Below are 144,179 nucleotides of genomic sequence, written 5' to 3'. Positions count from 1 at the left end.
ATTTTTTACAGTAGCTTATAAATTGCTAAGGTGCCTGAGTTAGGTACTGGCACATTCTTCTTAAATGCGCCCCAGTGAAGCAAATACAAACACCCAACATTTGTGCTGAGTATAACCCTTACATCTATTTGTAGGGCATTCACAGGCATGTGAAGATATGAAATCTATCACGTTTGATCACTCTAAGAATTAGAAAAGCTGGGCCTACAAGATATACTCAAGATACCTTAAGTAAACGCCTTTCTACCACAGCTAGGCGGAAGGTCTTTTGAAATCCAACTAAAAATTTCTCCCATTGCTGAGTCAATTATAATAAGAACACAGCTAGAAACTCACAAAAGTGAACTGATTTACAAGAAGAAGAAGTAGGGTCTAAGGTCTTTTCTGTGTGCAATGTGTTTACCACAGAGACAAAATTTATCTAGGGCAAGAATGTGTATTACACAACACAGGTCAAGTACTGATGTAACAGCTATCTTTATCAAAATAAATACAAAACTAATCGATTACAGGAAAAAGTCCCTAAGACAATGTTTCCTAATGTAGTAATTAAGAAACGTAAGTATGCAATGAATTCTCTGCAAACAGAACAGTACTAAATTTGTCTTTTACAGACATAAACGACACAGGAGTTTTCATTCTAAAGTAGAATATTGAAAAATCCTTAAGGTCAATGAAAAAACAACTAAAAAAAAGAAAATTCATAGATCCTAGGCTTCAAAGAAATATACAGATCACTTCTATCTTCAGCATTTTAAGGTACCATAATATTTAAGTCATTCTAGGGAGAGAAAAATTGATTAGCAACCACTACAGAAAATTCTTTAAAAACCAGCCTAGAAACTCCACTGTAATTATTAATTATAAACTTGATTTTTATGGACTTTTTATTTTTTTACTAAAACTAACCAAAATTAAGCTCCTGGCTCAATTAGATAGAGATGAACAACAAGACACCTTCCTGTTTGAGAGTTTAGAGTGTAAAAATCCTCTATTTTCTGGCTTGGTCTGAGAATAAGGCTCCTATGGATTACCCATTTTCAAAGTATTAGAAAGCACTAAAATTACATTTAGTGAGTTTAAACTTGGTGGCAGAGGACACAGACAGAATCAAAGCCATTACAGAAATTTTCACTACTCCAGAATCCCAATTATGGCATCACTTGGCATAGAACTGTATATGGGGGGTGCAGGGGAGGGTTCTGGTCAACAGAATTCGGATTGAGTCATCCCTCAACTCTGCCTGTAAAAGCTGAATAATCTCAATAAATTACACCTTGTTGGATCTTATTTCTCAACCCTTTAATCATCTTTAAGACTCTCCTCTGAACAACTTGCAACTGTTCTTCATTCTTCTCTGGCTTCTAAGTTTTAAGCTACTTGATCAAATGTCAAAGGAAGCTATTATTAGTCCTTAGACCAGAAATTAGAATAATTTCAGGAATAGACATACTCTTACAAGTTATGACTTAAATGAAAGCTACATAAATCGAAGCATTTAGCTCTATCACCTCAATGGAGTAGGTTACCATGAGGGAATTCTTTTATAGTGTTTTATTATGTATAGAAAAGAGATTTTACTCAAATAACTTGTTATAAATTTATTTTATCTGAAATGTTGGGAGGAGCAAAACAGAAAGTGATTTCAAATGTTCGTTGGCTATACTTTTAGGAACACCAACTGACTTACAAGTAGGAAAATGCTTATAGCAAAAGTACATAGTTTTATTAGAACACACATCTATTATTGACATAACCTTTTGACGGAAAATATACATACTTTTTCATAGGCACACATACCTATTATTGACATGACCTTTTGAAGGAAGGGGTATGCATTTTTTTATTAACACACATACCTGTGATGACATTCTGACATACATGATATTTTTGGAGGAGGATCCTGAATCCCTTCCTCTCAGGCCTACCTGAATAGAAAAAAGGAATCCAGTCATCCTTTCCCCTTCAGTGGGGTGTCACCTAGTCTATTTTTAATATTCTTTTCCATTCCCACCTCCAAATGCCTTTTAAAATACTCCTGGACCGGGCTAGAAGCCTGGCAGAGTTTCCCCAGGCCTGTGAGGGTGCTGGGGTAGAGATGCAGGAACGGAAGAGAGACAGGTGGGTTTAATCCACTCAGTCTGGAGACCAGCTCAGGCCCTCCGGTTCACATCCAGCCTGCGGCTTAAGGCACAGATTTAGTTAGATGGTGCCCAGTCACATCACTGGCCTTTCACTGTCCCCAGTCAGGTTAAGCAAAGCATGGAAGTGTTAGTATATGTTCACAAAGCCTTTGACACTCCTTCCATCAAAAAGTGGAGTCTGATTCCCAGTGATTTACTTCTGAAAAATAAGATGTGGCAGAGATGACCCGGGACAACTTCAGAGGCTGGATTAGAAAAGGTCATTGGGCTTCCACCTGGCTCTCTCCCTTGGGACATGTACCTTGGACACCCTGAGCAGCTCTATAGTAAGTCCAGCTAAGCTGAAGCTGCCATGCTGGAGAGATCACATGGAGAGACCACCAAGAGAAAGAGAGAGGGGCCTAGAAGCCCCAGTTATTTTTGTCTCCAAGTGTTTGGGTTCTCCCAGACCCCGGCTGGCATCAACAGCTGGCCTGTGAATTGACAGCCTCTAGCCCAGATTCCAAGCCATCCTGATGGAGCGGACACAAGCCAGTCCCGCTGAGCCCTGCCCAAACATCAGCTTTGTGAGAAAATTAAATACTGATACCGTTTTAAACTACCTATTTGGCGGGTAGTTTGCTACATAGCAACAGACAAGTGGAACACAGACCTTACTTCTACCCGTAGAGAAAACCAGCTTCACGTAGGGTAAAGGTGGTGGGGGAGGGATGAATTAGGAGATTGGAATTAACATATTCCCACTACTATGTATAAAATAGATAATCCACAAGGACCTACTGTAGAGCACAGGGAACTCTACTCAAGACTCTGTAATAACCTATACAGGAAAAGAATCTGAAAAAGAATGGATAGATATATATGTATAAATGAACCACTTTGCTGTACACCTGAAACTAATGCAATATTGTAAATCAACTATAGTCCAATATAAAATAAAAATTAAACTAAAAAAAAGAAAAGAAAAATGGCTAAACTGGTGGTCTCCAAATTTTTTGACCACCCTCAATAAATGTTTGTTTACTTAGTCATTGATTTAACACACATGACTACACTAATGCACTGTACGTGAATTTAAACCTTTCGAAGGATCAGTTAAAAATAGAAATTCCTTTTATGCCAGGCCTCTAAGTTTCAGCCACTTTTCCTTTTTAACATCTTTATTTCAAGTATAATTGCTTTACCGTGGTGTGTTAGTTTCTGCTGTATAACAAAGTGAATCAGCTACACGTATACTTACATCCTCATATCCCCTCCTTCTTGCATCTCCCTCCCACCCTCCCTATCCCACCCCTCTAGGTGGTCACAAACCACCGAGCTGATCTCCCTGTGCGACGCAGCTGCTTCCCACTAGCTACCTATTTTACATTTGGTAGGGTATATATGTCTATGCCACTCTCTCACTTCATCCCAGCTTACCCTTCCCACTCCCCGTGTCCTCAAGCTCATTCTCTTTGTCTGCGTCTTTATTCCTGTCCTGCCCCTAGGTTCTTCAGAACCATTTTTTTTTTTAGATTGCATATATATGTGTTAGCATACAGTATTTGTTTTTCTCTTTCTGACTTACTTCACTCTGTATGACAGACTCTAGGTCCATCCACCTCACTACAAATAACTCAGTTTCGTTTCTTTTTACAGCTGAGAAATATTCCATTGTATATATGTGCCGCATCTTCTTTATCCATTCATCTGTCAATGGACACTTAGGTTGCTTCCATGTCCTGGCTATTGTAAATAAAGCTGAAATGAATATTATGGTACATGACTCTTTTTGAATTATGGTTTTCTCAGGGTATACACCCAGTAGTGGGATGGATGGGTCGTATGGTAGTTCTATTTTTAGTTTTTTGAGGAACCTCCATACTGTTCTCCATGGTGGCTGTATCAATTTACATTCCCACCAACAGTGCAAGAGGGTTCCCTTTTCTCCACACCCTCTCCAGCATTTGTTGTTTCTAGATTTTTTGATGATGGCCATTCTGACTGGTATGAGATGATACCTCATTGTAGTTTTGATTTGCATTTCTCTAATGATTAGTGGTGTTGAGCATCCTTTCATGTGTTTGTTGGCAATCTGTATATCTTCTTTGGAGAAATGTCTGTTTAGGTCTTCTGCACATGTTTGGATTGGGTTGTTTGTTTTTCTGATATTGAGCTGCCTGAGCTGATTGTATATTTTGGAGATTAATCCTTTGTCAGTTGCTTCATTTGCAAATATTTTCTCCCATTCTGAGAGTTGTCTTTTCATCTTGTTTATGTTTTCCTTTGCTGTGCAAAAAGCTTTTAAGTTTCATTAAGTCCCATTTGTTTATTTTTGTTTTTATTTCCATTTCTCTAGGAGGTGGGTCAAAAAGGATCTTGCTGTGATTTATGTCATAAAGTGTTCTCCCTATGTTTTCCTCTAAGAGTTTTATAGTGTCTGGCCTTACATTTAGGTCTTTAATCTATTCTGAGTTTATTTTTGTGTATGGTGTTAGGGAGTGTTCTAATTTCGTTCTTTTACATGTAGCTGTCCAGTTTTCCAAGCACCACTTACTGAAGAGGCTGTCTTTTCTCCATTGCATATTCTTGCCTCCTTTATCAAAAATAAGGTGACCATATGTGCGTGGGTTTATCTCTGGGCTTTCTATCCTGTTCCATTGATCTATATTTCTGTTTTGGGGCCAGTACCATACTGTCTTGATTACTGTAGCTTTGTAGTATAGTTTGAAGTTAGAGAGCATGATTCCTCCAGCTCCATTTTTCTTTCTCAAGATTGCTTTGGCTATTCGGGGTCTTTTATGTTTCCATAAAAATTGTGAAATTTAAAAATATAAATTCTAAGATTTTTTCCCTGTTCCAAAAAGGTTATCATGCTCACCCAACTTTGAAAACTCCTGGAGTCGGAATGTGAACTGTTTAGATAATAGCTCTGAAGTTCCAAGTGATTAGACAGCACACTAGTCAGGAACAGATTAAAAGTGCTAAGGTTTGAGGAAGTATGGTATTTACTTAATCTTTTTTTTTTTTTTAATCATTTAGCAAACAACAGGGACTTTTGGAATAGAAGGAGGCCTTGGAAATTTTAGGTAAAATTTTCTCTACTTTGATATCAGCCATGCAAGTAATTTGTTATAAATATCAGTTAAAATACAGCAATTCATGAAGCATTTCTCTTTTTAATAAATTTGAATGGGTCCCAGAAAGTCCCCATAATGAGCTCTACCTAGCTGCTTGTACTTAGTGATACTTCCTGGAGGCATCATGCATTGGTCAGGATCACCACCTTGCAAGCCACCATGGGGGTTAAATCCTCTGGAGTTGGCCCGCTGCTCTCGCACTTACAGTCTGTACCTTTAGGTAACTACTGAGCTTCTTTCAGTTTCTACTCCTGCAAATGGTGCCAATAATGATGTGTGACTCATAGGTTGTTTTGAGGAGTCAACAAAGGATGTAAAGCTCTCAGCACCATGCCTGCCCTGAAATGAGCGCTCAACTAACGTTAACTACCGATTTCTGTTGCGATTGTTGTTACAGAAAAAGGAAGAATTACATTTTTAAATTTGAGAAATGAGTCAAAAATACGTGTCCTGCCTGTAAACGTTATTCTTTCAGTCAAGATCAAGGCAAAAAACTAGCCCACTCCCAATCCAATCTCAGGCTCCCAGCTTCCCACTCCTCCATCCCAGCCCACCCTCAAGTTATTTGTAAGAGGGGCAGCTGAGGTACAGAGGAGCAAATAACAAAGCTGATTAATGACAAAGGCTGTACTGAAATTACAGAACTAGATGCACAACAGAAATACCAGTGTATTTTGGAGTAAGAAGATGGGGTTCATCATTTTCCTCTTACGTAAATTGGGAGTCATACTAAAATTCTTAATGCTCTTGTATAATGCAAATCAAAATATATGTAATATAGTGTTTGTTACACAAGTGTAAGGTGGTCATGCAAAAATGTTTTCTCACTAGACAAAATGTGTGAAGCCACCATACCAGTGGTTCCCACACTTCTCTGTGCCTCAAAATCTCCCACAGAGCTGGTTAGAAATAGAGATGTGCAAGGAAAGCGAGTTCTATAACAAGGTCCTGGGGAGATCCTGATACATGGGAAACTGAGACTCTCTGTGGTACCACTTTATAAGACAGACAAGTGAGAAAAACAGGTATACATTCATACATCCTCCACAGGTTCCTGACAATCAGATCTCTATTGCATCAATAAGATTTGGTAAGAAAACTACATATTGAGTACTTCAAACATGTATTGAAGGACTTCCCTGGTGGCACAATGGTTAAAAATCCACCTGCCAATGCAGGGTACACGGGTTCGAGCCCTGGTCTAGGAAGATCCCACATGCCATGGAGCAACTAAGCCCGTGTGTCACAACTACTGAGCGTGTGCTCTAGAGCCCGCAAGCCTCAACTACTGAGCCCATGTGCCACAACTACTGAAGCCCATGCACCCAGAGCTCGTGCTCTGCCACAAGAGAAGCACAGCAATGAGAAGCCCACGCACCACAATGAAGAGTAGCCCCCGCTCGGCACAACTAAAGAAAGCCCGTGTGCAGCAACGAAAACCCAATGTAGCCAAAAGTAAAATAAATAACTTTATTTTAAAAAAAAACCACATATTGAAGAAAATGCACTGACAACCCCAAACACTTGATTAGGTCACCAACCAAAAGGGGGCGAGACTTAATCAATGAGTCCCTTAAATGCTTTCCACACACCCTAGAGAGCAGAGGATTGGCCACTCATGAGTGAAACCAAACATTGGTCTATTCTTACTTCCCCACCTGCAACTCATAGTCTGTATATAAGCTGCCCGGTATCTGTCAATCATTCATTCCATAAACATTCATTAAGCTCTATATTAGCAACTGGGGGTGCAGTGGTGAGCAAACAGCTCTTGGGGTCTGGAACCGTTTGGGCAGGTTCATTCTAGTCTTGGTGACAATCTACAACATGAATTACTTGAAGTACTGATGTTTTAAAGTTTTCAGATTTAAAACATATTACAGCTGTTTAAAAGAAATGTTATACCCATTATCTCATTAAGTCGGTATAGCAAAGACCTAAGTTATTTAGAGTTATTTACTACTAGTCCATTTTTACATTGAGGAAACAAAAATCCAAAGAGGTTAAGTACCTTGTCTAAAGTTAAATATGTTGTAAGCGGTGGGACCAGAATGTCTAGGCTAAGTGACACAGATTGGGCACTATTGGCATCTGCAAAGCAGGGGTTCTGAGCAGAGCTGTGCTTCAGAAACACTATGTAAAAATTATAGATGTTCTTGCATCACTCCAGGCTAAATAAAAATCACATGAAGGGGTTTCCTTAAGTGCCATCTTAGAAATACATCAACTAGTACTAGTACAGAACTAGAATCCAGGTCCTCAGCTCTGGTCTTGCCCTTCGCCCCCAATCACCCTCGACTATTTACCAAGTGACAAAGAATCCTGTTGACATTGTGTATTGAGAAAGGCTTGTGACATCATTAGGCAGACACTGCAGACTAGGAGAAAAATGCTAAGGAACGTTTCGGGTGGCAAAAGTAAACAGGTGTGATCGGCCTGTAGCACAAGAAAACTAATGAACATTTCAGGAATTATAGAAATGTATTCAGAGTTTTGTAAGAGGTTAGCATGTCTCATTACACTCTTTACCTTTCCTTTCAGACATTTTCTTCAAAATAAGGGGAAAAAACCCATATTCAAAAGCAGCCAGCTGGTAGCAAGCACTGTCAGTAAGACGTGATGTACGCCAGGCTAATTGATCACTTTTTAAAGATTAAGTGGCCCATTCTCTGTAATACGACATACAGAAAACAGCTTTGACAGCACTGAAGTAGTTTGCTGAATTCTGAGTGCAAACTAAAAATTTAAATCATGCTTATTTTTTCTCAGGTAATCCACTCACAATAGGCAATTTACATGATCTCATCGTATAAGAAAAGCTCAGATGCTCTTCCTGAATCTTCTACCTGCTGTGTTGCTATGATGCACCTGCCATTTGGATAGATGGTTGATAGAGGGGGTAGAAGGACCTGGATACCAATTTGCCTTGTGTGTCTCAAGCAGAAATAGTCTCCCTCTGGGTAATCACTGAACAAGTTCTAAAGGCCTTTATGTCTTACATACAAGCTCTGTCTCTCTGGGTCTCATTTTTTTTTTTTACCTTAAAAGTGAGATTATCACAATACCCTTTAATCTAATTCTCAGGATTATTTTGACGATTAAGTGGAAAACACAATTATTTAATCAAATTAAACATGTACTACTGATATTATACACTGTCTGGAAGGCCTGCTATGGGAACTGTTCACATCGTAGAACCACTTTTTCTTAGGGTTCACGCTAACTCAGCTGGGCTGTGCTGCGCATTCTTTCTCCTGCTCTTAAGTTTAGGGGATGGAGAGAAACTGCAGCACTGACCATCCACAGCCAAGGGTGAGAGGTGGAAGGGGGTGGAGAGGTTAGGACAGAGCAAAGAGCGTGAAGTTCAAGACTCGCCCTGGAATCCTCCCTCTTCTCCCTTCCAGCTGGAGAGCTAGAACTCAATCCCTCCTAAATTCCATTTCCTACTCAGTAAATTGGTGAAAATATTGGTACTATTAGCTGTTAATAAGATGATAGATGATGTACGCCAAGTGACCCCGAGGAAGAACTCAACAAACGTCAGGTCCTCCCTCCAAATGGCCTGGAAAGATCTCTCTCTCACACACACACACACACACACACACACACACACACACACACACACACACACACACACGGGACGGGGAGCCGGAGAAATGGAAGACTTCTCATGGAGTTGGGACTCAGAATCCTGGCATGCACATACTGTCGAAGGTTGTCCTTTCATGGAAATGAGGAAAAACTATCTCTTTATATGCCCATCTTTTAGAGATTTCCTCTGCTGGCTCTTCAAACCTTGAGTTGATTCAGAAGCCCCACACCTACCTGCTTTATAATGGAGCTTTATATGAGATGCTCAGTACTTTTTATGAAATATATCATGCTTGTTTCACTTCTCTCGACCAATTTGCCTCCCAACATCCCTTCTCATGAAAATTGCCATGGCTTAAGTGGTTTGGGACTTAGGACGAGATAGAGAGAGTTCAAGTTGGTTTTAATGAATACAAGTGGCAATAATGAAAGTCTGAAACTAACTTTTAAATGATTTCTTGAAGTCCGGGATCCTTACTGCACCAGACCTTCAACATCTTTGGCAATTATAGAACCTCACCTAAAGTCAGAAGCCTTACTGTGACCATATGCAACACCACAGCAGGCACGGGGTCTGACAACACAAGAGCATTCTGCAATTGGCATACTCCTGAAACATCAACAACAAATGGTCATGACACATATAAATGCCCCAGGACAGGGGGCATCTTGTTTGTTCCGTGAGGCTTGACCAGCTGAAGATGCCAGTGGAAATGCCAACAGTCTCATCAGCTGAAAGGGCTAATGAACACGCTTCCCTTTATACACTGGCCCCTACCCTTACTTCAAATAGGAGACAGACCTCAGTCTCTGTATTCACTGTCTGGAAAACTTCTCTCAGGGATTCCTGAGTTCTGAGAGATGTAGCAGGTGATGAAAAAGAGACTAGTCACGGCCCAGGACAACTGAAGTCCTCAGTTTACCGGGCTACCAGATGAGGTTTGATTTGGGAACAAAGAGAACAGACCCATGGGCGCTAGAAGATGGGCTTCCTGTCACTCTCGTCCTAAGCACCAGGCCACATAAATGCTGTCCACACAAGCTGGCCCACTGTTCTCAACTGCTAGAGCACAGGAACCAAGAAGAGGTTTGAAGATTCCTGCCCTAAACATCCCCACAGACACCGTCTCTCTCCTATTGTTTGGTGCTCCGTTCCTACCTCAAGCCTGGAATTTTTCCACCCGGGTCTCCTCTGGACCCCTTCCCCTGGACCCCTTCTTACAACTTCTTTAACACCTTCCCCAATAGATATTTTCGCTGCACCTCTCATCCTGGGCCAAATGGGATTCGGTCATTCATTCACTCACCAAAATTTAACAAGCATATCCTGCATAGTAGGCGTTATTTTGGACCCTAAGCACATGGTGGTAAATTAGACAAAGTTCTTGGCCTTCATGGAACTTCATTCTATGGTGACAAATAAACCATAAATCAAGAAATAAATCCAGTTATAGTACAATTTCAGGTAGAGACAAATGTACTGATAATACGCATCTAAAATTAGGATAAAGGCTTAGAGTAACTTGGTAAAAATGCTAGAGGGAAACTCTATTTTAAGTAGGAGTCTCTCTCTGAGAAACTAACATTTCAATAACTGATGATGGTAATAATAATAATAATAAAGTGAGGGTACAAGAGATGCAGAAATCTGGAGAAAGAGCTTTCCAAGGAGCTGGAACAACCAGCAGATGCTCTAAAGTGGGAACGAGCCTGGCCACTCATAGTTTGGCAAGTTCACTGCTGCTTTGAGTTTTATTTGTTTGTTCATATCCCTGTTTCGCTTTTCAATTAAGACTGCTAGTGAAAGGAGCCAGCTTTGTACAACCCTTTGCAACTCTTCACAGAGCATCAAGCCAAGGGTATGAGAAAGTATTAAATGTTTTGATGATGGTGAAAGCTGTGGATTTCTCCTACCCAATGCAGGCCAGGGGAGTACATAAATAACCAATGACAGTTAGAAATGTTCCTTAAATAAAATCTCTACCCTGACAAAACAAATACCCAGACTGACAACACAACCGGTGCTCCACAAATTGGGAGGCGGTAAGGTCTGGGGTGCGGGGTGCGTTTGGTGCGTTAGAAGCATCTGAGAAAAGGACTTTCACAGCTCTGGAGAAAAAAAAGCAGCAAAGACTAAGTTGTAATAACTTCAAGATGACAGTTAACCAGACGCGCTTACATAAGAAACATTCAAGGGAATTTTAATGTGCTGCAGCAAACAGGATTATAGGGCAGTAAAATTTCAAGGTGCATTCTAGTTAAGCCCTAAAGATTTTCGCAGTGGTTTTGAAAAGAGAACGCAAGTGTCCAGAAGGTCGGGGAGAATTTTTGCTTCCCTCTACAGAAATTGCAAAATATCTACTTTTTATCCTTTCCTGCCCAAACAAGCAAATGGCTAGTGCCTGTCCACACAGGGGCTACCTGTGGGGGAGATCTGCCTCTGAAAGCTCCCAAGAAGGCACATTTCAAGGGCTACTACCCTCATCCAGACTCCCCATTAGTCCACAGGGCTCTTTATGGTACCCCACGCAGAGCTAAGCCTCCTGAGTAATTAACCCCAGGGTAGCTGAAAAAATGAAATTTCAGCAAGTAAGTTCTACTTGTAAGTTGAACCTAGCCTTCTAAAGGTCAATGGACCAGTCCTTTCACTTCTTTTGGGTCTCAGAGTCTAGCACAGGCTAAACACATAAAAGGCATTCAGCAAATATTTAATGAATGAACCATGTTTCAAAGGGTTTGCTGCTACACATACTCTCTGTGAAAGCAGTGAGTGTTTCATGGTACCTGAAGTTAGATATTAACAAGCTATAAAGTGTTCTGGACTCTAATTGTATACTAGGAAACTTTTTCAGCCTTATTTTGTAATCCCATATAGGTTATAGGGTTACCTGATAAAATACAGGACTCCCAGTTAAATTTGCATCTCAGATAAATACAGATAAGTTTTCAGTATAAGTATGTCCAAAATATTGCATGGCACATACTTAACACTTTAAAAAAAAATTATGGCTTCTCTGAATTTCAAATTTAACTGGGCATCGTGTGTTTTTATTTACAAAATCTGGCAACTCTAATTCAGTCTTTGGGCCTTGAACCTGATTGAATTTGTTTCTCTTCTCTGATAACTGGACTCTAAAATGCAGATATTTTAATACTTTTTTATTATTCCCTATTAAAATAAAGAACAAATGAAGCATGATCGTCTTTACCTTATTGGCAGAGATATACAGGAAGATACTCCAGACCTTATGCAATTCAGAATTAATGCACAGAATGGCGTTATCCATAGTGCCTAGTGTAGCTCGTTATGTTGAATTTTGCTAAAAGAAGAAAAAAAAAAAGAATAGGGTTTCAGCCGTTTTCTAATGACATGGCCAGATGATGCCACAAAATCTTGGCGTTACTGATAAGTACACACTGTACTGGAAAATCAATAGTTTCTGAAGGGGATCCTGAAGGGAACTTTCCATTATGGAGGTTAGAAATAACTTAACCCCACACTCATAAATTCCTGCAGGTGGGGTGTTCCGTGTCCCTCGGCAGAAAGCACAGGCCTTGTCCTAACTTCATAAACAGCAAAGCTGGAATGACTGCTTTTAAAAATTACTAAGGGCATCTATTTTTGAAAACAGCATTTTTCAACGATTTTTAATGCCAGTGATTGAGGTGAGAAAGTAAACAGAAGAACAGCTGTCCCTTCACTTTAAGAAAACCTGATACGCTGAAAGAGCTTAGGTAAGCAGGTAAATTGTGAAAGTGGTTATTTATATTAAATAATAATTCATTTCAACACTCCATGAACTATTAGCCTCCCCTGGCATTTAGAAAAAATCATATCATTTACTCCCTCGCAAAGAGTTCCTCAACAACTCCCCAGGGTTTTCTGTATATTAGGGCGATGAAATTTTAGTCCCTTGCTCATTTTAAAACTCCACATTTATAGATATCTACACAATGGTTTGTAGTTACATTTAGTATTCCCTTTCCTTAAAACTCTAAGGTAATATGAACTCCTCCTGCTATTCTACAGAAAAACACTTGCCTATAACTCAGCTCTCTTCAACCCGTTTCATTTTCTCCCAAACTGGTAGATAAAGCTTCTCTAAAACTTTGGAGTAAAACACATCATTTTGTTTTTACTGGTTCATACGCTCTCCTAACACTTCAAGTATGGTAGACATTAAAAAAATAAAACTCACTATTCATTATTCATTTTACAAATGGAGTCACTTCCCTAGAAATAGCAAAGAAGAATCACTCAGTCTTCATTTTTTAATAAATGTTTTATTTGAGAATAGTTTTAGATTTACAGAAAAATTGTGAAGAGAGTACAGAGACTTTGCATATACCCTACACCCACTTTCCCCACTGTTAATGTCCTACATTAGCATGGTACATTTGTCATAACTAATAAACAGATATAAAAATGTCATTATTTCAGGAATACAGTACTTTATTCAGATTCCCTTAGATTCTACCTAATGACTTTTTCTGCTCCAGATCCCATCCAAGATACCACATGACGTTTCGTTGTCATGTCTCCTTAAGGCTCCTCTCGGCTGTAGCAGTTTTCAGATTTTCCTTGTTTTGATGATTTAAGGAATACTAGTCTGATATTTTATAGAATGCCCCTCAATTTAAATTTGTCTGATGCTCTTCTCACAATTAGACATTACAGGTTTGGGGAGGAAGATTGCAGAGGTAAACTGCCATTTTCACCACGCCGTAACTATCTGTTATCTTCATGATTTATCACTGGTGACGGTCTGTCAGGTCTCCACGCTGCTACAGTTACTGGATTATTTGGAATTCTGCACAGGGAATTTATCTTTTTGCCTCCATTTATTTATTTATTTATTTACGCAATCATCTATTTCTGTGCGGATGCATGGATATTTTACACTCTGCATTATAATCCAATACTATTTATTTTTTGCTCAAATTTTTCTAGCTCAGCCATTGGAGTTCTTTCAGGTGGCCCCTGTGTCCTTCTGACATGGCCCCCACCCCACATCATTTTGGGTTTTCTCTTTTTTTTTTTGGCACACCCTTTCTTTCTGGAACTGTAAGATGCTCCAGGTTCCTCTGGTATATTCCTTGCCCCAGCCCTTGATCCAGCCATTTGTCAAAGGTGGCCTAGAGCACAGCATTAGAAACCAAGACCTGGGCCTTGCTGGGTGAAAGCCCCTGTCATTTTAAAATCATTTCTCCTCCCCTCCCCCTCCTGCTTGACTGTATCTGCTATTAGACCGCAGGACATTCACATTATTTCAAACTTGGTTCTAAGAAGGAAATTACAGTTTAATTTCTTAGGTATCTGATGATTTTAACAGTTCTTATTCTACTTTACATTTTAAAACTATGATTTTAATTTCCTTGTTTTTGCTTTCCGGGTATTAATTTTTTGTGTTTTGTTTTTCTCCTTAAAGCCACTGAATGTTAAGGTAGTAAGATTCCTAAGGAAAAGAAGGGTGTGTTACTTCTCTCCAGGTTTAGCTAGGTGCAGTCTGGTAATTCAACTAGAAATAGCAGGGTGTACCTAAGTCCAGGAGGAGCTTAATATATACTGTCCTTATTCAACCCTGGCTGAAAAAGGACTCTGTGATGACCACAGACATGCAAGGGATGGTTGTAAAAAAATGAAGAGGTTGCAACAAAGGAAGAATAGAATGACACACAAATAACACTACCAAACCAAATAACCACCTCGTATTTTATGATGTATATGACAGAAAACTGGCTTTGAATACCAGGAATGCGTCATAGCCGCAGAGTCAAGCATGTATTCTGTCCAACGTCAGGACTTTCAACCGTTTTAAAAGCCACAAGGACGTCCTATAATAGCTGAGGCTTACCAAATTCTCATGCTACTAGTACTGAGAAAGTCTCCAAAATGACACAAAGAAGAAAAATTAATAAATAAATAAATGGATGCTCCCTGGCGACCTGAACAGGTGAGATTACCTATTTGAAATGCTCATCGAAAGGGCAACATCTTTGCAGCCAACATATGCATACAAAGCACAACATATTAGATCCTGTGATTGCCCTTCCTTCCACTTTCTCTTCCACTTAGTGCCTTCCAAAACTTGCTCCCTTCCTCCCGAGGCAAACACTCTGAATAACACTACAGAGCCTCAAATGGATGATATATATAAAACCAGGGATGACTGAATCACAACACTTACGCTACTCCTAAAAACCAAGGCCCCCTCAGGGCTACAGCAAACCTACAGTCCAGAGCCAGGAGTCTCTACCGATCCTGGAAAACAGCTCTGACTGGGTCACTTAACACAGCTAAGCCCACAACCAGATTCAAAATGTTGGCACCCATTATCTAGATTCTAATGGATATTACTGAGCCAGTCCAGAGATGGGCTGGCTGCAAGCTGGGCGTTTTAATGACTTGCACTCCAATCAGAAGTTGATAAAGGTGGGTCGCCTCCAAACACTGCTTCATCTTTTCTCATAGACACAGGTTGGATTCAGAGGATATGGTCTTTAGCCAGCACAGAGACGGAAAACAACGCACAAATCAATAGAAAAAAATAACTTCTTTTTATTTACAAAAAAAAAAATCCAAATATTGGATGCTGTAAACAAAATTCACAATCTGTTCCCTCTAGCACTGATTCAAATAAGTCAGTTTTTAAGAGTCCATTCTCCAGCAACTCCTTTTCTGCCTGTGACACAGACTAAAGTGAAAGTATTCCAAAAGAGTGACCCCAGGTGCGGCGTGCTGCCATCAGGGCCTCTTGGAGCAGGCGATGGTTGTAGAGAGGTCGGAGAGAGAGACAGCCAGCGGGCAGAGCATCCTCCATTCTGCAAGGATTTGCAGCCAGTCTCGCCAAGTTACTTGACATCTTCCAACTTTGTACTGTGACCATGGACTTTGTTAACAAGCCATTATTACGACAAAGTATTACACAGAGATTCTTTCTTAGCGCTGAAAAGGCTATACTATAAGAGATCATAAAGAAATACTATATTCCAACAGGTGATATATATGAAATTACTTTTTTTTTTTTGGTTTCATCTAACACACGCTGTCTTCAAACAACAAAAAAGCCTACTTTCGAACTGCTGACAGCTTTTAACATAATACATTTCATTTACAAAATAGTTCACAATATTTATTTGACAAGCATCGCAATGAAAACAACTTGACGCACAATAAGGCAACCCACGATCAGCAAACAGAAAGGGGTGGCAAAAAAACGGTATGTTCACTTTTCTTGGCGTTTCCTCCTTGGCTTGGCTTACAGACATTCTTCCATCCTTGCAATTTTGGAGCCACGTTAAAACAATCCACCCAATATGAAAGTGAGCAAACACTTGATCCCGTTTCTGGAAGGGAAAAGTCCATCTTGATGTAGGACGTCTTGAGGCAACGAGATTTTACTGCAAATGAAGTCAACTTGTTAAAAGGGCACTGTCACAGGTGAAGTGTTCCCTGACATGCCAGGCTGAACAGGTGAGAAGAGACTCCAGAAGATAAAAAACTTCTTCCTGCTTTAAAGTAACAGCACACTCGACCAGATAAACACAAAGGTAAGCAAATCACAGGCACTAATCAGGAATTGAGAGCTGTCCTTTTCTCTGACCTATGAGACACGGCTCTCTCTCACCAGACATTCAAATGTTTAGGCCACACATCCACAAAGAGAGACATATATTCCACTGTTTGTTCAACTACACGTGCACAAGACTATAGTACATACAAAAGGGAAATAAATTATATAAATCTTAAATGCTGAAGGTTGTCTTGAGTACAGCCTGTTCTATCTGAATGCCAGGTGCTGGCATTTCCAACTATGCTACCAGCCCCAGAGTAAGCAAGAAAAGAACATAAACATCTGAGAAAACAAATGAAAAGCGTATTTTCCAAGAAGGCCCCTCCAAACAAAAATCTGTGTCATAAAATAACACCAGGTTGTTGCTACGGCAGAGCCAGAGACCTCCAGATTCTTTCTGAAATAGTGGACGACTCATCAGTCAAGAGTTAGGATGAGAAGGAAGAAGGCAGATCACCAGCTACTCCTCCTCTGTTCCCGAGGGTTCCCTTAGTTTTCTTTTAGGAAACATCCGAACAGGTAAGGAGGCGGAGCTCTGGCTGCTGACAGTTAAGTATCAGGCTTAATCTGCAAATGGAATATTTCCTGGGAATTTACAATGAATTTTTCAAACCCAGGGCTGGAGTGAGGGAGTCTGAGCCAACATGGGAGAAGAAAGAGTTCCTTACGTAACAGTGAGTGGCAGTGCAGTAGCTGTTACAGCTCGGACAGAATTCACAGGGACGCTGCTACGACAAACCCATCAAGTTCTGGTTAAGGCTTCAAAGAAAGATGCACAAGAAAGGTAGTGCGGGTGGATTAAACCAGCATTGAGCATCTGAGGGATGACCAGATAACAAATAAATTACACTGCCAACAGGATGATGCTAGTCTCTTCCCCAATCCCTCTTTAACTGATGACAAAAATCTGGTTGACTCTTCACAGGAACGATCAGAGTAAGCAGTCATCCACTAGACTTGGTAGGGGTTGTGTAGCTGTTTCACAATACAAAGGGAAGGTTGTCGGGTGTTAGATTTGTTTTTAACAAATACATTTTCAAAGACCAGTGTCCAAAGGAATTAAGGGCTGAGAGAAGGGATGGGTTTGGGATTAGCTGTCACTGAACGTTTGAAACAGTAATTCCGGTTCATTTCACAAAGGTGTAACTGGTCTCTTGGGAAACAGAAAATAAAGTTGGATCTGATTGAATGCAAAGTGAGTGAATTTAAAGTACAGTACTAAATACTTAAATGCAGTGTGACAAACAGGTCAAAGATGTTTCATATTGGCATGAATTTATAAAATTTTATATATAATATATATTTCATATATAAATTTTAAGTAATCGTGCAAATACTCTTTAAAAAGGGTCATTTCACATTTACTAAATTCTAGTGGTCCTGGAATGCACAATGCATTCATTTAAAAATTCATTTAAATATTAATAAGTAGTGTTCAGATCACCAGAAATTCTTTTTAGCAGTCAGGGATTTAAACAGACTATCGCTGATCCATGATCCACTGGATTATACACCATGGGGGTATGCAAGTATTACTAAAAGTAAAAGGGTTCAAACTATCAAAATGGCAGTTTAGTGTAAAAAACGAGTGCTCTGCCCAACAAATATTCTCCCATTTGTGGAATTCTATGACTCACCAAAAAAAAAAAAAAAAAAAAAAGGAAAAAAAACTCACTAAAAATGTATAATCTCTGCTCTTCCTATCAAATATATTAATTGTTTTCCTCCTTCATTCGCTTTAATTTTTTTAGATGTGGGTTTTAATTCATCACTGCAATATGCCCACGTCTCATGTCATCCTGTTGAAAACATAAAAGCACACAGTATTTAAACATTTCCTATATGCTACATTTTTCTAGACCATAATCAATGTATTGTGTGTATATACACATATCACAAATATGTATATATATACACATAATATACACACACATACACATGTACCTAGGATAATATCACACCAACAAGGTTAATTTTATACAAGTATTTGTCAAGAAAAAATAGGGCATCTCCTCCACCATTCACAAGCTTATGTGTTGTTTTATTTTCTTCTTGAGTCCCTGATAAAATAGTCATTAAACCATAAAATTTCTCCACTTCAAATTTTCAGAAGGCAACAGGCACTTTGATGTATATTGGTGTGTAACAAATATAGTAACTCTTTATATATTCTATTTCTTTTCTACTTGGGTATTTTTATCTGTTAAATCTTTGGTCCTTGAGCATACTTTCTTTGCTACAGCTGTTTTTGCTTGCATTTTCACATTTAAAAAATGCGAGCTATGCACGCAGCTGGAAATAATGGATTGTGTCATCATAAGTTCTGCTGTTTGTTATGAGAATTGCACCCTACTACTGCTCATTCAGAGCAAGCCATTTCTATTAGCGCAATGGGAGAGTTCCACAGAAAGCACTTGCTACAAGCCTCAGATAGTAATCCCAATGTTGGAGTCCCCCTTCCTCCTGTACAGTTGTTACTATCTGAACTCCTGAATTGATAATTTCGTTGGAGTGAGACCCTTTTTTCCTCTGTATTTTCCCTTTTGTGAATTCCGTCTTATAAGAAACTCTCCACTTGTCTTTTTTTCCTATGGCAAAGCTATGGGAGCAGGTACTGCAAACCCATATTGTCATCAAGCTTTTTTTCTCTTGTTATTTTAGGAGAACCTGGTTGTTTTTAATGACAGGTCTCTTTTGTTTCAGGACAGAATCCAGTTGGGTAGGAGAATGAGGGAAGGTTGGCGGTGGTGGTGGGGCGGGTTATTTTGAGATCATGCTCCCATACCTAGGAAAAGATCCACAAGCTTTGCCAAGTTTAAAACCAGGAGCAGATCATCATTGCACAAAACATATCCCTAATCATGGCTCGGTCACTCAGCCTTTTTCTTTTTTTTTTTTTTTTTTCCTATCTTGTCTGAAATGGCTTCCCCACAGGACACTTTTAAATGATTCCTAATTGCAAGGTAGCCAAGTAGAGTATGTCTGTTGCTGGCATGTGAACACTGGCTGGACCTGTGCAATGTAGTAATTGCTAAAGTTGGCATCTGCTACATACGGGGCTGGCTGGTAATAGCAAGTGACATTAGCCACGTTAGGGATGACATTTTGGTCAGCTAGCACCCGGATAGCCAGCATTGTGATCAGGTTTAAAGTCTGTCTTCTTTCATGTCCCATCAGGCACACGGTACTCTCATTCACCACTCCATGAAGGGTCATGAGATAGTCATACTTGCGGTCTTCCAAGCCCACGAAGTGGTTCTGCAAATAGGACTCCAGTTTTCTCTGCTGCTCTCCAATGTCTGAGAAATCGATGAAAAATCTAGAACACATATACCTCTGAAGGGTCTTGATCTCATCAGAGGCGGGCCTAAAGCCCCTCACTAAGAGGTTGCAGTACTTAAGCAGGCCTCCCCCTCTGATTTCCTCCGGGTTCCGGGTGGCAATGATCTTGTTACAAAGGTGATCAAAGGCTTCGTGGAAATCGCCATAGACGCTCTCCCCGATTATTGTGGGGTGAAACGTTTCAGTCATTGGGTTCTCTGAACATTCGTAAAAGAGGAGAAGAGAGTCTAATTTGATTTGAAAAGAATCTACACTAAATTCAAACTGCCTCCGGAGGGAATCCACAAATTTCAGTTCCACATTTTTGCCACTGTTGTTTGACAGGGATATAAGACTCCATCGGTCAGAGTCATTGCACACTTTAACCATTTTCTGCACATAAGCTTCCTACAATTTAAAAGACAAAACAAGAAGATGAGCAAACCTAGAAAAAAATAATCAATAAATAAGTACATCCTCGTCACAGCTGAGAATTATTTTGCTCCTTCCCTTTTGTTTTGTCAGGTTTCAGCAAAACACTACCTGCAGGCTTAAACATTAAACATAAACAGTCTTCTCAAAACAACAACAACAAAAAGAAATACATTTAACGAGTGGTTTTGCCGTCTGGGAAAGAGAGTAGAAATAATGGTGTGAGGCTTTTGGCAGACATAGCGCAGTACTAGGAGGTTCTGTTGTCATGCCTGACTTTCAAAATGTTATTTTTTGAGAATGATCTTATAGGTACAATATTCACACAATATCACCACAATATTCAAAAGACAGAAGGGCCTACAGGGAAAAGCTAGTCTGCCTCTCACCCTAGTCCCTAGTCACCTAGTTCCCCTCCTGCTAAGGGAACCGATAGGATTTGTATCTTGACGGTCCCGCCAGGGCTCCTGCAGTTAAAATCAAATATGAACAAAATTAAGACATTCTAGAAGGCTGGTTCCTCGGATAATTTTACCTAATTGTATAAAACGAGCTTTGGACCAAAGTGGGGAGGAGGGGACCCATTATATCCTGAACACATGAACCAACCTGGAAAAGCACCATATATATGCTTAACACACGGCGTCACGTGAAGGCAGCTAGGAAATCTATTCACATTCTCCAAAACAATAATAAGAACATTGACTAGCCTCTGCTGCAGGCTGCTCTTTTCCCAGAGACTAAATCATCAAATGACTCAAAAAAAAAAAAAAGAAAGGTTCACATCATTTCACTCTTCCATTTATCAGAATCTCCTCTGGACACGACTCAATAAAGGAAAGCCAAGAGTTAAAAAATGAGAAGGAAGAGAAGGCAGGGCAGAGGAGGAAGCAGAAGACTTGGAAGCTGAAGCAGCTTAAACACTCAACACAGTCCACGCACCTTGGTTTCCTCAGGAAAAAACTCAAAAGCAAAATCAGCCAGGGCGCCCACCTGGGTCCGGGCCGCGGACGTGCGCCCCTCTGCCCGCCGCGCCGCCCCCGCGCCCGGCCCGCCGCCGCCCCCGGCCCCTCTCGGGAGCTTTACCTTGAGTGTGAGTGGTGTGATCTTCTCTTTGTTCACCCCTTCGGGTAAGAAGTCCAACAGGCAGTCCAGCACGACGTCCTTCACAGTCTGAAACTCCTCTTCCCCGCGCAGGTCGGCGCAGAAGATGAGGTCCAGATCCTTGTAGCCCAGGCCGCTGTCCTGGTGCAGGACGTGGCTGGCGGCCGAGCCGTTGAGGCGCACGTCGCGGACGCCGATGCGCTTCTCGGCCAGGCGCCGCCGCACCACCTTCACGATCAGGCTGGGCTGCAGCTCGAGCGTGGGGAAGTTGCCGCGCCCGTGGATCGGGATGGTCTCGCTCAGGATGCCGTCCAGCCGCTGCACTTGCTCCCAGTTCAGCACGTTGCAGTGCGCCGTGGGGCTTTCGCAATAGTCCAAGCAGTGCCCGCCGCCGCCGCCGCCGCCGCCGAAGTCGCCGCCGCTAAAGTCTCCGGCCAGGGGGATGTAAGGGCCGCCGGCCAGCTCGTCCTCAGCCATGGCAAAGTACCCTTCGCCTTCCGCCATGAAGTGCCCGCCGAACGCCACTGGGCCCTGGTCGGTCCTAAAAGAGAACAGAGGGAAGGAGCGCGCTGAGACGCGCGGCGGACAGGCGGACAGGCGGACAGGGGCCCGAGGAGTAAGGAGCGCGCCCCCTCCCCGCTTCGCCCCCCGCCTCAGGGGCTCCCCGGAGACTCTCCCTCCCCAGGCCCCCGCGGCCTCCGGCCCGCGCGCGCCGCGCCCCGCAGAGCAGCCCCGCACCAAAAGTATCTCTGATGCATCTGGAAAGCGCAAGCGAGAGTCCCGTCTGTGTCACCTGGAGGCGGCCGCCCCTTCTAGGAGCGCGGCGAGCGAGGAACTGCGAGGCGGCAACACTTCAGGAGCCGCGAGTGCGCTCCCGGCAGCGGCGAGCGACTTAGTCCTTCCCAGACCCCCGCAGCCCGCGCCGGCCACTCCCGCCCCTCACCCCGCCCGCGCCGCCTCAGCCGCGGTGGTCCCGGAGGTGGCGGCTCCTGCTGCCGCCGCCGCCGCCGCCGCCGCACACACTCCCGTCTCTGGAGCTTTAGCAGTTGTGCGGGAGAAATGTCCTCAGTACTTTTTTTATACCGGGGCCTCTCTGCGCTTCCGGGGCCCGGCGCCGCACGCTCGCCACACCCTCCTCATCTGCATAGGGCGCCGCCCCCACCCGCCCCGCGGCCGGAGCCCTTGCGGAGCCTAGCGCTGCAGCGGCGGGCCCGGTCCCCGGAGCGGGAAGTCGGCCGCGATTCCCTTGTGCACTGATGTGCGTAGACATATATTTGATGTATGGACCCCCCACACACCCCGCCCCTCTTATTCTTCCCTCCAACGACGAAACACTTCCGATGCCTCAAGTGTTCTAAATGGCCCTCACAACTGGTTCCCGGCTAAAGTCGCGCAACTGCAGCAACTTCCAACATAAAATTCTCGCCGTTTATGGCGCGTCATTGTAGCTTAATGACGGGGCTCCAGAGATTCTTTCGACCCCCCCCCTTTTAAACTGTGTGGTGTAGGGCTAGGCCGTTTACTCCGTTAATAAACCGGGCCTCAGAGTGAACTAAAGCGTCCACTTCCCCGTGCCAATCAGGCGCCACGCGTAAGGGGCAGGGGAAGCTCCCCAGGTTTCGATTCTCGAAATCTCGGGCGGCGCGGGGAACTCCGGGCGAGCCCACGGAGCGCGGGGGCGGGGCCGAGCGTGAGTCCGTCTCCCGCGCACGGGCGGCTCGGGGCGGCCGGGGGCGCGGCGCGCGTCCCCGACCGGACGCCCCGGCGCATTGGGCAGCCCGGCGGGCGCGCGGCCGGGGGCCGAGAGCTAGGCGGGCCCGGAGCGCGGCGCGGGGAATGCGCGGCCGCCAGGTCGCGCGAAGGGCCGCTGTGCAGGGCCGGGCGCTCGGCGGTGCGGTGTCTCGCCGACAAGTGAGGAGGCGAAGTGTGGTCGTCGTCGGGCGCTAAGGTTTGCCTTTTTCAAGTGAATGCGAATGTCATTGTGACACGAGCTAGTTTTCCACGACCCGGGATAGTACGAGTTCAAAGGCCCCAAGCGTTCCTCCCCCAGCCCCTCAACTTCAGTCGCCTCGGCGGCGCGAAAGGAGTGTAGCATTATGTTCGCGCGCAGTCGCGCTCGCACCCACGTCTTTGCCAGAAAGCGCGCCCTTTCTTCGGGCCGTCAGTTCCGGCCGCTAGCTGCCTTTCCCAAACTGAGAGTCATTTTCCTTCGCGTAGAGGCTGGGGGCGGGGGGGAGGGGGTGTTGGGGGGGTAGGGAGGGAAAGGGGAGAGAGGGACGCGCCTGGGAAGCTGAATACTCCCGCCCGTGGCCCCGCGCGACCCCAGCTGCCCGGTCTGTGAGGGAGAACGGCCCGCCCCCTCCAAACTGGGGGAGCCCCGGCCTCGTCACCAAAGCAGCGCGCTAGGCGCGCCGGGGAGGGGGCCGGTCACCCGCGGAGCACCCAGCTGCGTGGCAACGCCGCCCCCTGCCGGTGCCCTGCGGAGCTGCGTTCCCAAAGCGGAGGAACCGGCTGGACCTCAGACGGAGGCCCTGATCCCTCAGCGCCGGCCTCCACGGTGGGGTGGTCGGGGAAGGGACCCTAGGACGACCAACCACACAATTCTCACAGGCCCGTCGCTTCCCCAGAAGCACATTCATGTGTCCAGCCACCCATGCATAAATGCATCCATTCTGCTCCTGCATTCAGAAGAAGCACATATAGGCATGTGGCTTGACCACCTGTTACGTGCCAGGCACCAAGTTGAGTGCTGAGGATTTCAGAATTACTGCGTTTCGAGCAGTCTAGTGGGCATGACAGGCAAGTAGAGAATTATGGTTCAACTGTACATGTGTTATGGGGGAGGAACGATGTGACACAGAGCAGCGGTGGGCTCAGGGGAACTAGGGGAGAAGAGTGGAGGACAGAAGTCCTTTGGATCGGATCATGAAAAGTGGCTTTTTCTTGGTAGTTGAGGAAGAAGGAGAAAAGCGCTGTCAGCAAAGGGAAGAGTGTAAAGGAATTAGAGTTTGAGCAAGGCTGTATAGACCACCACGGTAAGAAAGGAGATTGGGGCATTTCCAGGAACTTACTGAGCACCTCTGGGCTGTACTCTGCTTAGGTCTTTACACCTAGCACCTCATTTAATCTTCAGTTGAGAAGATATTCTTCTCAGTTGAGAAGGGATTTGGAAACAGAGGAACTGGGAGGTAAAGAGATTTGCCCCTTTCATGGCTAATAAGTGGTGAGGTCAGGCCTTGAACCCAACCCATTTCTCTGGGAGTGCTGTTTAGCCATTGTTTTCAGGAATGGGATACCTGTAGCTTACCAGTACCTCCCATTGGAAGGTAGTACAGCAGCAAGTACAGCAGCAAAAACGATTTGAAAGAAAAAGAAAAGGCCTGTTAAAAGTGCATCTCTCAAAGGCTAATATGAATTCTGCCCCTGAAAACAAGGGCAAAGGAGTAGATCATGTATTAGGTACACTGCACTAAAAAGAAATCAAGGGGTTAGCCCCACTGCCATTATTTTGTACTTAAACCCTTTTTCAAAAAAAAAGTGGAAAAAAAAAATCAGAAGAGTCTCAGAGCCTCTGAGCACCGGGGCTTCACTTATGCCCAGGATTTTGTTCTGTAGGGCTAAAGGAATCTGCATTTCAGCACGTCGCCCGTGTGATGCTAACACGGGCCCAGCCACACTCTACACCGAGCTAACAAGGGCCACTGCAGCCTGGTTCTCTAGGTGGGCACCCTCTCCCCAGCAGAGGCTGCTCTTTTCTGCCCAGCTGCTCTCATGGCCTCCCCCAAGAGTGGAGGGCATGGCTGAGAGGCAGAACTGGAGCCTGAGGCCAGATACAGAGAGACTGCGATGCATCAGACCCTGTGCAAGGGGAAAAGATGAGAGTCCCAGCAGCAGTGGGGCAAGACCCCTTCTCTCAAGCTGCCAGGGCTTTGTGGCTGACACTTCCCTGACCCCTTAACAAAGCATTCCCCATCCCCATTCGGGTTCTCCCTTCATAGCAACCTTCCAAATCTCCGTAATCCAGACCCATCGCCTCCTGCCCTGGGACATCTGGGATCTCTTACTGTTGGCAGCACTGGATGGTGCTTTGACTGGATTCATATGGGCCTGATTCATAGTGGCCACTGGATACATATTGTTGCATGAAAGCATCTGTTGTTCTTTGTCTCTCTTCTCCCCATCTTCCAACTGAGATATTTACATTCTGGAGAGAAAAAAAATGTTCATCCTTACATGAAATTGCAAATTTTGCAATTGCAAGCATTTTTTTCCCTAGAAACCAAAGTAATTATCAAATGAGAAAGTCTGTACTCTCCAAACACATTCACAAGCAAGGTCATCGCTCAACACAGTTATCCTTGGATTAAATTTAGCTGCAGAGTTGTCATATATGTGTGTGTGTGTCTATTAGACTTTAGCTTCTGAACCTTTTTGGTAAATAATTTATTTTTCCTCATCTAAAAGGGGAAAAAAAGATCTATGGCAATATAATGCTGTAAGTCTGTATCTGTAATCCTTAAAAGAAAGCTTTACATACATTTCTGAGGAAAACAAAAACAAAAAAAACCCACGATTAGTTGATCTTGCTTTGAAAGTTACAGTGACAATCAATCTGGACTTAGCACAATAAGGAGAAATTCAGTTTTGGCCTGAATAATACCATTATTGAGTTCGTTACAATGTGCCAGACAGTATGCTCAGTATTTTATATACACCATTTCTTTTAAACTTTCTCCAAATATCAGAGGTTTGCATATCACATCCCCATTTTCCAGATAGGGAAGATGAGGCAGAGGAAGGTTAAGGAACTTACAGAAGTGGCAGAGCCTTGGTTCAGAGCCATGTGTGTGTCTGCTCTCCATCTCTTTCCCTGCCTTCTGCCTGTCTTCTCATTTTCCTTTTAGACTTAAAACTGACCTGGAAATGCACTCTGCTCCTTCCTTCTTTCCAAGTTCTGTACGTTCAGATTGGACACATCACTGAAGCCCAAGGTGTTTTATCCCGAAACAGCTCTTGGGGCCAGAATGCACCTGCCTGGGCCGATGGGAGTTTCTTCCTCAGTCAGGAAGGCCTGCCACCCTGGCAGGGGGACCTAGCAAGCCAGCAGCCTTCCAGAGAGCCTACGAGAAACACACACACACACACACACACACACACACACACACACACACACACACACACACACACACACACACACACACACACACACACACACACACACACACACACACACACACACACACTGTAACGGGGTGGGAGGTTCAGAGTCTGCACCAAGTTCACTTAGCAGTTGTGCTGCCCTTCCCATTTTGCTTTGTCTGCTTCCTTCCTTTTCAGGAATGGTTTCAGAAAATAAGCAGCAAACAAGTATGCAGTGATTCCCTCAAGCTCTACGCAGAAGGAGAGAGAGAAGAGCCCAGAACACTGCTGTTAGGAACACTTCTTTTCTCTCCCCGGATTCTTGTCTCGCTCTTGATCTTTTCACACCAGCCCTGTCCACTCTTTCCATTGATTATCCACCTTCCCCTGCTTCTGCTCTTTGATCCTTTCCACCAAAAGTGACAGGACCCTGCAGAAACTCCTTGCCCCTCTCCCTCCCCAGGGTCAGAGCAGTGGCAATGTGGGGAATTTGGGCTACTCCCCACCTCCTTGCCATTCACCGCCTTCCTAGGGCGAAGCCCAGTGGTTCCTGAGGCAACTGAGGGACAGACAGGTGTCCTTCTCCGGGCATGCCCGTGCAGAAGTCCACATTGCAGGGCAAACCAGAGAGCTCTCTGCCGTCCTGTTAGGGTTAGTAGAACAGCAGTCAGTTAAAGGGCCTCGTGTAAAAATTAAAACTCACTTGGGAAACTACATTACCTCTTTTCCCAGGGAATGCTGCTTACAAAATGACTCTCCCCATGTTTTTTTCAGGGAAATAAATGTTTATTCAGGGCCTATCAAAGTCCAGAAACATGCTAAGTCATACAGCTTCTAGTCTTGGGAATAGCAGTCCATCATTTTATTACTTGTATGGTTATTAGCAATCAACAGTTTAGTTCTATATTTTAAACTATTCAAACCTTTTCATTCTGTACTATCTCATTTTATCTTCAAAATTATTCTGACCAATGTGCAGTCCTAATTTTAGAGATGAAGAAAGTCTAGGTAGTTTTTCGTAAGTTTACATAGCTAGTTCTGGAAAAGTTAAAGCGAGACTCAGTTGCTCTCAGTCACGGGCCAGCACCCCTTTCTTGGGATCACACTGTTTCATCTTCTATCTGAGTGTATTTAAATAATCGATAACAAATCGTTCAGTTTGAAGAGATCCTCTAGCCACACAGAGGGTCATTTGTATGGACTGCATTCTCACCTGTGAACATCTTATAAAAGCATCTGTACTCTACAGTTGAGCATCTTCTAAGTGTCATTTCCTAAGTTTATTTTTAAGAGTATTTATTTGAAGTATATGACCACATAAAAATAGTTCTTTGCACAGTCAGAGATCAGTGAGCTTAGGAAATTCAATATGCAAGCAACACAGTCCTGTGTCATCACTCTTAAAATCAAACTCAATACAGATCATCCTTTAATAAAGGTTTTCATCAGAAAGACGAGCCAGTATTTTCTTGTGCTACTATCAGTGCCGATTATGCCGGAAGTTCTTCCTGTTTTGACATCTTGGTGAAACGCTTGCCGTTTAAATCAATGTTGCAAGTCCCTTGGACCAGACTGTTTTCTTTCCTCCAAACAAAAGAGACATTCAAAAGTCACATTCATTTGGCAAAATGTAAACTAGAAATATACATGTATTTTCAAAACCTACCAAATATGAATAAGTAAACTGTTTTTCCCCAAAGTCATATTTATATTATGAGTTTTTCCTTCTGCAATTTGTATTAGAAGAATATTTAACTTCTCTGAAGAAAATGGCGATGTTTAGTTGTGGTGCTTGTAAAGCTTTGAGAAGGGCAAAAAGGGGGAATATAATGAATTATTCCTTTATTCTAAAAGGAATTTGGCCAAACTATGTATGTACCTTATGAGAAGGGGGAAAAAAAAGACCATCTTCTATGGGTATATCCAGCTCATTCATATACATTTTTAGCCAATTCTTACCTTGTACAACATACCTTGTATGTTGATATATTTATTGGCCACGGATAGTTGATTTATATGAACTTTCAACATTTCAGAGATAATTAAACATGGTATATATCCATTTTACTAGCACCATTTTGATATGCCAAATCCAGAAATTGCATAACTGCCATATGAATTTATAGCAGCTACAAAAAATATACTTGCTCACATGCTTAGACCATACACTGATTCAATAATGCATATACTTCCTTGTTTGAAAGGATTATTTTTTAACATTTCTACCATCACTTTCTTTGTTAAAGTCTTTTCCTCTTCTTTCCCTTAACCTCAAAATTAGCTGCTGCAAAGAAAGAAATCACAAATTAAATAGTACAATTAATGTTATCCTGATGTTTGGGAGAAATTTCTCCAGAATATTGTAAGCAACCAAAAAGCACATTGTCTTAGAAAGTCTGAGAAGCTGAACACAACAAATAATCTTTAAAAGAAAGTCTTTTTTCCCAAAGCTACTAGGATGATGAACACATTTAAAAGACAGGTTTTTTTTTTTTTAAACTGTTCAAGTTGGACTCTGGGAAGATAAATTTGACCACCTTGAAAATTCTGGGCTCCTTAAGTAAAATATGAATGGGAAAACCAACTGCAGACTCTCTAAGCACTAAGACACCTGAGTTTATTCTAGCAATATGGGATAAAAGAGATTCAAGTTTAACGTTCTAATAAAAGAAAGGCTTCAGGATGCTAGTGGATTAGGCATTACTTGAGAAGGTGTAGGGGGAAAGCAAGAGCTATCAAAGTTGTTAATATTTGAACCATGGAAGCTTCTGACTGGAGATCGATTTCTAAGAAGCCACAACTCTAGCCGGGGTCCTAGAGGTTAAAAGGGAGTTTGCACTAACACATAATTGAGTAGCCGCAGTTTAGATAACTCTAACGGGCCAGAACTGCCCTCCAGGTTTTAAAATTTGTAATTACTCAATGAGGTCATTGTTTAGCATAAAAGAAGTGACATTCTTGATTTTTTCTTATCAGAAAGCCATTTTACAATATTAAAAAAGAAAACAAATGGCACATGAGATTCTTTGCTCCACAACCTCTCCCTGGTTTCCATTAAAATTCTGAAGATATTTGGTTTTCCCTCCACTGGCATTAATCTGGTAGCCATACTGTCCCCATCTACTCAACGTGAGTTCTCTGTGAGCAGTAATTCAACGTACTTGCACTGACCAAGAATATATGACTTTACTGTGTGTTAAAAAGAAATGCTTCTTGTGAGCACTTGTGACTTGTCTAGTTTATTCTAATCTTCTACTCCTGACATGTCTTGGAACATTATCTCTGTCTTTCTTTGGGTTACAGGGCTTGTTGAGAAAGTCACCAGTCACAGGTGTGTACATGTGACACCGGCACCTTGAACTCTCTGGAGCGCTGGAAACTCCTGCAGGTTAGTCCGTTTCTTTCTCAGAGTAACACATCTATATTTTTAATTCATTATTTAAAAAATAAAGTCAATAATCATAAAAATAAAACATTAAGAATAGTCATATTTAACTTTAAATTTTACTATAACATTATAATTATGTAGTACATTGCAATGTTTTCTATTTTATATGTTATAATTCTCGACCAAGTGCAGAGATGACTTTTAAATATTTCTGACATGAAAGTAATTACCCTTTGCTTATTGGATAGATCATTATTTTGAGTCACACTTTCTTCATAAATCAAAGAAATTGAGTTATCATGACTAATTCTTAATCTGCTTTATGTCTAAAGCTAGCAAACATTTGGATTAAAACATTGAAAAACAAGGTAATTATTTAGTTGTTTTATCTACATGATATTAAACAGCCAGATGTCTGGTTAAACTTCTTATGCTTAATAGAGCAAAATGGAAATTTCAGTTGTCTTCTAAATTTAATTAAAGACCAATTTGATCAAAACATTTACTCTGGAACTTACATTATTGATTTTGAATGCCCGTATTGATCAAATTAACCAGACGCTTTGCAAACTGTACTTCAAGCTGCACTAAAACCTGGGTAGCCTGAGCCTTTAACTTCCCTTAAATCCCAATGCAGTGCACAACCCCTGAATAGGTGAGTTGCAGTTGTGTGTGTGTGTGTGTGTGTGTGTGTGTGTGTGTGTGTGTGTGTGTCTTGCGGGAGGGGGTTTGGTCACAGCCGTAGTGGGAAGTGAGCCTATGGGTGTACACATCTGCTTATATCTCCCCTAATTTTTTCTCTAGGTATTTGTTCTTTCCCATATCCTTTCTCATTCCCTATTCATTAATACAGATAAATGACTGTTGAATCAATCTAGTGCTATCAGCTGCTGTTAACCTTTTGTAAATCCTTAAGGTCTGATCACTATGGTTACCTAAAAATCACCTGGCAAATAATCTAGATTAAATAGCCTAAATATGTCCTGTGTGTCTCTAGTAAAAATTCTCTATTTAGGAAGATAATGTTTTCAGTTGGAATATGGTCAACTTTAAAGTTTTAATAAATATCCTCAATGCCATCATGAAACAGTTTCCAAACTTATGATCATTTGATGACTCATTTTTCTGAAGCCCCAATTACATATGATTAATGGATTTTATTGCAGATTTAACTTTTCTCTCTTGTTTATTCTTCAGTGTTTCTGGGAATACTTCAAAAGTTTCCACCACATTCTGTTTTTTAATCAAGTGATTTATGAAGAATACTCAGTTTTAGATTTCAAATTGTGCTTTCATACATGAGCTATAAAACTTAAAATATAACATTTACTTGTATAAGGATGTTATGTTACTACTTATTCAAATTTTATAGTAATAAGCGTATTGATAAAAACTTTTCTTATTTTCTTAGAACATTTAAGTATAGTGACTGTATAGCTCAAATTTTAAAAAGTATGTGGTCTGAAAATACTAATAGGCTTACGAGAACAAAGGGACAGTATATATTTTTTTAACATCTCTATTGGAGTATAATTGCTTTACAGTGGTGTGTTAGTTTCTGCTTTATAGCAAAGCGTATCAGCTATACATATACAAGTATCCCCATATCTCCTCCCTCTTGCGTCTCCCTCCCACCCTCCCTACCCCACCCCTCCAGGCGGTCACAAAGCACTGAGCTGATCTCCCTGTTCTATGCGGCTGCTTCCCACTAGCTAGCTATTTTACATTTGTTAGTATATATAAGTCCATTGCCACTCTCTCACTTCATCCCAGTTTATCCTTCCCCCTCCCCATGTCCTCAAGTCATTCTCTACGTCTGCGTCTTCATTCCTGGGACAGTATATTTTAAGTCTGTTTAGTTCTTCAAAAATCTAAGATCTCATGGTCATCCATCCACCATACAGGATTCTGATTATGCCTTCAGTTCATTCCTCTCTGACAGCAGCATTTCATATCATCTGTTGGCCATTGTGAAGTTATAGCAGAAATGAAATGTAGGGGTTTCAGTTCAACATTCACAAACCCATAGACGTATCACCATACTCTCCCACTTAAAGATTTTGTACACCTAACTGAAGCACTGATCACAAATATCAGTTGTAAAATTGAAATGTAAATTATTCTCTCAAAGCCTGTGGACAAATGTGGTGTCTCCCTGAAGAGCACTATAGTCTTCTCAAACGCAGGGGCCCCAGTTTTAGTCTCTTGCTGTGACTTTATCTATAAGGCTCCCTTCATCTTTGGCCTCAGTCCAATTTGCTTTCATTTGGGGCCAATGCCACTTTGTTTGTTTAAATCCAATTTTGGCTAATAAATGCTTACAATGTATTTTACTATGTTTAATAGCACTAGGAAATTGAACTTTGATTACAATTAAGTAGAACATAGCAAATATGATATCATTATAGCATAAGTTGTTTCAGCATCTGTGTTAGATTACATTATCCAAACACATGAAACAGTCAAATTTCTGACTTGACCATCCCCTGCAGGCAGTGACCAGCTGCTTCTTGCCAGTTGAAGTCTGTTTTTTGTTATTGCTTTGCCTGTCAGTGGCTCATCCTCATAATTCCAGAAATGCTGTTGAATTCCCAGTTGTTTCCTATATTTTTTATCTGTTACATTATTCCAGAATTATAATTGAAGGAGAAAGAAAGAAAGGATGGAAGGAAGAAAGAAAGAAAAAAGAAAGAAGAAGGAAGGAAGGGGAAAGAAAGAAAGAAAGAAAAAGAAAGAAGGGAAGCAGGGAAGGAAGGAAGGGAAAGAGAAAGAAAGGAAAAGAATGGCTGCTCTTACAGAACTTCACAAACCATTTTCAATCAGGATTTAGGTAAGAGGTCAAACTCTAGTCCAAAAATAGCCAGTTCATTTTGTTTTTAATAAATTTTAATTCAAAGCATTTTGGCCCTAGGGAGAAACTAGGTTTGTTCCAAAGGTCCAGAGATGCTAGAGATCAGCTGTCTGTGTTCCTTTAACCTCATGGCAAGGCTGCCTTAGTTAATGCCACATTTTCCTTATTATTCATTACTTGGGAAAAGTCAATGGCTGACATAGAAATAGCTGAGTGCATTATTCTAAAATGAAGTGATTAAATCATGAGGTTGAGAGTCGGATGCAGGAACCCTGGGGATGGATATTTTTTCCTAGTTCTTAAGACAGATTTTTTTCTATGAGAACTCACAACAACAATTAATCCCTTCAAAATGACGGGGCCATAGTAAACTCTATTCAAGGTTGAGCCTCAGGGGGTGTGGGGAGGAGCATAATAGTTAACACAAATCTCTGTTGAGGAATTATAGGGGCCCAGAAAGATATGGACTGAAACACCCACATGTACCTTTATGTCATAGATTTGGAGAAACGATCCCCCGGTGCTGAGCTGAGAAGGAATAAACATAAGATTATTATGGTGGGCCAAGCTGGAAGGGTAGACTGGGCAATAGGAAGTGAGAAAGTGCATGGTGGTGTATCTCAGAGCATGCCTGGTGCTTTGCAGGCTAGCTCTACCGCAGGAGCTGGAGTGGGGCCCTAATGCTTAGGAGCAAAAGCCCCCAGTGGCAGAGGGGGGTACCCGGGGCCAGGTAGTGCTCTCCTGGGCATCAGGCCCCAGGAGGTTCAGATGATGCTCCCAATATCTGACTTCAGGGAATTCTCTCTAAGGACGTCTACCTTGAGGCCCAGCCAAATTTATCTTTTTCCAAGTCCCACCTGGACTCCAAAGCAGGTATATCCAGATCTCCATCCTCCAGCTGGCTGCTGGTGAGGGGTGACACTGTGTACAAAATCTGCTTGTAGATCTGGAACTGCTGGGATAGAAAGAGGGACCTTTAATCCCTAGGACAAAGAGGTTTACGGTGCCTCTTCACCAGGACTTCCGGTGTAGTAAACTGGCAGGTTATCCATGGTCTCCGTAACAGGAAGGATCTCCAAAGTTAGAGAAGATGGAAACATCTTCCTTATTCAAACACCACATAAAACCCTCTAATTAAGTTCTGAGCCAAGAAGAGATCTCAAAAAGAACAGCCAGCTGGCAGGGGCTGGCCCTACCAGCAGCCTCTGACCCATGTACCTGAGCACTGTCTTTCTGTGCGGCCTGTCACTTTGATTACCTCTGTCACCACTAATTCTGGGACCTGATGGCTTCTCTTTAAATTGTTGGCCTACGTATAACTACATCCTTCCTTTACTTCATTCTTCTGCAATAGAGACATGTAGCATTTTCAAAATTAATGTGATTCTATACTAAACTAAAAAGGCAAGATGCCTCACCTAAAGTCACATTTCCAAACTCCAAGTTCTTGATCCTAAGATGAATACGGCCCAGCCCCCAAAGCTGTGCGATTTCCTGCCCAGGGTCCTCCTCCCACCACCCCACCCTACGTGTTACTTGGTCAGTTCTCTAGCTGCCATATTTTTTCCTCGTTCTTGTAACGTGGTACATGTTCAAACAATAGGCTGAGATAGATAATAAGAAGGGATGGTCAGGAAAGGCCTCTCTGCAGAGAAAATAATTAGGCCAACAACTAAAGGATAAGCAACAGCTAGCCATGAGAAGTTGGGGAAAGAGTGTTCCTGGCAGACAGAGCATCTGATACCCAGGCAGCAAGAATCTGGTGTCCTGGAGGTACTGACACAAGTTCTGGAGGGCCAGAGTATGTTGAGGAAGAAGAGAGGTCATAAGATAAGGCTGGAGAGGAAGTCAAGGGCTCCATCTTGTAGGCCATGGTGAAGAGTTCGGACTTTGAATGCAAGAAGCCACTGAAGTGTTTGTGCAGGGGAGTTACATGTTCTGATTTATCTTTTGAGAGTCTCCTTGCTGCTCTATGGAATAAGGAATCAAAGAGGAAAACATAGAAAAAGGGAAACTAGCTAACAGGCTGCTGCAGATATCCGGGCAAATGGTGATGCTAGCTTTGACTACTGTTTTTCAAACTCTGGATCACACAATCATTTTGGTGGTCTTGACCGGCAATATCAGTGAAATAGAATGGTGTGCAATAGAAAATATCAGAGGCCATCGTATCACTTCATGATATTTTTCTCTCAGTTTCTTATGGACATACATATAGATATTCAAGTAGTAGATTGTACTGTGAAGTGGGTTTATCACTCTGAATAGTGATCAAAGAAGCCACTGACCCATACAGGATGGCCACAGTGGAGGCAGAAAGAAGAGGAGATCCATCACCATAAAAATGTCTTCAAATACATGGAGATGGAAGAGATCACCTTAAAAAGGACATAGAGAGGAGACAGATTTCTATGATATATTTTATTTCATTTTCAGTATTGTATTCCTATATTTATACCCTGCCTATTCTTTAAAACATTATTTACAGTAACTTATGCAGAGTGATAATCAGATTGTACCATTGACATAGGAAAATGACAGCTAACCAGCCATTTTTTTAAATGGTACATTTAAAAAGAACTGGAATATAACCTGATGGTCACCAGTAGGTCTTTCCCTCACCTTTCCGCATTACTTTTCTGGATCACTGATGGATCTCTAGCAGAGTTTATAAACAAGTTCAGAATATTTACCCAAAAAGTGGCGTGAAGGGGAGGAAATATTAAACTCTATGTCTATTCAGTCTTCATTTCTTCTGAGGGAGTGTCCCTTGATCTTCTGAGGTAACAATACTAGTTTTGTTGAACTTCTTGACAATGTAATCTGATCTGTGCTTGGTTTAATGTACAAAGTCACCACCATACAACTAGCTATTCAAAAACTTGCATTATCACCGCAGCGAGCGATAAAAAATGTATTGTGCCTTGGGTCAAATGCCCCGTTTATGTTTCATTTTGCCTAATATAGGATAGAATGACCTCTCTAAGAGAAGGTCATCTAAATGAGTCTCTCTCTCCAATTCTACTTGAGCAGCTTGTATTTAATCTGCTATTTGGGATAGTCTCTAACCTGATGAGAAATAGATTTATAATAAAACATCATTGAAATTCAGAAGCTTGCCTTGGAAAGAAAGGGTACATGCCATGGGCAATTAGCAAATGCAGAAATCCTTTAATTATAAACCATGACTTTGCCTGAGGAACTTTGTACTGTGCTGACGAGAGGTGGAATCTAATAGTAAGCCTTTTCATTTTAGGTCCACATATACACACACCCACAATCTAGGAACATGTTAAGACCCATATGCTCCAACAACCCATTTACAAATTACTAGATGAGAACAGCATTAACTCCCTCCTCCCTTTGCCATTTAAAGAAAGCAAGCTTACTACTTCATCACCTTTCTTCTTCCTGGGATTCTCTGCATCAGTTGTAAAAACATGCCTCTCTCCCCTCCTATCAGAATCTTGTCTTGCTTTGGGGGTAGGTGACAACCAAAGACTATAGTGGTATTTCAATAGCAGACTCTTAAAGATTTCATAGTCAAAGGAATGAATCTCTAATTGTAGAAAATTAACTTCCATTGGGAACTTTACTAGTTGCTACTTGAGGTGCCTTCCACATTGCTTCTCAAACTAGATCACCCAGGTAACTAACTGCATATGCTGAGTGTCCACACATTTTGATAAAGCCACCCAGAGAGCCTCTCCTGACCCGACTAGTTATGCTGCTGACTCTACTGTAAAGCCATTCCTGTGCCAGACGAAACACAGAATTTCAGCAAGTAAGGAGCTGAAGACAGGGTAGCATCATCATTTTCAACCTGTTTTTTCATTCTCAAACCTCACAATGTTGGCCCTTTCTGCAGAATTTCAGTTTGATTTGTATTATTCACTGAGGAAGTCTGGTACATATAACAGCTTCCTTTTAACATAGATAAGACCAGCAGGCTAACAGTTCTTTGGGTGAGTAGGATAATTATCAGGAAGCTGTTGATAGTTCATTGCTGACCTGTAAAAACCTAGTAAGAATGAAGTCAGCTAAAATAATGGATCCATTTAAAGTTTGGGTCATATAAGACGTCATTAAGGATCACATTATTTCAGCAAAGAAAATATTACAGAGAGCTCTCCTCTTAAAAGAAAATAGTTTTTCTGCTGGTGAGCTTCCAAACCGCACCATTGCAAAACCTAAACACTCCAAACCATTGAAAGCTCATGTTTAACTGTCTGGTTCTGGTTGTCATGAAGACCCTTTCTCCTTTGGTAACTGATTTTTGTTGAAATCTAGGTGTCATTCGGCTTTTAATCCTAATTATGTGCCTTATGCTAGGTGAACATACTTTCATTGCCCAGGGATTATTTTTTTTACATCCTCCATAGTGTAGAGTGTATTCCACCCTGCCCTGTGTGATTAGGAAAAGTAGTAATAAGCATTTCTGGGGAGTTGGGGAAAAACAGTAAAAGCAGGGCTGGCCCAAGGCATGATTGTGAAATGCCCGACATTTTTTAAGCCCTTGTCTCTTAATTTGTCATTTAACTATTTGGGGCCCTAATCTCTGTGAAATCTTGTTCAGCCAATATTTGGTGGCCCTTCTAAGCATCTTCTGTTGGAGCATGAACTGAGACTAGACATGATACAGTGCATGTAAGACCTGATACATAGTAGACGTTCAAAACTTGTTAAGTCTGCATCATCCTCTGCATTTCCTAAGCCTCAGGACTGAGGGATACTTAATACTGACTTATGATGAAATTGATTGTAAGAACATTTGCTTGAAGACTGAAAAACTTTTTGAACCCAAAGGAATGTGCCTATAATTCTGACATTTTAGGCCTTGTAGAAGGTGAGAAGAGACACGGTTGCAGGCTGGGGAAGGCGTCACTGCTCTGGAGTGATGACAGCTGCCTGCTCATTAGACCAGCTGTGCTGGAAAAAAATTGTTGAGAGTGTGGGTGAGGCATGGGGGCCAGGCAGTGTGTGGGACCTGATCATTCACACCAGAGCCTGAGAGCCCCCGTCCCAGATCATTTCTAAGACCGCTCCCCTGGCAGCCCATAGGTTGGATTCTTCCATCTTTCTCCTGCCACCAGCCATTCACGAAGGGTCTGATTAGTTAGTGCATTTTTAAGGACCACAGTGACAGAGGCAGAAACAGGATTTGTGAGATCTGAAGCTTATACAATTACAGGAGCCCTCTTTCATAGAAAAAGTGCAAAATAACAAATAATAGACACAAATGTGACTATTTAATTAGAATAAGAAATCACCACAAATTTTACACTTAAAAAGCTGACAAATGCCACAAACATCACAAAATCCATAAAAATAATATTTTTAATTACCTTCCTGATACAACCTATAGTATATTTTTCCTAATTTTTTTTTCAGGTTGCATACTCTAATTGCTCCCTCATGAATCTCCTGATAGGAGAGAACTTCTGCATTAACCACATCCATGAGAACCAAAACCTTTGCCTACAGTTGTTCATGTGGGATGATTTGAAGAACTTTCCACACATGGGCTTCTGGCTCTGAGCATTTCAAACCTTTTTAGTCCTCTATATCCACATATTTCTGGCATTGTAAGGATATGCTCAGATCACATTATAACCTCTAACCCTGTGTCTTCATTCCATGACTGCAAATGAGTGGGTAGTGGGAGTATTTTGGAGAGTGTGTCTGCATGAGGACAGATAGCAGAACTTAGCTACACCTGGAAGTGACCGCAATCCACATAAATATATACATCCCACCAAACCCAAACTAAAAGGATCCCCAATTCAGTTTACCATTAGCCAAATACCCAAAATGTCCTCAGCCAATCTGACACCACCCAACACGAAGGCACGTGGAGAGGAATTCCATATGGAAAGAGAGAGCAGGCTTAACTGATGGGGTCAAAATGTTCTACTTTTTCAAATTTTACAAAAGCATATGCCTCGGCAAATTAGAGTCCCTGAAAATGTAAACTTCTTTAGCTTCACAGGAAACACTCCTCTTCACAAAGGGGATATCCCAACACAGAATTCTGAGAAAGTCCTACCGTCCCCCACCCCCACTTATGGGAAGAGCTCTTTTGTGCTAAAGTTCTCAGTATCCTAGAAAGGCTTAGACATATGTCATAAAAATAATATCAGTATCATTACTAAACTCCTTTGTGCCCAAGCACAAGGCAATCTCAGAGGTAGAAATCATGATACCTGGCTCCCTGGGGAATGGAGGGAGAATCTTCCTGAAGCATGTACCTGGTTCTCTCCTGCCTCTCCTTCGGCACTGCCCAAGGCAACCTGAAGAAGAAACTTAGATTATGTTAAGAAATGTTTCAGTCTAGTTTAATAATTTTAACTGTCTGATTCTTTAAATCCTAACTCTACCCTGCCACTAAGAAGCTGTATGAGCTCGGACAAATTAGTTCACCTCCCTAAGCCTGAGCTTTCTCATCTCTAAAATGGCAATAATAATACTTCCCTTGCAGAATTGTGGAAAGGATTAAATGGATAGCATAGGTAGACTATTTGGAACCTAGTAGATGACTAAGATATTGTAGCTATTGTACTTACTGTCCACATTTCTAGTATAACTATAAGGGAAGAACCAAGAGGGGAATATTGGACAGCCCAGGGTCCAGGGCCTCCAGATGTACCACACATGGCACAGAAGGTCGAACTCTATAAATACTAAGGGGTGATGCTTGCAGTTTCCATTTCTCTACTTTGCCCCAGGGTCCAGCAGCAACCCAGTGAAAGTGACCATGGCAACGTGACAGCCACAGCACTCTAAGAACAGAGTTTGTTAATAAACATTAGGCTTTTAGGAGGCAACAGTAATTCAGATCAGGTTCAGATCGCCTTCATGAAGTAAGGTCTAACTCTGAAATCGCATGAGATTTGGGAAGTGTTCTAGCCTCAGATAGTCTGCTCTTTGAATGAGAACAACAGATTGCGTCTGGCCATGGCTGCAAAGAGCTGGTACAGAATGCCTAGCAGGATGTAGGGGCTCTGTAAATGTTTTTTGAATCCAGCTAAAGTGATCTGTTCTCAGAGAGCCTGGACACTGCTGGTTGGACGTGGTACAGGCTCTGAGTAGCCTGAGATGTCAGGTAATTTGAGGCAGCAGAGCAGTGTCTTTAGTGATTGACTCTGAAGCCAGACCACACTGGGACCAAAATCCCAGTTCTAGCATCTTTACAACCTTGGGCAAGCTACTTAAATTCTTTGTGTCTCAGGTCCCTTATTCTAATGTGAGGATAACAAAGTATTCACCTGATCGGGATGGTGTGAGAATTCAATGAGAAAATATTTATCTAAGGCTTTACATTGCACATTGCAAGTACTCAGTAGTGACGAGCTCGAATGTTAAATGGGAAATAAGGCGGAGATGTCCAGAGGTCTTTGATTTTGTAGATCTGGCACTCAGAAAAGAGGTAGTAATCACAGGCATATATTTTAGATTTTCTAGTTGTATTAGTTTCCTGTGGCCGCTGTTTAACTTGGGGTTTAAAACAGCAGAACTTTATTCTTTCACAGTTCTGGAGGCCAGAATTCCAAAATCAGTATCATTGGGCCAAAGTCATGGTGCTGGCAGGCCATGCTCCCTACCTCCGGAGACTCTCGGGGAGAATCTATTTCTTGCCTCTTCCAGCTTCTGTACCTCCTGTACTGCGACCTCATCGTTCCAATCTCTGCCTCACAGTGTCTTCTCCTCTGCTATCTATATCACATCCCCAACTCCCTCTCTCTTTTAAAGACACAAGTGTTGTCATTGAGGGCCCACCTGGATGATTCAGAATAATCCAGGATAATCGCCCCATCTCAAGACCATTATCTTAATCGTATCTGCAAGGTAACATCTACAGGTTCAAGGGATTAGGACCGGATATATTTGGAGGCCATTGTTTAGCCTACTTCACTAGTTAATATACGATACTGTAAAACATGAATGAAGATGAAATTATAAGAAGAAAAGAAATCTAAATATAGAACACTGGGAACCATAAATATATAACAGGGAAATAAAGAGGAACCACTATAGGGAAGTGAGGAAAGAGGAACAGCCCAAGGAGACAGTTGGGGTAGGGGTGGGGGGCATGCTTTAGATTCCAATCGTATAGTACTTTCACAAAGGAGAGCATGCTGGAAACACTTCAGAGAATCAAGGCGAGTGCTGAGAAGGAATCACTGGGTTTGACTAATAGGAAGAATACCCATAAGTTTAGCCAAAGTGTACTTATTGGCATGGCAGAGAGAAAGCCAAGTTGTGATGGATTAAGTTTGGGGTTACTTACTTCTGTGGTATACTTTGTGCATAGGCATAGGTGGAAGGGAAGATGGTGCAAACAGACATCTTGACAAGTCCCTCTTCCACCTCACTGTCCGTTGTATTTTCTTTGGATTCCCAACAACAAAAGCTCAGAGGCCCCAAACTGGCCAAGGTGGACATGACCCATATTAAAAGGGGAAGACAGTGCATCCTTCCCATATAAAAATGCTTGCTCTTCAGCTCAGGAGAGGTCAATGACAAAGGCTTATTCATCCTTGTAATTGTTCAGCCTCCTCTCTCTCTAGGGTATCAATGACTGGACTAGTTAAGTAGTGATATTTTTACTCATTACACTCTTTTGCAATATCTTCAGAAGGACTCTAAATAGTAAATAGTTTACATTTTTTCTAATATATGGACATTATTTAGTCACTCAGTAATCTTTTAGATATCAGACAATGTGCTAAGCATTATACTGGAGATAATATAAATATGTTAGGGGGAATTCCCTGGCAGTCCAATGATTAGAACTCCCCACTTCCACTACAGGGGGCGTGGGTTTGATCCCTGGTTGGGAAACTAAAATTCCCCTCAAGCCTCTCGGTGAGACCAATAAAAAACAAACAAAGAAATATATATAAATATATTAGAACTAATAAAAGATTAAGATAAGATTAATGGCTAACATTCTAGTGCCTTGTATGCAACAGGCACTGATCTAAATGTTTTACGTATGGACTTATTTCAATAATTTAATGAGAAAGGAGACACTAGTATATTATTGCTCTTATTGTATAGAAGAGGGAGCTGAGGTACAAAGATAAGGAAAAGTCACACGGCTAGGAAGTTTGAAGTGAGGATTATCTGGGCCTATTCTCTGAATCACTGTGACACACATTTCTTTCAGCATCTGCAAGAAAACATCTCTAACACACTTATTTTGGGCAGAAGCATGCAAATAAACATTATTTCAAAGTGATTTAACAAAAATTAAGTTTTGATTTTAAAAAAATCTCATAATACCACAAATCCTTATCCATTATTCATATTCATGTTTACGGAGTACCTACAATGTACTAGGCAGTGTTCTAGAAACTGAACTTTCAAAAACGAACAAAACCCCTTTCCCCCTATTTAACATGGAACTGGCTCCATCTTTCAATTTCATGCAATAGTCAACACTATCACCATAGTCCCGAGCTGAGATGAAACCAACTCTCCCCTCACTGTGTATAAGAGACAGCATTTAATCATTGGAAGAATTACATTGTATGGTAGAAACTACCACTACTCTCTTTTGAAATCCTCCTTCTGGGGGAAATTGTGCTCTCCTAAACCCTAGATGAAAAATTACAGAGGAAAAACAACGGAAAATCGTATATGGAGAATTTATTTTTCTTGCAGCATTAAATCAATAATCCAGGTTCAGAGAGGGACTATATTCACAATGTTGAGCAACTCATTTGACGTTTCTGGGTCTGTTTCCTGAGGATTGTCTAACCTGACATTGCAGATCATTTTCAGTCTGACTTTCCATGACCCCAAGCAACAAATATCAGAACTTAAGAGGAAGCCAAGCTCCACTTGTTCCACTTCCCACCCACTCGAAGGCAGGAATCAGGAAAATTACAGAACCTCAGTACTCCAAGTAAGGGAGCCTGGCCCGGGCCTCTGCAGCAGTGCAGACAAACACCTCACACTGCGTCTTAGCCCCGCCCCACTGGAATTTATCAGTGAAACTTATTCGTCCTTTATCCCAAAACAAAACCCTCAGGATTCCCTCTTCATCCCCCATCCCCAGCCATGGGTGCCAAATAAAATACAGGATGCCAGATTGAATTTAACTAGACATCCTGTATTTTTATTCACTAATTCTGGCAACCTAACCGAGGTCTTTCAGCCCCTCAGGAGGAAAGGCCATCCATATCCTGGAAGACTTCCCTGATCATCCAGCCTATGCTGAATTGCAATCTCTCCTCCCTCAATGCTCCCTGTCTTACTCCAGTGTTAATTTTCCACATAGCATTTATCATCATAGATACAGATATTGATCTATTATCATCATAAACTACAGATATTGATCTGTTGTGTTTACGCTATGTATATTCTTTGCCTACAGTAATGCCTGGCACAGAGTAAATGTTTGATAAATATTTGTGAATGAATTTGTAAACTGTCTATTTGATGTCAAAAATGATATTGTCATTATGATAAATATCATAGGTAGATTTAATAATAATAATCATACAAGTAACTGATATTTATTGAGCATATATAATAATATGTATCGGGCAGAATGCTAACTAAACATTTTATGTGGATTAACTCCTTTACTGCTCACAAAAATCCCTTGAGGTAGAAATTGTTATCCCCATTCTACAGCTGAGCTAACTGATAATGAGGGGAAAAAAAGTGACTGCCCAAGGGCTTACAGGGTAGTATTGAGATTCAAATCCAGCAGTCTGAGTTCTTTACCTGAGTCCTTTCCTAGAAGAAGAATGCTTTTCCCTAGGGACACAAAAATATGAAAAGGTATTTTCTCCCATTCTGAGGGTTGTCTTTTTGTTTTGTTTATGGTTTCCTTTGCTGTGCAAAAGCTTTTAAGTTTAATTAGATCCCATTTGTTTATTTTTGTTTTTCTTTTCATTGCTCTAGGAAGTGGGTCAAAAAAGATCTTGTTGCAATTTATGTCAGAGTGTTCTGCCTATGTTTTCCTCTAAGAGTTTTATAGTGTCTGGCCTTACATTTAGGTCTTTAATCCATTTTGAGTTTATTTTTGTGTATGGTGTTAGAAAGTGTTCTAATTTCATTCTTGTACATGTAGCTGTCCACTTTTCCCAACAACACTTATTGAAGAGGCTGTCTTTTCTCCATTACATATTCTTGCTTCCTTTGTCATAGATTAAGTGTGTGGGTTTATCTCTGGGCTTTCTATCCTGTTCCATTGATCTATATTTCTGTTTCTGTGCTAGTAGCATACTATTTTGATTACTGTAGCTTTGTAGACACAGAAACACAAATATCATATGATATAGCTTATATGTGGACTCTAAAAAAATGGGTACAAATGAACATATTTACAAATCACGGATATAGAAAACAAACTTATGGTTACCAGGGAATAAGGGGCAGAGGGATAAATTGGGAGATGGGGATTGACATACACACACTACTATATATAAAATAGAAAACAAATAAGAACTCACTGTATAGTACAAGGAACTCTACTCAGTATTCTCTAATGGCCTAAAACAAAAGAAGAGAAGAGATCTAAAACAAAAAAGAAGAATCTAAAACAAAAAAGAGTGGATATATGTTTATATATAATTGATTCACTGTGCTGTACACCTAAAACTAACACAACATTGAAATCAACTATACCCCAATAAAAATTAAGAAAATAAAAATATGAAAAAGGAGTTAAACGCTCACACAAACTAATAAACGCTTTTGAATGAATAAATCACTGCCCCAGGCCAAAGAATTTTTTAAATTGATTGTTGTATGTGAAATAGAGTGTGATATGGACAATTAAGGGCTTCTATGTAACAGACACACTCAGTCATGTTAATAGAGAGTTTGGCCGGAGGAGAAGATGAGAGAGTGAGGTCAAGGCTGCTCATCTTTCTTCCTCACTTTGAAGCTCAGAATCTTGACTCCGACATACAACTTGCCAAGATACCATGATACCAAACACTTAAAATATTTTTTAGGACTTTATAAAGATGGTAAAGGGATCTGAAGCCATCGCAGATTCTAGAATGAGAATGATATTCATTTTAATAACAAGTATTTTGAACACAAATATAAACAATCCTGGGTAGGATCTGCTTTACATTTCTATTCCTCCTCACTAAGGAACAGTCTATATCTCTACCACTCACATGAAGGGAATCCCTTCCACTCACTCTTTTCTTCCCCCTCTGTGTTGGCTGTTCTTAGCTCACACTGCTCTGTGCTGGGTTCCTTTTCTTGGGTCAAAATACTTACTATCATTTTCACATTACTTTCAGTCTCTACTAAAAGACCCCAAGTTTACGTTAAGGACTCCCTATTTGGTTTGAAGACTAGCGCACTGTACCACTACCAGCACATGGAAAAGCAGTAACCAAGGGCTGTTACTGTTTAACTGTCACTTGCTGTTTTATGGACAGTGCTTTGCTGGTCTTCTCCTGAGCAACCAACCCAAAGATCAGCAATCTATAGCCAGCAGGCAAAATCCAGCCAACAGCCTGTTTTTGTAGGATGCCAGTAACTAAGGATGATTTTTACAGGAAAACATTTGCAATCAATTGGAAGGGAACAGTGAGGTTGACTCTCAAGTAAAATGTTACACCAAAAAAAAAAGATCCATTATTTTCATTAGTAGACTTGCATTACAAAAATTATACTCAATTATTATTATTATATATGTAATTATGTGAATAAAAAGTGTGGAAATTTGTTTTCTCTTTGCTATATAGGTACCTACTAATTATACTCGATTTGGTCTCTTGGCCCACAAAGCCTAAAAATATTGACGATCTGGTCTTTTACAGAAAAAGTTTGTTGATCTCTGAGCTAATATTGGGTTGGCTAAAAAGTTCGTTCGGGTTTTTCCATAAGATGTTACCCGAACAAACTTTTTGCCCACTTCAATATTTGACGTTGAGAAGTACAATTCAAAAAAGGTCAATTGCTAATTATTTTATTTTATTATTTTTTGGCCACATTGGGTTTTAGTTGCGGGAGAGGGATCTTCACTGAGGTACAAGGTCTCTTCATTGCGGCTCTCAGGCTTCTCTCCAGTTGTGGCACGCGGGTTTTCTCTCTCTAGTTGTAGTGCACGGGCTCCAGGGCACGTGGGCTCTATAGCTGTGGTGCGCAAGCTCCAGAGCACGTTGGTTCTGTAGTTTGCAGCCCACTCTCTCGTTGAGGCACGCGTGCTCAGTAGTTGTGGCGCTCAGGCTTGGTTGCCCCGGGGCATGAGGGATCTTAGTTCCCTGACCAGGGATTGAACCCACGTCCCCTGCGTTGGAAGGCGTATTCTTTACCACTGGACCACCAGGGAAGTCCCGCCAATTATTTTTAAAAAGAGAGCACTTAACAGTTTCACCGATTCCAAATGTATTTATATGTAATTTAAGTATGCTGTTTTGTGGCATCATTTTTTTAATTCCTATTTATTTGCTACATTCAGGGGTTTTTTTTGGGGGGGAGATAGTTTTTGGTTTTCATTGTCAAAGGATGCTCACATTTTTCGCCTGTTTGTTACATTCCTATTGTCACAATTGACTAATTGTTACTAAAACATTTCGTTTGACAGGTTGTTTTTGGTGGGTGCAAAATTACATGCAGCACAGTGTTAAAAGATAATTCAGGTCATCTAAAACTATGTCTCAGTAAACACACAATCCAGAAAGCCTTTTTGTTTGTGATCATCTCTTGCTACCCACATCAGTAAAGATGTTAATGATTTTATTTTTATGTTTCCAATTGACTACCATCTCATTTCAGAAAAAAAAAATTAAACATAGAGAACCTGCTGAAGAAAACTGAAAATTGCGTGAATAACCATCACTGATCCATCCCTTTAGCTGACCCTAAGAAAATATGGAGCAGCCTTAATGGAAGTAGAAAGACACAGTTGTGATTTGCCCCATATTAAACTTTTTTTTTTTAAGCTGTCCCTTTTTTTTTCTCGGTAGACCTTAAATCAGCAAGGGGAAGAACACGTAGGAGTGACTGCATCCCTGAAGCTCGGTCTAAAGGCCATCCTTGGACTTAGCCAAGCCAGGTTTATGGACCAAGTAAATTCAGCCTGGACCTCGAGCTGTTTATTCATTATTTACTAATCTACTCAGCACACCTTTACTGAGAGCTCACTGTGAGCAGTAGGACAACAGTTTCTGCTTCCAAGGAATTTATAGTTCATTTAATCCTGTTCTGCCAAGGTAACCCTAGGCAAAACTATAGTTCAGGTAAATATAATTAGCCGTCTCACTTTGTTTACCTATACTGCCTTCACCTTTTAAAGTTACCAATATTGTTACCCATAAGATACCAAAGATATGTAGCCCAGCCTGCCATTCCTGGAAACGAGAACCTAATCCCCAGCACCACCCTCTCAGCCTTCCCTATGGCTCAAATCTCCAGACCATCCCCACAGCACCCCAAGCTAAGATTCCCCCCTTACTGCCCTATTATTCTCTTTACCATCTCATTCCTTCAGGAAAAGATTCGTTCTAAAAAGTCAACTCCCACTTTAGAAAGTGGACTAACTTCCCAGATTTCTAGATGAAAATACCAGCTAATGGTGATCAGCTCTGATCAATACACTTATTCTGTTCTATACACTTTACCCGAATTAACTCACTTTCCTCTCACAGTACCCTTATGATGTAAGCACTCCTATTATTCCACCCTTTGAAGATGAGAAAATAGGCACACAAAAATTCAGTAATTTGCCCAAGGCTATCTGTGAGAAGTAGAAAAGCCAGTATACAAAGCCAGCCAGGCTGCCCTGCAGCCTCTACTCCTTCCATTGCCTCTAACGAGTAGATCGTACATAGATTTCAAAGGGTGGTCAGCCAGAGGCAGTCAACCTCCTCAGTGGGCTTAATCCCAGAGACTAATCTGAGGAGAGGATTTCTGAGCTGAGCATGAGGCAATAGGCAGCTTTCCTTGGGGGGAAAGACACTTTAGTAAAAGCCCATCCTGCAGTGGTCAGTGTTGGACCTGGAGGCCTTGAGTGAAAAGTCTCCATTCCTAAGAGATGCCTATTTCCTGAGAAGTTAGAAATGCACAGCCTTTTAAGCTTCAGTGTCCTGAGCTTGAAACACAAGGGAAGGGGGCAGGGCACAACCTTTAAAAGAATGATATAGCCATAGGACATGACAAAAACTGGTTAGAACCAGCTAGGTCCAAGATGGCAGACAAGTCAACTTCCAGTAGACCTTGAGCCTCCTTATGCACTCATTGTCATACATTAGCATATGCTAAATGACACACCCACCAGCACTATGACAGTTCTGAGATCAACCATAAAAGGTCAAAAAGTAGGCAGTGGCCCAATTCCTGGAAATCCCCGCTCCTTCCCCAAAATAATTGGACTAATCCCCCCCACTCATTAGCCTATGAAATTACCCAGTCCATAAAAACTAACCACACCATATTTTGGGGCCTCTCACCTTCTGAGGTGGCCCACACTCTGTCTGTGGAGCGTGTTTCTCTCTAAATAAATCCACTTCTTTTTTTTTAAATTAATTAATTAATTAATTTTTATTTTTGGCTGTGTTGGGTCTTCGTTTCTGTGCGAGGGCCCTCTCCAGTTGTGGCGAGTGGGGGCCACTCTTCATCGCAGTGTGCGGGCCTCTCACTATCGCGGCCTCTCGTTGCAGAGCACAAGCTCCAGACGCGCAGGCTCAGTAGTTGTGGCTCACAGGCCCAGTTGCTCCGCGACATGTGGAATCCTCCCAGACCAGGGCTCGAACCCGTGTCCCCTGCATTGGCAGGCGGACTCTCAACCACTGCGCCACCAGGGAAGCCCCTAAATCCACTTCTTATGTATCACTTTGTCTCTCACTGAATTCTTTCTGCCATGAGACTTCAGGAACATGAGCTTCATTAAGTCTTGAGACCAGGTGTGTAATCTCAATTAAAAGACTGTGGGTTCAAGTCCCAATCTGAGGTGCATGGTTTCAGTTTCAAACTGGCTCACCTTGTTCTGGTGGATGATCCTCCCGCTGGGCCCACCTGGGGGGCTTGTTCACAGCAGTAATGGGATGAATCCAAGGCCAGATTGTGGCCAGATGAAGAGCTGTGAAGTTCAGCCAGGCCTTGTGACGCATCCACTCCAGTCAGAGGCCAAGCCCTTCAGAGAAATCTATTCCTTTATCACATCGTGAGGAAGAGGCTGGAGCCAGATTACCCAGGGTCTTCTGAGCTGCAAAAGCCTTCAAGTGTGGGACGTGTCACGTCATTCATTCACTGAGAGTGAACACATGACTAAATTAAAATGATCAGAATGAGCTTTGACTTTTGTGTATGTGCCTGTCCTCCAGAAGCTGTGTAGGATGTGTCTAAAAAGCCTTTACTTGTGAGCTCATACCAAATAAATGATGGCAGGCCCAAGTTGTAAGAATAGCTTCTAGGTGATGAACCCAGAGATTATCATACTAAGTGAAGTAAATCAGACAGAGAAAGACAAATATCGTATGATATCACTTATACGTGGTATCTAAAAAATAATACAAATAAACTTATTTACAAGACAGAAACAGAATCACAGACATAGAAAACAAACTTATGGTTACCAAAGGGGAAAGGAGGGGAGGAATAAATTAGGAGTTTGGGATTAATGGTTGCAGACTAATATATATAAAATAAATAAGCAACAAGGATTTACTGTATATTCAATATCTTGTAATAACCCATAATGGAAAATAATCTGAAAAACTACATATATATAATAATCCATAATGGAAAAGAACCTGAAAAACTATATATATATAAACTATATATATATATAATAACCCATAATGGAAAAGAATCTGAAAAACTATATATATATAAACTATATATATATAATAATCCATAATGGAAAAGAATCTGAAAAACTATATATATATATAAAATAATCCATAATGAAAAAGAATCTGAAAAACTATATATATATATAAACTATATATATAATAATCCATAATGGAAGAGAATCTGAAAAACTATATATATTTAAACTATATATATATAATAATCCACAATGGAAAAGAATCTGAAAAACTATATATATATATATATATATATATATATGCAGGTGCTGCACACCTGAAACTAAGACAATGTTGTAAATCAACTATATGTCAATAAAAAAAAAAAATTCCAGAAAAACTGAGCTTGAAAACACATTCTTTCAAAAGAAACCCCACAGCTTCCACAACATTCCTGTGCTTTCTGCCATCCCACTCCTTCCGATGGGCTCTGGGGCTGACTGGCTTAGATTCTGCATACACAGAGAAAACCTGGCCCCTCCCTAGGACAAAGAGAGTAACCTCAGGCACCTGAAATGACAAAAATCTATGCCCCATAGCAATATGACCAGCATAAAGATGGGGTGAGTTCAGTTACTATAAGAATAATGTCAATCGTTCTTACCTCTTTTGCAAGGAGAGCTTTAACCTCAGGGCTGGCTGCTCAGTTCACCTTTTATCTCACACATAATTCTTTAATACCTGTCCTCTTGCTGTTAACTGATTTTGATGTTTAACCTGGATAAGCTAGGTAGCAAGATCCTAGTGTTTCCCAGCAAAGATTGCTTGTTTGTTTGTCTCGTTTTTCTATTTGCAAGTACCAGGCTCCATTCCCCATAAATAAAGCAATTTGGAGATTTGAAATAGATTTTCCAGGACATCAGAGGTGGCAAGAACCTTTCAGAATTCTCAGATATGCTGTGAAAATATGCTTTATGTTCCAATGCACAGGACAGAATCCACCAGGCTGCCCAGAGCCACATCTACACTCTTAATGACTGGGCTAAGGGCAGATAGGGAGACTGTAGAGGGGTTAATGAATGCTGGGTCAGGCTTACAAGGATGCAAGGACAGCATAGCTTCCTGGAAGTCCCTTGTGTCTTTCCTCCCTCCCTCCCACCCTCCCTCCCTCTCTCCTTCCCTCCCACCCAACTTTTAATATTTGTTGTTTTGGAAAGAGTTAAAGATTTGAAATTCCAGTTTAAAATCCTGGCTTTACCTTTTCCTATTTGCTAGGGTCTTTCTCACACGTAAAGAGGATTTCTCCTTTGTAAAAACATATTCAGATCCTCTGCCCACTTTTTAATTGGATTGTTAGTTATTTTGCTTTTGAGTTTCTGAGTTCCTTATATATTTTGGATATTAATCCCTTATCATATATATGATTTGCAAATATTTTCTGCCATTCTTTATGTTGTGTTTTCACTTTGTTGATGATTTTATTTGCCAGGCAGAAGCTTTTTACTTTGATGTAGTCCAAGTTGTTGATTTTCACTTTTGTTATATTTGCTTTTGGTGTCATATCCAGAAAATCATTGACAAGACTGATGTCAAGGAACTTACCCTCTATGTTTTTTTCTAGGAGTCATATGGTTTCAGGTCTTAAGTTCAAGTTTAACCATTTTAAGTTGATTTTTGTGTATGGTATAAGATAGTGGTCCAGTTTCATTCTTTTGTATGTCGCTGTCCAGTTTTCCCAGCACTAGCTATTGAAGACACTATCCTTTTCCCATTGTAAATTCTTGGCTCCCTTGTCATATATTAATTGACCATGCATGCATAGGTTTATTTCTGGGCTTTCTATTCTGTTCCATTGATCAGTGTGTCAGTTTTTATGCCAATACAATACTCTTTTGATTACTATGGCTTTGTGTGTAATATCGTTTTCTTTTTTTTAAGTTGAGTTCTTTGCCTGATACTTTTTTTTTAATTTTATTTTTTTAATTAATTAATTTATTTTTGGCCGCGTTGGGTCTTCGTTGCGGTGCGCGGGCTTCTCATTGCGGTGGCTTCTCTTGTTGCGGAGCATGGCCTCTAGGTGCGCGGGCTTCAGTAGTTGTGGCTCGCGGGCTCTAGAGTGCAGGCTCAGTAGTTGTGGCGCACGAGCTTAGTTGCTCCACAGCATGTGGGATCTTCCCGGACCAGGGATCGAACCTGTGTCCCCTGCAGTGGCAGGTGGATTCTTAACCACTGTGCCACCAGGGAAGTCCCTGTAATATAGTTTTAAACCAGGACGTGTGATGCTTCCAGCTTTATCCTTCTATTTCAAGATTGCTTTGCTCTTCTGGGTCTTTTCTGCTTCCATACAAATTTCAGGATTGCTTTTTTTTTTATTTCTGTGGAAAATGCCATTGGAATTTTAATAGGAATTGCATTGAATCTGTAGATTGCTTTGGGTAGTATGGACATCTTAGCAATATTAATTCTTCCAGTTCATGAGCATAGAATATCTTTCCTTTTATTTGAGTCTTCTTCAGGTTCTTTCATCAATGTCTTATAGTTTTCAGTGTACAGATATTTCACCTCCTTCGTTAAATATATCATAGATATTTTATTATTTTTGATACAATTGTAAATGGGATTGTTTTCTTAATTTCTCTTTCTGATAGTCTCTTATTAGCGTATAGAAATGCAACAGATTTTTGTATCCTGAAATTTTACTAAATTTGATTATTAGTTCTAATGGTTTTTTGGTAGAGTCTTTGGGGTTTTTTATAAATAATGTCATGTCTTCTGCAAAAAGAAACAGTTTTACTTCTTCCTTTCTGACTTGGATGCTTTCTATATCTTTTTTCCTGCCAATTTTCTCTGGCTAGGATTTCCAGTATTACATTGAATGAAAGTGGCAAGAGTAAACTTGTATTGTTCTTGATCTTGGAGGAAAAGTTTTCAGTTCACCACTGAGTATGATGTTAGCTGTGGGCATGTCATATATGGCAATTATCATGTTGAGGTACATTCCCTCAATAGGCAGTTTGTTGATATTCTACTGTATTCTAAAAATAACAACAGTGACGCCTTGCTATGTGTTGTGTTAAGCCATTGATTTATGTTTTCCTATTTAATCTTCCCCAAAATTCTACTAGGTAGTCTTGCATTCATTTATAGATGAGGAAACGTATATGGCCTATGTGTGTATGACCCAAAGCCCATGCTATTAACCTTCACTTTAATAGCATCATACATTTATTAGTTAATTTAAATAACTTGAGACCTGAAAGGCTTTAGTTTTGCTTCAGGTTATTTGATGTAGCTTTCTCTTCAATTCACTGGACTGTAGCATATCTCTCCATAATACTAAATTGAAAACATTAGTATTCTATGCTACCTGTTGGTCCTTCTTGTTTGTATAAGAAAATGGAATGAAGTGAAAAGTTCCACAGGCCAAAAAGTTTTTCTTATAAGTGAAAATCCTTTTGAAAAGTACTAGAACCTGTTTTTAGTTTCATGATTCATTTCAAGAGCCTTTGTTATTTAGAAAGCAAATGTTAGGAGCAGAGCTGAACATCTTCTATGTGCAATAAAATCCAGCCCATATCAGTGTGCTTTTCAAACAGGTGAATCTGACCACCTTTCTGGAAGTGGAGGGAAATCTTTCAGTGTGTTCTGGCTGCTGTATGAAGAGGAATAAAATGCCAACCAGAATTAAGAAGCAGTGCAGAATTCTGATAACTTTTACGAATAATGCAGGCTTATTTTTTATTTTTGGTTTTGTATGTTGTTGTTGTTCTTGTTGTTTTGTATTTTCTCCACTCCCAATGCCAAGTTCAATTCACTGTCCATCAAATCATCTATAATGATGCATATCAAAAAGTGCTTTCCAAATATAACCCAGGAGAAAGTAATGAACTTATATACTTTTATTTTGAGGATTAATTAAATTAAATTAAAATTAAATCATGGTTAATTATTCAGTGATTAATAATGAAATCAATTATAGATGAAAATAATAGTTTGTATTAACAGATTAATTTCAAAGTGCAAATAATCTGACCAATTGAAACTCTAAAGAGGAGGTGCAAAAGGAACGATGCAAACTGAACATTTAAGCTAACTTGACATTGACAATTCCTATTATTACTTGAGAAAAAAACCACACACACAAAAATCAACAATCATTCATTTCCAGAAGTCCATAGTTACTAGGTGCCCTCTGGGCCAATTACACTTGTTTGACTAAAGCCCAATGTTGATTTAACCTTCATGACATTTCATGCTCTGGGTACACTGCTCCACAATGCCCTCTAAAAAGTAAATATAGGATAATGCATTAAATAAATTACATCTTATAAAATACTTTAATGCTTGTTACAAATCACGCATTATCCTCAAGCCAACACATACCACACATCTTCACATTCATTGTATAAATTATTAATTGATGTTCAAAGAGCTTAACTTAAACGAAGAAAAATTTAAGTACATTTGGAAAAAGGAAAGATTTTTGCCAGTCCGTTTTGAACGTGTATCTCTAAGGAATTAGGAACATACTTCTTCTACTGGTTAATGAAAGATAAACAGACTACAAAAACAACAAAAAACCTGGAAGTATTGTGTCATGTGATTCAACTCTGTGACTACAACCCTGGATTTATGATTGTTTCCTTGGCATATGCACAGCGTTTTAAACACCTAAAGGACAGTTTGCACTTTAAACTACATTCCGCTTTAATAATGGCTATTAATGCAATTCCTGAGCATCACATATTTGCTTAATTTTAAGATTTGAAGGTCTCTCCAGAAGAACTCTAATCTGTCTCACATCCAGGACTTTACTTAAACTTCAGAAATGGCTCCTGAGATCTGAAGGGTATTTCATAATTCTGTTGGTCTACTCCCATAACAAGTTGTGGGAGATTGTATTTTCCAAGAAGCCTGCAACAGTAGCCCCCATCCTGCAGGCTCTACTGCAGTGTGCCCCTCCTCTCGTGTTTAGGCTGGTTTATATACACTGGTAACCATTTGAATGCAGCAAAAGCGATGCGTGTGATTTCCACGACTAAGTCAAAAAGCCAATGCAGCTTTCACCTTCCACACTGGAAGGCTTACTTTTGGAGTCTTCAGTTACAAAATGTTCAGCTGTCCTGAGATGACCGTATTATGGGGAAGCCCTAGCATCATGAAGAGACCACAAGCAGCTGCTCCAGAGTCAGTCACCCAGCTGAGATGCCAGTCAACAGCCAGCATTAACCACCATATACATGAGATCAATGATGTCCAATAAGAATGAACTACACATAAAACTTTAAGTTTTCATTTTAAAAATTAAAAAGAAACAAGGGAAATTAATGTGGTTAATATATTTTATTTCACCCACTATCCAAATATTGTTATTTCGATATGTAACCAATATACACATTATTAATGTGTTTTCATACTAAGTCTTTGGAATAGTATGTGTATATATGTGTTTATGTGTGTGTACATGTTTCACTTAGAACACAACCCAGTTCAGATTAGATATACTTCAAGTAGTCAATACCCACGTGGGGTTAGTGCCTCCTGTGTTGGACAGCTCTAGACGATTTGATTCCAGCCTCTAGTCGATCCATTCACCCCACCTGTTGTTGAGTCTCCCCCCAGCTGTTGAGTCTTCCCAGCTAAGCACTAGAAGATGTGGAGACCTCTCCATTGGTCTGACTCACAGGATACATATTTTAAGCTGCTAAGTTTGGGGGTAATATGGTAGGTTAACACTGATAGTGCAGCATAGGTACCACTAGAAACACAGGTTATGAAAATAGATATGTTTTTGCCCTCTGTTCAAGCTTAATTATTTTAGAGAAAGGTTAAACCATAGAATCTTAGAGGCCCTGAAAAAACCCTTAAAGAACATTTATTTCAACCTCCTACCCAATGCCAAAATCATGATTATATCATCCACACCAGTAGGTCTACTCAGCTTTGCTTGATTAGTTAACAAGTTATACCTCACAAGAAAATGTACTGAATTTTTGAGCAACTTTAATTTTTTTGAAATTTTTCTTTATGGTGAATAAAAAAATGACCTCAGTAATTTCTCTTCAGCAGTTCTATTCTGGCCTCTGGAGCAATATAGCTAATCCCTCCGATGCAGCAGCTGCTCAGAGCTCTGGAGACAATGAATGTATACTTTCCCTGCCCTAATCACCCCACCCTCCACCAGCACCACCAATATACCTTTCTCCAGGCTAAATGCCTCAAATTCTTTCAGCTGCTCCTTGTAAGGGAAAGTTTTCAGAACTTTAACCACTAATACGAATTCCTGGCAGTTCTCTACTTTATGACTCTTCATCTCAAACCTTACAATATAAAACTCAGAATAGAATATGTGTTCCATATATGGCCTACCAATACACAGTTCAATAGACGTGTTAGTCTTGTCCTGTATGATGTATTTTCATGAAGGTGAGTTAAGATTGCTACTCACCAAAGGTATTTTGATGGAGACAGGACTTCCTCTATCTAAACACACATGGTCCCTTAGCTGCACACAGCACCTTAATATATTCTAGGAGGAGCCCAAAACTTAAAATCAGAAGACCTGATCTTGAGTTCAGTCAGCAATTGACTAGATGTGTGACTTTGGGCAAGTTGTTTGTAGTATCTGTATCACAGTTATACTGTCTGTATTTATTAAAAAGTGGTAATATAGGAATGTGGCATTTTGGGGTAGACATTGAATGGAATAAGTATGTGTAAATGATTTGTAACCTGTGAAAATCTATACAAACATAAGGCCCTTTTATTATTAATATCAACCTAAGAATAGGGCTTGATGCTTGTTTCCATAAAACTTTGTCTTCCTGGTACTGGCTCACCATCACTGCTCTTGGAGAACTTTCTTTAAAACGTTACTCCATCTGGTTTAGTAATTCAATAAACACTTACGAAGCATTTATTCTGTGTAAGACTTAGCATTATCAGTTCGCTTCAGTGCCTTAGAAAGTCTACCAAGCCTTCAAAATCCCTAGGTCATCCATCAACTACCCACAGGTATGTCAGAGTCTTTTAGTCAAAAGGAGTGATTTGATTTAAGACTCTGTTCTTTGCACCTGCTGATCCAGATCCCTGGGTCAGGCTGCCCAGGACGGCAGCAGGAGGAACAGGGAGACCCAACTTCACTTTGGGGCCTGTTGCAAGAAGGTCACCCGCATAGTTTCCTGCTACCTTCCAAAGCTCCAGAAGTCAGAGCCAAAAAAAAAATTAAAGCAACTTGAAATTCACTGTAAGTGGTGTGCCAGAGAATGGCGAGGTATTTCTCAGATACGTTATGGAGTAGATAGGTTACTGATTTCTCCTTGCCTATAGGTCATAGATACTTGGCGGGACCTTATGGGTCTGCTAGTGTGACACACTCATTTTACAGGAGAGGACTGGCCTGCGGTGGGTTGTCTAAGGCTCACAGCAAATTAGCAGCAGCACAGATTACAATTTCCTACCTAATGAATTTCCTCTATGCTCCGCTGATTAAGCAGTCAAAGAGTTAAGCAACTGAGACAATCCCAAACACACATACATACGCACACACTCATGCCTACACACATTAAGTTGGAGTGACCTTCACTTTTTATCTGATTCACAGCAGTTTCTCTTCATATAGGAACTGGACGGACTGCTTTAGGACTTCTGGGTTTTGTTTTGTTTTGTTTTTAAAAGAAAAAGCTGCGATGAACTGACTGAAATTATTTAATGGATCCACTGTCATTATGCAGACCCAGTCTTAGTTTCAGGTAGTATTCTAAAACCCCATCAACATCTACGAAATATGGGATCTTGCATGACTCTCTTCTAAATGTGGGGTTGAAAACAGAATCAGCAAAGAAGCATGGGAGTCAGTCATGGAAGGTTGTACAGAAGAGGTAGATCTTAAAGGGGGTAAGAGTAATGCATTGCTCTAAAGTAAGGAGGGTAACCGGGGAAATAAAAATTCACCATCTAAAAATATAGAAGAGGAAGCAATCAAATGGTGTGAGGAAGATGGCAGGCAAATAGTCTTGCCTGGAGTAGGGAGGACGGATATATGGAAAACTAGTGGAATAGGGTGTGAAAAGGTACAGTGTTTTGACACCATCTGAATACAGGAACGTGAACAAGCCACTTCTGTCTGCTGCTTGTTGCACAAGGCAATAATTCCAGGGTGCAAACAGTTGGGGGACACTTTATATTTGTAGTATCTTGTGAGGCCTGTTTCAAAGTTAAATGCTTGCCCCCCAAACATGGAGCTGATTAGGACGAATGAACACACAGGTTCTGTTGCACAAGATGAGAGAGCAAAAGCGCTCATACTTTACTGGTTTTCATGTAAATCACTTTGTAAAATCAAAGCAAGTACTTAATTTGAATTACCCTGTCAGGAACTATATCTGCTCTGCACTTATTAGCATTTCACGGTCTACCAGGTACATTCACAGATATGTTTGATCTGACTCTCTCGACAACTCTGTGAGTTAAGCTATTATTATTCACATCTCACAGATGGAAGAAGCTGAGTCTTGAGAAGTTCAGTGAATTGCCTGAGGTCACTCAGCCTGTAGGTCCGTGCTGGAGCTCAAGCCCCAGTTCTGAATCCACGTCAAGTCCTCTTTCAATTGAATCACTGCAGGGAATAATAATAGGCATCTCCTTGGGTCTGTCACCTATGGAACAATGTCTTCCTGACGGAGAGATTTCTGCTGAGGTGGTAGAGACCTTCCCTAGCCACTCTAAAGAGTTAAGTATTAGACCAGAGCCTTCTTCTCTGAAGGACAATTTTTAATGTCCTTAAATGTCTGACTTTCTGGCATGGGAAAGCCAACCATAAATATCAGGGCAATGGATCGTGTGATTGCAAAATTTATATATATGGGAATTTGGAATTTCTATGATTCTCTAAGAGGATTGAAAATGGAAACTTGAAGCATTGTTTTAATATGACACACAGAGATTTTGACCTTTACATTTTCTGGGGTAGATGAGGTTATCGAGGCAACAAAATATTTGGATTTACTTTTTTTTTTTTTTTTTTTTACAGATCAGGGACTTCTTTTTTGTAAATATTTATTTATTTATTTGGCTGCGTCGGGTCTTAGTTGTGGCATGTGGGATCTTGGGATCTTCGTTGCAGCATGCAGGAGGCATGCGGGATCTTTCGTTGCAGCACGCTGGCTTCTCTCTAGTTGTGGCGCGAGGGCTCTAGAGTGAGTGGGCTCAGTAGTTGCCTCACGGCATGTGGATCTTAGTTCCCCGACCAGGGATCGAACCCACGTCCCTGCATTGGAAGGTGGATTGTTTTTTTTAAATAAATTTTTTTATTTACTTCTGGCTGCGTTTGGGTCTTCGTTGCTGTGTGCAGGCTTTCTCTAGTTGCGGCGAGCGGGGGCTACTCTTCGTTGCTGTGCGAGGGCTTCTCATTGTGGTGGCTTCTCTTGTTGTGGAGCACGGGCTCTAGGCACACGGGCTTCAGTAGTTACAGTGCTCCGGCTCAGTAGTTGTGGCACGCGGGCTTAGTTGCTCCGTGGCGTGTAGGATCTTCCCGGACCAGGGCTCGAACCCATGTCCCCTGCATTGGCAGTTGGATTCTTAACCACTGCACCACCAGGGAAGTCCCTGGATTTACTTTTTAATTGGCTTTTCTAGAATAATTAACACGGCATTTGCATTTCATCTTCAGAAATTGCTCTGTTGCTTATATTTTTTACTGTTTATATTTTCTGAGGCAGAGATATTATTATTGATAAAATATCCACTGCTGCTTTATATTTACCTCAAAGAATCAGAACTAACTAGATGAAAACCTTAGCAGGAAAAGAAAATGGTTACTTTTTAACTCCTTTTAAAGCACCAATAAATTGCATGATTGGCAGTGTAAGGAAAAGTCTGTTAATAATAATGTTAACAGACTTGGAATATTGCCATTTTGATTGACACCACTACTAGACTGGAGTAAGTAGTATTTATTCAGTGCCAGAAACTTTGATTCTCAGGCTGAGTCTGGAAATAAAAATCCAAAAGCTCTGTTTAGTTTGATTTTCTTAATTCTCAGGCCGATATTTAAAAAACGTTGAAAGACAAATCAGATAGTTTCACTTAGAGAAATATGATGCCCCAAGGACAAAACTTTGACACAAAGCTTAGCTATTTAAGGTCTGTAATAGCCTGCATTTGGAGAGCATATTTTAATTTACAAATATCGCTATGATACTGGCAGCAACCTTAAGAGGTTTGCAGACAGCACACACTATTATTCCCGGTTTAGAGCTGAGAGAGCTGGAGGTCAGAGGGTCTGAACAGTTTGCCAAAAGACAAACAGCTAATTGGAGGGAGATCCGAGTCTCCGAACTCCTACTCCAAATTATTTCTACTTATTTGAGTAGAACCATTTTTAAAATTGCTGATTCTAGATCATTTTTGACGAGTCCAAAGGGAAATTTGTATGGTCTTTCAAGTGTGCTTCCCACAATGAACATTAGTTGTTAGTGGTTTTTTATTGGGAGTCTGGAGGAAATGGAGTAGGAAGAAATAGGTTTGAATTTAGTATAGCTGCTAATTAGTTTGAAAATATTGGGCAACTATGTAACTTAATTTAATGTGCCTTTGCTCCTACAAAGCAGGAATTCAATTAATTACTTATCATAATTCTTAAAACTGAGAAGTATTTCCAAAAGAAAATCTGGATGTTTAGCTGGGTTTTAGCTACACAGTGATAGAGAGGAAAGTGTTTCCATGCAGATTTGACAACCCTTTCCGACCCACCTATTCCCAACCATGCCCAGCTGTCTATCATTCAAAGTATCAGTAGGTCTGTACCATGCCAGAAAATATCAGAGAAACAATTCGTTTGTCACTTCTAGATAGAGTCAGTCTGAAATGTGATTATGAAGGAGTAAAAGCATCTCTTTTGTGGGCAAACTTCATTATCAAAGCAGCTGATGCTATGCTAGGAAATTCCAAAACTTATAATTCTATCTGGTTTAAAAACATGGGGATAAGGGGCTTCCCTGGTGGCGCAGTGGTTGAGAGTCCGCCTGCCGATGCAGGGGACACGGGTTCGCGCCCCGGTCTGGGAAAATCCCACATGCCGTGGAGCGGCTGGGCCCGTGAACCATGGCCATTGAGCCTGCTGGTCCGGAGCCTGTGCTCCGCAACGGGAGAGGCCACAACAGTGAGAGTCCCACGTACCAAAAAAAAAAACAAAAAAACAAGAAAACATGGGGATAAGGAAGATACCTCATCCCCATCACCAACCTATGTTACCAAATGAAATATTTCATCCAAATACCCACTTTGCACTCTGATCTTCCTGAAGACAGCTTATTTCTTTTTATATCTGAGATCCTACATTCTTCTGGACTCTATCTTTGATTGATTTTGAAAGAAATTTCAGTAACTCTCAGAATGGAAAGTCAATAACTCAAACTAAATGGAATTGAGAAGGGGAGCGTGGCAACAGTTGCAGCCTAGAAAATTGTCCCCATTCAGTCAGGAAATAGAGAGCTCTTGACCTAAAGGGGATGCTTGCTCCCAATTAGGTGAGAGGGATGCGGTTGCTCTGTTGCTTGTGACTCTGCTGGAGCCGTGCCTTAGCCCGACTGCCATCTCCGGCTTCAGAGAGCAGCTTAAATAAGACATTCCAACCTGCGAGGAGGAATCAAGGAGCCATTCCTCTTTCATCAATTACTTAGTGTGTCATGCTCCCAGACCAGCAGGATCCACATACGCTCCACTCTCTTAATGCCAGAAAGACGTCTTTATCTGTAAACAGCATGTTCCAGGAAGCTCCGTACACCTGCCATCAATAAAGCACCGCTCAGTACCTCAGAAGCTGGTGACTCAGTGGTGTTTTTTCTGTTTCTTTCATTGCCATTTATGGAGGACCATTGTACAAAGAAAATTAAAGCCTAAAAAAGCAAGACAGTTCTGCTAATACCGCATTGGTGAAAACGGCACTACTGATTCCTATTTGTCTCCCAGTTCACCCAGGATTCCTAACTGCTTTGTCTCGATTGGATGCTCAGATGTGGTGTGTTGAGGGACAAAGTATGCCTCATGGCCAGAGCAGGCAAAACAGTGCTCATGGTTAGAAGCGAGGGCTTTGGGGTGGAACACCTGCGTTTGGACCCTACTCGACAGCTTACTAACCATGTGACCCTGGGCAAGTTCCCTAACATCTGTGCCTCAAATTCCCCATCTCTAAATGGGGATGATGATAGTATCTACTTAATAGGGGTTGTGTGAGGATTGTGTAGATTAATACACGGTAAGCTCTTAAAATAGAGCACAGCACAGGAGAAGTGTCCAAATGGACCTGTTGCTGTCATAAGTTCATGGTGTCATAAGTTCAGGTGCCCAACTATCCCAGTGATAACACATTCCTCTTCAGAGAGGTAACACCTGTGCGTAACCACACTGTCGCTCATGATGATGCCACAGAGGTTATAAATCAAAGGTCACCTCTGCTCCTCATTCAGGGTGTGGACAGCTCAATGTGCTGAATAGAGCTCTATATGGAAAGAGAAAAGACTCAGGTTTCAGTTCATATTTGCCACAAACTTGCTGTGAATGGTTATTGTGTGAAAAAGGTTATTTTACCTTTTGCCCCAGGTTTTCAAACTATAAAAGTAGGGGAATTTTCCCCGAGCCTATCCAGACGTAATTACTTGACTTTGAGAGGTAAAGGGAAAACCTGAATGTTTGGGTAAACTGGAAATACTTTATTCTGTGAACATCTGTGCACCACATACAGTTGAGGGTCCTGGCTGGAGATACGGTCTTGAACAGGACAGACAGGGTTGGTGCCCTCTGGGAGTTTACATTCTAGAGAAGAGATTCCATCAATCAATGATAAGCTAACAGATAAACAAGAAAAATCCCAGGCTGATAAGTGCTATCAGGAAATTAACACAGGGTGGAGGGATTTGGAAGGAGGGCTACTTTAGTTCCGGTGTTCAGGAAAGTTGTCTTCGAGATACCATTTAAGTGGAGAACTGAAAGGCAAAAAGTCAGCCATGTGAAGAGTAGGCCAACAGCATTCCTAGCAGAGGGAACAATGGTTCACGTCTTAAGGTAGGAACTAGTTTGGAATATTTGGAAAGAAGAAGACAAAGAACATGGGAGAGAGTGGAAAGAGATGAGGCCCAAGAGGCAGGGCCACTCCTATAATCTTCATAGCCCTGATAAGGAGTTACGGTTGTATTCTAAATGTGATGGAGCCATTAGGCTCTTTTAAACAAGGGGGATTGATGACTTATTCTGGTATATGGTTTATAGTGTCTATTTTAAAAGGACTGGTTCTAGACACCTCATTGAAGGAGGCAGTTATAATTTCCTGACAAGAGGGATGAATTGGTTACTTGTTAATTCAATGGTTCTGAGTTCTTGTCTCAATTTAGCTCTTAATCAAGAGGGCATTTGGGCAAGTCATGTAATTCATAATTGCTTCCCTTAACAACAGAAAAATAAGAATCAAAATATTGTCTCACCCAAAATTTGGAGATGTGATAAGCAGAACTGAGATTACCGCTGTAAAAACCCTTTGGGTTGCTTCAAGGATAATGTGTCTTACACATTTCCTATTCAGTGTTTTAAAGTGTTCCATATTCCTATGGGAAATGGGGAGAAAAAAAGGTAAGGAGGGGACAGAGAGTGGACATCTGCAGTAGCAAGTCATTAAAAATATAGTCTTAGGAGCCAAACTACCAAGTCAGTATCTCTGCAATCCTGAGAAAGTTGCTTAACCGCCTCTGTGAAATGGGAATAATAACAGTGATAATAATACTTAACTGACAGAGTTATTCTGACTGTTAAATAATGCCCACATAAAGTGCTTAGAACAGCACCTTGTACTTATTAAGTACCCACTTAGTAACCACTACCCCTCTGGGCTCTCAGTCTTGCCCACCACATTCCTATTTCGGGGGACTCCCATAGCGCTGTGTTTACGGATGCTCTGCCATCCATTGTGGAAGCTGAGGACACTGTTTTCTCCCTTTCTCCCCACTGCCAGCCAAGCACATGTGACCTAATCTGGACCGATCAGAGTCAATATGGGACAACGATGATGGGGTTACTAGATTTTATTTATGTTCAGGCAGCTATTGCCACATGAGAGATTTTGTGCTCTCTTGTGCCATTATCACACCCCCTCCCACTGCCGCCAGGTACTTAGCTCCTGTCTATATTTTCCAAGTTTAGTCCTCTAGCCTCCCATGGACACTGTGAACCCCTAATAGCCCACCAATTCATTCCCCTTGGCTTTAGATAGCCAGGGTTAGTTTTATTTAATTGCAGATAAGCCACTCCTGATGAGTATTGGCTAGAACCTTCCTTCTGGCTCTCCCTCCAGCCCCTTCCTCTCGTCCCCCGCATTATATCTTCTAACATGGCTGAGTTGATGGATGACAGCTAGTGAGACTACCAGAGCTGCTCAGAATGCTGTAGAGTTAAGTCTTCCTTTCACTGAGGACACTTTCACTAAATCCCTCCTCCTCCAAGAAGCAGAGACAGATCCTCCCCCGACCATACCCTCACCACACGTAGTTAGGACATCAAGGAAAGCACGGACCACACTTTGTTTTGCATCAAAATTATCAGAGTACATACCTGTTTCTCCTCTGGATTGTTGGCACCTAGAAAGCAGGAGTTACACATTACTTACTTTTGAATTAGTATTATATATACATTTAATTTATTAACATAATCTCCTTTAAGAATTAAAACTTTTGGGCTTCCCTGGTGGCGCAGTGGTTGAGAGTCCGCCTGCCGATTCAGGGGACACGGGTTCGTGCCCCGGTCCAGGAAGATCCCACATGCCGCGGAGCGGCTGGACCCGTGAGCCATGGCCGCTGAGCCTGCGCGTCCAGAGCCTGTGCTCCGCAACGGGAGAGGCCACAACAGTGAGAGGCCCGAGTACCAAAAAAAAAAGAATTAAAACTTTCTAGATATTCCCCAAAGTTCCCTTTGATGATTATGTTTAATCCCGATCCCTTTCGCTCCCTGAAGTTAACCAGAGTCATCAGGTTGGTGTAGGGACATCAGGGAGGGCTGCCAGCCTGTTAGCAAACAACATCTCTGATGTGAATAGCACTCCTGCCACCGTGTAGCAGGGGGACCTACTCTGGAGGATATTTTTCCAGAGTTGTTTGCTATGCATCTGACGATTAGGGAGAAAATATATAGTATCGTGTATGTTTAGAGTTTCCTACTGAACATATCACTTTGTATAGTTAGTTATTCTCTAACATCAGAGGTCTGGGAATTCCCTGGCGGTCCAGTGGTTAGGACTCCACACTTTCACTGCCGAGGGTGTGGTTCAATCCCTGGTCAGGGAACTAAGATCCCACAGACTGCGCTTTGCGGCCAAAAAAAAAAAAAAAAAAAAAAGATGTAACATCAGAGGTCTTAGACACCTTTCCATGTGTAAATCTACCTCACTCTTTACAAATGCAGGATGGGATGGTTTTCCACTGTGTAGATATATCATAATTTATTTTGCAATCTCTGATTGATAGGCATTTGGGTCATTTCTGAAATTTCACTGTTATAAACAATACTTCAGTGAATACTTTGGCCCATGTCTCCTTGGGTTCAAGTATACTTTCTAAGCTGGAGAAGATAAGAATCACTGGCTTTCTCATCCATGTTGTGTCCCCATCACATTGTCTAGTACAAAACTTGGCTTGCAGGAAGCCCTTCACAGATATTTTTTAGGCTGATTTGAATGATTCCAGCTTATGCCACCCCTTCTAGCTCCTGTTCCCCAAATGAGAATCCAGTCCAGAGACAAAGTGAGCTGAGACCCCATACTGCCTGTGCTGAGAACAGAGGCACCTCCTCAATTCTAGAGAATTCTGGGAAGTCTTCCTACTACAGGACACGATCAGGTCCAATATTAATCATACCTTTTAAAAGACCCTATTGAAACAGGCAGAAAAAAAAATTCAAATTAGCATCAAATAGGTACAATTTCCATAGAAGTAATTAGAGCCATTTCTTTATACAGCAACTGAAAGTATCAGCATCTCCTTTTCTGCAGCCCAAATGCCTCCTGTTTACAGATGAGAAAATTATTATTGTCTCAATCCTGAGCACTAAATGATATTTATGTAATGCCCATCTGCTCCACCACTTCCATACTCTTCATGTAACTTCATTCATTCACAGCAGAGGCATGTTAATAGCAAATGCTGAACGATGAATTATTTCTCACGGGAAAGATAGTTAATTTCACTGACCCGCCCCCCCCCCCCGCCATGTGTCACGATTCAATGCATCATCCTGTATGGGGAAGCAGACCTGTGGAAAGGAAACCACAAAAGAGACAAATCAGTGCAAAGCTCTGTGATCCAAAGCTAAGGTCATTTTTAATGGAATAAAAAGGCACTCCAGGGCATTAGTTATTATACCACAATCACATGCCACTGTGCCCTCAACTGTAATTAGAGCACAATAATACACATCCTAGGTTGTTTTCTTTAAGTGGCACTGAAAGCTGGGGGAGGGATAAAACAGAACTGTTTGTCAAGTAAGTACTGAGATTACAAAAAAAGAAAAATCAGTAAATGCAACATTAATGAAAAAATCCATTTTATATTTTCCATTACAATTTCGAATTTTACTTTGCTTGTGCCTACCTTTGCTAGTCACAGGTACAAAGCATCTTCCCCTAAATGATGTTGCTATTAATGAGCTTATTACTACGGGTTTCAGACAGTTAGCAGTCATGAGGCCATTCCTTATTTTAGAGGTAATACAGTTTGACTGCAAGTTCCTTGATGGTAGGGATCATATGATGCATTTCTTGGGAGGGACAGCAGGGGAGGTATTGATGGGAACTGGGTTTCTAACTTAAGATAGGAATAATTTCTGTGAAGATATGGGAGCAATGCATGCAAAAAGTTCTGCTGCTTCAGGCCCTGGTGCTTTGCTAGTTCTGCTACTGTGTGAATCCTTCATTAAACATCTTTTCTTGCAGTGACCTGAGTCAATTTGTTTCCCTTGTATCGCAAAGTCCCCAACTTGAAGAGAAATAAAGTGTCAAGATGTATTATAACCTATCAAAAAGAATAAGCAAGTACATTCCTTAGATCATAAGGTCCTTTTTATGAATACAGCTTCTGTACATTAGCAAGGAGCCATACTTTCACCTTTCATTCCAAGTTACTTGTTTCTGTCCGTATTTCTTTTTTTTCTTTTCTTTTTTTTTTTTTTTTTGCGGTACGCGGGCCTCTCACTGCCGTGGCCTCTCCCGCTGCGGAGCACAGATGCGCAGGCTCCGGCCTGTCCGTATTTCTTAAGCTAAACATAATTGAGGCTAGAAGCCAGAAGAGCATCCAGGGAAAGATCTTCACATAAATAATCTTACTCCACTTGGCCTCTGTCTAGTAGGGAAGGTTACTCCTGACATATGTGACTCTCTGAAAGTTTCCTGTTAAGCAAGACTCTAGAGTTCTCAGAAATCACATAATCTGTTTCTTCACAGGAATCGTGATTCTGCTCACGCGGTGAGGAATAGATTAACTGAAGCATTTTGGGAATAGGTTATCCTGAATCCTTTTTGAAGGTGGAGAGGAGGGGAAGAAAGGCTGGACATAATTGAGGTTACAGGGGACTGGAGGAGAGAGGATGTGAAAGAGATCACAATCAAGAGAGAAAAAAAAAGTGTGTGGAAAAGGATATGAGTTAAATGTTCCTCTTTGGGTTAAAGTAGGAAATGGGTAAAAAAAAAAAAAAAGGAAAAAAATTTCACTAAGTTTAAGGAAAAGGTATTTTAATGTTTACTTCTAATTGCATAATACTACAGTCAGAAAGAATTCAGTTAGTGGCTCTAATTTTTTTCATTAAAAAATATAAATTACTAAATCACAAATAGAATACTTCGTATAGTTCTATGGCAATAAATTTGACAATCTTAAGGAAAATGGATTATTTTCCAAGAAAATATTTATAAGCAAAACAGCAAAGTGGGCTAAAGAAGAGGTTGGAAGTTTCAGGAAACAAATAATTATATAGGAAATGAAGAGAGGTATCAAGGAAGGACATTCCACTTGCCGAAGGTACCCGACCCGATTGGATGTGTAAGTAGATTTCCACCCCCACAAATAATCCCTGAACAAATAATTCTCATGCTATTTAAATGGTTTTAGAGGGTAGAGAATGAAGGAGAGCTTTATTGCATATTTACATTCAGTTAGCAAAACCCCACTGTAGCACAATCTCACATATGAATTAATGGAAAAATAATAAAAATATTAGCATAACATGTCAAAATAAAATAATAACGTCCAACTCTGTATTCATTCTGTAAATGCAAGGAAGATTTAATAGTAGGACATTTGTTAATTTAAGTATGATTGATGTATATTACATCTCTTACCTAACATTATTCTAGGTGTGATTACCAATGCATTCAGAGAACGTGAAATAGGAAGTAGAAATATTGGAAAAGTGAAGACAAAACGATCGGTATTTGATTACAGATGATTATTTTACCTTCCTGGAAAACCCAAATGAAGTGGCTTTTAAAAATATGTTAGAACTAATAAGAAAATTCAGTAAGGTGATTTGTTACAAATTTAATACATTTTCCCATATTCTAATGATCATCAGATAAAAAATATAACATGAAAAATGATCAGTTCATAATAACACCCCAAAATAAAATGATCTAGGCGTGAACTTAGCAAGTAATATGCAATACTTCTTTATTGAGACTGAATGAAAATTTTCCATGTTGAAAAGAACTTAATCATTTCCACATATGTCTAAACATTTTACTAACTAATAAAAGTACCCATATCCCAGTGTAACTTTCTGATAATTGATCAAGTAATGGTGGTGAACTTAATTTGTAGATTATAAAATGTATCACAAAGTCAATATTGAATAAAACATAATAATATTGGTACAGGCATAGAAAAAGAGACCAATAAAAGAGATGAATACATTCAGAAACATACTTAGATAAATATAGAATTTGGTATATGAAAAAGATAACACTTTAAATTAATGGGAAAGGCAAAATATGCTTTTAATGGTGCTAGGACCACTGGCTAAAGTTGGAAAATGATAAGGTTAGTTCTTTACTTCATCTGTTTTCTTCCTGAAATAAATTTCAGATGGCATAATGATGTATGTTTAAAATAGAAAGAAAGCATAAAGTTACACTGGTAAACCATTATGTGTCATATGTAATCTTTATGTGGGGAAAGTTTTTTTAAGCATAATATTCAGTGCAAAAGCATAAATTACAAAAGGGTATTAGATTTGCCTACTTAACAGCTTGAAATGCACGTATGTCAAAAAGCATTTTTTAAAAGATTAAAAGGCAAACACAAACTTTGAAAATATTTGCAACACAATGGCAATATTACTTTATTGGTATAAATGCACACACATAAATATTTCGCATCAGCAAGAAGAAATTTAAAATCCCCATGCAGAAGTTGGACAAAAGACATACATAGGAAGTTCATCAAAGAATGCAAACATTCAATAGAAATGCTCTCCTCATAAGCAATCAAAGTGCAAGTGGACTTTCGGGTTGGCGACAGTTTAAGAAGATAATACTCATGTTATTTTGAGGTTGAAGAATGGACCTGCTCGTGTCATTCTGGTGGGAAAGATTGGAAATTAGCAAGACTTTTCTTGAGGACAAAATATGTATTAAAAACAGTTAAAAACTGCATATCCCCTTGACACAGACACAGCAATTCTAATTCTTATCTCAAATAAATAATTAAGAAAATTCATAAATAATGCTTATACAAGAATGTCTCTAGTGGATAAGAACTATAAATTTATTAAAATCACACCTCTAAACATGCACCATATGACCCAGCAATCACACTTTTGGATGTGTTTGTCCTAGAGAAATAAAAATTTACATTCACACAGAAAAACCTATATACATTCATAGAAGCTTTGTTTGTAATAGCCAAATAGTGAAAACAGCCCCCAATTTTTTTCAGCTGGTAAACAGATGATAATCTGTGGCGTACCCATTCAATGGAATACTATTCAGCAATTAAAAGGAATGGGCTATTGATACATGCAAAACATAGGTGGATCTTATGGTCTTAAAATATTACACCAAATGAAAAAAGCCAAGCACAAAAGATTGCATATTGTTTGGTTCTATTTATATAATATTCTTGAAATGCCAAACTGGAGTGATGAACAGGTCGTTGATTTCCAGGGGTTAAAATTAAAGAGATGGGGTGACTGTTAGGGGTAACATGAGGGATTTTCTTGGTGGTGGTGGAATAGATCTATGTCCTGACTGTGGTGATGGTTACACAAATCTATACATGTGATAAAATTTCATAGAACTACGTACAAACACACACACATAAACACAAATGAACGCGTGTGAATACTGGTGAAATAAGACCTAATAAGGTCTACATTTTAGTTAACAGTATTGTACAAATGTCAATTTCCTGGTTTTGATAATAAGGTACTATGATTGTGTAAGGTATCATCATTGGGGAAAGCTAACATGAAAGGTATGCGAGAACTCTAAACTATTTTTGCGTTTCTAAAATTACTTTAAAATAAAAAGTAAAAATACATACATACATGCATACATATATACATACATAATACCAAAATTTCCAGACCCTTATCAATTGGTCTCACTTATGTAAATCTTTTCCTGTCACTTGGCCCATATGGGCATTCTAATTCTGACTGAACCTCTCTCTCTCTTCTCTCTTGTAAGACTCTAACAATATTCAGTTTTGTAGCTAGTAAGCTTTTGTCTTCTTACCCCACTAGATTTTTAAATTTTTGAGAACAGAAACCATACCATTTGCATCTTAGTATCTCTGCGTATTTGCCATTTACATTGAATGTGAACAAGACTCTCTCCAGGTTAGTTTATATTCAATAATGTTTGATTAATTAATTTCATTTAATTCAAATTCTTAGAATTCCTCATAGTCGTAGAAGAGTAATAGGAGCTAAAATACTTCCTCAACTACTTCCATTTTGGTGAATGTCCTTAATTACCCTGAGTATATAAAATAAAGATTAAAAGCATTGAAATAATACATAAAACATTTAGCATGTTGTGAAGTTGTCAATAATTATATTTACTGGATTAAACTAAAACTAAGATTCACTTTTTGTAAGGAAAAAGAAAAGAAATAAGAGTTTTCATGTGAAATCCACGTAAAATTTCTCTGGATTCTTGAACTGTTGATATTATAAAGAGGTTTGTTATTATAAATTGAGTTTTGTTGATGAATATTGGTGTGTTTTTGTTATAGCAGTTCCAAAAAATCAAAAGAAGAGAATCAAATTACCAAGTGTCTAAATGCTGCACTGTAATTGTATTGATTTTTTGAGGCACAAGATACAAAATTATCTTCTTTGAAACTTTCCACTGTATACAGCCTTTTAAAGAGTTTCTTGGGAGGAAGTTAAGGAGAAGTTTCCCAATTCTTCCCAAACCTCATAGTGTATCAGGATGGATGTGAGCATTTCATGTTGCCATCTTCTCACATCCTTAGTAAGAAATTGTCCCTCGTACTTAGCTGTTTTGATGGATTAGGAGAGACAAGAATGTTCTCCATTTAGTTAAAATGGTTTCCTCTCATATGGAAAAAGAGGCAATTTTATATACTACTTTTCTGTCAGAAGGCTTTTCAGCAGAGATCATATAAATTCATATTAGTAGCATTTCATACCAACTGCATGAGATTTGATCCCCACTGTATTCAACATTCTATGACAAGTGAATGGCAAAGAGTCATCATTTTATTGTGCTTCTTTCTTAGAGTATGTGTGGATAAAACTGAGTAACTGTTGGTACGTTATTGGCAGGGTGAAATCCAACCATGCTTTAAAAATCCATGCTGGGAATTCCCTGGTGGTCCAGTGGTTAGGACTCTGTGCTTTCATTGCTCTGGCCGGGTTTGATCCCTGGTGGGGGAACAAAGATCCCGCAAGCTAGAACTAAGAAAAAAAAAAAAAAACACGCTATAAAGATTAAAAGGTTCTCCTACAATCTAGCTTCCTTTTAGACTATATGTTGAGTTCCTTTTAGGGAAAATAACAATGAGGAATGGACATTAAAATCTGGGATCTTCCATTTGTCATCCTGGACGTTTTGACTTGTTGACTGTTTTCTGTTGGAGAGCTTCTAGAATTGATGTCTTAAGGCGAGTGGTCTGTGACTTTGCCTCATTTTGCTGATATAAAATGCCACTTGGGTGTGACAGTATGAAATGTATGCCTAGATAGGAAACCAAAACTCCTATACTATGGGTCCTGTTAATATCAGCTATGGAGCAAAAACAAGGACAATTGATTCTTGATTAGATGACATGATTTGAGTCATGCATAGGATGCTTCACGCAAATTTACTTTTCCATTATCACGTCATTGACAGGGCCGGCTGATCGTTCATAAAGTCAGGATACTTATCTAATATCACTGAAGAATGAGCAACAGTATTTGCAACAGTATTTCTCACAACCTTATTGCTATAATATGGAAAGGTAGGGGAAAAAAACACTGACACCAGTAAGAATGCTGACTATGTCCCAGTCCAGATATACTTTCCACCCTTCTCCACCTGACTCTTTTCCCAGGGCAGCAGCTGAGCTCTCTGGACTCTACATCAGCTTATTCTCTTGCTCTTTGATATCTGGTTGGGTTTGGCCAATGGTAAGCAGAATCAAGAATTTGGAAGGCAGGAACAGAGAGAAATTGGAGTGCTGATTTCACAGGCCTCTGTCGGGCTTGGGTTGGGAGCGGCTGTGTGCCCCACTAAAGCTCCCATCTGGAGAACCTCTCCGATGGCTGCAGCTCTCCAGATTCTGGTAACCATTCTTCCCCTTCCCTCTTCAGGCTGGTGTGGTAATGGCTCCTGGGTACTTTGCTGTCCCTTCTTGGTGTCCCTGGCCCTGTCCACACCCTTGCAAATCATCTCTTTATTAATTCCTGTCAGTGTGTCAGTTCAGTCGTTCACCTGTTTCCTATCAGGACCCCAACTGGTACAATACAGGAATGACTATAAATATTTTAATACAGCCATATGATGACTATTATGTAATAATTAAACATCATTTTTTAACATCTTTATTCGAGTATAATTGCTTTACAATGGTGTGTTAGTTTCTGCTTTATAACAAAGTGAATCAGTTATACATATACATATATCCCCATATCTCTTCCCTCTTGCATCTCTCTCCCTCCCACCATCCCAATCCCACCCCTCTAGGTGGTCACAAAGCAACGAGCTATCTCCCTGTGCTATGCGGCTGCTTCCCACTAGCTATCTATTTTACGTTTGGTAGTGTATATATGTCCATGCCGCTCTCTCACTTTGTCCCAGCTTACCCTTCCCCCTCCCCGTATCCTCAAGTCCATTCTCTAGTAGGTCTGCATCTTTATTCCCATCTTGACCCTAGGTTCTTCTGATCATTTTTTTTTCTTTTTTTTTTTTTTTTTAGATTCCATATATATGTGTTAGCATACGGTATTTGTTTTTCTCTTTCTGACTTACTTCACTCTGTATGACAGACTCTAGGTCCATCCACCTCACTACAAATAACTCAATTTCGTTTCTTTTTATGGCTGAGTAATATTCCATTGTATATATGTGCCACATCTTCTTTATCCATTCATCTGTTGATGGACACTTAGGTGGCTTCCATGTCCTGGCTATTGTAAATAGAGCTGCAACGAACATTTTGGTACATGACTCTTTTTGAATTATGGTTTTCTCAGGGTATATGCCCAGTATTGGGATTGCTGAGTCATATTGTAGTTCTATTTTTAGTTTTTTAAGGAACCTCCATACTGTTCTCCATAGTGGCTGTATCAATTTACATTCCCACCAACAGTGCAAGAGGGTTCCCTTTTCTCCACACCTTCTCCATCATTTATTGTTTGTAGATTTTTTTGATGATGGCCATTCTGACCAGTGTGAGATGATATCTCATTGTAGTTTTGATTTGCATTTCTCTAATGATTAATGATGTTGCGCATTCTTTCATGTGTTTGCTGGCAATCTGTATATCTTCTTTGGAGAAATGTCTATTTAGGTCTTCTGTCCATTTTTTGATTGGGTTATTTGTTTTTTTGATATTGAGCTGCATGAGCTGCTTGTAAATTTTGGAGATTAATCCTTTGTCAGTTGCTTCATTTGCAAATATTTTCTCCCATTCTGAGGGTTGTCTTTTCATCTTGTTTATGGTTTCCTTTGCTGTGCAAAAGTTTTGAAGTTTCATTAGGTCCCATTTGTTTATTTTTGTTTTTATCTCCATTTCTCTAGGTGGTGGGCCAAAAAGGATCTTGCTGTGATTTATGTCACAGGGTGTTCTGCCTATGATTTCCTCTAAGAGTTTGATAGTGTCTGGCCTTACATTTAGGTCTTTAATCCGTTTTGAGTTTATAAACATCCTTTTTACAAATAATACTTTATCTCATGAGAAACCACTCAGAATGCGATTTTAGAAAGGGTATAAAATGATAGCAAGAGTATGATCTCAATTTTGAAAAGAGAAAGTGTATGGGGTGTTCATGTGTATAAGCAAACATTTAAAAGAAAAGATTGGAAGAAAATATATTGAACTATTAATTAAGGACTTGTTTAATTGACAAATTTTAGAAATGTTTAGAATATTTTCTTATATATACTTTTCTTTGTTTTCCAAATTACCCATCATGAGGTTACATTACTTTATAGTCAAACTCAAAAACAAGCTCTTACTTATATAAATATATATGTTGGTCTATATATGTGTTATATACACATTTTCTTCATCTAACACACGAATGTAGGTATAGTATAAGACATACATACCATTGTCTTTAAAGTAAATTTTACCTAGTAAAATTATTTTTATTGTCTTACAATGCCATATGGTTTCTAAACACAAACCTATCAGAGGAAACTGGATGAAAAATATCATTGATATTAAGTGAAGATTTTACAGAAGGAAGAAATTACATAAAATTCTATAAAATTGAAATCTTTCAAGACTTGAAATTCAAGGCAATTCTTATCAAAATAAAATAATAATTATTAAAGTAATAACAATAATGATTCCTACCATTTCTATAGTACTTTTCATTTCCAAATCCTTTATGCATACAGTAGTCCATTTTCTTTTCCTGATAACCCAAGGAAAGTTTTATGACCACCCTCCTCCGCCCAGGAAAATTTTAGCAACATGCAGCATTTTGAATTATTGTCTGGAATCCACTTGCACATGTCTCTTTGCAGAGCTGACTAAATGTGATTTAAAGTTACAGGCTATGGTAAACTGAATATTGTTCAGAAAAACTTTAAGGAGCACTGTGGTATCATTGTTCCAACTATTTCATAGTCTAATCCATTTTCAGTAAGACAGGAGATTTCATTCATTGCTGCACATTGAAAGAGTAAGAAATCAAATAATTAGGACTAAGTAAGGACTGGAAAAGAAATCAGAAAATGAGAGAATAAAAGATAAGGCAAGAGCTAGTCATCATGACCTGCTTAATGTGATGCTGATTGCTTGGATTTAACTATTGTATGATCAATGATCTAAATGACAACAAGCAGAACAGATTTCTTTTCCCCCAGGTTTTGTTTTGTTTTGATTTTTAATCTAAAGTTTTATTTCAACGTCAGTTTATCCTAAGGTATGATGAAATAGAATACTCTGCCCTGGGCAACGGATGAGGGCGATTTCGGAAGAGAATACCTGACAGTTTGTCCAGCTCACTTGGTCTTACCCACTTCTCTATATGTATCTGGTCCTAGTCTTTAAATTTTGTCTCAATAAAATAGATATTCATTGTAAAGAGTAAACAGTAAAACATCTGGATTAAGTAAAAACGTAAAAACTTTCTCATTTCCCCACACCAAACCTACTCCTCTGGTGTAACTGCTATTAAAAAACAGTTTCATGTGTATCACTCCACATGGTTTTATGTGGGCATCTGTGTGTGTGTTCCTGTGTTCCTTTTCATAAAAATCGATCATACTATTCATACAGTTCTTTAATCTGGGTTTTTAAAAATTTAAATATAAATGATAGACATCTTTGCTTATTAGAACATGCGAATCTACTTAATTTTCTTTCCTACCAAATTTATCTATCCTTTTATTTTATTATTTCTTAGTTGAAGTATAGTTGCTGTACAATATTATATGTTACAGGTGTACAATATAGTGATTCACAACTTTTAAGGTTATGCCCCATTTATAGTTATTATAAAATTCTGGCTACATTCCCCATGTCGTACAATACATCCTTGTAGCCTACCTTATACCCAGTAATTTGTACCTCCCCCTCCCCTACCTCTCTGTTATGCTCCACCCCCTGCACTGGTAACCACTAGTTTGTTCTCTTTATCTGTGAGTCTGTGTGTTTTGTGTTATAGTCACTAGTCTGTTGTATTTTTTAGATTCCACATGCAGGTGATATCATACAGTATTTGTCTTTCTCTGTCTGACTTATTTCACTTAGCATAATGCCCTCCGAGTCCATCCCTGTTGCTGCAAATGGCAAAATTTCACTCTTTTTTGTGGCTGAGTAGTATTCCATTGTACATACAGATAAAGAGATGAATGGATACATACATCTATCATTTTAAATTGCCTGAACATACATAAATACATTCTTGTTGTAAAATCTATTTCAATTTTCACTGCTATCTATTCAGGACTTACAGGACGGAAGGTCTTATCATCAGACTCCACCCTGTGACCCACCCAAGTTTTCCCTCCTTTTTCTGCTCCTGCCTCTGCTTCCTCTGCCCACTGTATATCACACTGCAGCACAGTGGGCAAGTACAAAGGTATGGCATGACTAACCCTGAAGGGGATGGATTTCTAGGCAGAAGCAATTCACTGCTCAGGCTAAATCTCAGCCACAGTGCCATGTTATGATGTTTGACTGGCAAAGATATGAAGACATCTGAGGGCTGCCCCACCTCCTACCATTGCATCCTCGTTCATTTTTCTCCTCACCACCATCTCATCAAAATCATACCCTTAACCATGGAAAAGTTATGACTCTGCACTTCTCCATCATGCAACTAAAAATAAAGCAAAAATAAATATATTATTTTCTGCATTTGTAAAGTTTGTAATACTTGTCTGCTTTTTAAAAATTTGTGATTTATTGTGATTTATTTTTCACTCTAAAGAAATGCCCTTTTATATCTAATTTTATATATACTTATATCTAACACATTTTTATATCTAATTTTGTGGTCATGGTTTTGCCTTTTCCTCTTTAAAGAAACCCCAAGAACTCCATAAAACCTGGATATGTCTCTGACTATTATTTTTTTTATATCTGTACATATTTTGTAAGTCTTTCCAGATATATTGAATATTTACTAAAAGTGATAAGATTTTTCAAAAGAAAGGGAAAGCAAAGATTTTTGCCTTAGAAAAAATCCTGATCTGCTGTTCAATTCCAGTTCCAGCTTTAGGTTTACGTTTTCCTCCTGGTGCCTCAGTTCCTTTCTTAATACTTAATTCTAGTATCTGTGTTTCTATCTTATTTCTCCTTCTCACTCTTCACCTATTATTCCACCACACCTTCCAGCACACAGTCCTCCTTCATCTATTCCCTAAGCTAGAAAAGCATCGTTCATTAAAATTGTATTCTTACCTGTTCTGAAACCTAGGCTGCTGCTTGATTCCCCAGACACTTTGTTGCCGCCTGGATCCCTCTGTTGCCCTCTTGCAACATTACACCCATCACCTTCCAGGACTGACTGGATGCCTCTGGCAGGATGTCCCTGACCCCAGCTCTTCACTCTACTGCCCACTGCCAAGCACTTGCCTTACCACTAGTCTCACCCCAGGCCAGTTCCTGAGATGTTTATGGGACCATGCCTGTGTCTGACCTGGTCTTGGGGAGACTACCAGTCCCTTCCCAGAGACAGTAAGTACAATGGAGAGGTTACTTGCCTCTCTCCTACTGGCCTTATTTTCCATGAATACTAGTGGAATCATCCACTCTCTCAGGCTCCAAACCCAGAGTCCACTTTGATGTTGCCTTCTCTTTTGCTTCCTATATCCAGACTAATCTTGCCAACTCTTCATTTTTCCTTCCATTCAGTTTTTTTCTCTACTTCCATCATTTGTTTTCGAACATTTCTTGACAACAACATAATGATGATCATTATTTATATTATCAGTTTCTCTGGTCCAGACACTGTGCTAAGTGTTTTGCCTTTGTATTTCACTTGTCACAAAAACATGATGAGAAAGATGCTATTATGATCCATTTTTAGATTTATTTTTGTATGAGAAATTTAGCTTTAGAGATATAAACGGCAGAGCCAAACATCAAATTCAGGATATTTGGCAAGAGTATCCTAACTGCAACTAAGTCACTCCACTATTTGCCTGATCTGCCTAAACTATCACTTCCATATTTCTACATACTAACTTCTCAGTGGCTATCCAGTGTGGACAGGATAAAGTCCAAACTTCATTACATTAACCTTAGAGCTCAACTCTTTTTGTATACTCATGCCCTCCTCCTTTATCTAACCTTATTAAATTCCCACCTGTCCTTCAAAGAATTTCTCAGTTCTCATGTTTTCTGAGGCCATTCCCAAGTCCCCAACCCATAACCATCTCTTCAGTTTCTTAACAATAATTGTCATATGCTACTTTATATGGTTATTTATTATTTATTTATTTTTGCTTCTTCATATGATCATTTTTTTTCCTCCCCATTTAGTCTGAAACATCTCTAAAGGTAAATATAAGGGTCTTAACATATCATTTTATTCTTCACAACATTTACAGAAACATCTGTCATATAGTAGGAACTCAACAATTAAGTGTTCATTGATTTGCTGAATTTCCTACAGTAGACTGCTGGGTCTTATTTTAGTAATTCACAACAGTGATATATAAATTAATTTGAAAAGTTTTTAAATGTGGTCTTCTGGCACATTTCCCCCACAACAGACAACACTTCAGTGATGTCTCTCACACAGAGCTAATCACACCCCCCCCCAAGGCCACTCAAAAAGACAGTCTAACACAAGAGACTGAGTCATAGCATCAGGTGTTCTGACGTTCCCAGACGTTTTTGTCACCATTTCTTCCAAAGCAAATTGAAACTATTATTGAAAAGGAGCAACAGATTAAAAGAAGATGAGAAGTGAAATGAACCTGAAAGCAACCCAAAGGGTCAATTTTAAGGATGCTAAAGCAAACCCATTGCCTTGCTTTGAGTAGCTTTCAGCCTCCAAAAGACTTCTGGAAGGTTCAGGCACGAGAAACCAGGACTATGCAAAGGGACAGGCGACAGCTAAAGTGCCCAGGAGCTGTGTCATCAACACCATTTCCTAACTCTTGTCATACATCGTGGCAAAGGCAGTCATACCTCCTTTTCAGGGATACCAAGAGATTGATGGGGGTAGGCGGTTGGCCCTGGGAATTTCCATCAGTGATCCTGTAGCTACACCAATAAAACAATCTCTAGAAAGTTGATGCTGTCTCAGACTTAAGCAGTGTGAATATAAGCATCTTTAGAAAGCTCTGCTATTCTTATTGACTTAAAACATACATATGAAGTGAAAGCACTGCTTGCTATGCAAATTCAGCTTCCAGATCAGTCCACAATTTACCTTCCAGCCATTTTGTTGTCATTGAACCTGTTCTGTACTGAATTCTGGAGGGCCTCCATGGATAGGCAAATTTGTTGCCATCGATATCACTTCCCTTGCCATCCCTCTGGAGGAGGTAACATATTCAGTTTCTAAAAATTGCATCCTTTGGGAATCACCGAGCTCCTTCGAGACCACTGTTCCGTCACCATCATTGACCATCCCTCCTGTATGTAAGCTCACATCATCTAGATTTCCATCTCTCTCCATTTCCCTGTCAACTCCTTCAGGTCACCTCAACACAGTCCCAGAACACTGACTTACCATTTTCTTTTCTACTCTGTGCCTTATACATTCTAATATAAACAATGGCCCAACCAATAACCTACTCTCCTCAATTGCAATGACTTTTATTTCCATTTCTGTTAAAAAAAAAATTATGGCTACCTGGAGCTTCTTTACTTTTTAATTCTTACCTCAAAAGTTTATTTATCTGTCCATAGCTTTCTACACTGGCTCCCACTCCTATGTTCTATATTGTCTTAGGGTTCTCCAGGGAAGTAGAATCAATAGAATGTGTGGACGGACAGCTAGCTGGCTAGCTAGATCTATTTTAAGGAATTGGCTCATGCAGTTGTGGAGGGTGGCAAATCCACAGTCTGAAGAGTAGGTGTCTTAGTCCATTTAAGTTGCTGTAATAAGATATCACGGACTGGGTAGCTTATAAACAACAGAAATGTCTACAAATAACCCAATTTCATTCCTTTTTATGGCTGAGTAATATTCCATTATATATACATACCACATTTTCTGAAGTAAGTCAGAAAGAGAAAAGCAAATATTGTATATTAATGCATATTATGTGGAATCTAGAAAAATGGTACAGATGAACCTATTTGCAGGGGAGGAATAGAGATGCAGACATAGAGAACAGACCTGTGGACACAGAGGGGAAGGGGAGGGTGGGACCAACTGGGAGATTAGTATCGACATATATACACTACCATGTGTAAAATAGATAGCTAGTGGAAACCTGCTGTATAGCACAGGGAGCTCAGCTCAGAGCTCAGTGCTCTGTGATGACCTAGATGTGTATGATGGGGGGGCGGGGGTGGGGTGGGTGGGAGGTCCAAGAGGGAGGGGATATATGGATACATACAGCTGATTCACTTTGTTGTACAACAGAACCTAACACAACATTGTAAAGCAACTATACTCCAATTTAAAAAAAATATAAAATTAAAAAAATAATAAAATATGTGCATTTGAAATAAAAAAACAGAAATTTATTTCTTGTAGTTCTGGAGGCTGGGAAGTCCAAGATCAAGGTGCCAGCATGGTGGCATTCTTGTGAAGGCCCTCTTCCTTGTTCGTGGCTGGTGCCTTCTTACTGTGTCCTCACATAGTAGATGGGGCTAGGAATCTCTGTGGGGTCTCTTTTATAAAGCACTAACCCCATCCATAAGGGCTCCATCCTCATGATTTAAGCACCTCCCAAAGTCCCCACCTCCACCTCCTAATACCATCATCTTTGGGGATTAGGATGTCAACATATAAATTTGGGAGGTTCACAAACATTCAGACCATAGCAGTAGGACAGCAGTTTGCTAGCAGAATTCCCTCCCCATTAGGGGAGGGCCGTCTTTTTCTTAAGGCCTTCACCTAATTGGATGAGACCCTTCCGTATTATTATTATGGAGGGCAATCCACTTTACTCAGAGTCTACTGACTTAAACATTAATGCCAAACAAAAAAATATCTGCACAGAAGCATCTAGAATAATGTTTGGCCAAATATCTGCCTGCCGTGGCTTAGCCAAGTTAACAAACAAAAGTAACCATCTCACACATACCAGAGTCTGCTCTTTGAACTCACCAAGGCTTCTGGTGGCCCAAGAGCTCCTGTTGATCGGTTCCTTTCCAGCTTTACTCCTCTCTCTTTCTCGGCTGCACGTGTCTACTTTGTGATTACTCTCAAGACCCTTTCCTCAGCCTTTCTGTCTTTTCTGCTCCACGTTAACTCCCCATCTTCACTACCATCACTTACTCATATTCACCTCCTCTCCAACCACACCAAACAACTCACCCCTCCCAGCATGCACCCTGAACTTCACACCATTCATTGCCTGTAACGCCTGTTTACCATAACCGGTCATTCTCATTCAGCTGAGATATCTCAGCAGAGACATCAGCAAACCCCCATTCTCCCTTCCCAGGCACCGTTTACGCCTCCCTCTCTTAAACAGCCTTGGATCTGTATTCACACTGCCAATAACGTTGCTGTTCTCATTACTCAATTCTGAGCCTCATCTGGATATTGATTTCAACTTCATAATAAATTTGTGATCAAACGTATCTATCTTTAGGAAAGGCAATTGTACTTTTGTAAACTTAGGCAAGTTAAGTAAATTCTATTGGCTCCATTTCTCCATCTCTTTATTAGATACAAATAATAACAATACCTACCTTGCAGAGCCATTGTGAGGAATAAATGAGATTGTAAATCTAAAGTATGTAGAACAATACCTGGGATCTAGTGTGCGCTGGATGCATGGGAGCTATTACTGCTGTAACTAGAACCATCAGGTGTTTCCAATAACTTTCAGCAGGGGTGTGCTGGGGCCAACTCATTTGATTGTTAATATTTTAAGGAATTTAGAGATCCAGTTGGTAAACATGCCTATCATTAAAAATTAAATATTATAAACTTAGAATTCAATAAGCTGTATAAAAAATAAAGGTCATTAATACTCAAAATTCATCACATCCCACTTATTTTATTCTACTTTACTATTATTTACGCTCTTACAGTTATGTAACTCCATTGTAGCAACATGGTGGACATGCCATGGGATGGTGTGCTGATGTGCATCTCTTCCCAATTCCCTTTCAGGGATGCCATGTCGGTAGCTTGAAAAGGGTCAAGATAGCAATGTTTCACCACAGAAAGTATCTAACACTACAAATCAGGCCCTCATTTATTGTGTATTGATTGTTTAGGCTAAAAGTAATGGAGAAAACGTTAAAATGCAAATTACGCTTCACAGCGTATTGTATTGAGTGCCAAAGTGAAAGAGTTTCAATTTAATGAAATACAACTTTTGTACAGGGGTTACATCTAGTGCAATGATAAATCATATATCAGATTTCATAACAAAAGATTTATTGGGAAAGAGGTAGCAGGTTGGAATGTAACTTTTGTCAAATCATGGTTGAATTGCATACAAGAGTTCTACAAAAACTAAGAGAAGCATTCTGTGGGAATCAACTGGATATGTGGAATTTACAGAGCACTGTATATTTTATTATTATTTATAAATAGTGTACTATATATTCTTTATATATGTAAAATTTATAATAAATTTATGTACATATGTACATATATACACACACTTTTTTTTTTCCTAGGAGCCTTGTTGTGAAACTTTTACCAGCACACTGCTGCCTTCAGATTTTCTTACCAGCCAAAGGATATAAAAAGATAAAAATAGTTTTACCAAGGCTGGAAGTCATAGTGAAAGTAGATGGGGAAAAGGAAAAATGGGTATCACCTTAAATAAACAATGGAATCATTCAAATGAGAATATTTGAAATTAGTTATTATTATTATTATTTTTTTTTTTTTTTTTTTCGGTACGCGGCCTCTCACTGTTGTGGCCTCTCCCGTTGCGGAGCACAGGCTCTGGACGCACAGGCTCAGCGGCCATGGCTCACGGTCCCAGCCACTCCATGGCACGTGGGATCTTCCCAGACCGGGGCACGAACCTGTGTCCCCTGCATCGGCAGGTGGACTCTCAACCACTGTGCCACCAGGGAAGCCCTGAAATTAGTTATTATTAAGTAATAGAACTCAGAAGCTTAAAATAATGAGTTTTTGTTTGTTTTTATTGCTTATGAATCTACATTTCAGCTGTGTAGTTCTGACCATCTGATTCAGGTTTAACTGGACTCATACATGTATTCACAATCAGCTAGGGTGTCAGTGGGACTTAGCTGGTCAAGGATGGCTTCACTCACGTCAGGCAATGGTCTGGCTGTTGGCTGGGGTGATAGGAGTAATTGGGCTGTATGACTCCATCTACCAGTAGGATAGCCCCAGCTTATTTTCATAGTGTCTGGATAAGATTAACATAAGGCCTAGACTCAAAAGTGACATAAACTCACTTCCTCCTCATTCTGTTGGCTAAAGCAAGTCACAGATCTAGCTCAGATTCAGGCAGTAGGGAAATAAAGTCCACCTCTTAATGGTAGTCTGTGAAGTCACATTGCAAAGAGGGTGGATAAAGAGAGGCATGAACAATTGGAGTCAACAATCTACCACAATGTTTTCTGCCATCTCCATACATTCATCTCAGGATAGAGCTGAAATATTATTTATCTTGGGTAAGCCTATGATTGGGGTCAGGCCAGCTGTAATCAAACAAAAATCCTCTTTGTTTTTGGACTCTGGTCCTGTACTTGTTCCCCATTTTCTCAATATTAGCAAAATATCTAGACCTATTCTAGATATGGATAAAATAGCTAGAATTTATAGTCATGATTCCTCCATTCTCACAAAAAGAAGTCCATATAGTGTAAATAAGGAAGTAGAATCAAGTTATACAGGAAAAAATTTAAAGAGATTTAGTAGAATTAAGGAAGCCAAATAAAATTTAACATCCCAAACACCAAGAAAAATATGATCAAAATGCTGTGAATTTACAAAGGAGAAGTAGACACTCAAAATAAATATATAAAGGGAACAAAACGTAAGGGGAAAAAATGTATTGCTTTATTTCCAGATAGAAACCCTAAGGTTAGAAAGGAACTACACTGTGATAAAACCTTTTCTCTCCCTTGAATGCCCTTATCAAAATTTGTAAATTATATATTTATTTATTGGCTGGTGGTTTTGTTGATTTCTGTACACTTGGTACCTAACATAATATCTGGCTCTGTAAACACTTAAATATTGAAGTAAGACCTAGATGAATGAGATGAAAATGATATTCATAGAAAAATTAAAAACATGTATCCATTTCAGTAACATTTTCCTTTTAAGAATCACTTCCTACATAGTCTTCAAAAGTAAGACAGTAGAAAGAAAGGGCCCCTCCTAAATACTGGGAAACATTTGAAGATGACCATAGTTCTCTTCTTTGGGACGCTGCAGAAGAATTCCAGAACCGTACTAACCTTCACATCTATTCAAACTAATCAGCCTTGTTCTTTCTGCACAGCAGCATAATCTGAAAAAATAATACTCATGCATCTGTTTATAATGCTGTTATATGCAGATCACACTCACCAATTTGGTTCTCAATCACAGTAGTGACTATCTCTCAAGTATTTAGTCAATCATATAAAATAATCCTGCCCACTGATTGAGAATAGAATTAGGGAAGAAAGGAGAAAGGTGAAATTTTAATATTCATAGAGTGATTAAATGCAGGGACCTATCCTGGAGACCGTAAATACATCATCCCACTGGCTTCTCTAAAACAATTCTTCAGGATAAATAGTATAATCCCCATTTTACAGGTGAGAAATCTGAGGCTCCAAGAGGTCAAATAATTTGGTCATGTTTACAGTTCATAGGTGGCAGATGTGGGATTTGAACTCTAGCATGTCTGTCTGATTCTAAAGCTTTGGTTCATTCCACCTTTTAACTATACAATTTCATCTGCTCTATCTTCCATAATCAAGATGAGTCTGTTTCTGTTTTTAATCTTAATTGGGAAGAAGCTTTATAATTTGTTAGTGGAAACATAGTAGAAAAGAAAAAATAATTCCCAAGCGTCTCCTTCCATTGACGGTGCTTCTGGAAACACTCTCGGCCAAGAGTATGCCATGTTGCAGCCTCAGAAATGAACATTCTCACCAGCTGTGGTTCACGCTAAAGCAGAATGCTGATCCATGACTAAGATAAGCCCCTCTTTCTGCTAATGCAGATCCCAAATCTTGCTTTACCCCTAGTATTATTCATCCAATTCTGGTTGGCACTGGTCCTTGGCTCCACTCCCAGAATCAGTACATTCTCAAGCCAAACCAGTCTTCTATTTCATATTATGTCTGCTTTTCATGGTGGGAGTCTCAGAGAAAAGGAAACAGATATAGGCTATGTCAATAGAGCATATTGTAGGGTTGGGAGTGAAGTAATTTTAGAGGAAGTTTGAAATTTTGCTAAGTAATAGCAATTATGAAGTTAAAGCACAATTACATGCAACCGCCATATATAATATGAAAGAGAAAGATACTATAAACAAGTGGTAAGAGAAGACAGAGGTGGACATCATTGTGCACACAGGGATAAGAAAAAAGCCCTCCAAGGATTAATATAATTTCTTTCAGACTCAAGGCATTTTAATTCCACTCACTCTTCTATTTGACTAAATTGTTTTTATGCTCTATGCTATTCCTGGCCAAGTGCTCTCTAATCCAGTGCGTTTCAAACTCGAGTGCATGAAAATCACCCAGAGAATTTGTTACGAGGCAGATTCTAATCCAGTAGCTTTGGGATGGGGTCTGAGACTCTTCATTTCTAACAAGCTTGCAGGTGGTGTCCATGTTGCTGACTTGGAAACGCACTTTGAGTAGCAAGGCTTTTGTCCACAAGACACTCTCTTGGGGGGTAAGAGGAATAAGAAGATCTAGTATTAGAAAACGAGGTCAAAAAGAACACTTATATTTTACATTTTTAAAAAGTTCTCCACTTTGGACCATGAGCACAGACATTCCATATGAGACTGAGTTCAGAAACCTATTATGCTTGTCTTTTAAAAATAATATTTATTTATTTAGCTGATTTCTGGGATTTGAGAGCAGTTAGTTCCTCAAATGTTAGGTCTGTGTTTATGCAAATGAAAATGAATCTAGACTTTTACTTTCAAGAGTCCAATAAGATGTCCTCCCAAGTTCCTTCTGACTTGGCACATATACTTATATCCATATGAATATTTATTCATCTATACTATGTGAAACTATATGGCACTCTTTAGCCCCATTTAACTCTGTTTGTCTCTGTAGAATTAGTATTTTACAACTGAATCAAGTGAATGATGGACATTCAAGAAATTTTCCATGGATCTAGAAAATTTCCATGAATACATATATGTACAAATTGAGAACCCTTCATTCCTCATACATATATATACCAATAGTAGAAACATATATGTACAAATTGAGGTAGAAATAAAGATGATAAAAAAGAGTCCAATAAGATTATTTTTTTCTTATATGGATGAATTTATGAAGCCACAAAAATAAACATCAATTTCATTCATTTTGTATGGGCGTACATATGTCATCTAAATCAAAATTGTGGCTTTTAAGGTAAAAATACATACAGCACAATTTGGGGATTTCTTTTTGACAAGCAATAAGTTTCAGTCTAGCCAGTGATAACCTAGTCTAAGAAAAGGTTTCACCAATATATGAGGGACACAGATTTGCTCCCTCTTTACAGAAGCTTTACACCAGAAAGAAGAAATCCGGAATAAGATTTCTACTTGCAAAACAAAGCAATGTCTTTATCAGTGATGTAGTCACTTTTGATACTCCTTACTTCCCGGTTTAGAAAAGCAAGGCACATAGAGGTTAGTCACCTTGTTCAATGTGGCGCAGTCATCAGCTCCAGAGGAGGCATGAGTGTGAAAGTCACCCACCGACATTGATGCTGGAGTTCCCCACTTCAAACCACACTGTGGGCACACTTAGAGTCTACCCAATGTGGCTTTTCAGTCCTTGATTTCTTGCCCTCATGCATGTCATTGGTCCCTGTCTTTATGATTGATATGATGGGATTTTCCCAGGCAGTCTCTAACTCAGTTTGCCAAGGAGATGTTAAGATTTGGGTCCCAGGAAGAATAACTATCCTATTTTTCATCAGTAATTTTTCCCTGATCCACTGGTGTCCATAGTAAAATTCACTTGCTTCTTATCCCACCCCTGCCATCCATAAGGAGGGTTTGAGAAACCTCCAATCTTCCCCTCCCACACCAGCCCACTTCCACTGTTTTCCCGTGGTTACTTCCAGTCCCAACTCATGGAAGCACATGATTCTGTCACTCACCCAGGTCAGTTACTCAGAGTCAAGAAGGAAAGGAAAAGTGAACTGTCTTATATTGGAGAAACTTCTCCCTTTACAACAAAAACATCTGCTCTATCCTTCACAACTAGAATGATCAAGTAATTTACAGTCTGAATCAGGATACTTTTGAAAATGAAAGGGACTAGAGTAAAATTAGCCCCAGATTATAAGCATTAGTTGGAACTGGCCTGGGCCCCCGACAGCATATGGCCGCCCTGTCCATGGCATGCATGGGTCCCTTTGTGGACTGGTCTTGGAGAACACTGGGAAAGGTCTTGAATGCCAGGAGGTTTGGTGGACCCTGAGCGGTTACTATGAGTGAAATGTGGGCTTGAGCTTCTGGAAATACACCACATTATAACCTTCAGGTTCCAATTGGCTCAATAACTTTTAAGAACTTAAATTATAATGAACACACGCAGCGATATACGCAAAGCAGTGGATTGAAGGAAGAGCTAGGACATTTTCGTTTTTTGTTCTTGCTTCCAGTTGATTTAAAACCTCTTACTGTTAGATGTAAAACATTTTATGTTTGCTGAGTGCTTACATCAGAAGCCAGTGTTGATCAAGAGAAGAAAACCAGAAAAGTTTATATTTAATTACCTTTGGCTTCCCATTCCTGTTCTTTGTTTAAGAGCCAAACTTGTGTTTAATTTATAAAGGAAACAAGGTTTAGAAGTGATTAAATTATGCTAAGTAGGTGTTAAAATGCTTTTAATTGACAACCTTTTTTTTTCTTTTTTTTTGTCTGCACCGCGCGGCTTGTGGGATGTTAGTTCCCCGACCAGGGATTGATCCCAGGCCCCCAGCGTGAGAGCAGAGTCCTAACCACTGGACCACCAGGGAATTACCTACAACCCCTTTTAAAATACAAAAGTTCCCCTGTTGAGTGACATCTAATCACCTCAAGGACAATTACAACGACACAGAGGAGTGGGAAGCTGTATGGGTTTAAAGCTGCTTTACGGATTCCACTTCTAAAATATTTCCCTCTACTCCACAAATTCAATTTTTGCCTCAGGTCGTTTCCCAACTCTTAATCCTCTTCAGTTCAACTGCAGCCCCTGTTATCTTTTGCAAATGCTATTCTGAACCTGTAACTCTAGTTTAGATCCTCTCCAGGACACCCCTTAAAGAAATTCCAAGATCTTAAATCCAATTTACAAATGCCTGCATCCTCTCCACCACCAGCCTTATCACTGAGCAAGTAATTTGCTCTCATTTGTTGAATGTTTATAACTGAAGATAGAAAAAGATGTGGCCATGCCTCTCCCTCAAAGGAGGGGCTTTGAACGGATGATCACCCTACGAGTGTGAAGATGAACTGAGGCTTTCCAAAGGCTAGTGTGAGAACAACTTGCCGTTTTGTTTTGCTGAACTTGGTGGCAATTGGGGAAGCATCTAGAAGGAACCGAGAGGGGACAGAAAGTGATTCAGTCTAGAAAGCAGGTGGAGGAAGAGGATCTTAGACTGTAGAGAAGAGCTGAAAATTGCAGAAGGCTGGGAACATTGCATGGGAAGGGAAGGGAGAGGCCAAGAATGGAGAAGTTTCTGAACTATTTTTAAATCTCTTTCAGGTTGTAAGAGCTCATTCAAACAAGAGAAGGCTTATGTGTTGTGTCATAGATGTGGTCCCTCTGACTCAGTGATTCCCCATGTCGACTGCAGGTTGAAATAAGGAGGAGCTCTTTAAAATGCTAACGCCTAGGATTCATCTCCAGGTGTTCTGCTGCGTCTGCTGTCGGGTGGGGCTGAGACTGTATAGTGTTTAAAAGCCCCAGGTGACTCTTGTGAAGATTCAGTGAAATTACGCATATGAATGCGCTTTGCACAGCCCTTTCTAAAGGTTAGCTCTTATTGATGGGATTACTAAATCAATAGCCACTGAATTTCAAAGCAAAGGGGAGAAACAGCACAGTGATGGACTCTGCTAGGGCTTAAGCTCAGATCAGAATAAGTCTTTGTACTGAGTCTTGAAGCCAAAGTTAGATAAAGAAGGGGGGTCATGTAACCCAGGAAAAGGAAGAGCATATGAAAAGGCAGAAAGGTGAGAAATAACATATTCTATGCAAAATATATGTTTCATTTTCTCATTGAGTCAACGATTATTTATTGGATACTTAATCCATACTTATTGCACACTTAATCCTTGTTCACTGGGGGCATAAAGATAACTCTCAAGGAATTCACAGCCTGAGGCTGTCTTCTCCTCTACGGTGCTTAAAAGGGTGAGTTGGGGCTTCCGTGGTGGCGCAGTGGTTGAGAGTCCGCCTGCCAATGCAGGGGACGCGGGTTCACGCCCCGGTTCCAGGAAGATCCCATATGCCGCGGAGTGGCTGGACCCGTGAGCCATGGCCGCTGAGCCTGCGCGTCCAGAGCCTGTGCTCCGCAACGGGAGAGGCCACGACAGTGAGAGGCCCGCGTACCGAAAAAAAAACAAAAAACGGTGGGTTGGTCAAATAGTACTTTAAAGGCTCTGTTAGAGGAGCAAGTAGGGGACAGGAATGGCTTCAGACAGTGAAATTCTCATGCTTCAGCTAGCTAACCCAGAGCCAAAGAGATGGATGTCAGGAAGAAGGAACTTAAAAGTTCTAGTGTGATCAGGCTTCACAAGACTAAAAGGGGGTAATACATGATGGAGTGTCACATCCAGCCTCTTCCTGGCACACCGCAAAGTACTCTTCAAATCTGAGACAGCATTACCAATACTATTATTACTTATATTGACTCTTCAAAATGACATGTTAATAAATTGTTGAGAGGAAAAACTTTAACAAATGTCTAGTAAATATTAATGTCACAGAAACCGATAGAATTCATTTGATATTTAATGTATTGAAATTGAAATATTTATTCAGATCTTCAAATGGGAAGTGACCAAATTCTCCCAAATTTTAGTAGTTGCCTCAAATCCTTTGTAGATACATATATTCACAAACATATATACAGCCTTCTTGAAACTGCAGCTCTTCCCAGACATGTTTTTTCACCAGAATTTCCATTTTCCTAATGTATGAATTTGGAAATGAATGAATGTATGAATCAAGGGCAGATAAATGTATGAATCTTTACTCAGCCCAGGTAGAACCAGGACCAAGGACCAGGCAACCCCTGGGCACTGAGGCTGTTCCATAACAGTCCAAGAATTGACAGCAGAAGTTGGAGGATCAAGGAAGGTCAACTACAACACATAATAAGTTAATGCAGTGGTTTGCAAATACGGTCCTAGGACCAGCTACAACAGCATCTGGTGATAGAAATGCAGATTCTCAGCTCGCACTCAGTATGTACTGAATCAGACATTCTGAGGCTTGGATTCAGCAACCTGTGTTTTAACAAGCCCTCCAGGTGACTTGATGAATGCTAAAATTTCGGAACCAGATTAGTGGTTCCCACTCCTGGCTACTCATTGAATCTATTTAAGGCTAGGACTGCCATAAAAAATACCACAGACTGGGTGGCTTGAATGACAAATATTATTTTCTCACAATTCTGGAGGCTAGAAGTCTGAGGTCAAGGTGTCACCAGGGTGTATTTTTTTCTGAGGCCTCTTTCCTTGGCTTGTAGATGGCTTTCTTCTCCCTGCGTCTTCTTCACATGGTCTTCCCTCTGTGTCTCTGTGTCCTAATTTCCTCTTCTTATAAGAGTATCAGTCATATTAGATTCTGACCCACCCTAATGACCTCATTTTAACTTAATTACCTATTTAAAGACCCGATATTCAAATACAGTCACATTGGAGGTACTGGGTGTTAGGACTTCAACATATGAATTGGGAGTGGGGGGGAGACACAATTCAGCCCATAACAAGGAATTTTAATTTCTAAAAACAAAATCAATATTCCCTATGAGACCAACTAAATCTGAATTCCTAGGAGTGAGTCCCAGACACAGTATAAAAGTTCACTTGTGGCTCAAATGTGTAGCCAGGACTAAGAACAAGGCTATAACTGATAAAAGCCCAAAGAGGTGAGCACATGTCATGGGATGTGGTCATCAGTGGTCACCTGATGTGTAGCCAGGCAGGCAGACCAGGCAAAGATGGAGAGTGTTGTGAGGTATCAGGAACTCAACCACAGGAAGTCTGGCTTAGGGAAGCATATCCAGCTAAGCCCTGGGGCAAAAGTAGACAGGTTGAGGATTCAAATAATAGGTTTGAGGTCCAGGTGAGAGCCAGTTCACAAGAAAGCAATATCAGAACAGGTGCAAAAGATTAGAACTCAGCAGCCATCTACATAGCTGACTTGACTCTGGGAGCACAGGTGTCTGACCAGGGGGTCCTGGCCAGGAACTTGTCCCCAGGGCTAGAAGATGTAGTTGCAGGGACCCAAGATATGGCAGTGAAGGAAATCAGATGATGCCTGAGGCTTCTACCAGAATCCTGCCCTTAAATGCCTCCAAACCTCTATTTAGAGGGTTTATAGAAAAAGAAAACAAGACAAACAGCATCAACAATCAAACCACTGACCTGAAAATATAATGTGTGCATGGACTTCTAATGTTGTATAAAGAGCCATACAATTCTAGTGAATTCCTGGACTTTATTTCCTGTGGATGATACAACGTCTCAGAGTGGTTGATTAAACTTCCAGCCACCTTTGTCAAAGCCAATAATCTCTGCTTTGTTCTCCCTCAGAGAGGAAGCCAATCTTGTTCAAACTGTCATCATTAGCTCCATTTCCAACATTCCAAAATTAAAGGACTGTTGCAAAGAAACAAATGGAATCCAGGAACAACACACGATCTCTTTGAAAGAGCTCACTTCCTCACCCCATCCACTCACCTGGTCCAGAGATGGAAGCATTACAGGGAACCCAGCTGAGTAATAATATTATTGATTCCCTGTTAATCGGATTTTTCTTGAGTTCGCCAACAGTCAAGTGTTTACAATACTTCTCTTTTCAAAACAACTCAAAAGTCATTCCCAGCAGAGAAGCTAGAAACCAGAAAATCAATAATACAGGAACTGTTACTAAGGATTTTCATCTACCCAGCGAGGAGGATATTTATTTATAGAAAAACTGGCCACTCCAGTTTAGTGTGGTAATAACATGGTACGTCTAGTTCAAAGAGTGCCATGGTTGAACACAGCCTTGTATTATGCCCACTGTAAATGGTCTCTATGAGGAAAAGCCTATAATTTAGAAAGATTTGCCATGAATGATAAAGCCTGGGTCATTGTAACAGATACTTTTTACCAGCTCTATTTGTGGAGAGGGCATGTAAAAAGGAAGGAAAAAGGTTAGCTTCAGGAAACCTGAAGGGGAAAGTAAGCCTCATTTGGTTTTACCTACGTGAGAGCTACGTGACGCCCAACTTGAACCCTTGACGGTTGAAAACTTATTTCTTGCAAAGGCATAGACCTTTTAAAAATGGAATTTAAAACTTGAATTTAAAAAATTGTTGTACATGTTTTGCTCTCTGAAGAGTCATTTCCCCACTGTCCTAATTATACTTTGTCTCTCTTTACCTGCTCCTTGAGCTCTGGGGAAAACTATATATTCTTTCCAACTGCAGTTTTATAATAGGGTTTATCATTGAGTGGCAGTCAGGAAACACTGACCCAAAATGTCAAGCTATTTTGCAGAGAACTCCTTGGAGAATTGTTGTGTTGACCTTCTGTGGTGCATCCCATCAGTTTTGTAACTGGGAAAGCAGAAGATGCAAATTGCAGGTGTGGCTTCTCTGAAAATCCATGCAGCAATTGCTTAGGCTTATTTAAAAAATGATCACCAAATAAATACTCTGTCAGGAATTAGGGAATAGTCAATCTGAACTTTAGTCTCTCCATGCCTGTCTACCATTGTCACGTCCAGTTTCTATCAGACACTTGTGATGCATTCCCAAGGATGACATTTGTACAGTGGTATGCTGATAAAGGTTTCAAACTGGCTTTCCAGGGAAAATGGCCCTGATTTGTATTTTCGTGGTGTAAATATTCCCACATGGCCTATTTAAAGCTACCAGCATGAAGTCACTAAAAGCAGAGTTAGGAAGAGACCAGTTAGGAGGCAATACATAGCACTGTGTAGTATTTCCAGGATACAGATAAAATTAAAGTTAAAAAACAAACAAACCAACCCTCAGAAGCATACAGAAAAACAAAATGTAGTAAAAATAATTAGGAAGTGATGAGTTTTGAGTATTTATGTTTATGTCATTTAATTTTTTTATTGAAGTATAGTTGACTTACAATGTTGTGTTAGTTTCTGGTGTACAGCAAAGGGATTCAGTTATATATACATATATTCTTTTTCAGATTCTTTTCCCTGATAGGTTACTACAAAATATTGAGTATAGTTCCCTGTGCTCTACACTAGGTCCTAGCTGGTTATTAGGTCATTTAATTTTAATAATGGCTGTGTTTATTATCTAGCTTGCAAAATTTCAGAAAATCTAAAATTGGTTTCCGTTAAGCCAGTGGAAGCTAGCACCAGCACACCTCTGGTCCTCCAGAAAGTAAAGCCTAGATTTACGAATTAAAGGAGAACCTAGACCCACAATATCAAGCACTAGGTACTGTGCAAAATCTGAGCTTGTGAACAGAGATGAGACTGATCAAATAGCATGACAGAGTTGCAGGGGGGTGGTAAACCCAGAAAGGCCGAGGTCACCAACTGGTGATCTGGAGGTATGTTTTGTCGGGGAGTTCTGGTGCCACTGGGACAGCTTGTGCATTTTCCATGGCAGAAATCAGCTGGATCTGAGAGGTGGCTACCACCTTTGGGCAAGATCTGTGAACTCCAGTTTATCGCTCCTCAAGCCCCTCCCCATTGTCTCTCGCCCATGGCTCGGGTCATTCCTGTACAGACCTCTGAAGGTTAGAGCACTTCAGAATCAGCACTTCACTAAATACACCCTCTCCAGGGGCTTCTGCCTCATGGCCTTAAGTAACATCTACATGCTGACCCCTACATTTTTTTTTTTTTTTTGCGGTACGCGGGCCTCTCACTGCTGTGGCCTCTCCCGTTGCGGAGCACAGGCTCCGGACGCGCAGGCTCAGCGGCCATGGCTCACGGGCCCAGCTGCTCCGCGGCATGTGGGATCTTCCCGGACCGGGGCACGAACCCGTGTGCCCTGCATCGGCAGGTGGACTCTCAACCACTGTGCTACCGGGGAAGCCCCTTACATTTTTTTTTTTTTTTTTTTTTTTTTTTGGCCACGCCACACGGCTTGTGGGATCTTAGTTCCCTGACCAGGGATCAAACCCAGGTCCCAGCAACGAAAGCACAGAGTCCTAACCACTGGACCGCCAGGGAATTCCCTGCTCACTCCCACATTTGTGTCACCAGTCTGGACCTCGCTCAACTACAGATGCTCCTATCTTGCTGCCTACTCACCATATCTACTTGAATGTTAAAAGACAGCTCATACGTAACACGTCCCGACCTGAACTCCTACCTCAGACTCCCAGGAGGAACCACCAAGTCAGAAAATGGCTACTCCATCCTTCCAGCTTCCTGGCTAAAACTCACAGCCTCATCGTTGACCCCTCTCTTTGTCTCTTTCCCACATGCTATCCACCAGCAAATCTTGTCAGCTTCAAATTACATCCAGAAACTGAACTTTTTTTTTTTTAACTGCATCCAACACAGCTTCCATAATCTCTCCCCCGCACATGATTGCCTCCTAACTGGTCCCCGACTACTGTCCTTATCCATCCACAGCCCATTTGCAGAGCAGTGGGCGTGAGCCTTTTACAATTTATGTTCAGGCACGTATTTTCGCTGCTGAAAGACCTCAGTGTCTTCGCATTTCACTTAGAGTCACAGCCAGAGTCTTCAAGCCTTTGCTTCTGCTCATTCCTAACTGGATGTGCTTTCCCCAGATATCCCCATAGCCCTTGTCCCATGCCCTAGGCTTTTTTCCAAATGTGATCTCCTGACCTCTCTATTTAAAATTACCACCTCCAGCAAGATTCCCCCTTTTTAACTTTTTCTCCATAGCACTTATCAGCAGTATGATAAATTTTACTTAATTTGTTTTCTCCCAGCTAAAATGTAAGCTTCTTGAGGGCAGAGATTTCCGTCTTCTTTGTTCACTGTCAAATCCCCAGCACCTAGGAACAATGCCTACCATGGTAGGGACTCAATAAATATCAGTTGAAGGGATGGATATTCTGCCAGGTGGCATTAGAGATATTTCTTTTCTTTTTTAATTTTTATTTATTTTATTTTTGGCTGCATTGGGTCTTTGCTGCTGCACGCGGGCTTTCTCTAGTTGCGGCGAGCGGAGGCTACTCTTCATCGCGGTGGCTTCTCTTGTTGTGGAGCACGGGCTCTGGGCACGTGGGCTTCAGTAGTTGTGGTGCGCGGGCTCAGTAGTTGTGGCGCACAGGCTTACTTGCTCTGCGGCATGTGGGATCTTCCCGGACCAGGGATCGAACCCGTGTCCTCTGGATTGGCAGGTGGGTTCTTAACCACTGTGCCACCAGGGAAGTCCAGGAGGCATTAGAGATATTTCAACACGATTAGGGAGGAGTGTAGGAGGGGAGAGGGGAAGGGAAGGAGAAGGGAGTTGGGGGTAGAAGTAGGAAAATAGATCCTTTCACTGGGCAACTGAATCTTCAGATTTCCTGCTGAGTCAGTGAAGGTAGTGGAACTCTGGACACTCTAAGTGCCTTGGTGAGGAAGAGGGGAGTATGTAAAGAAAGGCTCTCCCAGAAAGATCATTGCTTGTGCAGTCAGGTAAATGCTGTTGCTGCTCTTAACTGTCGTTATTTTCTTGGGTATGTGGCTTAATCCCTCTGAGCCTCGTCTCCTTCTCCTTTCTGTGAATTTTCTGCTCCCTTCTATGCAACTGGCTCCTGTGGCATCTTTCAAGCCCTTGGCCTCTTAAATGTTGTCTCCAGCACCCCGCCCACCGCCCTCTTCTCTTCTGACTCTCTAGCCTGACCAGACCACTCTTTCGACCTCTGAGATTTTACTCCTGCTACTGCTCAGCCTGAAGACATCAGGCAAGTCCAATCTCACTGTCTTTTCAGATCAAACTGCCCGTGTGCTTCCATGCTTCTTTCTCACCCAGCTCTCTCAGAATTGCAAGATGCCATGAGAAAGCGTAAGACTTGGAGAGAGAGCTGAGTTCAACACAGGATCATCATTTCGTAGCCTGTTGACTTTATTTTTTTTTGGCCGCAGCATGCGGGATCCTAGTTCCCTGATCAGGGATATGGAACCTGATGTTCAGCACACACACCCATAAACTATGTACGTATGCTGAACATCTATTTACCTCTCTAGATCTACTCCCCAACTTTCTGCATCCTCCTCTGTGCCCCATGAGGTTGAGCTGGAGGGTCTCTGTCAAGGGCATCTTTGTCCTCTGTCTCTGGTCACGCGAATGGAGGTACTAGCAGGGGATGGGCTGCCTCTCTGGGAGGCTCAACTGGTCATCTTCTCTCTACTAAAAGCCACAGCTCCTGTCACATGGTTCTCTCTGCAGGGCTCTCTACTTCCTCTCTGGGAACTGGTAACCGCTGTCTGCTCTTGATAATGACTTCCTGCTATTATGAACTCTGCGGTGCTACACTATCTTGATTTTCCTTCCCCCGTCTGCTCCTTTGTAAATAATCCCTTTATTAAACTCTACTCAGTTTGAGCATGCTAACTGCTTCCTGCCTGAAACCCAATTGACAGTGTATGTCAGAGTACTTTGTGAAGTTACAACACGTCTTTAGCCTACATGCTTATTTTCCCCCTGCATCCCTAACAACTAGCCATGTTAAACATTTGAAAGAATAAAAAAAAAAATCCATTGTTCCAGATAAAATAAATCTGTTGCCTCCCAAACATCTCCTAGATACCTTGTAGGAACCTCCAAATGACATGTCTACTACTGACTCATCACCCTGCTCCTCCTTTTGTATTCCTAAACACTGTTGCTCACAAGATTGCCACCATTCTGATTGCCCATGGGAAAAGCTCAAGTCATGCTGATCTCCTCCTAGGACCTCCTCTCCAACCTGTAGAAGGGAACAGGAGTAAGGCAAATATGACGAGAGCTGGACAGAGTACGTGGCATTGATCGGGGTCCCACTCACTCGTCCTTCACCGCTATTTCCTCTGTGACGCTTTCCAGCACCCTCCACAGCTCTGGTCACAAATTGCTCTCACCTGATAAATACCACACAGCTTTGTTTTAGCCCACAGACCATACAGTGTAAAGATATACCCATCAGAGGGTAAAGATTTTTGAGGGTAAAAGTATGTCTTATTCATTGCTTATTCTGAACACTCAGCAGAGTTTCTGGCACATAGGAGATATTCAGTTAATGAATCAATAAAGGAGAGAGATGTAGAAAGAATTAAGTCTTACTGAAAAAATGGTATGTTGTTTTTCTGACTCTTTATGACCCAAAATTGGACACCAGTCACTTCGAAAGGGACCGACACTTTGCAGGATGACACTTTTCCCTCTTATTAGGCGTTCTTTGCTGAGCCTTTAATAAGAAGTATTAGCATTTCTCATCAGCACCAATGGACTAAAACCATTACCTGGTGCTAAGTGTCTCCGCCAGGTGAGCACCTTAGAGCTAGTGGAGAATTGAGGATGCCTACGTTGCTCCACAAGACTTTGCCTCTGTGATTTCCCTCCATCACCCTCAGTCTCAGGCCTCTCTCTCTAAGCTTCCAGGTTGAAGTCCCTTTGCTCTTTTCATTTGTTTGCTTGAACTACAGTTGTTCCCATCTGTTAGCTGTAGTGCAGTAACCATTTAAAGGCCTATCACACTTCCTCCTAGAGATAATTGTTGCTAACTAGGCATGAAAGAATACATTTGAATAACTGGTAGAAAAGTTTCAGGGATTTTTTTTGACCTGGAAAATAAAATCCCCAAACTTGATCATGTGTGAAAGTAAGCCATTTCAATGAAAGGACCTGATTTTGAAAAATGATCATTTGTCACTCAACTACCTGAACAGAGAAGGTGGTGAGGCTCAAGGCAGCAGAACGGAGATTCGTGTTTATGATTCCCTTGGTCCTGCCTTAATGGGTTCATGAGAATTGACTATAATGGACAAACAATGTTTCTGATGAGTGAGTTTACTGGTTAATTCGTAGAACATATGGCAGGCTTCCTCTGCCGGAGTATTTGGGCAAAGAAAAACAAATGAAACCCAAGAAGAAAGAAATGATATGACATAAAAACAATGTTTGAAGCAGACCAGAAAGGTCAACTAATTAGGGCTTTATTGATCTGGAAAAGAAGAAATCCGAGTTCTGTCCTAGGTACATCTGTGCAAAGCTCAGCTTCAAACTGAAGATGAAGACTGTCTCGTTAAAACCCAGTGGATGCTGTCCCTAGACTCAACACCCTTCTGTATGTTATCACAGTCCTGCTCCATAAAATTCGTGCTGCAAAGTCAATGAATGCTGTACACAAGGAGCGGTTACCACCCTCATACTAGTCTGGATAGATAAGCCTATGCTGTTCTAAAGAACAATTCCAAAACCACAATGGGTTAACAACAGAAGTTTATTTCTGCCTCACAAAGTGTGCTGCTCGTCTAGGTAATTCTTTGATCTGGTGTTACTTCCATTTCAAAATATACTTCCCAAGATGGTTGATCACTTCACCAGAGAAGAGGACCTTCTACCAATTACAACTCCAGCCAGAAAGTGTCACATAGTACCTGATGCCCAAGAAGGGACTCAGAATCATTACCATAACACAGAAGTGCTATAGAGCTGCAATTAGTACTGCCTCAGTTCCCTGATCCCCAAAGTGCAGACCATAGTCAAGCCTCCCCTTGGCTGGTGGTGTCTTCCTCAACCTTGGAGGATGCTACACGTTTACCAGAAGATCATAATAATGAGATTTATTCCAGGAATGCAAGATTGGTTTAACATACAAAAATCACTCAGTGTAATACGTGAGGAGTCTTCCTCCAGGCCAAAACTCTATGAGTGATCTTTCAGGCCTGACCGAAGGTAATAATAAAGGTTTTACCCAACAGGCCTCAGAGGGGAAAGCTTCTCCCCCCATACACACCAGACTTGATGCATAGCCATTAAAATGCAGTCTCTGATGGGAGTTGCAGCTCAGTCCCCTCTGGCCAGCCTTGCTTTTATGAATACCTGCATTCTTAGCTCAGGAGCCTCCATGTGGAGGCCTCTTTATCAGAGGAGCCTCAGCCAAGGCCTCTCTCAGGTGCCTCTGTCAAGCCCACCTTATCTGAGGAGCCTTGAAGATACTTTCTCCACTCCTAGCCCTTCTCCCTCTCCCTCCCCTACAACCCTGGGTCCATAAATCAGCAGGACTCTTTTGTCTGGGGCTCCCTCAGCAGTGAGGTGGTCCCCAATATCTGCATTGATCCATTGACCTCCTGGCACCATTTTATGGGGAAAAATAGCACAGGCACTTTTTCCTGTTTAGCTTCTTGTCTATACTATCACTGTAAGTGATGGAAGCCTTGACTGTTGCTTTCATTTTGGCTTATTGTTTTAACTGACCACCTAGAACTGAGACACCTGGCCCAACTCTCTCTAGCTCAGTTCTGGACAATATACCATATTAATATAATAAAAGACAAAAACCACATGATCATCTCAATCGATGCAAAAAAATTTTTGACACAATTTAACAGCATTTTATGATAAAAACACAATAAACTAAGACTAGAAGAGAATTCTCAGCCTGATAAAGGACATCTACAAAAACTCCCTGCTAACATCATATTTAATGGTAAAAGATGGGAAGTTTTCCCCTTAAGATCAGGAACAAGGCAAGGGTATCCACTCTATTCAACATTAAATTTGACGTTTTAGTCAGGACAATTAGGCAAGAAGAAGAGACAAAAGTCATCTGGACTGTAAAGAAGGGATTAAAACCATCTCCATTCCCAGATAAGAGGATCTTATATATAGACAATTCTAAGGAAGCCACCAAAACTATTAAAGCTAATAAATGAATTCAGCAAGGTTACAGTATACAAGATCAGTATACAAAAATCAGCTGCTTTTCCACACACTAGCAATGAACAACATGAAATAAAATTAAGAAAATATTTTTATTTACAATAGTGTCAAAAATTATAAAATACTTAGTAATACATTTGACAAAAGAAATGTAACACTTGTGCACTGAAAAGTACAAAACATTATTGAAAGAAACTTGAAAAGATATAAATAAATGGAAATACATTCCAGGTTCATGGGATGGAAGACTTAATATGATTAAAATGGCAGTACATACAATTTAATCCATAAGTTTAATTCAATACCTATCAAAGTCCCAGCTTCTTTTTTTGAAGTTGACAAGCAGGTCCAAAAATTCACATGGAAATTCAAGGAGCCCATGAAAGCCAAAACAACCACAGGAAAAAAAAAAAAACAAAGGACCAAGTTGGAGAATTCACTCTTCCTGATTTCAAAACTTACTATAAAACTATAAACTGCAGTAATCAACACAGTGTGGTACTGGCCTAGGATAGACATATAAATCAATGGAATAGGATTGAGAGTCTAAAAAGAAACTGTTACCTTTATAGTTAATTAATTTTCAACAAGGGTGCCAAGACAATTGAATAGAGGAAAGAATAATTTTTTTTCAACAAATTGTGTTGGGACAATGGGATATCCACATGTAAAATAATGAAGTTGGATCCCTACAACACACCAAATAAAATTTAATTCAAAACTTTATATGTAAGATCTAAAACTATAAGAAACCATAGGCATAAAATTTTGTGACCTAAATTAGCCAATGATTTCTTAGATATAACTCTAAAAGCATAAGCAATAACCATGAAAAAATAGATAAATTGATTTTATCAAAATTTAAAACTTCCGTGCCTCAAAGGACACCTTCAGGAAAGTGGAAAGGCAACCTTCAGAATGGAAGAAAACATCTGCAAATTGTATATCTGACAAAGACCTTGTATTAGAATATATAAAGAACTCTTACAACTCAAGAACAAAAAGATAAATAAACCAGTTTTTTAAATGGGCAAAGGATCTGAATAAACATTTTTCAAAATAATATATACAAATGGCCAATAAGCACAGAAAAGATGCTTAATATCATTATCCATTTAAGGAAATGCAAATCAAAACCACAATATATACAACATCACACTCAATAGGATGGCTAGAATCACAAAGACAGACAAATACAAGCATTGGTGAAGATGTGGAGAAATTGGGACCCTCAAATATTGCTGATGGGAATGTAAAGTGATGTAGCCACTGTGGAGAACAATTTAGCAGTTACTCAACAATTACACATAGAGTTACAGTCAGATCTAGCAATTTCATGCCTAGATATAAACCCAAGAGAATTGGAAGCATCTGTCCATATACCAGTTTGCGCATGAATGTTCTTAGAAGCATTATTCATAATAGCCAATAAGTAGAAACAACCCAAATGTTCATCAGTTGATGAGTGGATAAACAAAATATGGTATGTTCATACAATGGAATATTCAGCCATAAAAAGGAATGAAGTACTGATACATGATAGAACATCAGAACATTCTAAGTCAAAGAAAAGAGACACAAAATACCATATATTGTATAATTCCATTTATATGAAATATCCAGGATGGGAAGCTCTATAGAGATGGAAAATTGCTTAGTGGTTGCCAGGGGCTAAGAGCAGAGAGGAATAGAACATGACTGCTAATGGATATAGCGGTACGCGGGCCTCTCACCGCTGTGGCCTCTCCCGTTGCGGAGCACAGACTCCAGACTCGCAGGCTCAGCGGCCATGGCTCACGGGCCCAGCCACTCCGCGGCGTGTGGGATCTTCGCAGACCGGGGCACGAACCCGTGTCCCCTGCGTCGGCAGGCGGACTCCCAACCACTGCGCCACCAGGGAAGCCCTAGACTCTTTTTGAGGTGTGATGAAAATGTTTTGTAATTAAATAGAGGTGATGGCTGTACAACCTTGTGAATATACCAAAAAACACTAAATTTTACATTTTAAGTTATGAAGATTATGGTATGTGAATTATACTTCAAGCTTTATAAATCTATGGAAAGGTCTAAAAAGAAAATTGAAACTATCAATAACTTTATGACCTGGGGACACGCACCACTAACGTTTTTGAATATTCCATTCCAGTCACTTTCTATGTATATATATACATATTTTATTAAGTCGAGTTCACATACATATACATATTTTATTACATATTTTTATATATGCATGTGTAAAATTTTCCCCCTTTAGCATTGTATTATGAGGGTATTTTTTTAAGAAGAAAAATTAAGAAATATTTTAAGAAATCCTTTTTCTGAAAAGTTGACTAATCTTGCTCCAATATTGCAGTTCAAGCTGATCTACTGCCTGGGCAAACGTAAGAAAATGTTTTCTAGGGGCAGGTCTTCACCTTGAAAGTGATTTTGAAGAATAGTGAAATTGAGAGTCAAGACTTATTTACTAAGTACTGAGATGTTGTAGAAAAATGGTTCAACATGGTATTTTGGCAAAACTTTTTTTTTTCTCCCTCAACCTTCCCTCCTCTCATAAATATTCTTGTTTTTGAGTCCAGGTCCAGAGTCAAAGGCTAACGATTAACCAGCTGCCCCGATTATTTGCCAAGCTAATGTTGTACAAGAATATTGCATGTTGAATGATAAAAACCTTAGATACCACATATTAACTCTGGTACAGTATGTATTCTAAATGTCCCCAATTTGAGTAGGAAAGTTCAGTACCTTTTAAGTGGGTTTTTTTCTGTTTGCATTTCATTCAGAGACTAAACCAACACATGGTTTTTTCTAAGTGCACAAACATCTTCAGTGTCTTAATTTAGAAATAAAAATTAGATTAAGATACCAAATTAAAATACACAAGTACTGTGATCCTTCCTGGGCACTGAAGTGATATGAAAGATTTTTGAGGCAAAGCAATGTCTCTTGTAAAATAGACCCTATCTATATAGTATTGTAGAAGTATTTCAGAAGATGGGTTAGGTTAAATATATGTTATAGGATAGCCATTAGAAAGCTTTCACATAAAACTTTGTTTTCGAGGTCCTTGACAATGATACATTGGTTATCCATTCAGCATCATAATGCCCCATTTTTCAGAAAAGGCAGTTGAGATGCTCATGATTAAATTTGCTCAGACCCTCTAATGCAGCTGGGTCACAGGCCTGTATAATAGAACTCATAAAAGTACATTTTATATGAGGCAACCAGTTAGAAAAAATATGACCTTTTAAATTGTATCAACCATTTGCCACATAAAAGCCTCAGGCAGCCTCTTAATTCATGCGACCTCTGGAAGCCATAAAATCACTTCCCAGGGAGAGCTGATGTAGATTTGATTGGGGGTCTGTTCCTTCTGACCCAGAGTGGGTGGGAACCAACCACTCACAGCACAGCCCGGGAAATATCAAAATCCACTCAGCACAGGGAGAAATTTGCTGCCTTAGGAAGACTCATCTGAGCCCCACAACGGACTAACTAAAGACAGAGTTGGTTATGCTGGCTAAAGGATTAATCTTTATGTCTTGATTGTAAACCAAAGAAAACCTCTAGACTTGCCAAAAGCCTAGAGAGGAATGTTTCAGAAATGTTAACAAATGCAGGATCCTGTAAATAGAAATGCTAAGGGTATTTATGCATAAAAATTGAAGTCATCATTAGAGAAAACGGTGCCTGATGGAAAATTGGTATATTTAATGGAATTTCTGTCTTTTAATAAAAGCAGTTTTACTTTAAAACTTGGTGAATGGCTGGTGAAACAGAAGAAAGAGAAGAGGGCTTAGAAATTTTATATTTCAATATTTTCTAAAAGGTATCCTGTTTTTAATATAAACCCTTTTTTATACTATAGCTGCATTATAGAAAATACTAAAGAGTTGAATGAATGGAAAAACTACAACCAAAATTTTAAAATTTATGCTCAGTATTTTTCTAACATATAGATTTATATACACAGGTGAGATCTTATTTTGCATGTATGTTTTCATCTACTTTTGTTCTCAGACCCTCATAATATATTTCCCCCTTGTTATTACAAGTTCTGAAAACACCATTTTAAACTGCTACTTAATATTGCAACATGTAAATATACCATAATTTATTGAAATATTCCATTATTGGTAAACATTTAGATAGTTTTCAATTCTTTTGTATTGCAAATAACAATCCAGGAACATAGTTGTGGATAAAAGTTTTTTGGAATAGGTGAAATTTTTTTTTTTTTTTAGGGAGATTGCAATTGACACATATACACTATTTTTAATTAATTTATTTTATTTATTTTTGGCTGCATGGGCTCTTCGATGCTCTGTGGGCTTTCTCTAGTTGCAGTGAGCAGGGGCTACTCTTCGTTGCGGTGCACGGGCTTCTCTTTGTGGCGGCTTGTCTTGTGGAGCACAGGCTTTAGGTGCGTGGACTTCAGTAGTTGTGGCACATGGGCTCAGCAGTTGTGGCTCTCAGGCTCTAGAGCACAGGCTCAGGAGTTGTGGCGCACAGGCTTACTTGCTCTGTGGCATGTGGGATCTTCCCGGACCAGCGCTCGAACCTGTGTCCCCTGCACTGGCAGGTGGATTCTTATTCACTGTGCCACCAGGGAAGCCCAAGGAATAGATGAACTTATTATGTGTTAAATCACCTTCGTCTTTGAAGATGAAAATTACCAACAGCCTTTCTTTTTTCTTCAGGTAGATTACAGGCTTCTTTTTGCATTTATAATCACTGAATTTGGACAGTAAGCCAAGGAATCAGGTTCAGTACAGCGCTTTCACCTGTCTGCTGCTGATATTCCATAGATTTCTTGGGTGATAATCAATCTGCCTTAAATAGCACCACAAACTCATCTAGGCTATGAAAGTGAACCCTGAACAAGAGATAACTAGAAGAATTACATAAGAAAGAGGCAGAATAACTGATAGTCTCAGCTCTGGTGGTTTTCAAACAGCTTTGAAAATCTTGTAATCTATGTTTTATTGCCATAAAACAACCCTTCTGGAGCCTGAAGGGACAGTTTTTCAAGTACAGTTTTTCTTGTACAGTTTCCCCCTAGAAATGCCTACTGTTCTCTAAATTCCATTTGAAAACTCACTGGTTTGGGACATATAACATAGCAGATGGACTTTCTTACCTGGGTGAATAAACAGTCCTGCTCTGTTTCAGGGAAATTTTTAAATGCAAAGTAAAGCTTGCCCTCGTCAGAGACAATATTGGCATCCTGCGATAATTTCGGCCGTCTGATTCCTGAGTGTTTGGCCAATAGCTGTGGCCAGAATGGGTAATGGTGCCTGGTTAAATTTAGTTCTCTCTGACATCACACATTCTAGAGGAAAGCAGCCCCACACATTTTTCTTCAAAGAGGGTGGAAGATTTGCACAGATGATTCAGAATCAAGGAATGAAAATGACAACCAACATTCAAATGCAACACTGAAAACAAAAATCTCTCCAAGTTCATTGGCTAAAGAGAGAAAATTCCTGGGTGGAACCAAGAGATGTGACTTCCCTAGCTCGTGGCAAGGAGCCTCTTGCAGCCCCACCGGGGAATAAAGGGGAGGCAACAGAGCAAGGCCCTGTAATGTATGTTTACCAAGCTGTGTAGGCCTCCCCAGCTATCGTGCAGTCTTTTTGTGAAAAGCAGATAAACACGTGCGTCACCTTGGCTATTTCACTCCATCAGTGGAGCAGAGGAAGAGTCCTGTGAATTGCAGATATCATGCAAGCCTACGGGCTCTCCAAGCAATATCGTCTGCCCTCCCCTACTCCACCTTCCTCAAATCTTTACTTATCAACACTTGTCGATTGAGGAGTTGATGTTGTGGGTTTGCCTCTTCCTTGCACTAAGTTTTGATGGAGCCTCGTGCTTTCTTCTCGTCCCCTCTTCTTGGAGACAGGACCCTTCCCTGAGGGGTCTGGGGTGTGCAGAGAGGAACGTAATGCCGTGTGCACACCGGGGAACAAACCTATGCACTATTTATCTGCGTGGTTAGTCTTACCTAAATAGTATATTTAATTTAGAAAGCATTATCTGGCTCAGAAACACTTCGGTAGAACAGAAGTCATCCTTCCCTCTCTCTCACCCCTGTTCCGCCCTGCTCCCTTCCTATGCTGTCTTTTGGTTTGGTTTGGTGTGTGTGCTCCCAAGCAAGACCCCTGTGACTTCTCTTCTTCTCCATTTGCCCCAAACTCTGACAAAGTAAAAGTGTTGGCCTGAGAGTTCTGTCCAGGGAGGGAGAAAACTCAGGGCAGGGACCACAGTATAATAATGAAGAGGAAAATGTATTTGGAGTCAATTAGAACTAGGTCAGTATCCTGGCTACACCCTTTACATGGACAAGTCTTTTAATTTAACCTTGATGAATGTCAGTTCTCTCATCTTTAAAATGCACCTGGTAACACCCACTGCAAGGAATTTCTGGATATACTAAATAATGTATGTGAGATGACTGGTAGGTTATAGATGATCAGGGTCAGTTTCTTTCCCTCTTCCCCTCACTTTCATTCCTACTGTCCACACTGGGCCTCTTTCATTCTGAATTTGACACGTAGACAAAATTCAGTAGCTGTTGGCTGAATGAACTGGCGTGAACGTGCTGGAAGTAGGCCACGTTTGCCAAATGTGTTCAGTGAAACTCCCAAATAGCCAGCCCAGATTCTTGCCATGCATAGGCACAGGGACTTCCTTAGAGCTCCAGAATTCCCAGAGGGACAGTGAGATGCATGCTGTCATTGCATCTTATGTGCATCAATATATACCTGCCCAGCAGCTAGGTATTTACACTGGACAACTTTGTACAAATTTCCTATCTCTAGGAAAGAGTTTCCCACATTATACTCTCTTCAGTGTGTACCAGGAAGGCCTTAAATAGTGTAGGCTCTGAGAACCTCTCCATTTCATTTCCCGCCATCCTCCCTCCCCTCCAGTACTCCAGCACCTTCTAAAGTTTATATATATATATATACATATATATTTTGGGGGGCAGGGGCCAAACCGCGGGGCTTGTGGAATCTTAGTTCCCTGACCAGGGATTGAACCCACGCCCATGGCAGTGGAAGCACAGAGTCCTAACCACTGGACTGCCAGGGAATTCCCTGAATTATATTTTAAGTAATTCAAAAGCACTGCTACCTTCTCAGTGCCTCTGTATGGGTCATTCCCTTCATTAGACTCACACTTCCCTCAATCCCTTCAATCCACTGTCTATTAACTAATCCTTTAGCTCAACTGTGACTACTTCCAGGAAGCCTTTCCTAATACCACCCCCTCTTCTCATGGTTCTCTGAACTTATCCTTTTCCACCCACCACGTTTGTAATGTTATTGTCTGCTAGTTTCGTTGCTGAATTCCCCCCCCCCCAAATTCTCATCCTCATATGAGCTGAGTCACATCTCTGTGCTTTCTTCTGTGTTCCTATGGGACACCATAGTTCCTGGCACATAGTAGGTGCTTAAAAAAATGTGTTTAAGGAATGAGTGAGGAGGTGAAGGTCCTTTACAAATTCACATTTTCTCCTCTTCAAGCAGTACTCCTCTCAGGAGGAAATGCTTGGGTGTATTTCCCACAGGGTCATTTTATATGATTTGGAGAAATTGAAAATGACTTCATTTCTGTCTGAATCATTGTTGTTCAATATTGTTAAAAACCAGTTTCTTGTAGTAAAATACAACCAAACTTCCAGTGGGCAAATAAAGAAACTACAGGAAGAAACACCCTTTTTAAACAGGCAAGAGGTGTGGCTCATTCACTTCTAATGAGCAGCAGAGCAATTTTTATTGTCCCCAATTGTATTAACATCTACCCATGATTTTCCAATAAGGATGCAACCACCTCTGATTTCCTTCTTAGAATCTCTGTCATATTGTAAATGCAAGTATACTCCCTCAGTAAGTACAGAATCATTCATAAGGTGTATAACATCACAAAGGTTTGACAAAGAAACCTCTAGGTAACTAGAGTACAATTGCTTGGCTGGTGTTATTAGGTTACTGTCCAATAAACCACCCACTTATCTTGGGCTTCTGGTGTTTTCAATTCCATTTAACTAACGTTGTGAAGCTACCTTGATGTGTCTAGCCCTGTAATTTATTAAAAGTCTGGCCAGAAAGGTAGCTACTCATAATAACAGGAAGCTGAGTGTTTAAAAAAAAAACAAACCACAGCTAGAAAAATGGACCAAACTATCAGGAAGGACAGAGGCAGGAAGCTTTGACTGACTTATTTTGATTAAAGTTCCTTTTCTTAGTATCTGACTGCCTGTAATTTTTCACAAGACTTATCCTACCAATATAAATAGGTGCCAACTCACGGTAATAACATTTTGACCTGCTAGACACATATATTCTGCCCCTAAACGTTGTCTTTTAGCACAGGTAATAGAAAATTGGATGAATACTGTGCTTTTCAGTTGTTCGAGTTTGCCATTCCCCATTGATAAAAATATAATCATGGCTCAGAAAAATTTTAGTGGAAGTCCAACCTTCTCTCTCTCTCTCACCCCTGTTCCACCCTGCTCCCTTCCTATGCTGGGTTTTTTCCCAGAAATGTAAGAAGAATTATCCATAGACTGTCATAAAACATGGACCTTGAGTGATATAAATGGGACATAAAAAGGAGTTGTGGACTTTGATCTCTATTTAGGCGATCTAACAGAGCTGTCCAGAAAAATAAAAGAAACTCTTCATAAATAAGCAGGGTGGTTCATTCATTTATTCATTCCTTCAGGCAGGAAACCCTCATATATATATATATATATATAAAATTTTATTTGTTTTTATTTTCGTCTCTGTTGGGTCTTTGCTGCTGCACGCAGGCTTTCTCTAGTTGCGGTGAGCAGGGGCTACCCTTCATTGCAGTGCGCGGGCTTCTCATTTCAGTGGCTTCTCTTGTTGCGGAGCACGGGCTTCAGTAGTTGTGGTGCATGGGCTGCAGTAGTTGTGGCGCATGGGCTTCAGTAGTTGTGGCACATGGGCTCAGTACTTGTGGCTCGCGTGCTCTAGAGTGCAGGCTCAGTAGTTCTGGTGCACGGGCCCAGCTGCTCCGTGGCATGTGGGATCTTCCTGGACCAGGGCTCGAACCCGTGTCCCCTGCATTGGCAGGCGGATTCCTAACCACTGTGCCACCAGGGAAGTGGTGGTCTTTTAACTGAAATCAGGCTAAAAGACCTGATCTCAGGTTAACACCTGGTTTCAGGACTTGAAGCTAAGGTTCTTGATGTCTCAGCGCAGAAAGTATTTAGTGAGAGACAAAGTGACAGGTAAGAAGTGGATTTATCTAGAGAGAAATGGGCCATCTCAGAAGGCGAGAGTGGCCTCTCACATATATTTTAAGCAGCTAATATGAGCCAGGGATAGAGCTGGAAGTAAAGGCGGAAGAGAATCAAAACCATGGTTTACAGACAAGGTGCTGGACTCTGGGAGTCAAACCCCCAAATTAAACACCGACAATAATCTGGGACAAGTGCTTTCATATGTACGCTAAGCACTGAGAGAACCCAAAAGCCAAGTTCTAATGCTTCCTGGAGGGATCCAAAGAGGCTGTGGAGAGGAGATAGCCCTTGAACAGGCGTTCACAGACGGAAGCATATTTCTCCCCCAAAAGCTCTGTAGAGCTCTAAGGCAATCCATTATACTGCTGAGCAAAACGTCTGTGAAGGAGAATCAAACATATGACACACAAAGACTAGACTGCTATTCTATTCTATGCATTGCTATTATGAATTACCTTGAAAAAAAAAAAGGTCCTTCACAGTAGATATTAGATTCACACAACTCCAAGGTGATATTGACAACCACAACAATTCCTAGTACTGCTATTACTAACGTTTATTCACAATCTTTTAAATTATCATTTATTAAATATTAAGAATCCATAGCCCTTGATGCTAGGCTCTCATCTTATTAAATTTCCACAGCCAGGTGACAAGAATATTATCCCCACTTGACAGATGAAAAATTTGGGATGAAAGTTTGGGATTACAAGATACATACTACTATATAGAAAATAAATAACAAACAAGGACCTACTGTATAGCACAGGGAACTATACTCAATATTTTATAATAACCTATAAAGGAAAAGAATCTGAAATATAGAACTGAATATAAATATAACTGAATTACTTTGCTGTACACCAGAAACTAACACAACACTGTAAATCAACTATACTTCAATAAAAAACAAAAATGGGGATGAGAAAGGTTAAGTAAATTGTCTAAGGATTTGCAGTCAGGAGTGGTGGAACAAGCATTCAAAATACATAGAATCTGTCTGACCTCAAGTTGTGTTTTTCTACTGTCTCCCAAACCAGGGACCAATTTGTGAAATAAAGTTTTATCTGTTTGAGACAGAGAATATGACAAGTTCTCTTCAATGAACAGTGAAAATATGTGATTCACTGAAGCAAGAGGCAGAGGTGGAATGGGCCTCAAAGTGGTAAACGAGCCTCTTTTATTCTGGAAAATTTCAAACATAAAAGTGCATAAACTAATAAAATAAACCCATGTGCTCATCACCTGCCTTCAACAATTGTTAATGTTTCGCCAATTGTGTTTCATTTCCCCCTTAACTTTTTTTCACTTGAATATTTAAATGCAAATCCCAGATATCAACTATTTTCTTTTTCTCTTGTGAATACTTCAGTATGCATCTCTATCTAATAAGGACGTTTTCCCTCTTTTATCATCATCAGAGCCATGTCTGAAAAGCATTATTCTCTCTAAATAGAAGATAGGATAGTACTGAATGTTTTCAAAATTAAAATGTAGCCTCTATAGGAATAAAACAACAAAAAATTTTAGCTCTACTATTCAAACAATTAGTCATGTTTACATCATTAATCAAATCACATGCAAATAAAATGACTGAATGATCAACTTTTGATCATTTTAGGCACACAGAACAGAATCCATAGGTAGGAGGAAGCAGAAATCCATCAGTGGCTCAAGATGAATGAGGACATGTGTTGGACAATGAGATACAGCTATAAAATGTGTTTCGTGTGAAAATACTTGGGACAGAATGAAAATGTCCTGCTCTTTAAATCCATTAGACAAGAAAGAAATGTACAAACACAAAGAAATTAGTGCCAGAAAACATAAGAATTCATTCAGCTATATATATTTTTTAAAAATTAAAGAGCTAGAATAAACTTAACTAGTCATTTATTCTTGTCAACATCTATATCAAGTATACAAGTGTCATTGTGGAAAGCAAGTTGCCTTTCCTCTTTCAAAACTCTTCATCTAGAGTACCTAACTCACCATCACCCCCAACGCAGCTATCTAGACCAAAGTCTCAGGTCATTATGTTAATCAAGGAGCCAAGTTTTAAGAAATACAAGTTTTCCTGTATCCGAAAGCTGAGCGTGTCTATGAAACCTTTCCTAAGCGAAATGGCGTCAAGGGAAGAAGCAATTATCTACGAACACATCTTGCTTGTGGATGCACAAAAGAAATCAAGATAAAGCACAGCTGCTCACAGACACAGTTCAAAGTTATGATGGTCTGATGCTGAGATGCTAAGTGTAGTTCCCAGGCAAGGAGCTTGGCAGTGCCACTCTTGCTGCTAGGGTTATTTTCCCTTTTCACCTTTTTTCGCGATAGCGAAAATCCTCTTCAGATTTCTTTCAGTTAGTGAAAATGAAACCAAGTCCCCCCTAAAACCGAGTTCCTCTGCTGAGCTTATGATTAACCTCTCTACGCAAAACTTCATTTCCTTTCTTGTCCCACACCTGCTCCCTATCAAGATTGAGGAGTATCAAAGAAAAGAGGGGATTGTAACGGAGCAGGACCCTATGCCGCATTTTGGGGACAGACACCTCCCCCCGCCTCTTGTTTGTAGAAAATCTTTAGCCTCCTAGGCCTTCCCCAAGTTCTAAAGAGCAAATTTAATCAGAGAAGTGAGAAAATGCAGAAACAAAGGAAAGCAGTCAAGCAAGACAAAATAATAATAGTTTAGGCATAAAACAAAGGGCTTCCTTTCAAGGGCTATAGGTAATATTCTGAGCCATATCCTTGAGTTATTTTGCAGGTTCTGAAACTCCCACCAGGTGGAAGAAGTTAACTGCATACTGAACACCATCACGTAGACCCCATACCTGTTAGAAACAGAAGGTTGATGATGTTGACTCACAATTACCTAACCACCAATCAGAAGAATGTCCAGGAGCTGGTCAGGCACCCTGCGACCCTTTCCCTCACCCTGTCTTTAGAAACCTTTCCCTGAAAGCCACTGGGGAGTTCAGGTCTCGAGAGCATTAGCCACTTGTACTCCTTGCTTGGCCTTGCAATAAACACTGTACTTTCCTTTACCACAACCTGGTATCAGTAGATTACCTTTACTGCGTGGGGGCTAGTGGACCTAAGTTTGATTCAGTAACAAAAACAGGTGCTAAAGTAGGTCTTTTGTAGAAGTGAAGTGGCATAAAGCTAACTGTCAAAAAGCAGGGGATACCTGTATAAGAGTCAGGATAAAAATGATACTTGGTTAAATGGTTTACTGTCCCAATTTAAGCACAAATAAAGTTAAGCACAAAGTATAACTTTTCCAGAAGATTATGATAGAAACTTTGTGAGGGGTATTGAGATTGGGTCTACAAAAATTAAGCTAACTTGGACTAGAAAGGAAAGAAAAATTTTAAACAAAAACAGAACGAGAAAATTTCATGTCTGATTAGTCATAGCTTGCCAATAACTCCACCAGCAGCTAGAACTCCAGAAGTTTTCTCCTCTGCAGATCCTGAGGCCATCTTCTCAAACCACCCTGCTCCCTAGAGGCCCTAGTTATAGTCAGCTGCAGCAAACCTGTGCTGACTCAGTGGAGGAAGGCCAGCCAAGCTCCACCGAGAGCTCACCTGGTGGAAGAAGCCATAAGCTGCTCTGTTAGACTCTGATGTGAGAGAAAGAACAGTTTGCTTCTTCTCTAATTAGATACTAGCCAACTAAATGAGTAGATTCATAAGAGTAGGCTATCATTTTACCACCTGGATGAGAAAACGAGAGATGGCAGAGAGATGATTCTTCAGCAAATCGGCTACAGCTGCCAAACTGCAGCTTCGGGCAGCCCAAGACAGCAACTATGTCACAGAATTATCTGTGTCAGACCTAAAATCTTCCTAAAACGTGTTTTTATATGGCTCATGTTGTCCATCATCAGGTGTGTCGGGGTCTATTCAAGAAGTGTAGCTTAGACATCAGTTTGTCTTTCTAACTGGACTGAGCTAAGGAAAGAGCAGGGAAAGGATGGATTCTTTGGGTTCATGACTGATTTCGTTTGGCCTCTATTTATTCATCTGTAAAATAAATGAGACTAACATCTGTCTACAGATACCTCCTAGTACTGAGCTGATAAATAATAATTTCTCAACTATACTTCAATAAAAAAACATAAACAAGAAAATACATCTTAAGAGTTAAAAAGTTAAAGATGCAAAGTATAATTTTTATTATGAGTGACTTTCCTCCTTAAGCTATTTTTTATGTCTTGTTTTCTTTGTTTTTTGTTCCTACCTTTGAAGTATGGGAATTCTTAATACTTAAAAACACAAAGGGAAATGGGTCAGACCTAATAGTAAAAAACAGAATTAGATATTCATCTACAAAAGTGCTTACCTTTCCTAGGTCAACAATATTCTAAGTAACAAGCTCAAAAAGAACATGTAATTAATAGACAAAATAAACTTTCATTTCAAAAAATAAATAATTGGCAACCTTCTTAGGTCTAGTATTTGTAAACTTCTTTGTGGACCTCAGGAAAAGGATGCAGCATAAGAAATTATTGTTGTACACATCCCATGTTGATTTAAGGCTCCACTGAAGAATATGATTAGAGTTTGGCTCACAAATTGTTGACAGAAAAATTGTTTTCATATTTTATTTGGTAATCTTCATTGCTTGAAAAGTTTATGGAGCTAAGAAAGATTAATGTCCTTTTGGTCATTTATATTCTACCCCTCCCCATTCTGTCCCTTTTATATGTTTTAGGAGAGGATGAGAGTGATGAGAAGAAAGGTTTATTAAAAGAAGACTGTTTTTCCTGGTCTGTTTCCAATCTAAATATAAATTCCTAAGAAAAAAGACAAGTCTTCCATGGAACTGCTACTAAGTAGACATTAGTTTTTGCTGCCATTTCTAGAATAGCATAGTGATTTAGTGAGTCCACTTTGAAATCAGACTTTCTGAGTTGGGATCTCTGCTGGGTTACTTACTAGCTATGTGACAGAGGACAAATTATTTAACTTTTCTGTCTCCGTGATCTGATCCACTGAGTGGAAATAATGTACAGTTTTGAAGGTTCAACAAGCTGGTACATATAAAGCACTTAGAGTCATTGCTCAATAAGCTTTACTTCCAGATATATTGCATGTTAAAACGAACAAACAAAAATCCCTTTGTTTACGGGACTGAGTGAACTGATGAGGATGATTATAATTTTTGTGACTTTCTGTTTGAATTAAAAAAAAAAATCCCACAAGGACTCAGAGGCAAAAGATATACAAATCCATTTCCACTGCAAAGTAAAGGAGCTGTTACAGTGTAGGATTACTGGACTGAATGTCAATATTATGGCATAGTATGAGTGTGTTTCGTGTTTGGTAATTGCAATCATTGTTGCTTTTGTTGTGGTCATCCATTTACAATGCTTGGTGTCAGTTGATTTATCTCTTGTAAAACTAAAATACAGTGTGTGTGTGTGTGTGTGTGTGTGTGTGTGTGTGTGTGTGTGTGTGTGTGTGAAAATAAATAAATAAATAAAATCCCTTTGTTTTCTGTGAAAGGTACTTTAATCCTCTTTGCCACAGGTCCCCAACCCCCGGGCCGAGGACCGGTAGCGGTCCCCAGCCTGTTAGGAACTGGGCCGCACAGCAGGAGGTGAGCGGCTAAGGAGCAAAGCTTCATCTGCCGCTGCCCATCGCTTGCATTACGGCCTGAACCATCCCCCGGACCCCCAGTCCCCGTGGAAAAATTGTCTTCCATGAATCTGGTCCCTGCTTCCAAAAAGGTTGGGGACCTCTGCTCTTTGCTATATTTGAAAATGAGATGCTTAAAGTAAAAAGAGAAAGAAAAGAAAGTATTCTACTAACTGCAGAAGAAACAGATTTCAAATCTGACTTAAAATGAAATGGAAGACTCCTGATAAAAGAAGAGCCAGTCATGCCAGAAAAAAAGATGAACGTGAACTAGTGCTAGCAGTGGCCATGAAACGTGAACTAGTGCTAGCAGTGGCCAGCACGGGAAAGCAGGATCCTGCACACATTGTTGTAGACACAATCCTTTTGGAGGACAGCCCAGGAATACAGATCAAAATGATCCAGTTTCATTCTCTATAACTCAGGGAGCTCTTCTTGGGAAACTAACTGCTAAGAAATTAGTCAAGAGATGGAATAATCTTGGGCTTCCCTGGTGGCGCAGTGGTTAAGAGTCTGCCTGCCAACGCAGGGGACAAGTGTTCGAGCCCTGGTCCGGGAAGATCCCACAGGCCACAGAGCAACTAAGCCCATGCGCCACAGCTACTGAGCCTGCTCTCTAGAGCCTGTGAGCCCGTGTGCTGCAACTACTGAAGCCGGCATGCCTAGAGTCCATGCTCGGCAACAAGAGAAGCCACCGCAATGAGAGGCACATGCACCGCAATGAAGAGTAGCCCCTGATTGCTGTAACTAGAGAAAGCCCGCGTGCAGCAACAAAAACCCAATGCAGCCGAAAATAAAATAAATAAAAAATAAATTTTAAAAAAAAGGAGATGGAATAATCTCTATCATGTTCCTAAAAGTGGCCATTGTAATAGTACGTATAATCATGAAAAACTAAGGAATGACCTAAATATGTCATGAGGGAACTTCTAATTGATGAAACATTATGTCATTATTAAAATCATACATATAACAATTAGCAATATAGAAAATAATGTTTAATATTAAGAGAAAAAAGTGACTTGAAAGTGTATATATCTTATTACTGCAACTTTGTGTAAATGCATATTTATAAATATTTTACATAATTATATAGTTACAGACAATAAGGAAACCGGGAATAAACAACTGGGTTTTGTCTGAAACGATCATGAGTAAAATTTCTTTGTAATGTTCTCTATTGATGCTTAAAGAATAAATACGAAATTAAAATGCAAACACATATGAAGTATAATGCTGAAAATAATCAAGCAACTTAAGTTTTAACAAACTGAGAGTTTAAACTCCTACTGGATTTTGTTAATTCTTAGAGGATTTTTTAACACCTTTCTGCTGGTACTGATATGACTACTAAAACAATGTACATTTCACGTATGTGATAGGAACCCCGTATGTTATGACTTGGCTGGTTTGAAGTGAGAAAATATTTTGCTGGTTTTTTTTTCCATTTAGAAAGTGGAAAACAGTTAGTTGTTCAGCAGTTAATTACTATAAAGAGTGGAAGGCAGAGTAGAACCCAGCATGTACTGAACACCTACTATACAGTATGTAGGCTTTTTTTTTTTAATTGAGAACTTTATTTGAAAGGTGGTACGATCTTTTTTCTTTCTTTCTTTCTTTTTTTTTGGCTGTTCCAGGCGTTTTGCAGGATCTTAGTTCCCTGACCAAGGATCAAACCTGTGCCCTTGGCAGTGAAAGCACGGAGTCCTAACCTCTGGACCGCCAGGGAATTCCCATGCAGTACATAGGCTTTTTAAAAACATATGACTTCTCATTGAAAAGACTACAGAAAAATTGATTCATGATACTAAAGTATAAATATATACCCAATACCACTCTGGTCAGGCACCATGCTAGCCTCTACGAATTCCTCAAACCACAAATGTAGACCAGAAAGGAGATGTGTCCAGTCATGTGTAGATCAAGCGTTCCCTCGCTGCTGACTTTTGGAGCAGATTTCGACCTGCCGCTCAGCAATGTGACCCCACAAGGCAGACCTGAGCTTAGTGGATCCAAGGGTTGGTCCAGCCACCCCACTGCAGAAAACAGCAAAAGACCAACCTGAGACCACATGACGTCCTCCCAATGCCAAGAGGAACCATAAGGACAGACAGAACCTTGGGAAGGAAGAAGGGCAAGGCCACCATGATAAGGATTTAAACTTAGAATTCATGGGAATATTTAACCTCAAAAAGAGATCTGAAATCAAAACAGACCATTTGAACTGGAGGAGGTAGAGAAACCATTGGTTGGCAGTACATATCTTTTCCCCTGCTACCCAGACTAGTAAGGTGGGGTGGGGAGAGGAGACTTTGAACTTACAGGAACATTGGATAGGTGATAGAAAACGAAGCTAGTCTTTGTTTATCTAAGCAGTATATGAATACCTTTCTAGATTATGGGCTCTCTTAAAGCATAAATTACATTTTATTCTTTTACATATCCCCCATTAGAAAGTAGCACAGTTGCCCCGATAGTTATTCAAGAAGCGGCACTGAATGAATAAATTATGAGTTGGAAGGATCAGAGAAGTGTCCTAATCCATCACTCTGATTTCAGGTAGACTCACATAATTCAGCACAGAAACCTTTTTCTTGGGTTCCTGGCATATTATAATGGGATTTGCTCATGGCCAGTCGAAAAGGAAGATAAGTCATTTTCCACTAGGCCCACATTTCCTTTCCTTTCGACTTGCAGAGTTTTTTGTGTTTCTTTTTTACTTACTATTAACAAATTTCTATTCTTCCTCTCCCCACCCCTCATAACAACTTACACTTCCAACTAAGAAAACACTAAAGGAAAAACTTGATTGTAAGGAGGGTAAATTATCACCACCCTTGTTTATTTGGATTTGTCACAGGAACTTTACTTTCCTTCTTTCCAATGAGAGGCACCTCCAGATTACCTTTTGAGTATTTGAGTCCTTCTGATGTACTAGCAAATCAATTTTATATGTTGATCAAAATATAAAACATACCATATACACAATCTTCCAGCTTCATCAAGTTTTGTTTTGCAATTTTTTTCTCTTTGGTCTTGTTTATTTGCTGTTCTTTGTTTGTTTGTTTTCTTTTTTCTTTTAAAGAAAAGGAAGAGACGTCCCTAGTTGTACCTACTCTAGGGACATTTATTTGTAATGAAATAAGAATGACTTGTAATTATAGTTTAATGCCTCAAAATAGAAAAATGCCAAATTGCTTAACCAAATGACGATTTGGTTGGGATTCCGGAGTTACTTCTAAGTCAAGGCCTTGGAAAGTCTGAACCATTGCTTATCTTTAATTTATGGTTCTCTGCTAAGAGCAGCACTGAACTGTTTGCTCACGTTAAAATTTTGGCTCAAGAAAGTTGTGCGTCACAGAACAGACTTCGAGACAAACTCACGTTGCATTCCTTTTCTTAGTTGTGACATCTGTTTTTCTCAGCTAAAAACTCCCCCATTTTGGTGTATCTAATCCCAGTTAACAGAGCCATCATCTACAGAAGTGTGGTCTAAGATAAAGGCAGAGTGTTGGATGAGCTCTCCTGAGATTTCTGAGCTCTTTCATTTCTTCTTTTCTTATTTTGGCCTTATAAAATGTGGCCTCTCACCAGAAGTGATCTGGAACATTTCAGCATTCTAGTCCGTGTAATTTAAAAGATGCATATATCTCCAACTTTAGAGTAAAATATCCTGATGTAGAACTATGTCTTTCTCGAGTTTTCTCAAACTTCCAGACCTTTGGCATTTTAAGTAAAGATCATTATGAAATGAAATTTTCCCTTTGTACCTGGATTTGTACCTGGACCAACTGAGCTTGTTTTTCCAGGGAACCAGAAGGTGACAGAGGTGACCATGGGGCACTGAAGGCACTGTGGCTTCATTCCATCACTCAGCAAGATACTCCCCCATGAGGAAGCACATTACATAGGGGCCTCTGAAGAGAGATTAGTAGAGTTACTGTCTATAAAGGTCAGGACAAGGTGAGGAGACCACAAACACCTGGAGGCTAGGAACAACAGGGTCAGGAGGAGGGATTGATGCCACCTTGGGGCTGAAGAGGCAAGGGGAATAAGCAGTTCCCAGAACCTAAAGACAAAGGGCAGAGACAGAGAGACACATGTAGAGAAGGCTGTTGGCAAGAGCTTGGCCTATAGTGGAAGGATGTGGCCAGTCCAGAGTGAACTTATTATTGAGCTTGACACCTGGGTTCAAAGGACAGGGAACCTGTTGACACAGGTCAGATTCTTAGAGAAATAGCAGGGTGGAGCCTGGATCTGAAGGAGCAAATAGGCAAGATAAAATATATATATATATATATATATAGAGAGAGAGAGAGAGAGAGAGAGAGAGAGAGAGTTGAGATTGAGCCCTCAAATCCAGGGTCATGGCCATTGCTAATCCATAGCCACCTCCATGTGCAATGGAAAAAATATAAGTTGCCATGGATGGGTAGACACAGACCTATTAGTCCATAGGATTGTGCTTCCATGAGAATTATAAAAAGACTGTCCTGCTTCCAGAAAATACAGCCCAGTGCCAGAGTGCACAACTTGGAAAGCAGATAGTGAGCTGGAGTCCAGTCCGCATGGACGCCCTTTGCTGAGCAACCCGACCAAGACTACCAGGAGTGGGCTCTGATTGATCTGAGTCAATTGAAGTAATGGAATCTCCTTGTCAAAGTTTTTGGTTCAGTGATGGATACAGAACCCAGCCCAAGACAATCAGCATCTGACTATCCCCTGGTCATAGCCAGTGGTTCAAGGGCAGGTATATGGCTGACAATAGCCTCATAGAAGTGAAGTTCAGGACTTTCGGTCCATGACTGCTGAAGAAGTTGTTTCCCCTGTCCCAGAAATATATGCTGAAGCGTTTGCTCCCGGAAAGTTCTAGCACGTATAGTACGGGAACCAGCCTAAAAATAGGCTTGATGCCCAGAGGGAGAAAATGGAGAAAATCATTCACAACAATGTCACGAGTGTCAAAGTCGAATTATGTCTGAAGGCTGCCCTGTCTCTGTATTTTTCAATTACATTGGTCAATAAACTTCCTTTAGGTTTTTAGCTAGATAGAGTTGGGTTTTCTGTTGCTTACAAACAGAGACTTATTATAGTTCTTCTTGCCCTCTCAGTCATGAATAACTTAGGGTTTTTTTAATTTCTTCACTATCCCAACCATATGGGGCTAGGAAAACAAAACAAACAAAAAGAAAACATTTATTCAACCCAGAGTATATCTTCAGCTCAACCCCGATGGATTTTCAGTCATTCCTGTATGTCTGCCCTTATTAGTGTTCACTTAAAAGTAAATGTGCCAGGAAATTTCTTGTACACACCCCCCGAGTCATATTCTCTTTCTGACATCGTCATTAGCGTGACTGCTATGATAATATCTTTCATCATCTATTATAACAATTGTATTTGCATTTGTACACATTGCCTCCTCTGAGTGAACACCTACCCAAAGTATCCTTTTCAAGCCCACAGCTGGATTTTCTTTTGGTTATTTGCATATTTTGCATTTAACTTGCTTACACACAAGTGTGAAGGTAGAACTTATTAGAGACACTGCTATAAGAGGACATCAAAAAACACAAACTGAGGTTTAGTAACTCAGGAATTTGGTTAGTTTTAACTATCAGGTGTTAGAGTCCAAAAGTAGATTAAAATGTGTTAGCCTTAATGTCCATAATGATGAGAGTCTGTCTGAACACTTACCAGCCTCCCTGTGTGTAATTTTGATCTCTTTAAAAAAACTCACTTCCATATCACCCCTCAGGAGCTGACAGCTACTCTGTTGACTGGAGAGGGACTGACACATAATAAAGCCTCCACAGATATTAGTAAGGCCCTGGCTTCACAGAATTGTGTTCAGGATCCTTAAGAAATGAGATAAAGTCTCAAGTGTCTTGCTTGGTTTCCAACCAGTCTCTCTGGTTTTCTCCCTTTCTCTTCCATGCCTTACAGTTTACTTTCCAGCATCTTCTTTACACAATTCTTTTTTCTGTCTGTGTCCTTCCTACATGGCTTCCCTCTGCCTGGAATATTTTCTCAGCCTTTCCTCCATAAGCTTTGCAGCTTTACCTGGCCAACTCCTACCCGTGCTTTAGGCTTTGTTACCTGGCACTCCCTCCATGAAACTTCCCCTTTTACTCTTCTAGTAGTTGCTCTTCCTTCGTGTTCTCGCTTTATTTCTGTCCCTGCAATCTGCTATGAGTATATCTTTATGCGTGAACTTGCCCACTAAACTGAATTTCAATGATGACAGGGACAATGTTTTATTTCCCTTTGTGTTCCCAGTGACCATCAGAAAGACAGCCAGGCCCTTAAGGGATTCCACATACAAAAGAATATTTTTATCTCTAAAAACACTAGATTTAACCTCATAAAATATGGCTGAGTCAATTAAGGAAACAATTAGATTGTATTCAAGATAGACATTGAATTGAAATTCTTTATGAACTGTGAGTGGGGTTGACAAATTTAAATTCAAATAAGATTTTCAACTAACATTTAAAACTGGAAGTAGTATTTTGTTTTCCTAGATACTGTCATAAACAATTTTTTTCCTATAACTCCATAATCAGATTCCAAATACTATGGGCAACTGCTTTGGGTTACTGCTTCAAACAACAACAGCAAAGACAAAGACAAAAACAACTATTACAAAGCATACTTCAAAAATCTGTCATACAAAAAAAAAATTCTTGGTGAAAAACGTTAATTCCGAATTCTGAGAGGCTCGATTCCATCTGCTTAGCTGTCATCTACGTTGGGCAGATCTTATAAGGGAAATTTAAAAGTGGAATTAAAAGGCAGTCTGATTATTCTTAGGATGAAGTCTTTGTAGTTGAAACCTGTCAAGAAACTCTTTCTTATCGAAAGCACGGAACACGCATAACTGGCTTGTCTGAGACTTTTGACCTAGTAGGCAAGGAGACTTCCTATCACCGCAGACTCTTAGTGGTGGTAGAGCAGACCTGAGCACTGGACCAGAATGAGTGTCCACTATGAGGCCAGCCATGGGGACTGTGTGGTCGCTGTGTTGGGGGCACTATGCAGAACAGCAGACAGGCACAGGTGGTCAGCTCTACTAGGGAGATATGGCCGGGGGACTATTGACCCTTGAGGCAAGGCTGGGATCCCTTCCTGGTTAGGAACACCATTGCTGGCCTTAGCGTGCAGATGGCTCTGTACATGGGTGAAGAGCACAGCATCTGGCTGAGAAAAAGTGATAAAGTGGTGGCTGGGGCAGAGAACATTTTTAGGGCTAAAGACAGTCAACCCTGTTTCTTATAAATAACTAGACACTGGGGCAAAGGGAGGAAGCCCACAAGGCCCCATAACCGATTGTCAAAGACCAGCTTGAGAGTCAAGGGGAGAACACAGAAGGCTGGACCACTGAGGCAAAGAAATGAGGGAACCAAGACTACCTGTTGTCACCCCAGGTCACTGAGTTTAGGACAGAGACATTGGAGACTGACCACATTATTCTCTACTCTGATTAGTTACATACATATCCAGGATCACTAAGAAAGTATGCATATAATTTGCCTAGAATTCCATTTTGATTCTTTTCAACTATTACCCTCTTATTCCTAAAATTCCATATTAAAGTTACTAGAAACTGTTCTTTAAGAGAGAAAAAAAGCTGCCGATTTCATCATGATATATTGTCAACTGTAAGAGGCAAACTGATTATGGAGATATTAAAAAAAAAAAAAGAATGTCTTAGAACATATAAAATATGGTACCTGGACTCTATCACTTCATTTTGACACTAATGTTTGGACGAATAGTAACGGGAATTACTCAACTAGGATGCTGGGTCCCCTAGAAGTGCTCCCTGCTGATGCCTAAACAGGTATCAGTCCAGATTGGACATTGCCATATCAGTAAGGTATCTAAAATGATGCCAGGGGCTTCCCTGGTGGCGCAGTGGTTGAGAGTCCGCCTGCCGATGCAGGGGACACAGGTCCGTGCCCCGGTCCAGGAAGATCCCACATGCTGTGGAGCGGCTGGGCCCGTGAGCCATGGCTGCTGAGCCTGCGCGTCTGGAGCCTGTGCTCCGCAACGGGAAAGGCCACGACAGTGAGAGGCCCACGTACTGCAAAAAAAAAAAAAGAGAGAGACTAAAATGATGCCAAACAGGCGAAACCCATTTTATTTTTATTTATCTATTTTTTGTTTGATTTTTTTTAAATTGAAGTATAGTTGATTTACAATGTTGTGTTACTTTCAGGTGTACAGCAAAGTGATATATATATATATATATATATATATATATATATATATATATATACTTTTTCAGATTCTTTTTCCATATAGATTATTACAAAATATTGAGTATACTTCACTGTGCTATATAGTAGGTCCTTATTGTTTATCTAATTTATATATAGTAGTGTGTATATGTTATTCCCAACAGGCAAAACCCCTCTTAAAGTGAGCATGAGGTATATTTTTTATTCAGCTGTCACACAGTGTTCACTCCTTAGCCCTAGATAATATCAAACGTAGGAAAATTAAATTGCAGTGTCTTACAATTGCTGACAATCTAGGCCAACGGTTCCCAACCTGACTGCACATCAGAATTACCTGGAAAACTTAAAAAAAAAATCTATTCCTAAAATTCAAAAGTTTTAATACAACCCCTATGGAGGAGAGTTCAGCAATACCCATCAGAATGTTTTTTGACCCAGAAGTCCCACTTTTAAGAATTTACCCCAAGTGATGAACTGCTACAGATACCAAAAAATCGTATATAATAGGTTATTCATTGCAAAATATAGGAAACCAACCACCCAGATCTATCCATAGGAGGCAGGTTGAAGAAACCCTGCTACATCCACACAATGGAGTACTATTTAATGACAAAGTTATAAAAAAAAAATGAGGATCATCTCTGAGAATGGGTATGGAGTGAAAAAATACAAGGTGCCTAAGAGGCTGCTACCATTTTTCTACATCTATATCTGCACAGATATAAAGTTGTTTTTTCCTTTATATATATGTAAGTAAATATATATATACATATACATGTGTGTATATATATATATGTATGTATATATAGAGAGAAAAAGATAGGAAGATGGAACTAGAAGTGAATATAAATCATTCGCTATTTGAAGGCAGAAGGAGGAAGAATGGAGTGGTGACAGGAATTAAAAAGTATATGAGGCTCAGAGAGAGACCTTCAAGATGGTGGAGGATAAGATGTGGAGATCACCTTCCTCCCTACATATACGTCAGAAATACATCTACATGTGGAACAACTCCTACAGAGCACCTACTGAACACTGGCAGAAGACCTCAGACTTCCCAAAAGACAAGAAACTCCCCATGTACCTGGCCGTGTAGCTGACAGGGTCTTGGTGCTTCGGCCAGGTGTCAGGCCTGTGCCTCTGAGGTGGGAGAGCCGAGTTCAGGACATTGGACCACCAGAGACCTCCTGGCTCCACAAAATATCAAACAGCGAAAGCTCTCCCACAGATCTCCATCTCAATGTTAAGACCCAGCTGCACTCAATAACGAGCAAGCTACAGTGCTGGACACCCTATGCCAAACAACTAGCAAGACAAGAACACAACCCCATCCATTAGTAGAGACGTTGCTGAAAATCATACTAAGTTCACAGACACCCCCAAAACACACCACTGGAGGCAGTCCTACCCACCAGAAAGACAAGATCCAGCCACATCTACCAGAACATAGGCACCAGTCCCCTCCACCAGGAAGTCTACACAACCCACTGAAGCAACCTTAGTCACTGGGGGCAGACACCAAAAACAACAGGAACTATGAACCTGCAGCCTGCATAAAGGAAACCCCAAACACAGTAAGTTAAGCAAAATGAGAGAACACAGAAACACACAGCAGATGAAGGAGCAAGGTAAAAACCCACCAGACCAAACAAATGAAGAGGAAATAGGTAGTCTACCTGCAAAAGAAGTCAGAGTAATGATAGTAAAGGTGATCCAAAATCTTGGAAATAGAATGGAGAAAATACAAGAAACGTTTAACAAGGACCTAGAAGAACTAAAGAGCAAACAAACAATGATGAACAGCACAAAAAATGAAATTAAAAAGTCTCTAGAAGGAATCAATAGCAGACAAACTGAGGCAGAAGAATGGATAAGTGACTTGGAAGATAAAATAGTGGAAATAACTACCGCAGAGCAAAATAAACAAAAAAGAATGAAAAGAATTGAAGACAGTCTTAGAGACCTCTGGGACAACATTAAACGCACCAACATCCAAGGTATAGGGGTCCCAGAAGAAGAGAAAAAGAAAGGGACTGAGAAAATATTTGAAGAGATTAGAGTTGAAAACTTCCCTAATATGGGAAAGGAAATAGTTAATCAGGTCCAGGAAATGCATAGAGTCCCATACAGGATAAATCCAAGGAGAAACACACCAAGACACATATTAATCAAACTATCAAAAATTAAATACAAAGAAAACATATTAAAAGCAGCAAGGGAAAAAAACAAATAACATACAAGGGAATCCCCATAAGGTTAACAGCTGATCATTCAGCAGAAACTCTGCAAGCCAGAAGGGAGTGGCAGGACATATTGAAAGTGATGAAAGGAAAAAACCTACAGCCAGGATTACTCTACCCAGCAAGGATCTCATCAAGATTCAACGGAGAAATTAAAACCTTTACACACAAGCAAAAGCTAAGAGAATTCAGCACCACCAAACCAGCTCTACAACAAATGCTGAAGGAACTTCTCTAGGCAGGAAACACAAGAGAAGGAAAAGACCTACAATAACAAACCCAAAACAATTAAGAAAATGGTATTAGGAACATACATATCAATAATTCCTTAAATGTAAATGGATTAAATGCTCCAACCAAAACAATTGGCTGAATGGATACAAAAATGGATACTAGCTGAATGGATACAAAAATAAGACCTGTATATATGCTATCTACAAGAGACCCACTTCAGACCTAGGGACACATACAGACTGAAAGCGAGGGGATGGAAAAAGATATTCCATGCAAATGCAAGTCAAAAGAAAGCTGGAGTAGCAATTCTCATATCAGACAAAACAGATTTTAAAATAAAGACAATTAGAAGAGACAAAGAAGGACACTACATAATAATCAAGGGATCAATCCACAAAGAAGATATAACAATTGTAAATATCTATGCACACAGCATAGGAGCACCTCAATATATAAGGCAAATACTAAAAGCCATAAAAGGGGAAATCAAGAGTAACACAATCATAGCAGGGGACTTTAACACCCCACTTTTACCAATGGACAGATCATCCAAAATGAAAATAAATAAGGAAACAGAAGGTTTAAATGCTACATTAAACAAGATGGACTTAATTGATATTTACATGACATTCCATCCAAAAACAACAGAATACACTTTCTTCTCAAGTGCTCATGGAACGTTCTCCAGGATAGATCATATCTTGGGTCACAAATCTAGCCTTGGTAAATTTAAGAAAATTGAAATTGTATCAAGTATCTTTTCCAACCACAATGCTATGAGACTAGATATCAATTACAGGAAAAAATCTGTAAAAAAAACCAAACACATAGAAGCTAAACAATACACTACTAAATAACCAAGAGATCACTGAAGAAGTCAAAGAGAAAATCAAAAAATACCTAGAAACAAATTACAATGAAAAGTCAATGACCCAAAACCTATGAGATGCAGCAAAAGCAGTTCTAAGAGGGAAGTTTATAGCAATAAAATCCTACATTAAGACACAAGAAACATCTCAAATAAACAACTCTAACCTTACACCTAAAGCAATTAGAGAAAGAAGAACAAGAAAATTCCAAAGTTAGCAGAAGGAAAGAAATCATAAAGATCAGATCAGAAATAAATGAAAAAGAAATGAAGGAAGGAATAGCAAAGATCCATAAAACTAAAAGCTGTTTATTTGAGAAGATAAACAAAATTAATAAACCATTAGCCAGACTCATCAAGAAAAAAAGGGAGAAGTCTCAAATCAATAGAATTACAAATGACAAAGGAGAAGTAACAACTGATGCTGCAGAAATACAAAGGATCATGAGAGATTACTACAAGCAACTATATGCCAATAAAAAGGACAACCTCGAAGAAATGGACTCATTCTTAGAAAAGCACAACATTCTGAGACTGAACCAGCAAGAAATAGAAAATATAAACAGACCAATCACAAGCACTGAAATTGAGACTGTGATTAAAAATCTTCCAACAAAGAAAAGCCCAGGACCGGATGGCTCACAGGCAAATTCTATCAAACATTTAGAGAAGAGCTAACACCTATCCTTCTCAAACTCTTCCAAAATATAGCAGAGGGTGGAACACTCCCAAACTCATTCTATAAGGCCACCATCACCCTGATACGAAAACCAGACAAAGACGTCATAAAGAAAGAAAACTACAGGCCAATATCACTGATGAACATAGATGCAAAAATCCTCAACAAAATACTAGCAAACAGAATCCAACAACACATTAAAAGGATCATACACCATGATCAAGTGGGGTTTATCCCAGGAATGCAAGGATTCTTCAATATACGCAAACCAATCAATGTGATAAACCATATTAACAAATTGAAGGAGAAAAACAATATGATCATCTCAATAGATGCAGAAAAAGCTTTCGACCAAATTCAACACCGATTTATTATAAAAACCCTCCAGAAAGTAGGCATAGAGGGAACTTACCTCAACATAATAAAGGCCATATATGACAAACCCACAGCCAACATCGTTCTCAATGGGGAAAAACTGAAACCATTTCCTCTTAGATCAGGAAAAAGTCTAGGTTGCCCACTCTCACCACTATTATTCAACATAGCTTTGGAAGTTTTAGCCACAGCAATCAGAGAAGAAAAAGAAATAAAAGGAATACAAATTGGAAAAGAAGAAGTAAAGCTGTCGCTGTTTGCCTATGACATGATACTCTACATAGAGAATCCTAAAGATGTTACCAGAAAACTACTAGAGCTAATCAATGAATTTGGTAAAGTAGCAGGATACAAAATGAATGCACAGAAATCTCTTGCATTCCTGTACACTAATGATAAAAAATCTGAAAGAGAAATTAAGGAAACATTCCCGTTTACCATTTCAACAAAAAGAATAAAATACCTAGGAGTAAAGCTACATAAAGAGACAAAAGACCTGTACACAGAAAACTATAAGACACTGATGAAAGAAATTAAAGATGATACAAACAGATGGAGAGATATACCAAGTCGTTGGATTGGAAGAAGCAACATCTTGAAAATGACTATACTATCCAAAGCAATCTACAGATTCAATGCAATCCCTATCAAATGACCAATGGCATTTTTCACAGAACTAGAACAAAAAATTTCACAGTTTGTATGGAAACACAAAAGACTCCATGTACCCAAAGCAATCTTGAGAAAGAAATATGGAGCTGGAGGTATCAGGCTCCCTGACTTCAGACTATACTACAAAGCTACAGTAATCAACACAGTGTGGTACTGGCACAAAAACAGAAATATAGCTCAATTGAACAGGATAGAAAGCCCAGAGATAAACTCACGCACATATGGTCATCTTATTTTTGATAAAGTAGGCAAGAATTTACAATGGAGAAAAGACAGCCTCTTCACTAAGTGGTGCTGGGAAAGCTGGACAGCTACATGTACATGAATGAAATTAGAACACTCCCTAACACCATACACAAAAATAAATTCAAAATGGATTAAAGACCTAAATGTAAGGCCAGACATTGTAAAACTCTTAGAGGAAAACATAGGCAGAACACTCTATGACATCAGTCACAGCAACATCCTTTTTGACCCACCTCCTAGAGAAATGGAAACAAAAACAAAAATAAACAAATGGGACCTAATGAAACTTCAAAGCTTTTGCACAGCAAAGGAAACCATAAACAAGACAATAAGACAACCCTCAGAATGGCAGAAAATATTTGCAAATGAAGCAACTGACAAAGAATTAATTTCCAAAATTTACAAGCAGGTCATGCAGTTCAATATCAGAAAACAAACAACCCAATCCAAAAATGGGCAGAAGACATAAATAGACATTTCTCCAAAGAAGATATACAGACTGCCAAAAAACACATGAAAGGATACTCAACATCACTAATCATTAGAGAAATGCAAATCAAAACTATTATGAGGTATCACCTCATACCAGTCAGACTGGCCATCATCAAAAACTCTACAAACAATAAATGCTGGAGAGGGTGTGGAGAAAAGGGAACCCTCTTGCACTGTTAGTGGGAATGTAAATTGATACAGCCACTATGGAGAACAGTATGGAGGTTCCTTAAAAAACTGAAAATAGAAGTACCATATGACCCAGCAATCCCACTACTGGGCATATACCCTGAGAAAACCGTAATTCAAAAAGAGTCATGTACCACAATGTTCACTGCAGCTCTATTTACAATAGCCAGGACATGGAAGCAACTTAAGTCTCCATCGACAGATGAATGGATAAAGAAGATGTGGCACATATATACAATGGAATATTACTCAGCCATCAAAAGAAACGAAGTTGAGTTATTTGTAGTGCAGTGGGTGGACCTAGAGTCTGTCATACAGAGTGAAGTAAGTCAGAAAGTGATAAACAAATACCATATTCTAACACATATATATAGAATCTAAAAAAATGTTATTAAATGGTTCTGAAGAACCTAGGGGCAGGATTGGAATAAAGACACAGACATAGTGAATGGACTTGAGGACACAGGGATGGGGGAGAATAAGCTGGAACGAGGTGAGAGAGAGTCATGGACATATATACACTACCAAACGTAAAACAGATAGCTAGTGGGAAGCAGCCGCATAGCACTGGGAGATCAGCTCGGTACTTTGTGACCACCTAGAGGGGTGGGATAGGGAGGGTGGGAGGGAGATGCAAGAGGGAGGAAATATGGGGATATATGTATATGTATAGCTGATTCACTTTGTTATAAAGCAGAGACTAACACACCATTGTAAAGCAATTATATGCCAATAAAGATGTTAAAAAAATAAAAAAGATAGTATATGAGCCTCTTCTGAGAACAACTTTTTTATAGTTTGGAGAGTTTTTGAGCCATGTAAATATTCACATATTAAAAAATAAAATTATACCAAAGGGGATGAAAACACCCTAATCTTTAATTCAATCAGAAAAAACTGAACACAATTTTATACTACTGTGATAATACGAACACACATTTTATAAAAAGGTTATTCAAATAACTCTTCAACATATTTCTCCAATATATACCCTTCATGAGATATTTTTCTCAGGGTACAGGAAAACAAAAACATCATGAGCATTACTTGCAGGTTTGTTGTTGGTTCTTATTTGTGTGTGTGTGTCTATTGTAGGATAAAGCAAATGAGTAAATATTGGTGGTATTAGGATTCAAGTTTCTCATTGTGGGAAAAGCAGTATATAAATATGGAATGGGGAAGGTCAGGACCCCTGAGGTCTGGATTTGAAGTGGAGTTACCAGCATGAACTCATGATTTTAAAAATATATACATTCCTAGCTCTGTCCACTGAAGAGGCCCAGAAGCAATGTTACCCAGAGGTAATGAACGTACCAGTGCCAAGACCTTGGTTTCAAAGTACTGTTCATCACTGAAAGGAAGGACTGTTCCCTGGAAAAATGGCTGATTCCAGATCAGAAACAGAGAATGTACAAGGTGAGCCTGGAACAGCTTATGTCAGAAAGCAAAGAAAGTGTGCAGAGAATGGTAAGTACAGTTCAAAAGGAAAAGCAACAAGCATGAAGGGCCAAATACGGGACAATTTGGGAATTTTAAAAATTGAAAAAAAAAACCAATTGGATTTAAAACCATCTGTGGGTCCATAGAGATACTAAAAAAGGAGGTCTTTTCTTCACAAAAGAATGCCAGCTAATAAATGAAGAAGGAATAATAAAATTAGGAAATCACTATTTTGCAGTCTCCAATGTGGCTCAGACAAGGATCGTCAATGCATGCTAAAACCACTGGGTAAAATGTGTTGGGGAGTGTAATATTCACACAGTACCAAAATGTTATCCCAAAGATTACATATTAATCATTTAGGAAAAAGCATACCTTTAAAATGAAAAAAAAAAATTGGCAGACATCCCCTGATGATTAGTGATGCTGAGCATATTTTCATGTGCCTGTTGGCCATCTGCACTTCCTCTTTGGAAAAATGTCTTTTCAATTCTTCTGCCCGTTTTCTAATCAGGTTGTTTGTTTTTTTGATGTCAAATCGTATGAGCTGTTTATATATGTTGGATATTAATCCCTTATCGATCATATCATTTGAAAATATTTCTTCCATTCAGTAAGTTGTCTTTTTGTTTTGTCAACGGTTTCCTTTGCTGTGCAAAAGCTTTTAAGTTTAATTAGGTCCCAGTGTATTTTATTTCATAATATACTGTTTTGAATGTAGGGATTGTTTTCCATTTGGTAAAGATAAAGATTGTGGCTCTTATGAATTCTTTTCTCCCTCTGCAGAACCAGCTTACAATAATGGTATTACAGGTAGACAACCACATAAAAACCCACCACAGGAAGTGAATTGAAAACAAGTAAACCAAAGAAGAAAGCAAACTGAAACAATTCATGCATATGGACAAGAACCTTCGCTTTTTAATCCTTTTTTCTCATGTAATAGTTAGCACAAGGCTTTTTATATGACAGGGGCTTGTCATAGTTTAAGGTCCAGCCCAGTTACTGAGGGTTACTGACTGACTCAGAAGTAGGGCAATGTGGGGATAAAGTTCCCTGAACATGCAACAAGACAGAAAAGCACTTGATAATTAGGGCTAGAATTCCTAATTAGGAATAGAGCTCCCAGTGATAGATGCTACATCCCAAAGTGTGGGCCGACAGTGGGAATGGTAAATACCTGATGTCATTCTGCCCCTTCCTTTTCAACACCCACTGTAGAAATCTTTTTTTTTTTTTTTTTTTTTGGCCACATCAGGCGGCTTGTGGGATCTTAGATCCCCCGACCAGGGATTGAACCGGGGCCCTTGGCAGTGAAAGCATGGAGTCCTAACCACTGGACTGCCAGGGAATTCCTAGACATCAATTTTTCATCACCATATTTTTCCCTATTGGGTTGGAATGGGTTGGAACTTTGTCTCAACCCAGTGCTCAAAGTCACCACCAACAGTCAATTGAAAATACATTTCACAGGAATAAGAACTACAGTTTTAAAATTCTTGTTTCAAATGAAGGCTAGAATTGCAAGCAGAGGAAGGGCTGTATCCCCACAACTTTGAGAGGAAGCTTGCCAGGCTGGCATCCAGGCAGGGATGAAAAATGCTCAACAGCCATTAAATTAGAAAGTGAACTAAAGTATGGAGGAACAGCAAAAAATAATTTCCTTCTACATTGTAGTGTGTAGCTTATATGACAAGCATACAGGTTGCAAACTAAGCAAGAACAAGAGGGCTGCCCCGCTTCATAGTGGCAAGTTGCTGATGGAGATATCATAAAGCAAGTCTGAACCAGATGGCTACAAAGGTGTTATTTCAGGGTTTTCATGGGGCTGCTGGGATCTGCTAACCTGTGGTGTTTGAAATAAATTCAAGAGAATTCTTGATTATGGTTTCCTTGACTCCTTTATAAATAACTCCCATGCTTTTCCACTCTTTGAAATTCCACCATTATCATTTTTTTTTCAAAACTAAGCTTTTAGGCGCAAAAAAAAGGATATACCATAAAGTGGTTTGAAATTATATGTAAAATAACATGTTTTCAAGAAACATTTGTGCAGTATTTTTTGTTTGCAAAATATTTTTTATTGCAAACATCCTAGCTAATTACCTTTCCTGGTTATTCAGGGGTTGGCTTACATTTATATTACATATGTGAAAAACAAGACAGAGAGATAAGTTCAACCTGAGTTAACTAAAATTTGCATGCTTCTTAGCCAATGGAAATTAAAATAACTTGCCCAAATTATACAGTAAATCAATCATCTGGACATGATGAAAAACCTTCAGCCTCTGAAGCTCCAACTCATTTCACTGAACCATTCTGTCTTTCATAAGGATTTTATGGCTTTGTATATATTGATTTTTTTCTTGAAAGAGTAAAGTCTCCCTTTCAAATTCCATAGTAAAGTGTTTATTTATCAAAACTAGAATTGTTGAGTATTTAGGAAATAAGGATATCCTTTATTTGTTCTGCATCTCTATCTCCTATACTCCCAACATCGCCATCTCTTTCTCTGTAGCTTATAAACATAAATTTGCCCAAGAGTCTTCAACTTTAGGAAATCTCCTGACTTTGTGACTTGATCTATGTATTACTTTATTACTCCTTTTCTTTTCAGTCAAATTTTTTGACAGAGTGGTCTGTGTTCACTGTCTTCCTTCTGGCACTACCCAATCACTCCTCAATCCACTGAAATTTACTCTTTCGAAATCAATCAACGGATATGTTCTATTAAAGTGTATCAATAGATCTTATGCAACTTGCATAACTGAAAAGTATACCAACTGCTGTACAACGTAGCACCTGTAGTGTGGTACTACAATGTGCACTTAAAATTTTGTTAATAGAGTAGATCTCATGCTAAGTGTTTTTACCACAAAAAAATTAAAAGGGACACTGAGAAACTTTTGGAGGTGACAGATATGTCTATTATCATAATAGTAGTGATGTCTTTGCAGGTGTATGCATATGCCAAACCCAACAAATTGTGTGCATTAACTATGTGAAATTTTTTGTATATAAATTATACTTCAATATTTTTTTTAAAGTGTATCAATAGCCTCAATTATCCCCAACTCCAAAGGGCACTTTAAGAATCTATCTCTCAGGATCGACTGATGCATCTGACTTTGTTGAATTCTCTCTTTCTCCCTATTTTGGCCCCTGTCCATTCCTTCGTTATCGCTTTCATGAACTCCTCCTCCTTTGTCTCTTTTCTAAATGTTGGAGTTTCTGAGTTCCATCTTTGGTTCACTGTTTTTTTCATGACAGAGCTTCTCTTTGGACTGTCATCTACTCTCAGGATTTTAACTATTTCTGTATCCTAGTGATTTCCAAAACTAAATCTCTATCCATGACCTTTTCTCCAGGTTTCAGACTCCTATTTACAAATTCCTGTTAGACATTTCCAATCTTGTGAGATCCACAGGCTAATACGCAAAGAACATTTTACCCTCAATCCTGTTCCTTTCATATTCCCTGTCATTTAATAAATCAACATTCACCAAATCTTAAACCTGAGAGTTTTCTAGTCTTCCATATTCAATTAATCAACAAGTTCCTTCAGTTATGACTCCTAAGCTTTTATCAATCTTGTCTTCTCTGCATCTACTATCTCCAACATAGTTTAGTTTCTGATAATTTTAATTCTGTTCTACTTGAGTTTCTTGTTTCTAGTCTTGACTTCTTCAAATTTATCCACTGCACCAAAGCCATAATGACCTGTGTGAAACAAAAGCTGACAATCATTCTTCTTCTTACAGCCCCCAAAGCTCTCCTAGGACAGAATAAAGTCCAAGCTTATAAAAGTGGCTACAAAGACCTTCATACCCCTGCTTCCATTACCAAAATGTTTACCAAAATGTTTATAGTTTCCCATTCACGTAGAACTTTATTAATATTCTTCTGGTCTCTCCCCATGGCAGTTATTAGTACTATTCACCACCATTTCTAAATATTCTCCTCCTGTTCCATAGTAGGATAGCATTCCCTACTTCCTTGAAGTTAACCATGATCGTGTGACTTGCTTTGACCAATGAAAGGTGAGTAAAAGCAACGTGTGTCACATCTAAGCAGAAGCTTTTAGGACCAGATGTGCGATTTTCCATCTCCCTTCCTTCTGCCATGGCAACTAGCTACATTCCAGGGAGTGGAGTATATATGTCAGCTTCAATCCCCGAATCAGGGCAGTATCCTGAGATGGACATGAAGTGTAAAGGAGAAATAAACCTGTGTTGTTTGCTTTAAGCCCTTAAGAATTTTGAGATATTTATTACTGCAGCATTTTCTAAGCTCTCCTGACACACACATCTTATTCTAATCGTTTTATCTGGCTAATTATTACACATGCTTCCAATTTTACTTGGTTGTTGCCTCCTTTCAGAAAGGTTTTTTTTTTTTTAATTTCTAAGGTTTCCTCAACTGTAAAATGGGGATAATAGGGCTGCTATAGGATTAGAAAGGTTAATTTACATAGAATATTTAAATGGTAAGTATCTAGATATTGGCTTAATAAAATGTGCCCTTTTAAGTGGTTGCTATTATGATATGACTGTGTCAGTTCACTGATTCCCATCTTTCCATTTTGCATTAAATTCATATGTATAACTCATATCCTTTATAAAAGATCAAGCTAGCCAATATCTTTCCCCAAATAGCTCTCTTCATCAAAATACCAACATTATAATTGCCAGTTTGGGGACTGGAAATGTCCAGAATAAAAAAGGAGAGGGTGCAGACACCGTAGCCAAGCTTCAGCTTCGGTGAGTGGTCAGGGTGTTCATGTGATCAATGTCTCTGAGCTTCATTTTCCTCAACTGTAATATAAAAATAGTAATATATGTAGAGTTTTGTTTGTTTTGGTTTGGTTTTGGTTTGGGGGCTGCTTTTTAGGATTGGAGTAAACAACACACAGAAAGAGATAAAGAGTTTAGCATCCTCTCTGGCTCAGAGTGAGATCACAACATGCAATGCTCATTCCTAGGTGCTGTTATGCTCATCATCTCTCATCTTGAATCCTAAAGAAAGTTTGTCCTCCTGGAAACTATGATTAGGTTGTAACTGTGCCTTGCCTCTGCTACAATTTCCAGGACTAGAAGCTCCCTGAGGTCAGGTATTCCCACTGCATTACGTTTATCAAGAATGCTGAATATAGGGCTCAGTAAATATTTATTGAATTTATTGAATCAAATGTCTTGCTAAATAGCGCAAACCCATACGATGAGTCGTTGTCTTGAGGACAGAGGTGGGGCTACATTTGGGGTTGGCACAAATCCCAGTCCTCTCGCAGTGGGGAGACAGCCGCCTTGGCGCGCTATTTGTCTAGGAAATTGCCCCTCCATCTGAATTGCTGGAGTTGCCACCTATGATGTTCGTGATTATTCACAAATACTAAGCACACCTCTGTATCAAGAGAATGATGGGTGTGTCTTCTGGACAATGAGATACCAAGTACCTTATCTGCAAGCTTCAGTTGAATGGAGAATTCGAAACACGTGTGAGTTGAACGCTCTGCTCCTGTTTTCACCTGGCGGCTGCACATTGCGCCCATGCAGCCACCCACACAAAGTGCCGGAAAGTACTTGTTGAGCGCTACAGGAGAGCAACCCGTGCAGTGACTGACAAAAGACTATATTATAAAATGAGAAATTCTGTCACTCACTACAGAAAACCTCATGGAAACAATGAGCATTGACATTTGAGAATTGGGAAACCTGGCTCTAAGAGCATAATGTATTTTGTCTGCACTTCATGCTTTGATCAACGTTCAGCAGAGAATGGGAGCTCTAAAACAACCTATAGAAACACAAGAACCTGCAAAACAACCACAACCAGGAGGGGAAAAAAAGAAGAGAAAACTTCTCAGAATATTGGATGCGGTAAAATAAACCACACAGAAAAATTCATCAATAGCTTCCGATGAACTAGTCCTGAAGAGAATTCATGATTCTTTTTCCCAGCCACATGGTTCAGATAAAGAGACCCCTAGGAGTAAGGTCACATGAATATCATGACAGTCAAGTGGGAAAGAGACAATTTGTCCTTTTTGATGTGATGCCTGACTTGTTCAAGTTTGCCCTCCGGATGCTATAATCATTGCAGGGATCTCAAATGATCCCAGGAAGGGAAAACCAGAGGCCTTCATCCTACGCAGGAAAGATACGCCATTTGGCTGGACACTGGCCCCTCAGGTCACACGAGCACTTTCGGGCCGTGACCACCAACGACAGGGCTGTCGGCTCCATGGGATCTTCATGTTTTGCCTCAATGTGCAAATACACTAGTCTCCTTCCTACCTGATCACACACAGGTTCCAATGAAAGCAGCTGAAATGAAGACTTTGGATTTAATGGAAATGTTTTTATCAGCCAAAATAAATACATTCATACAGTAATTTTTGAGAGTACATTATTTTTGGTCTAGTTTGCATTTTCCTTATTTTGTCAGGCACAAGAAAAATTCTTTCTGGCCAAAAAAAGAAGTATTCAAAAAGAAAACGTGCAGGGGAAAGCAACAGTTACAAGAATATTTTGTTCAGACCTCTTCCTGAAACTCTATTTGGAAACTCATTTTAGAAAACATAGCCCATAATCTACTAAAAATTTTTAAAGTGACTGGGAATTTTTATTCTCAGTCCCAATGTTCTGACCAAAACTTTCTCTTCTGGCTCTAATGGCCAAGTTCTGCATTGACAAATGCTTTTCTATCCACAGCCTCTCTGGATTTCATGGCAGATAAAGTTATTCCAAGATTTTAGAAATTGGATGACTTTTTGGTTCATTATGATTCTGTGACTAATGATATTCTGTGAAGAGAGCAGTGAACTATCTAATTTCTCCAGTGACTTTTTTTTTTTCTGGCCCAAACAATTAATTAAATTTTGTTGGCATAGACATGTTGGTTGCTTACTTGTACCGCTTAGTGTGTCAGAATGAACAAAGAAGAAAAAAAGCTGGACTTTGAAATTACACTGGGGATTGAGTTCTGAGTCAATGTCTCACCAGTTGCATGAAAGCTACATAACAACCCTGAAATCTAGTTTTCTTTCCTTTCCTTCCCTCCCCTCCCCTCCCCTACATTTTCCTCCTCTTTCCTTTCCTTCTTCCTTGTTTCCTTCCTTCCTTTCTTCTTTTCCCTTCTTTCCTTCCCTCCCTCTCTTTTTCTCCCTCCCTCTCTCTCTTCCTTCCTTTCTTCCTCTTTCTCTTTCCTTCCCTGTCTGTCTAGCTATTTATCTATTATCTAGCATCTATTTATCAAGAACTATCTAAATCAAAGGATCATAAGCATAAGAGAAGCACTTTGAACAGTGCCTGGGACACAGTAGGTCCTCCATAAACATTAGTTTCTGTTCATTTCACCATTTTGCCCTCTGAGCAAACCCGGCGTGTTGACGTGCAGAGCATTCAAGTAGCCTGCTCACACTTTGGTATGTATCAGAATCACCTGGAAGTCTTGTTAAACGCGGATCCCTAGGTCCCACCCCTAGAAATTCTGATCCAGCAGGTCTCGGGGTAGCCCTGAGAATTTGTACTTCTGACAAATGCCCAGGTGATATTGATGCTGCTGGTCTATGGACATATTGTGAGTGTCATGGACAGTTCTAACAGATGGCAAACATGTTTCATCTTGAAACCGTGGGTTAAATCCATTTCACCTGCCTTGACTAATGAAGGTGGTTCTTAAAATTGCATGGGGACTTCCCTGGTGGAGCAGTGGTTAAGAATCCTCCTGCCATTGCAGGGGACACGGGTTCGAGTCCTGGTCTGGGAAGATTCCACATGCCACAGAGCAACTAAGCCCATGTGCCACAACTACTGAGCCTGCACTCTAGAGCCCATGAGCCACAACTACTGAGTCTGCGTGCCACAATTACTGAAGCCCGTGCTCCGCAACAAGAGAAGCCACCACAGTGAAAAACCCACGCACCGCAACAAAGAGTAGCCCCTGCTTGCAACAACTAGAGAAAGCCCGCGTGCAGCAACGCAGACCCAACGCAGCCAAAACAAAACAAAACAAAAAAGACTTGCATGTCCTCCAAGAGGCATGTAGCCTAAACAAGAAGGTGTTTGCCCGAGTTGTTTTCTAGGAACTTGGAGTCAGCTGTGTCCAGTTTGAGCTGAGCTGGTTAAGATTGGATAGGACCACTGACCCCCGAACTGGGCATGCACCGAGTGTTCGGTGACCTTTTGACATCAAAGGGCCACAAACTCCACCCTCAGAGCAACGTGCAGAGGGCCGGTAGCCCTGCAAACCTCAGCATCTCAGCATTTTGGCTTGCTGTGCGTCAGGCAAAAGGAACCTGGCTGGTAAAAATCTCTTGGGCCGACTCCAATTGATCGCTGTGCTCCGTTAGAAGATTCCGAGGCCATGTCAAGCCTAGGTGAGATTGTGGTTTATTTATTTATTCATTCATTTATTTAAGTATAGCTGATTTACAACATCATGTTAAGTGAGATTGTGTTTTTGGAGTGCAGAGTGTGTAACGTCCCCAGCTTTTAAATTGAATGCATATCTAATGCTTTGCTAGGCTTCGGTATTAGATGTCCTTACTTTTTACTTGTAAGGTGGCAGGGTCATTTATTATTAAAGCTTTCTTGCTTCTTCATATTCATTATCAAATTAATTTATGTATATCCATGCATGATCTACTCTTTAATTTTAAGAAAAAGGCGTATTTTCAAGTGGGTCTGTTCATTGGTCAATTACACGTATGTGGGGAATCATTTAATATGGCTGCTTAATAAAGGAAGGACTGCTATGAAAATCATCCTCTGCAAGCTCTAGAGCAGAGGTCCCCAACTTTTTTGGCACCAGGGACCGGTTTCGTGGAAGACAATTTTTCCACGGACAGGGTGGGCATGGTTCAGGCAGTGATGGGAGCGCTGGGGAGCGACAGATGAAGCTTCGCTCGCTCGCCTGCCTCTCACCACCAGCTGTGCGGCCCGGTTCCTAACAGGCTGTGGACTGGTACCAGTCCACGGCCCGGGGGATTGGGGACCCCTGCTCTAGAGAATTTAGTTGATGGTAAAAGCAGGAGTTTCCCCCCCCCCCACCCAGGGTGTTGTCGTGTTTATGAAAATGGATAATCAAAGCCGTTTTGAAGTGTCATTCATTCTACTCCTTTTATGTGTGCGAAGTTTCCTCTTTGAAATAACATATTTGTTTGTGTTGAGAGAAATTAATTTGGCACTTGCAAATGTTGCTTCAAGGATAGTACTATCAGTTGTTTTTAAGCTTTCTTATGCTCTTGGACCACTCGTATGGTCATGAGCACCACGGAGGGAAATCGCCTGGTATTTGTTTTGCTCTGCATCTTACAGTGCTGTCTTTGAGATCAAAGAGATTCCTGTGTGAGAAGGAGGTCCACGGAGTACAGGGTGAACAGGGAGCTGATGCCAAACAGGCAGGGGAGTCTGACTGCAGAGACCAGCTTCCAAGTCACCAAAAACATCATCAGCTGACTTACGGAAACAAGAATCACAGGATTATAGCGTTTTGAAGCCCAATGGTACCTTAGAGGAAAGTCTAAGCTGACATTTTTATTTCACATCTAATTATACTGAGGGAGAGAGAGCGTACCAAGGCCACAAAGCCAATTGCAAAAAAAAAAAAAAAAAAAGTTTATTAAAATAATCACAAGTAATGCTACCAGAAACCCTTAGAGTCCTGGTCTAAGCTAGAGTTTTTCAGAATAAAAATCACGTGCACCATTAAGCAGCCAGATATAAGTGGGGAAGGTTTGAGATGCTACATGAAGGAAAAAAACGAGAGTCAAGAGTCCTATGCAAAAAAAAAAAAAAATGGAAATGAGATTTATCACCATACTCCTTTTATTTATGTCTACATGCATGTTAAGAATGAATTGGAGAAATAGTCACTGGAAAAGTCCTTTCTACTGGGACATCTTTTGTTCCTTTTAGGAACACCTTTCACCAAAGCGTGTCTGCTTTCTGTGGTGACTTTCAGGGCATTAGATTCAACAAAAGACCTCTGAGAAGATGACTCTGACCACCAGGATTAAAAAAGCATTAAGATAGGATCCTTTATAAAAAGACTGGGAGAACATGAAGGAAAACTTTTGCTAACTTTAAACTCTAGTGTATAGTGTGGTGTTCAGCACTAACTGTGGTCCATACCTGGCTTCACCACAAGACTTACGAAGTTGAGGTCACAGTTCTAAAATAGACCTTATCCAAGCAGATCTGTAGAATTTGGATCTACAAATTAGAATAAATACAGTAAAACTGTGTAAAGCTACAAGTTAATAGGCACACACTGGCAAATAAGGCCCCCAGAATTAAACCCTACAGAAGGAAACTCAAATTTCCATATTTACCATACGGTGAGTAAACATTTGCCCCCATTGCCAGTTGCTGATGTAGGTACTTGAACAATGTAGGTACCTGTTTACTTATAAGGTTGACATTGATTCCCTGGTTGCTGTGAGAGGTGGTTAAAATTGATTTCACACTCTAACCAAAAGGCTCATATCTCTACTCTGGGAGGAGTAGGTGGCTTATATGACTGAAAGCCAGGGTGCTCTCTGTGTGATCAGGCCCTGCCAGTGTGTTTGTTTGAATCATTCCTAACAAAGTTAGTGTTACTCTAGGTAACCAGGAATTGTTTTTTTGGATAGCATACTGTTGCACTGACATATGTAACAGTATTCAAGAGGAGGAAACGATAATATAAAATTAGCAAGTAGGTGCTTTGGCATATATCCTAGGTGAACTATTCGCTATTTCCTAAACAACCATGCTCTTTCACACCCATGTTAATTACTCCATCCTAGCTGCTTAGAAATACCCATTCTTTTCCCAACAATACACTCTTATTTGCCCCTGAATCCTGAGGTTCCTTTCGCTTTCCTTAAGTATTAGAGAATACTATATTTATAGCATTACAAATTGCTTTTTTCATTTAACAAAATATTTAGGAGATCATTCCATATTCCATCAGTCTATATCAGCATATAGTATTTTTAATCCACTATAGGTTTTCCATCAGATAATCTATTTATCTTCTTATTGAAAGATATTACTTGTGTCCACTGTTTGTACAATTACACAAAAGGCTGGAAAGCTTGAGTTTGTGGGTATGTGTCTCTGAACACATGTGAAAGTACAGCTAGAAACTGCTGGGTTAAAGAACATATTTATGTTAAATTTTGGTAACAATTTCCAAATTGCTCTATCAAGTGCTCGCCTCAATAGTAATAAGGATTTAAGTGTGCTTGTTTGCCCCGCACCAGAACCGACCACCCTCTATCAAACCGTTTATCTTTGTTCATCTGACCAAACTCTGTTTATCTTTGCGCATATGACAAGTGACAAATAGTATCTTTTTCTTACTTTAGTTTGCATTTTTTGACTATGACTGAAGTTTAATTTCATTTTAAAGAATTTATAAAGCATTTTTATTTTTTTATTTTGAGTTTCTCCAAACCCATTTTTTTAAAGTTCATGTAGAGGTGGCGAGTATGAATACTTTTGAATAATAATCTTAAATACAATCAGAACTTTATTTTATTCAGTTCTATTTCCCTCCCTCTACTTCTCCATGCCCCCACTACCCCCAGCTGCATCTTTTATATTTATCCCTGTTGATCTTCATCTTGTTTGCTTCAACCATTTGTCCAGCCTTTTTCTTGATGCCAACATTCACTGCAGCCTCAGGCTTACATCCTTCCGTAAGCACAGCAGCTGTCTTCTTCATTCAAGTTTCTGGTCACCATGTGCAAGGACCAGAGTCTGTCCACTCTAGACTCTGTGGCCCTGCCCATTCTGACAGAATGTCCCACGTGGCCTCTAAGACCTGGGCTTCCTACCTGTGAGCTCTGAAACGTACTTGGGAGAACTCTCCTGCACAGGAGCTATAAATGGGGATATTTCTGCCATATTTAAATGAGTGCTATTCACCCCCATCTCTCACCACTCATCCTGCTTCTCATGGTTGTTTTTGTCAGCTGTATAATCAGCCCTGGTGAGTCATCTTTTAACTACGGAGGGAAAAGAGATGAAGGAAAAGCTGAGGGAAACAGGTTCCTGATTTAGTTTATAAAACCCACTGACTGAATGCACAGAAATTCCAGGTTTGTTTTTCCACCAACTGGTGTCTGAATGTTATGGAGTCATCTGATTGATCAAATACATTCACAAAAAGTTTCTTTTTTGTGGTTACTTTATTTACTGAAAAAATAAAATGGACCAATTGAATGAACTGATCTCAATCCCCTTTGACCTTCTCTTCCTTCCTTCTTATGGTCACATCTGATTTGCATCTGCAGATGGTTCAAATTTATTCCTTATGCAAATTTAATTCCTTAATATATCCTTTCAAACCTTTTCCCCAAATCTTTTTAATTGGGATGTGCTGCCTAGATATACCCGCAGAGCTATGTCCCAGGGCACAAGAGATGTCCAAACCTCTCTCCAAAAGAAAAAAGGGTGGGGTAGTCAGGAAGGAATAGACTTCTTTAAAATCACAGCATGTCTAGACTTTATGCCCAAATACATTGGTTCATGAGGAAGTAGTAAGTAGGACTTTTATGAAAAAATATATGGTAGAGAAAACAACACAGAAGCTTACATCCTTTGAAAATTGGACATGGCATAGGGTTCAGGAATTGTCTGGCCATGGGTTGTTTACATGTGGTCTGAGCATTTTCTTAATGTGATCCTGCACTTAAGTGTATATAGGTTCAGCCAGAAAAGAGAAAGATGAACATCAAAGTTGTTGCAATGCCAGAAGAAAATTATAGGGTGTTTCCATGTTTGAAAGATCACTAGCTTTCACTATTGGTTTGGGGCAATGAATTATCCATAAATAAAAACCTTAGAGTCCTCTGACCAAAAACATATACTGTGTTTACAAAAAGTACAAGTTCAGTAAGTAGCCGCTCCTTTCACAACAGATCCGTGTACTCAATTAGGGAAAAGAGTTTGAGGAACTAAAGGCATGAAGTAGCTTTGGAAACATTCTGCCAACACATTACAAAGTTTCCTTTCTAAAATGGATTTATTTCTGTTACAAAAACAAAAAACAAAAAAAACAGGAAAAAGCCTTTAATGACTAATTTTATTTAGAAAGGCCTATAAATAATAATCACTTTCATTTATTGCTGAGCCCTACACTAAGAAGTTTACATGCATCATCTCATATGAAGCTCATAATCCTGTTCATTAGTCAGCACAGGCTCTGCAGCTGTGACAAACAGACCTGGACAACTCAGCACAATTAACAACACAAAATTTATTCTGATCCATCTTAGGTCAGGTAAATTTCCAGGGTGGTCATTCTCAGCTTCTGGGTCACTCTGACAGGACTACTAATGATGGCACAAATTCTCTGGACTGGAAGTGACACACATCACTTTTATTCTGGCCCACTGGCCAGAATTAGTCATGTGTCTAGGCATAACTGCAAAGGAGCTTGGAAATGTGAAGAAGTACATGAATAGTTAGAGAGCCTTAAATGTCTTTCCCACAATCTGTAGAGTAGACGTTACCTCCTATCTTAGTTTATATATAGCTTATCTATAGCTTCTAAGCTAAGGAGAAGTAAATCTGGAATTTAAACCCTAAATTCCAAATCTGGGAGCCATCTTTGTTTTGTGAATGGTGGTAATGGTGCCCTA

General features: G+C 40.0%; 1 protein-coding gene and 1 long non-coding RNA gene across 5 annotated transcripts; one reads left to right on the top strand and one right to left on the bottom strand.

Annotated features, from left to right (window-relative positions):
- Nucleotides 1-15,389: 15,389 nt before the first annotated feature.
- Nucleotides 15,390-22,209, bottom strand: TENT5A (terminal nucleotidyltransferase 5A). Of its 4 annotated transcripts, none has more exons than XM_060167766.1 (4): nucleotides 22,024-22,202; nucleotides 21,268-21,826; nucleotides 19,658-20,157; nucleotides 15,390-16,255 (listed from the first exon to the last, which is right to left on the bottom strand). In XM_060167766.1, exons 1-4 carry the CDS (start codon nucleotides 22,041-22,043, stop codon nucleotides 16,153-16,155), a joined length of 1,182 nt encoding a protein of 393 aa, XP_060023749.1. In that variant the 5' UTR covers nucleotides 22,044-22,202; the 3' UTR covers nucleotides 15,390-16,152. The 4 variants fall into 4 exon arrangements, with proteins under 4 accessions (XP_060023749.1, XP_060023748.1, XP_060023747.1 ...); XM_060167767.1 differs by lacking the exon at nucleotides 15,390-16,255 and adding an exon at nucleotides 18,123-18,227; XM_060167765.1 differs by lacking the exon at nucleotides 15,390-16,255 and having other exon boundaries at nucleotides 18,105-20,157; nucleotides 22,079-22,209.
- An 872-nt stretch (nucleotides 22,210-23,081) lies between these two features.
- LOC132530347 (uncharacterized) lies at nucleotides 23,082-132,426 on the top strand. The gene is made up of 4 exons (XR_009543772.1): nucleotides 23,082-23,233; nucleotides 29,728-29,812; nucleotides 130,367-130,573; nucleotides 131,333-132,426. It is a non-coding gene; the product is annotated as an uncharacterized LOC132530347 (long non-coding RNA).
- The last annotated feature ends 11,753 nt before the right edge of the window (nucleotides 132,427-144,179 follow it).

Source organism: Lagenorhynchus albirostris, chromosome 12 (assembly GCF_949774975.1).
Source record: "Lagenorhynchus albirostris chromosome 12, mLagAlb1.1, whole genome shotgun sequence".
NCBI classification, from domain to species: Eukaryota; Metazoa; Chordata; class Mammalia; order Artiodactyla; family Delphinidae; genus Lagenorhynchus; species Lagenorhynchus albirostris.
This window is presented reverse-complemented; position numbering and strand designations above follow the sequence as displayed.

What these genes read in the sequence shown, in the direction of transcription:
- TENT5A (XM_060167764.1), bottom strand. Translation starts at nt 22,043, where the DNA reads ATGCATCAGAGATACTTTTG. An exon ending in ATGCATCAGAGATACTTTTG is followed by an intron (nt 21,827 to 22,023) that starts GTGCGGGGCTGC and finishes GTTCTCTTTTAG; the next exon opens with GACCGACCAGGGCCCAGTGG. An exon ending in TCACACCACTCACACTCAAG is followed by an intron (nt 20,158 to 21,267) that starts GTAAAGCTCCCG and finishes TTTAAATTGTAG; the next exon opens with GAAGCTTATGTGCAGAAAAT.